At 34.2% G+C, this 143,472-nt stretch overlaps 1 protein-coding gene across 2 annotated transcripts; it reads left to right on the top strand.

The window, feature by feature from the left end:
• Positions 1-44,750: 44,750 nt before the first annotated feature.
• GABRG1 (gamma-aminobutyric acid type A receptor subunit gamma1) lies at positions 44,751-113,057 on the top strand (the record flags this gene model as incomplete). Of its 2 annotated transcripts, none has more annotated exons than XM_080796820.1 (9): positions 44,751-45,032; positions 58,909-59,057; positions 72,641-72,708; positions 93,730-93,950; positions 94,719-94,801; positions 98,277-98,414; positions 98,521-98,673; positions 103,634-103,845; positions 112,788-113,057. In XM_080796820.1, 9 exons carry the CDS (start codon positions 44,929-44,931, stop codon positions 113,055-113,057), a joined length of 1,398 nt encoding a protein of 465 aa, XP_080652946.1. The 2 variants fall into 2 exon arrangements, with proteins under 2 accessions (XP_080652946.1, XP_080652947.1); XM_080796821.1 differs by having other exon boundaries at positions 44,929-45,032; positions 103,757-103,845.
• Between the last annotated feature and the right edge of the window lie 30,415 nt (positions 113,058-143,472).

The raw sequence follows: 143,472 nt of genomic DNA, 5'->3' as shown, positions 1-143,472 counted from the left end.
GATACTTGGGTTGCTTCCATATCTTGGTATTGTAAAGAATGCTGCAATGAACATAAGAGTGCATATATCTTTTCAAATTACTCTTACTGTTTTCTTTGCGTAAATACCCAGTAGTGGAATCACTGGATCATATGAAAATTCTATTTTTAAGTCTTTGAAGACTCTCCATATTATTTTCAATCCTGATTGCACCAAATTACATTGCTACCAACAGTGAATGAGGGCACCTTTTTCTCCACAACCTCACCAGCACTTGTTATTTCTTGTCATTTTGATTCTAGTCATTTGGTGTGAGGTGCTATCTTATTGTGGTTTTGATTTGCATTCCCCTGATGATTAATGAAGTCGAGCATCTTTTCATGTGTCCCTTGGCCATCTTTGTCTTCTTTGGAAAAATGTCTATTCAGGTCCTCTGTCCATTTTTTAATCAGCTTGTGTTTGGGGTGTTGAGGTGTATAAGTTCTTTATACATTTTAGTTATTAATTCCTTATTGAGTCTTTGAGCTCCTTATTGAATTTGTACATATCTTCTCCCATTCATTAGGTTACCTTTTTGTTTCATTGATGGCTTCTTTTGCTGTACAAAGTCTTTTTACTTTGGTGTAGTCCCGATAGTTTATTTTTGCTTTTTTTTTTATTTTTTTATTTTTTTTAAAGGTTTTTTTATTTTTTATTTTTATTTTTTTTTATTTATTTGTCAGAGAGAGAGAGGAGCGAGAGTGAGCACAAGTAGACAGAGTGGCAGGCAGAGGCAGAGAGAGAAGCAGGCTCCCTGCCGAGCAAGGAGCCCGATGTGGGACTCGATCCCAGGACACTGGGATCATGACCTGAGCCGAAGGCAGCTGCTTAACCAACTGAGCCACCCAGGCGTCCCTATTTTTGCTTTTTATTTCCCTTTCCTGAGGTGGCATATTCTCATATAAACTTGTTGCTAAGTCTGATATCCAAGAGATTACTGCCTATGCCTTCTTCTAAGAGTTTAATGGTTTCAGGACTCACATTTAGGTCTTTAATGCATTTTGAGTTTATTTTTGTGTGAAGTAAAAGAAAGTGGTCCAGTTTTATTCTTTTGCATGTGGCTGTCCAGTTTTCCAATACCATTTAGTGGAGATACTACTTCTTCCCCTATATATATTCTTGCCTCCTTTGTTATAGATCAATTTACCCTATAAGCAGGGACTATTTCTAGGGTTTCTATCCTATTCCACTGAGCTGTGTCTATCACTGTGCCAGTATAATACATTTTTTATTACTATATCTTTGCAGTATATCTTGAAATATGGGATGGTAATATCTCCAGTTTTATTCTTTCTTAAGATTGCTTTGGCTATTTGAGGTCTTCTGTGGCTTCAAACAAATTTTAGGATTCTTTGTTGTAGTTCTGTGAAAAATCCTATTGGAGCTGTAGATAGCTTTGGGTAGTATGAACATTTTAATAACATTATTCCTTCTAAATCATGAGCATGGTAATCTCTATATGTTTGTCCTGTCTTCAATGTAAAATTCATATTTTATTATTATAAAATTCAAATATAAAAATGTCAATGGTTATTGATTTTACCACATTGGGCATCTATTACCATAGGTTAGCTTTAGAATATGTCCCCAATCTCAATTTAACAATACTTTTTGATAAAAAAAAACAGGAGTGTTTGACTACCAGTTTTCCACTGTGCCCTTTTGCCTTATAATTTATTTTTTCTTAGTGTTTTTAGTTATTTTATAATATTAATCTTTATTTTTTATTGACCAAATTTTTTTAATTAAGAAAGAAGATATATTTAACATCTCCATATTACTTGGGGGTTTTATTTAATATTTATTAAATGAACTGTTATTTCATTTTACTGTCTTATATTTTTCCCAGGATATCTAGAATCTAGAACATCACAGTCTTCTGATATCGTCTTTCTCTTTGTGCTATTTCTAGGATTCCCTAGCATTCTCCTTCTTCTGATCTTTTCCATAATTTGTTTCTTGGGGAATTTATTCTTTTCTCTATTCTCCTTCTCTCTTTTGAATCATATTTTGTCTGGGTATCACTCACCTGCTTTGCTTAATTACTATTCCTTTGCTGATAGCCTCATATCAACATATTCACCTGACACTCTGCCAAGCCACACACTTGTGCAACTGAGTAGGACCCTCTCCCTTGGAATAATGTATAGGTACTTAAACTTGCAATGTTTGGAATAGAGCTCGTTGAGTTCTGCATCTTATCTCCTAACACCCCATTGCTTTTTTTGCCTATTTGATGCCAAATAAATCATAAGATAATTCTGTTACCTGCTTTATAAAGCTTTTTGTTCTCTACTTTGGGAATAATGGTTTAGAATGTGCTTTGCCGGCTTCCCTCTTCATTCATTTCCCTTTTCTTGTTACTCTGTTGTCAACTCCTTTTGTTTACACAGCTTACAGAAAGACATTTCAGTGTGTGGTTAAAGGCATGGCCTCGGGCACCAGACTGTCTTCTTTCAAATCTGATTCAGTCACTCAGCTGTGTGATTTCGAGTCTCTCTGTGAGCCTAATCTCCCTCTGCCTCACAAAATAGTACATCCATTACAAGGTTGTAATAATGATTTAGTCATAAACATATAAAGTAACAGTGCCTGCCAAAAAGTAAGAACCCGGTAGATGTTTGCTCTTCTTTTAGGTCCTAGGTCATCTATTTCCTATTGACAAAATCCAAAAGGCTCTTGAAACAAAAAGAGATTTGGAATTTATTTGGCAAGAAAATCGGACCCAGCCTGCCCTATGCTTATTTGGAAGCAAGATCTGACTTGAACTAATGTGATACTATTATTTACTAATTAAAATAAATATTTAAATTTCTCTGTTGAAATAGAAATATTTTAAAATACTGAGTGCTATTCAAATCCTATCAGGAATGTAATATAAAAAACACACTATATAACCATCACATTACCTTCTAAAATGTAAAAACTCTGAAGTCGGAAACATATCTGGCTCCAGGATTTCAGAAAAGGGATCAGGAACTATATTACACCTTGAACCTGAGACTCAGTATCACCTTCTTGTCAAAGCCTTCCCTGAATTCCAAAACTGATTTAGAAATATCTCTTCCATACTGGCATTTTTTCTTGAGTTAATCCCATCATAGCACTTTTGAACGACTTTATTTGCTTGTAAATTGTGTGGTCTTTTATCCAACATAGTATCTAGTAATTATTTATTGCAGACTCTTTGAATAAATATATTGGATAGAACATCCCTACACCAAAATAGTCATGTTAACATTTATTTAGTGCCTGTTGGGGATTCAATTTGATGTTAGAATTGCAACAGCAAATGAGACACAGACTCGGCCTTGAGTCAGGTGTAACACAGTGGTTGAAACTTTGACATTGAGTCACTTTAAAGAGATTTATGCTTTCATAAAAAAAATCCACAGGTGCTTTGGGAACTTTGAGGAAGCATCATTGGAAATCATCATCATCATGGAAATATTTCCTGGGGGGAAAAACACATTTGAGCTGAGGGTGGAGGAGGAAAAGTTGTTAGCTCTACAAAGAGAGAGCATTCTGAACAGTGAGAGCTAAAGAGAAAAAATCAAAAGGCTGACTCTGCTAGGTGAGTTTGAGAAATCAGAAGCAAGATGATTTCCTGGAGACAAGGGAGGGTGGGGCAGGAGATTAATAAGAGTCAAAGTCAACTGATATACCTCCTGGAGACTAATTAATAATAATTGTTTTGCATTTGTAACTGGAAGAGCCAAAGAACAAGTGAAACTGTCCTTAAGAAGAATAAACTGTGTATCTATACTAATCAACTGACTTTTCGAGGGAGGGTCCCATAATCTGAGATTTTCTTCAAATTTAACCTTTAACTAACCATGGTTATTTCATGATCAGCATCTATAAACTTTGGTTTCCTTATCTGAAAATTTTACTGCTCAATTTGTGCTTCTTCTAAGGATGACCTGAGAAGAAGTACAAAATGATTTTTGTCCAAATAGGAGACTATAAAAATTCCAGGGAACAATAAATGTCTAAGTCACTATCAAGACTACTGAAGATTAGAACAGCATCTGCTGCAAGAATTTTGTTAACAGTATTCTGGGATAATATTTTAATATTTTTAAAAAGTTCAAATTACTGTTCTGAGGAAGGTTAAGATGGGGACTTACTAGACAAACTTTACATATGAACAGCTAGACTAGTACATTTTAGTAAGGAAAATATGATCAGATTTAGATCACAGATTTAGATCATATTTTAGATCCTCTGTGTTGTTGGCCTTTATAACTCCTGTATATAGTGTTCAAACTTATCCTGTTCAAAATACAGTTATTTTAACAATATTGGCAACTTGAGGCATTTGAGTTAAAGTAGAAAAAAGGGATGGCAAAAACAGGGGTTGAACATTACACCCCATTGTAACTTCTGGCCTCAGACATCTATTCTGGAATTGTAGGCTTCTGGTTCATTAATTCAAAACTGGGTATTGGAAATATGTTTTTTTTTCCCCCTGGAATATTTGGAAACATTTTTCTTTTTGTAAAGACAACAATGAATTGTGTTTTACTATTTGATTTGTAGGCATAGTGTCAGCTTTTAGGATTTAAAAAGAACCACAGTAAGTCAGAGGCTATGTCCAGGTGATACAGACCAAAACCAATGGAAAATTGGTTGTATTGAGGAATAAGATAACAAATCTGTGGATAAATATAGAAACTTCCCTTTTCTATATATTTTTTTACAACATCTTTATTGGATACTTTGGCACTACTCAATATTAAAATGAGGTTTTATCTGTAAAATTATGAAAGGTAAAAGCTATTAGGGTACTTATTTCTCTGAAACAATAGAGGAAGAGCGATTTATTTGGACAATACCTTCAAAGAATTAATCACCAAAAGTGTAGGGTAGAAATCATGAAATCAAAAGTTTTACAAATGATTTTTTTTCTTTTTAAGTGTATAAAGTCAATAAAATATAAGTTCCACAAGAGCAATTACTTTGCATGTGTTTTATTACACAAGGAATCCCCAGGGCATTGTATTTGGAAACTGTAATGTGCTAAAAAATAAAATAAAATGTTGAATAAATAAAATAAAATAAATAAATAAATAAAATAAATATAAATATATAAATATAAATAAAAAAATAAAATAAAATGTTGAATGAATGAATAAAGAATAACCATAAAATGGAACATTCATTTTTTTAAAAATTTTAAAAAAGATTTTATTTATTTATTTGGGAGAGCAAGCACTTGCGGAGGCAGAGTGAGAGGGAAAAGTAGGCTCCCCACTGAGCAAGGAGCCCAATGTGGGGTCAGATCCCAGGACAATGAGATTATGACCTAGGCTGAAGGCAGACTCTTAACTGAGCGAGCCACCAAGACACCCCCAAAATGAGACATTTAATAAACAGACAAGAAGAGACTACTTGCATGTTTTTGATAATTACCCTACTTAATCCTCACAGTAAATCAACAAGGTAGATGTTAGTATTCTCCTTCCATAAATGAGAAAATTAAAGCATAGGCAGAAAGCATATCACCCAAGTTCATATATATGTATTTATGTACATATAATATTTATAAACATATTATATATTATATTACATATATATGTGCTTATACACATGCACATACCTGTCATCTTCCCTCTTACCTACCTGTCCACGTGCCTCCCATAATGCCTAAAAAATAGTAGATGCTCAATAGATGTAAATCTGCTTCTCTCTTCCTCTTATTAAAGGTCCTATATTTAACATGCAGATTAAATAAAATCTTCCAATGAATTAATATTTAGCCTAGTATAATAGACTCAAAGTTCATCAGGTGATTTGAACAGTGAAACTTTCTCATTCTCCCTCTCCTTCTCTTATATATATATAATAGTAATTGATTTGTCTAACTTTCTTTCCCAATGACTTAGAAAAAGATTTTTGTGTCTCAAAAATTATAGCCACCTTACTTGTTCAGAACTTTTATTCATTTCTATGAAAAATCTGACGTTTCTCTATATTTCACACAAACTACAATGTAATATACTTTACACATTATTTGAATTCGTGTCTAGGGATGTCGAAAGGCCAAGAGCTTAAAAGGTAGGTATAGTGAATCAGAGAGCTAAGGAGATATAAAATTTAAAGTAATATATTCATTTTGATTGTGCTAACCTTTCCCCACAGACTTAGAATAAAATTACTTCTGGAAAAGAACGAGTGTTCAGAGGCTTTAAGTTGTTGAGAAAATGAGGTCAGTACATAAACGGTGGTTAAATGCATCCATAAAAATGATGACTTAAAATTCTGGTATACTTGAAGGGAGTATTTATCAGGTTATGTAGAAGATTTTCTTATAAAATTTAGGGATCTTAACATTGTTTGGGGATTATTTAGCAAGGTATATTTAAATATCTCATATCATTTTCAGAACTTATTCTTTATAAATATTCAACTACTTCACTGTGATTTGTGGTCATGTGGAAGAGATTTTAGGTCTTTTTGCCCAATATTGAGCCAAAGGTAAAATTTAATTCATCTTTATTTTTCCAATAATAAAAAAAATTACGGATTTTTTAGAAGAGAAACAAATCCATTAGATAAAGTGTGTCACTCAGATTGATTGCAAGCTGTTTACTATTACACCACTACTGAGAAAATAAACAAATTTTAGCTCTTTATGTAATACAATACTTCAAAATGTTTAATAGCATTATTTTAAGTCATGGTGAATTATTTTGAGCCACTCCCATACACAAACATTTTTAGGTCAAGTTGAAAAATTATCTCACTTATCTTTGTGCTATATATTTAGTTTTTCTTCCAAGTTTGATGTGGCCGTGTGACTTGCTTTGGCTAAAGTAATGTGTGTTTTTCTAAATGGAAGCCTTAAAATTCAATGCACAGTTAATTCTACTTTATTCCTTCTGCTACAGTGAACTTGAGAACTGTCAAGGTGGAATCCTTGTCAGACCAGTTCTCTGAGTGACTACAATGAACAGGGCTCTTTGCTGACCTAGGTCGCATATAGAACATACATAAGAAATGTACCTATTGCCCGATTCTGCTCTTGTTTATTTCTGCATTATAATTTAGCATCTTATGACTGATATACCATTTGGGAAAAATATCATTTATGTATATGAATGACATTTATGTGAATTTAAAAGCATAGAGAAAGTTACACATGAAAATGATTATTAGTAGTTTTAATCTAAAAAAAAAGAATATACACATATGGTGCACTGTGTTATAGTACCTAGGAATAAATAATTAATCATTGTGATTTATGACTATGTTTATTAAAATCTAGTCTTCAAGGTTGTTGAGAGAATTCAACCTGATAATGACCATATGGTTAGTACAGTACAGGGCATGGTGGGAACTCTTATAGAGGGCACTCTTCATTCTTTAGCTTTTAACTGGCAAGGCTCTAACTAGTTTATTTTAAGCAACAATTTAGAACTTGACTAAAATCAATATTAACTGTGCAAAACTTGAATTATTGAATTCTCAGATTACTGCATTAATAAAAAGCTCTCAATCACAAAGGATTATAATTTCTTTCTTTTTTTCTCTTTTCTTTCTTACTTATTTTATTTTCTTTCTTTCTTATTTTATTTTAGTTCCAGTATAGTTAACATACAGTGTTATATTAGTCTCAGGTGTAAAATATAGTGATTAAACAATTCCATATATCAAAAGGTTACAGCTTTTTTTTTTTTTTAAAGATTGTATTTATTTACTTGACAGATCGCAAGTAGGCAGAGAGGCAGGCAGAGAGAGAAGGGAGGAAGCAGGCTCCCCACTGAGCAGAGAGCCCGACGCGGGGCTCTATCCCAGGACGCTGGGATCATGACCTGGGGCTCTATCCCAGGACGCTGGGATCATGACCTGAGCCGAAGGCAGCGGCTTTAACCCACTGAGCCACCCAGGCGCCCCAAAAGGTTACAGCTTTTAAAATATTTTGTTTATTTATTTGAGAGAGAGAGAGCATGAGAGAGAGAGCACAAGCAACGGGGAGAGGTAGAGGGAGAGGAAGAAGCAGACTCCAGGCTGAGCGTGAAGCCTGATGTGGGACTCATCCCATGGGATCATGACCTGAGCTGAAGGCATATGCTTAACGACTGAGCCACCCAGGCACCCCAAATGGTTACAGTTTTTAATTAAATCATAAAGCCCTAAATTATCAGTGATCTATTTCCTCTAGGATAAAATAATCATATTAGGTGGGTTTGTATGTATTGATCACTCACAAATTAATACAAATACTAAGTCATATGCGTATATATGCCATAAAATGGTTGGTATGTCAGTGTTAATATATGATACATGCCATGTTTTCTTACAGCTACATGCTTATACATAAGATGGTTAACACATATTCACCAAATGCCTAATAAACTGCCACATACTACAATCAGATATAGTTGTTACTCTTCCAGAAGTGTCCACTTTTTCCCACAACAATTTTCTGGACTCATAAAAGAGGATTCATTGCCAATTTTATATATTTTAATGTTCAAAATTGTGTATGATACTTAGAAATGACAGAAAGAAGCAACTGAACCTGATTGGGCTTTAACTTATTTCTGTATTTGACTTTTCCTGTGATGAAACTGGCCATTTATATCCAGAAAATGAGCAAAGTCTGACAAATTTCTGCCACATTTCCTCCTGCCATCACTTTAATCTTGACCTTTATCCTTTCACAGAAATTACTGCAGTAGCTTTTAATTGACTTACTGCAGTCCATCCCTCTCTTCTTATTAATTCTGCATTAAATCACCAGAGTAAATCTCCTGTCTCTACTGTGTACAAATAAAACAAGCACACCAATACTAGGAGACAGCGCTCTTAAGACTACCCTCAAATCTCTCCCATATTTCTATATGCAAGTGGTATGAACCCAAATATCCCTACGTTATCAGAGTGGTCAGTGGCTGACCAGTGTCCTTGAAAAGGTTTGTCTTTCTTTACGCAGGTTAAGTTCCATATTAAGGAATTTCTTCCCTCACTAAATCCTTAAATAACTTTTATCCCATAAACTTAATTTGGTATTTATTACTTATTGGATGATACTACAAATTCCTTTGTATTGCCTCTACACATTATTTCTGTAACTAAATTTTATATTCATAGAAAGAATGTTTTGGGGCACCTGGGTGGCTCAGTTGGTTAAGCGACTGCCTTCAGCTCAGATCATGATCCCGGAGTCCTGGGATCGAGTCCCACATCAGGCTCCCAGCTCCATGGGGAGTCTGCTTCTCCCTCTGACCTCTCCTCTCATGCTCTCTCACTCTGTCTCTCTCTCAAATAAATAAATAAAAAAAAAATAGAAAGAATGTTTTGTATCCTCCCAAAATATCTATGACACTTAGTGGATATTTATCAATTTAATTCTAAAAATTGATATACTTTAATTTTTTAAAAAAGAACATTGAAAATTGTCACTTTAGCAAGAATTTATGTAAGAATTATACTCGGAAATGATAAACTTATAAATCAGTATGTTCTGAGACTAAAAAAGCCCCAAGATTTTATATTTTCTAATATTCAGAAAATTTTAGTAGTATCAGGATCTCTTTTTGGGAAAAAATAGTTAAAAAAGAGAATTGATCTGTCCTCTCCAATACCCAGATTTCACCTTTTGGCATTTATAAATAATTATACAAGCAAGGTGACTTCCATTTTAGTGTGATACTATCTCAAAATGGAGAAGAATAAAAAAGAGCCCCAAAATATCTTTTGGAAGAGACATACAGTTAAAATTAAAAATAAAAAAAAAGAAGGAGAAAAATGAAAGAAAGGAAGGAAGGAAAGGAGGAAGGAAGGAAGAAAGGAAAGGGGGAGAGAAAGGAAGGAAGGAAGGAAGGAAGGAGTACATTTGCTTTTGTCGGAGGAAACAACAAAGATAAAGTGGTAAAAGATTGCATTTGTTAGTGAGCAAATGGCGCCTCCATGTTAACAAAACAACGGGAGATGTGGTGGTAAACTTAGCTGCAAAAATAAAGATTGAAAAAGATGAGGAGAATTCATAAAATGTAAGAATTCATGAAATGTAAAATGAACATAAGCAGAATTTCAAGTCAACTTGTTGCAGGTGTGTGGGGAGCTAAAATTGCACATTGGGGAGGACCATGCCTTTCCCACTCTCTTGCACAAAGCTGGAAGCAGGAAACAGCAGAATTAACAAAGATAAAGTCCCAGGTATTTTATGAGCAGAGTCAGTCTTTTCTCTTCTCTAAGAACCTGGGAGGCCAGTGGAAAGAAGAAAGAAAATTCTCAGTCTATAAAGACCAACTGCCCAATTACTTAAATACTAGATGTTAAAAAGTAAGTCTTCCAAATGATCAAGTACCTTCTTTCTCTTTCCAGATCACCTTAAGATATAATAATTTCAGGTTAATTTTTATAAAATGTTTGGTAGTAGAAAGAAAGCTGGTTTTGAGACTTAGAGAGATGACTAAAACTGATTTTTATTTTTTCCTATAAACTATTAATTTAATATATAAGAAAATCTCAATACAATCAGGTGTGCATTATGAAGTCATCCAATTACATGTTATTTTCTTTAAAAATTGCAACTTCTAGTCTGAACCTTGAAAAAATTAAATAATGAATGAGATGCACTAGCTAATAATCATTAACAACTGGATGAAAATTTTTAAAAAATGATTAAGAAGAGATATAATAAGCTCTGAGTCAGGGACCATGTGAGTAGAAGAAAGCTCAGTAATTCTACATCTGAGAGACATCATTGCTCAGCTTTCCAAATTATCTGGAGTAGATTCTCATTAACATTGAAAAAAATGGCAGAAGATTTGAATAATTTGTTTTCTCCTTTTGTGTCTCTTTTGAAAGTCAAGATCTTATAGTGGAAGGAATGGCCTGTAGGTGCAGACACAATAGGTGCGAGTTAGCTTACTGCTTTTCTGAGCCGGCAGCTGGTGGAATGAAGGATATCAGGAGGATCATTCTGATAGTCTAGATTTCCCAGTATTTGCTTATGATGTCTTGATCTCCACTTCCAGGGTTGTAGGCATAAAAAGTGGAATTAATCTTGTCTTTGTAGGAAGGCCAGTAAGGTTAATTGTTAAAAAAGCTAACCAAATCTAACATAACAGTAAATGCTTTCAGAGAGGAATTATAAAGCAATGATATCATTTCCCTTCTCCTGGCATTAACCAAGGACAAGGACAGGATTCAACTCTGGTGAATCCTGGGGTTCATCAGCCAAAGACCCAGATTTCCTCTTGCTCAATATACAGAGAGAACAAACTTCCTCCACGTTAGAGATGGTGCTCAGTCATGAAGATGGTAAACTTTCAGAGTTCTTAGATGGAATTCCTGCTCTTCTGAGTGTTTGGAAGCCCAACTTTTGCCTGTTTTTACCTCCTCAGACCTGATCAAATTTCTGTACTGTGGGGCAATTCTTCTCTGTCCCCCTTTCCTCCACTCTAGCCAGTCCACAAAGCTCCTAAATTTAGATGGCTTTTCTCATTGTTCATCCATAAATGCTCTTTCATGCCATGCACCCAAACTAGAGATGATGGCTATGTGTCAAGCAACATGGGTCTCTAGTCAAGTATCAAATCTTGTCATAGACGATTAACAGCCAGCAAATTGATTGCTCAAATAACACTGATAACTATTTTTTGCTTTCTTTTAGATGGCAAGAACAATGCATTACAATGAAGAAGCTCCACATTTTCTATTGTCACTGCTTATCTTCAATAAAGAATATTAAAATATAGTAGTGTCAGCAGCAAGATTTATGTTTATACCAATTAATGTGCTAAAATTTCAAAGTACATGTGGCTTTAAATACTTCCACCTGCCCTAAAAACATGGAGATTAATCCAATTCATCAAGAACTGGGGTGCCTGGGTGGCTCAGTGGGTTAAGGCCTCTGCCTTCAGCTCAGGTCATGATCCTGGAGTCCTTGGGATCAAACCCCAAGTCAGGCTCTCTGCTCAGCAGGGAGCCTGCTTCCCCCTCTGCCTCTCTGCCTGCCCCTCTGCCTACTTGTGATCTCTGTCTGTCAAATAAATGGATAAAATCTTAAAAAAAAAAAAAAAAAGATACTGATCATTATAGCTGTGTGAATAGTACCTGAGAAAACTTCCTTGAAATTTCCATATTTATAAACGGTAGATCAGCACTTAATAGTACATATTAAATGCCAGATGATGTGGAGAATAATGTCAATGCCCCAATCCACCAAGTTATTGCTCTTGTGACATAAATATTTGTATTTGAATCTTATTCTCTCAAATTCTCATTCTCTATCTTCTTTCTTTCTCTTTCTCTTTCTCTCTCTCTTTTTTATAAACAAACCCTGGATAGGAAAACTTTTTTTTTAAATGAAGACAATGTTTTCAGTTGTGCGTGTGTGTGTACATACATATACATACATACATATATAGCACATGCTTGTTCTTATTTTGTTTCAATTTAATGTACTACATATGTATCTATTTTTATAATGTAACCACATTAGCACTTTCATGTGTTTTCAAAATTTTTGTTATTTCTCAACCTAAACATCCATAATTTCTGTTATCTTTCTTAGGTCAGTCCCAGGTGCTAACCACCTTAGTGGGTCTTATCCTCTAGATTGCCATTATCATGTGTCTCTTTTTGTCCTACTACTTGCTCATCCTTAGTATTGGATCCTTCTCTTTGGTTTTAGGTCAGTTTTTACTTCTGTTATGTTTATGGGTTTGCCATATTGGCCATATCTGTAAAAGGAAGGTTATTTTTCCCTGTGTTCCATATTACCACTTTTTACTTAAACTGTATTAATTATACATAATACTTCCTTGGAATGTACAAAAGATTTTATATTTAGGAAAAAAAAAGTGAATTCTGTTCACTTACATTTTTCTCTTTTTTTTTCTTTTATGTTCAGTTTTCAGTTTTTTCTGTTATATTGTTCCAGGCATACCTAGCCATTCCTCCATCCAATGCCACTTCTACACACTATCTCTTTGGTCCACAAATGCTGTCTGCCATTGTTTCTCTCTTTCTTAAAATATTTTCTAAAAAAAAATTTTCTTCTTAACCTTGTTGCATGACATCTTGAAATAATTACCTGTAGGTTCCATGTTGGAAATTACTAGAACTAGATCTGTGAAGAGCATTAACAAAGTTTCAAAAATTATTGTGCATCTAATTTGTGAAACATGATACCACTATTGTTTTAATTTACACAGCCTACCTTTATTATTATCTTTCAATTTGAGAGTATTTCTATACACTTATAAGCTAATTTTAGTAGTATTCACATCTTTATATTGTAAAGATTTCCTATTCTAGAATATAAAATATTCCAATTTATTCCAGTTATCTTAGACATCCTTAATTAAAGTGTCAACAATGTCTTTATACGGACACTACACATTTGTAAGTTTTATTCCTAGGTTTTTTGTAAGTTTGTTGCTATTTTTATGTTGCATAGAAAAGTTATCAATATTCATGCATCATTATTTTATCTGGTCACTTTAACACTTATGTATTATGTACTGCTATATGCAATGAAATTTCTAGTTTCTGAGGACAAAATAGTCCTTGTTCTTATAGAGTTTACACATCAGCTTCTATGATACACTTAATGAGTTACAAATCCTCCTTTTCAATAGATACAATGTGTGTCTTATCAAAGTACTTTCAAGTTCCCCTCAATTTTTCTGTGAATCTTAAACTGCTCTAAAAAAATATAGTCAATTTAAAAAATACTTCTAGAGTAGTACTGAATAGCAACATCATTCTTATCTAGTCCTTGACCATAATTGAAAATGTATCTAATTTTACAGCATTAAGTTTGAAGTTTCTGATAGATTTCTGATAGATACTCTTATTAACTAAATAATTTACTTTTAAATCTAAAGTTGTAACCATTTCTTTGTAATCACATATGCATGTTTAATTTTCTTGAGTACTTTTTCAATATCTATCAAGATTAAGTGGGATTTCTCAACTATATTCAGGAAAAATAATTAAATTAACCCTCTTTTCATTCCTGCAATTAACCATATTGTCATAATATATGATTACTTTAATCGTTTTGAGATTTTATGTCATAATCATCAAACATTTTAAAATAGGGACTGTGATTGATAGTTTAATGTCTTTCATTATGCTTGGAGGTAATTTAGATTTTAAACACTGGTTTAACCATTTTAAATTGTAGCTAATGTTTATTGTATTCTATATCTATCTCTTTATTTAAATTGCTTTGTAAAAAATTCTGCCTTACATTCTCATGGAATTCTTTCAAAACTCTTTAAATGACAAGGCTGATGAACTAACAATTAATATTTGAAGTGTAATTTTTGACTGAAAATATGTTTCATCTTCCAAAGTTAAATTATTACTGGGAATACAGCTTTGAGTTGAAAATAAATTTCTTCCATAAATTTAAAGACATTATTCTATTTTTAGTATCTAGTGTTGAAAAGAGAAATTTGGTACAAATTTTATTCTTATTCCTTTACAGTTAATATTTGCTTTCTCTCTTAAATCTTTTAAACACTTCTTTAATCTTCAGATTTCCATAAGTTTGTCAGTTTGTTAATACGTCAGAGTTAAAGGAAAGAATAAAATAATTGTTTCTCAGCATTTGATAGGTCCTTTCAATCTGAGGAGTAGTTCCAGGGAAATTAACCCCTTAAAAAATAAAACAAGGGCAACAACAAACAAAAGCCACTACAAAAGCAACATACATTTCTCCTCTTCCATTTCCTTAATCCTCTTCTTAAGGAAAACAGGAAAACACATTAGCTAGGTCTCTAAATATCTCCTTTGGACTGATGCTCTAGGTTCTGAAAAATTTCTGACTTTTCCTTTCGGATAATAAATTTTATTTTTAGCCAAATCCATCTTTACTTAACCCTATTTTTAAGTTATAAGTGTATTATATTGGTTAGTATTTTCTTCTTTATACCAGCAGCCTTTTTTTTCTTGGATTAATTTTTCCCAAAAACTGCTGGGAGGGGCACCTGGGTGGCTCAGTCAGTTAAGCTTTGACTCTTGATTTTGGCTCAGGTCATGATATCAGGGTGGTGAAATCACACCCTGCTTGAGATTCTCTCTACCTCTCCCTTTGCCCCACCCCCAAGCTCATGTGCACATGTGTGTTCTCTAAATAAATAAATAAATAAATAATTTTTTTTTTTTTAAACTTCTCTGAGAATATCTAGTACTCAGGATATTCTTTGACTTGTTTTGTTTCTTCTGGGTTCAGTTATTTTAGTCACTCACTTTTGTCCTTTTCTTTAGGTCTATTAATTACCTCAAAATTCTAGAAAATTTATTACATTAAGGAAGGAAAATGCAGACTTCTTTATATAGGTACTTACGTACCTATATAAATCCATTCAAGTGGTATAGGTTGATTTCCCAAACAAATTTCATCCCAGAATTGGGACAGGGAGAGGGAGGCTGTCTTTATATTCTGTGTAAGTAGGTAAAGTGTTACCTGGCAGGTTTCACTCGAGACTATATGGGAGAAGTAGAGAAAGCCTGGTTATGTGCCTTCCTAATTGCCAAAATAAAGAGAATTTTATTCTTGACATACTGACTTTTTGAGGTGTCCCAAATTTCTAGGCTCTCTTATGCTTTTTCTTTTAGTCACCCCCCCACCTCTGACCCCCGTTAACACACACACTAACAAAACTCTTTAGACAGCAATCCTGTTGTAACACATTTAATTCAAGGGAAGGTATATTATTAACTAAAGACTAACTCTGAGAATTGACTAAGGAGTCCCTCTCCATCCCTTATTTCTTTATGCTAATTTTGGAATATCATGGAATTACAATAACCTTTGCAGTGGCTTGCTTTGTATTTGACATTGTGGTAGGTTTGAATCAATCTTCTTTGTTCTTCATTATGATCTTAAAAATTATCTATCTTAAAAATTATCTATCTAAAATACATGACCTCTTTAAGGTGTACTTTTGTTTTCCAGGGCTATTAGGGGTTTTCCTTTAACAAAAATAACATTTATACCAGTTCATGATATATAAGCTTGGTGAAGATATATAGGTTTCCTTGATCCTCTGCCTTGATCCAATTTTTGAACCAAGCAATCTCAATTTGTAAAATAATGTACCATCTTAGCACACAAAAGCAGTATTTGGGGTAGACTGGTCCACTTGAAACACTATTCCAATTTCCTTTAAGTGTGCTGAAACTATCTTTCCCAGTTTCCTAGGTGTTAGGACCTCATTTCTGATTTCAGTTTTGCCAACCAGATGAATTAGTGTGAGATTTGAATTTGGAAATGAGCTAAGCTAACTGGGCTAAGGGGTGTCCAAAGGATTTTTTTCTTCTTCTTCTAGGAGATTAGTGAAATGGCTCTGAATCCAACATTATAGAGGGTAATTCCTAATTTCTGATTATAACTGCAAGCCAGTTGCCTTGCAGCTAATAATTGCAGTGATGGCTTTCTGATCTTAAAATTTCCTGGTCATGACAAGGTTTAGGGAGTCTTTCCCAAGAGGTTTAAACCTTGAGTTTATTACTAAATCCCTTTCTGTTTAACATCTTTAAAAGTATTAGAAAAGTGTCAGGCACAAGTGAAGCACACTCAAAAAAAACTGTAGGTATTATTATTATTAATTGAGGTTTTGCTTTCTGTTTACTATATAGCTTCCATAAAAGTCAGGGCTATGTTTACCTGAATCTTTTACACTAATGTCCTCTTGCTGAATATGTAAGTAGAAAAGGAATATATGAGACTTATTCAAAATAATTTTTTAATTTACAGATGTAAACTATAAAACCTGTTGGATTTAAATTTTACATCTGAAACATATGACAGAGATTTTATTCTATTTCCTTAACAGTGAATAATTTCAGAAGAAAGTTTGTCTTTCATTGTCATAAAAGTCAAGTAGTATTTTAAGTATTTTATTCATCAGGACATACTACTAAAATAAAAATTAATAATAGGAAGGAACTAAATATCTGTGACCACATTCAAGCCAGGATTACAAAGTAATTATCAAGTAGAACACAACCTACACCATTTTAAAATAATGACAAACCTGTAATAACAATTTAAAAATTATTTTTCATTTATATTTTAAGGATTTTTTAGGGAAAACATTTACTATAGAACTGTACACTCATTAAATTCATGAGTATGGCAATGATTTAATTAGATTAAGAAAATTGTCTTACAAAGTAGTTGAAGAGTAAATTGTGGAATTCAAATTAACCACACTTGAAAAAGAGTCTTTAATATTGAATTAACTTTCTTGTTTTGTATACTTCCTTAGTAGCTACAGCTTGGTTAGACATTAAATAGAAGGTATATTAAAAGGGGTCACACACAATTATAAGACTGAGAACAAATTCATTTAAAAGTAAGTAGAGAAATCTTACATTCTTAACATCATATTGATCATTTTAATGGATTATATAGGAAATCCTGACAATTGCTCAATCACAGCAAGACAGATGTGCCAAGAACAGGGTAGAGTGATGGTATGTTAATTATAAAAGCTACATTATTATGTTTTATATATTTTATTTAGCTTTTTATTTATATTTTATTTATTTACATTTTAATGTTATATGATTTATATTGATTTATTATATATTTTATTATTAAAAACACATTTTATAAATACAGTATTTTTTTAATCTACCCATTGCTTAAAGATCATGTTGTAGAAAGAAGGGTTTCAACTAGACTATTTGCAACTCTCATTTAAGAGATTAAGGATTGTTGTTGAATGGTACATGGTAAGAACAAACAACAATGGAAGAAGCAGGCAGGGCTCCATTACCTATGCCCCTGATTTATCCATTTCAACTCTGTCTTCACCTTTGTTTGTGTATTGGGATTTGTGGTAAGTATTCCTCTGAGAACAGGACTCTATCACTAAAAACAAACAAAAAATAAAAAATAAAACAAATGTTTAAAAACAGCTGATCTAGTTCAAGCTCTACAATGTCAAACACAGAAACTTAAGCCTTAAAACATGCTTACATTTATGCCAAAATCACCATCTAAGACCAATTCCTAACCCATGCTCCAGTCCTATGTATGCAATGACATATTGCTTCTCTTTGTATTAGTCTTTATTTATTCTACTTAATTGCTTATTTCAATGAGCCTATTATGCTACTCTTGTATTCCATGCATATATTAAGCTCTAGAGACTTGAAGATGGATAATATACAATTTCCTTACCTCCAAAATCTCAGTTTATTTAAAAGACAAGCAGAGAATATAAATTTTTCAGAGTATAGAGGTAAATGTTATTGTGAGGGGCATCATACTCAAGTAGAATTAACATTTGTTATGGCAGAAATATTTGAGAAAGAGACTTTATCCCTGATTTTCTTCATTCTGGGAACGAAAATCTTAATTCTGACATTCAGAAAATATCCACATGGTTCATGTATCTATATGAAATGGTACTGAGGTATTTTCATCTTTGTTTTAACTCAGAAATATTTGAAGTTGACAAAAGGATTTATTAGGCATAACTAAGTTTACACTCATTTATGAAAAGTATATGGGATTTACTATACCATTATTATCCAGTGAACTCAAAAGGAGGATGAATTTTTAAATTGATTTCCAGTTTCTCTGCATTAAATAACAAATAACATTTACCTTTTTTTTTTTTAATAAAAAAGAAGCTGTCTTCTAGTCTGTTTTTTTTTTTTTTTTCCTGGCATTCACCATGTTCTTTTCCACGTCTTCCAGTCAGTTCTGAAATGTTTATATTTCACTTCAAGACTCTTGTTACTGAAGTCTTTTCTCCCTGTCACTGTAATGACTGATCTCTATCTCTGATCTGAATAATTTTGTCTCTTGAGCCTGCATTGAATCCATGAGTTCCCAAAGGTATCAACGTTCTTTTGTCTGGTAGCTAGAGATGGGTTATACTTTAAATCCCTTTGGCTACAAGAGTTCCTCTGTTCAACATAAAACAAAGCTCCCATTTGCACAGATGACACTCCCAGTGAATCATCATCAACAATAGCTCAGGACCTGACTTTTTAATCGTGTTCTAGTCAATATCACATGTAATGCATAAGGTGAAGCTCAGTGAAAGCTTAATTTATCAGAATTTGGTGCAGACTTCATTGGAAATTGTCCTACAAGGAAATGTCATAACCTGACAGAACTCTTCTCTCTTTGAGTTATATATACTAGCTTCAAATATCTTTGAGATATTACCAAGCATCTATTTTAATACCAGACAGTGACTTAAAGATTCAGAGACTATGGCACATATTGCTTATACGAATGTTTTTTATTTTTTAGTATTTCACTGTAGTCAATTTTACTGCTTGTACTTCTATACCTGATAAATTATGTTCACCTCTGCTACATCGTGATTATTTAATCCTGTCTTTGAGTAAGCCTATGATCTCTTTAATGAGACATTATAATAAAGACACTTGAGCTGATGTTGTGAGACTGATTTTTCTTCATTAGCAGATCCCGATATCCTGAGTTTAATTTGCAATCATAAAGTACTATTAACGAACCCACGCATCTAATAAATTAGAGCGAACAAAGGAAAGATTGAGAAAATATCTTTAAATATAGGTGGGAAACATGGTTTTAGTTATTTTGGGTATTCAAGTCTCAAGTTTCTCTTATGATTAAAGAAACAAATGCTTTTTCACCATTGGTATCTAATTTGCAATTTCCTTCTTTGATGTTTTGCTGGCATCGTGTTACTTAAATGAAGCAAATATGCTCTTAGCTTTAAGCAGCTACTTAAATCCTTTTGAAGTATAGTGGAAAACAGTAGGGTTCTGGAGTTAGGAAGATCTGAGATTTAAACACCAGCTCTGCCATTAAGTAGCTGTGTAACCCTGGGCAAGTTATTTAACTTCTCTGAGTTTCCTCTATTTTGTCTATAAAATAAATATACTATTAAAATAGAAGATTTCATCTAAGGATTAAACGAAAGGAAAAATCTATACAAAGAGATTTAATACAAATACTACTAAAAAGTAATTGTTCTTTTAATGCCACATATTATTAATTTTACATACTGACATAATTTTTAATCTCAGTAGTTTACTTTGAGTATGCAAATATTTTAGAATAATATCTAATTTCAACTAATTTTTTCTTTCAAATATTCTAGAATCTTTCAATTAGTTTTTGTGATATAGTTTTTTCCCCCTAGGTCTCAATTTTCTTTTTCAATTGTGAAATCTACTCCTTATCTCCAGATAAAAGATATTTGAGTAGTAAGTCAAATCACTGAATGCTAAACCAGTGTCCCAAAACTATCAAATGTTTGTGTGGGAAATATACAGAGAAGACACTATAGTGAAGTCATTTTTTAATATAATAAAGTGTTTTGTAAAACATTCTATAGAATCTTTAAGCTGTGAGCTAATCTAAGAAAACAAACAAAACAACAAAATGAAGATGGAGATCTTATATTAATACAAAATATTAATGACCCTTCTTGGAAATTCATAGAACACATAAGCCTTTAAGAATCCCTAAAGATAGGAACCTCAAGTATCTTGAATCCAGTATTTTCATTTTCATTTATTTGAATCAAATGCAGTTGACCCTTGAACAACATGGATTTGAACTATATGAGTTCATTTATACGTGGACTTTTTTCAATAAATACAGCACACTACTGTAAATGTATTTTCTCTTCTTTATGATTCTCTTAACATTTTCTTTACTTGAGCTCATCTTATTGTAAGAATATAGCATATAATACATAACACAAAGTATGTGTTAATTGACTACTTATGTTAATAGTAACATCAGCTTCTGGTTAACAGTTGGTTATTAGTAATTAATTTTCCACGGAATCAAAAGGTCTACATGGGTTTTGACCTCACAGGAGTTGGTGGCCCTACCTCCCACATCTTTCAAGAGTCAATTATTTTAAAAAAAGTCAACTATAACTATTTTTTGGAATTAATTTTTGGAAATAAATAAAATCCTATGGAATTAGTGTTTGTGTGTAAAGCACAGTAATAAATCCTCTCACATGGCTTTGACATTACACCTTTACAAAGAACATTGAGCTCTGATCAACAGGGTTGGACAATACATATTTGTATCATTAAGACTCTATGTATTCCTTTTCTACAGTCTTCATTAAGTACACTGAGATATATCCTTGGCCGTTTTCTCATGGACTCACAGATTTCTATCTTAATTCTTAATACTTTAATGGCAAGAAGAATCACTAATGACAAACTCAAAGAAAAGGAGACAAGCAGCACAAAATAAATTTCTGATCTGAGTATTAAATACCAGATTTATAGTTTCAGAATTGGGGCAGTTAGGTGCAGAAATGGTGATGAATCTCTGAATTTGAGCAGAGGCAGAGATCAATAATCTAAGAAACTAGATGATAGAATGGTTAAAATGCAAACACTTTATAAATTTATTTTAAATGGAATAATTTATGTAAAGTACTTATAATATAATATTTACATTTACATTTACATTATAATAAAATATTTAATATTTACATAAAAAAAATTTATGTAAAGTACTGTAAAGTAAGAGTATGCCTAACATATAGTGGACATATTCTAAATGATACATTCTTTCACTGTTGGTGTCCTCAATTTTTGGTAATGATGATAACCAACAATTTCAAAGCATGTCTTAAATTGAAAAATGCTTTGGCAAACCAATGTGTAAATTTGAAATTTTTGTCTCCATTTTACAAATCTGCATATTGAACTCTGAGAGGTTAAGTAATTTGTTTACACTCACATATTTAGAAAAGTACAAGAACTGAGAATAAGTAAATAAAATGAATAAATAAATAAAACATTTATCTCAAACTACATTTCCCTTTTTACTAATTTCTAGTAAGTGAATAAGTATTCACTTTTCTACTTATAAGTACCAGCTTTATTCTCCACAGGGAGCTACACCAAGATAGCTATCATATTTTGCTACTTAATTTGATTTCTCATTTGTCTCCTAAACAACCTGTGTCATACACTAATCCTTTAGTCTCCTAGATTGTTCTCAAACGTCATAACTTTTCATTTGTTAATGTTCCTCTTTATGTAGGAAAACCAGAATTAAAATGTACAAATGTAATTTCATTACTTCAGCATTCAGTTTAAACTTTGTTTTCCTTACTCTTTAAATAGGCTTTTATCAATTTAAATTTTGATATGCATTTACATAAAAGCTGTGGTGTTTTGACTTCTTTTTACATGGACTATAATCATTCCAATCCTTACTTTTTCTGTCATTGTATAATTATTTTTGTACAGCTGAGTAGACTTTCATTTCTGCTTAGGATGTAGAAAGCTGCAATGAATGTCGCTGCTACCCTAAAAACAAGAAAAAGATTAATAATCTACAAAATCAATACTTTCTTTGAACACATCAGACTACTAAGGTTAAAGGCAAGTACATAAACCAATTCCTAAAGAGGACAGAGGGGACACAGAACAGTTCCACTTTTGGCAAAGTTTAGAAGAAGGAGATCACCATACAACTGAGTAAGAAGAGATAAAAAAAAAATAAGAAGAATAATTACAGGTAAACTCAGGCAAACACACCAGTTTGGAATAGCTAGGGTCCCCCAGATAAAACGGGAGTCCCTGTTAACTAGAAAGCTTTTCTTAATAGCACTTTATTTTTACAAGGAAGTTTGAGGACAAGATAAAAACAAAACAAAACAAAACCAAAAATGGAGAAAGTTATTTTTTGTGTGCTGGTGTACATGAAGTGATAGGAGGCCAGAGGGTGACATGGCGGTGACAGGCTCAAAGCCCTGACTGCCTTCCTGGACCCTTCTTTCCTGCAAACTAAAAGACAGCACCACTAGGAAAGAGGCAGCAAACAGTTTCACATCAGGATACAGAAAAAGACATTGCTTCTGGAGGAGGAATAGAATAGCAAAAACTTCTACCCCTGAAGAGAGGAATAGGGGACTGAGGCTTAAAATTCTATGTATTACAAAGCATACATCTAGTATCACTGGGAAAAGACAGGAAACTGTCCCAAGACCAACCATATATAGAAGGAAGAGTTTGGCTGCCAAGAGGAGGAAGAGAATAAAGCACAGAAATTTCTACTCCAAAGTCTAGTAACACAGGGTTAGTCAAGACTGAGACTGGACCAGGGAAATAGCAAACCACCATCTGTACACCGCAGGTAGTTCAAGCAGCAACAGTCTGGCACTTGAGAAAAGACAAAAATGTATAGAAAGATCCTACTTGGGGTGCAGGTGTGCAAAACTGACTAAAGATGGAAAAGGAGCAGAAACACCAAAAAATGTCTAGCACTGTACTCCTTGCCTTATATACAAGGTAACAGCAGCCCAGTGATAGAGGGATTTGAAAATTATGTATCTGTATTAGCCAGGGCTCTTCAGAGAAACAGAATTAATAGGGTATGCATATACAGATGTGTAGGAAAAGATTTACTATAAGAAATTATCTTATGCTATTACAGAGACTGAAAACTCCCATGATCTGTTATCTCCAAGCCGGAGGCACAAGCTGGTGGTGCAGTTTGAGTTCAAACCCAAAAGCCTGAGAACAAGGAGAACCAATGGTGCAAATCTTAATTTGAGTCCAAAGGCCCAAAGTATCACTTTCAGCCCCAAAGTTCAAGAATCAGAAGCATTGACGTCCAAGGGCCGGAGAAGAGTTATGTCCCAGCCCAAGCAGAGAAAGCAGATGAATTGTGCCTTGCCTTATTCTGCCTTTTTGTTTTATTCAAGTCATCAACAGATTAGATGATGCCTACCTGCATTGGTGAGGGTCGGTCATCTTCTCTACTTAGTCCACCAATTCAAATGCTGATTTCTTCTGGAATGATCTTCACAGACACACCTGGGAAAAATGTTTTATCAATTATGTGGTCATCCCTTAGTCAAGTCAAGTTGATATAGAACATTAACCATCATAGTATCCCTGAAGATACCAATACCAATAACAAAACCCAAACTGAGTTCAGCTATGAACTGAGTAAGCACATCCTCTACACTAACAGTATACCTATTTCCAATAATAAATATTATTTTTAGTCTTTGTCACTGTATATACAATGCCTGATATTTACTTAAAAATTGAGACACACAAAAATGTAAAACAAAATATTAAAATTATTTTCAAGAGATAAAGCAATCAATGAAGTCAGACTCAGAAATGGCCTAATACTTGACTATAAGGTAGGGACTTTTAAATAACTAAAATTAATATTACAGGATCTAGAAAAGGTAGACAATATACATGTATGAGGAAATTTAACAAAATATAGGCTAACTTAAGAAAGTAAAATAAAAATGCTAGAATTTTTAAAAAACACTCTTGGAGATGAAGAATTCCTTTGACGGGTTTATTATTATATTGACACAAAAGGAGAGAGAAAAGAAAAAAGAGAGAATCCCAAGCAGAGAAACAATAGGAAACAGGCAAGCATATATGTAATTAGAGAACCAGAAGGAGGAGAGAAAATATTTGAAGAGATAATGGTGCAGAGAAAATATTTGAAGAGATAATGGCCAAGAAGAGCATAGAACTCCTATCAGCATATATGTTAAGAGAACAAACCAAACCCCACCTACCTGGACCTATCTTATTCAAAATGTGGGGAGAGAAATAGAAAAAGAAAATCTTGAATGCAATCAAAGGAAAAAAAGGAAACTTTATATACCAAGAAAAATACAGAAATTGTCTTAAATGTATTGACTAGAAATAATGCAAGCCAGATGACAATTACTTGCCTCATTACACCATTCGAGGAAACAAAAACAAAAACAAAAACAAATGGAAAACACAAATGTACATAAAAGTATATCCTCCAGGGGGTGCCTGGGTGGCTGCATCACTAAGTGGCTTCCTTTGGTTCAGGTCATGATCCCAGGTTCCTGGGATCAAGCCTCACATAGGGCTCCCTGCTTGGTGGGAAACCTGCCTCTCCCTCTCTCGTTCACCCTGCTTGTGCTCTCTCTCTGTCTGTCAAATAAATAAGATCTTAAAAAAAAAAAAGTGTATGTTCCAGTATTGTTAAAATAGCAATGATCCCAAATTGATTTGTGGATCCAGTGCAATTTCAAATAAAATCCCAGCAGGGTTTCCCCCCCCCCACGGGGTGGGGGACAAATTGGTTTTGTTATAGATTGAAAAGTTTATTCTAAAATATTTATAGGTATGTAAAAAACCTAAAATAATCAAAGAATTTTTGAAAACCAAGAATAGAGTAGAACTCCCAATAGTTGGTGTCAAGATTTAAATCTACATTAATCCAGATAGTTTGATATTGGCATAGGATAGACATGAAGATCACTGGACCACACTAAACAGTCCAGAAATAGGACTACACATTTATTAGAAATTAACTTCCACCAGAAAATGACAAAAAAAATCAATGGAAAAAGGATAGTCTTTCCAACAAATGTTGGTGCACCAATTGGATATCTACACACACAAAAAAGATTTGATGCATAATTTGCAAAATAAATAAAAACTAACACAAATTGAATCATAAAATTAAGCACAAACCACAACTACTTCTAAATAAGTCATATGAGAAAATCCTTTTGACTTTGGGATCAGCAAAGTGTTTTTAGACAGGACACACAGAGCAGAAACCATAAAAGAAAACCAAATTGATAACTGTACTTCATTGAAACTAAAAATTTCTGGTCTTCAAAGAACTAAAGGATATAAAAAGACAAACTACATAATTGGAGAAAATATTTACAAATTTTATACAGGCATACCTCAGAGATACTGCAGGTTTGTTTCCAGACCACTGCAATAAAGTGAGTTAAATGAGTTATTTGGTTTCTCAGTGCATATAAGTTATGTTTATACTATACTTTAGTCTACTAAGTGTGCAATATCATTATGTTTTAAAAACACAATATACATACATTAATTAAAAAATGCTATGTTGCTAAAAAAACACTAACCATCATCTGAGCTTTCAGTGAGTTTTAAACTTTTTACTGGTGGAAGTTTGCCTCAATATTGATGGCTGCTGACATCATGGTGGTGGTTGTTGATGGTTGGGTGGCTGTGGCAATAAGACAACAAGGAAAAAAAGGCAACAATGAAGACTGCTATATCTATTTGTTCTTTTGTGGACAATTTCTCTGTAGCATGTGATGCTCTTTGATAACATTTTACCCACAGTAGAACTTCTTTCCAAATTGGAATCCTCTCAAATCTTGGCACTTTTATCAGCCATGTTTATGTAATGTTTAATTGCTTTGTTGTCATTTTAACGGTCTTGGCAGCATTTTCACCAGGAGAGAGGAAATCTCAAGCAGACTCTGTGCTGAACACGGACCTAGATGATGTTTCAGTCTCAGGACCCTGAGATCATGACCTGAGCCGAAATCAAGAGTTGGGTGTTTAACCAACTGGGCCACCTAGGTGCCCCAGAAGTAGATTCCATCTTAAGAAACCACTTTTTTTGCTCATCCCCAAGAAAGAACTCCTCACCCATTAAAGTTTTATCATAATATTATAGCAACTCAATCCTATCTTCAGGCCCCACTTCTCATCCTAGTTCTCTTGTTACATCTACCACATCTACAGCTACTTCTTCCACTGAGTCTTGAACCCCTCAAAGTTCTCCATAAGGTTTGGAATACACTTCTTCCAAACTCCCGTTCATGTTGATATTTTGACCTCTTACCATGAATCACAAATGTTCTTAATGGCATCTAGAATGGTGAATCCTTCCAGAAGATTTTCAATTTACTCACCATTAGAGGAATCACTATCTATGGCAGCTATATTCTTACAAAATATATATTTCTTAAATAATAAGACTTTTTTTTTCTTATTTATTTTTTATTATGTTAGTCACCATACAGTACATCATTAGTTTTTGATATAGTGTTCCATGGTTCATTGTTTGTATATAACATCCGGTGCTCCATGAAATCTGTGTCGTCCTTAATACCCATCACCAGGCTCACCCCCCCCCCCCAATAAAAAGACTTTAAAGTTGAAATTACTCTTTGATCCATGGAATGCAAAATGGATGCTGTGTTAGCAGTCATGAAAACATTAATCTCATACATCTCCATCAGAGCTCTGGAGTAACTAGGTTCACTGTTAACAAGAAAAAAAAAATATATATATATATATGATTTTTTTAAAGATATCATTTTTAAGTAATCTCCACACCCAATGTGGGGCTTGAACTCACAACCCTGAGCCACATGCTCTATCAACTGAGCCATCCAGGCACCCCTGAGCAGTAATATTTTGAAATAAATCTTTTTTCTCAGCAGCGGATCTCAAGAGTGGGCTTAAAATATTCAGTAAACCATGTTATAAACAGATGTGCTGTCATCCAGGCTTTGTTGTGTCATTTACAGAGCACAGGCAGAGCAGACTTAGCATAACTCTTAAGGGCCCTAGAATTTTTGGAACGGTAAATGCACCTTGGCTTCAACTTAAAGTTACCAGCTGTATTAGGCCCCTAACAGGAGAGTCAGCCTACCCTTTGAAACCTTGAAGCCACCATCAACTTGTCCTCTTTAGCTCTAAAAGTCCGAGATGGCATCTTCTTCCAATACAAGGCTGTTTCATCTCTACTGAAAATCTGTTGTTTAGTGTAGCTACCTTCATTAACTATTCTAGCTAAATCTTCTGAATAACTTGCTGCAGCTTCTCCAACAGCACTTGCGGCTCTACCTTGCACCTTTATGGTCTGGAGATGGCTTTTTTTCTTAAACCTCATGAACCACCCTCTGCTAGCTTCAGACTTTTCTTCTGCAGCTTCCTCACCTCTCTCAGCCTTCACAGAGTTGAGAAGAGCTAAGGCCATACCCTAGATTAACCTTAGGCTTAAGGGAATATCGTGACTGGTGATCTTTTATTCAAACCAGCCAAACTTTTTCCATATCAGCAGTAAGGCTGTTTCTTTCTTATCATTCATGTGTTCACTGGAATAGAACTTTGTGTTGGCTTCAAGAACTTTTCCTTTGCGTTCACAAGTTGGCTAACGGACCCAAGAGGCTTAGCTTTCCACCTATCTTGGCTTTTGACATACCTTCCTTACTAAATTTAACCGTCTGTAGCTTTTGATTTAAAGGGAGAGACACACAAGCTTTCTTTCACATAAACAATTAGAGACCATTGTAGGGTTATTAACTGGCTTAATTTTAATATTGCTGTATCTCAGGGAATAGGGAGTCCTGAGGAGAGGAGGAAGCAGGGGGGATGGCTAGTTGGCGGAGCAGTCAGACCTACACAATATTTATCAATTAAATTTGTCATCTTATATAGGCATGGTTTATGGTTCCCCAAAATAATTAAAACAGTAACATCACCATAACAAATATAATGATAATGAGAAAATTGAAATATTTTAAGCATTACCAAAACATGGCACAGAGACACAAAGTGAACAAATGTTGGAAAAATAGCACAAATGGACTGGCTTGATGCAGACTTGTCACAAAACTTCAATTTGTACAAAACATGGCATCTATGAAGCACAATATGTTTATATCCATTAAAAGGCTTGTATGAACTCTCACAATTCAATAATAATAATAACAATAATACATCTACTAAAAGTAGAAAATAATTTAACAGACTCTTCTTTATAAAAGAGACAAGGATTGCAAACACACACACTCAGGAAGTTCAGTATCATTGTTTATTGGGGAAATGCAAATGAAAACCCAAATGAGATTGATTACATACATATTAGCATGGCTAAAAAAATGGCAATGCTTAGTGTTGACAAGGATGTAGAACCGCTCTCATACATTGAATTCAGGAAAGCAAAATGGTACAGCCACTTTGGAGAGCAATTTAACACTTCATGTACAATATTTAAGATGCACTTATTATGTATATAACATAATATAGATGCAATATGAAAATGATATCAATAATATAAATAATATACTATAATAATATAATATGCAACCAGGAAGCCCCCTCTCAGCCATCTAGCTGAGGGAATGAAGACATATATACAGAAAAAGACCTATTTACAAACACTTATAGCAGCAACTATATGCATGAAGAAAAATTTGCACCAACTGGTAAGTGAATAAATAAATCTTGATATAGTCACACAATTAAATATTGTTTAACAATAAAGGAACATAATATTGATAACACCTAATAAAACAGAATCATAAATTTATTTTGGAAAATGAAAGACACAGACATACAAGACTGCATACTTTACAGTTCTGTGTATATTACATTCTGGAAAAGGCAAAGTATAGAGGTAGAAATCAAGTCAATGATTTCCAGGGCCAGGCCTGACATGTACTAACTACAAACGTACATGGGGAAACTTTGTAATAATGGGAGTATTCTACGTCTTCACAGCAACAGTGGTTACACAATGTATCCATTGGCTAAAACCTGTGTAACTGTACACCTAAATAGAAAATTTTACCATTTGCAAATTACATTTCAATTACCATGATTTAAAATAAATTAAATAAGTTTCTTTATATTAATTTCTGCATCTACGTCTTTCAAAACTTAGTTCTGCCATTCAGCATATTAGTAAGCTTTGTCTCCTAGCTCATGTATTTCACTGCCTTGCAAAAAAGAGCTTTTAATCTCTCTTCAAGGTGACATTGATCAATTCAATCTATAGTGTCCTTATTTGGTTGACCAAACAACTTTAAACCCACAAAGACTGCAGCTACTAGACAGATTGAAGTAACATGGACTAGAAGGACAGCAAAACTATGACCTTCCTCGGCCCTGTCAGCAGAAAGTTCTTGCAAGACAGGCAACTGAACTTTAGAAGAGGGTTAATGTTGATGAAGTTATCTCGAAGTACCAATTTCTATCTTGAATTCCTTTATGAAAAACAAAACAAAACAAATCAAAACTTCTGTGGCATTCCATGTGTAAATTAATGTGGATAAGTCTTACTGTCTGACTTTGTTTCTCGATCACACTTATCCTTTTTATTCTAAGGATATATGAATTCATGGTAATTGCGCTATGCTTAAAATTTAAGTAATGGTGGTGGTAGGTCTAGAGGGAAGATCAGCATACGTACAAATCAATAGCTATATGGGTACTTTAGGCCAATAGCTCTTAACTTTTGAGTGAAGGAAGCAAGGATCCCTGTAGGTAGTCCATATTTGCTGAATCAATGAGAATGAGGTGAAACTTCTTCCCAGAAAACAAAACAAAACAAAACATATATTTTATTTGTGTAAAAAGAAGTTCAAGAGACTGTGAATCCCGTCCACCCTTTCATTATGAGGTCATCAAACCCTAAGAGAAGGTTAACTATTATAATGGTTTATAAATACTTCCTAAGTTCTTGGAACTATTTTAACATTCTTGAGAAGGTGATAAATTCAGTAAAGCAGTAGTTTACTTGTATAGTCACTGAACAAATGTGTATCAATTTCATTTTGACGTTGTATTTAGTGATTTTTATGCAGGTTCTCATAGCCTTTACTTATGTATCTACTGAGAATTTTCTTTTATATATATATATGTATGTACATATATATATATATATATATTTTATGAGAAGTTTCTTAAAAATACAAATTTCAGGATTTTACCTACTGAAACTCTGAATCAGATTGTACAGAATTTCTATTTTTAAATGCTCCACTAGGTTCTTCTGTTAAATAGACAGGTTTGGAAATATGGTTCAAAATTAGTAAATCCTGTGTTACTTTTCAATATTTTTATTAAGGCACAAGATTATCTAACATATTCTTTATGTTAAACTTCTTTTCAATGCAAAAAACTGATGATGATAAATTTATTTCTAAGGACCATGGCAGTAAATTCCATGCCTTTATAGCAATTTTAAATATTTGTTCTGGGCAGAATAATTTATAGATGCCTTTAACAATAAGGAAGAAGCCATTACCAAGTGAAATATTGACTTTAAAGAACTAATAATATAATAATAAAATAAAATATAATTTTCAGAGACTAACACACAGATGTTCATAATTTTTGATGGGAAAATATCACTGATATTAATACTACAAAGACCCCTAAGAATCAGCACTATTAATCAAATATTAAATATTAGAGAAATATTTAAAATACGCATATATGTTTGGAAATTTTTTCCTTCCCATCTACTCTACTTATAAAATATTTTAATATAAATTTGTTTCTATATTTTTTGCCTTATAATTTGCTTCAGAAATTAATTTTCCATTCTCCTGGACTATGCCACTTCCCTGTATATCCAGACAAATATATTTCTCTTCTTTACCCTTGAAATCTGACACAATTTTCCTGATAAACTTTCAAGTCTTGTTTTGCTAAAAAAAAAAAAAATGCAGTATACATAATTCTGAAAGGCTCAACTTGCACCAAATCCTTGTACCGTCTCTATTTCTGATAAGAAATCTCTCCTCATATTAACCCTTACATATCCTATCCTGTATACCTGTCTTTAACAAGCCTCCAATTCTTAATTATGTTCTTATGACTTAAATATTGTTCTCATTTCTATAGTATTTACCCTTTTTGATTCAACAGTTACAGTGTGCCCACTATAGCCAGATATTAGGAATACAAAGACAAAAAGGAGAGTCTCTGCCATAGAGAGTTTACCATTTAGTGACAGACACCATAATATAAAATACAAACTACTATAAATGGAATACAAATACAGTGTAGAAGTACAGAAAAATGATGATGATTGCTATGTCATGTGAGATCTGCCCATAAAGATTTTACTTCAATACTGTGAATCAACACATTAGACCTTATTTATTTTCAAGTATTCTTGGAGACTTTGTAATTTGGACCTTTCACTTTTGCTAAAAATGAGTCAGCCCTCTGTAGAATTTTGTGGTTGGGACCAAAGTGACTAGGTCATCAGGCATAGCAATAGAGAGAGGGAAAACTGTAAACTGGGGTGTTTTTCACAAACTCCCATCCTGACAACTCAGCTAACTTGAGGAAGAAAATGGCATCCTTGGAAAGGTCCTATTTAACCAACTTATTCCCAGGCAGCTAGTTAAAGCCCTTGGGAAATGGTACCATATTGGGAACTAAGTATTAGTATCTATTATTAAAAAGCTGGGAAATTGTTTAGACACCTGGGTGGCTCAGTCGGTTCAGTGTCTGCCTTTGTCTCAGAAATGATCCTAGGGTCCTGGGACCAATGGAGCCCTAAATTGGGCTCCTGCTCAGCAGGGTGTCTGCTTCTGCCACTCCTCCTTCCCCAACTCTCTCTCTCTCTCTCTCAAATAAATAAGTAAAATGGATATTAAGGAGGACATGGATTGTATGGAGCACTGGATATTTTACGCAAACAATGAATCATGGAACACTACATCAAAAACTAATGATGGACTGTATGGTGACCAATATAACATAATAAAAAATGTTTAAAAAAAAGCTGGAAAATTGTAAGTCAGACTATATTTGTTGAATCTATGCTGTTGGTATTAGGTATAACATTCATTCCTGCTGCCATGGTCACTTTATGTGAGAGACAGTTTGTAAGGACAAGGGTGGTTGGGAAAGAGGCTGAAAGTCATACAACATATCATCTTGTTCATGTGATAATAAACATCTTATTCTGCTGAAACTACTCCTTGGTGAGCATTCACAGATGGATCAAAAAAAATCTTGATATTCTGTGCTCATTCAGAGACATCTACCTAGATAGCTCTTCTGTTTCTTCTTTGTCACTATTTTTCCAATGTGTTCCTTCCAATCTCTGATTTTAATCACAACCTATGAATCAGTGTGGATCCTGCCTCTGACCATCTCTCATTTTAGGGGAAAAAAAAAAAAAAAAGAAATCAACAGAACAGGTATACTATTCCCAAGTTCTGCCTACTGGGAGGCCTTTTTTTCTCCACTTTATTTGGAGGCATCATGAAGTGAAATGACAGAGTTGCTGTTGTCTACTTTGGGGTGCTTCTAGTCAATCCCAGAGAGCCACTCGTAAGTGAGGCCTGATTTTTTCCTTTGTCATTTACTAGTCATAGGAAACTCCTAATGGGGTTATAAGGATACTGATTGAGAGAGAGGGGCAATGGAGCTGGATTATGGGCAATAGATGTCTGAGCCATTTGCTCATGTGTCTTAACCTATGCCTTCAGGTTTCACTCAAGTCTGATCTCATGTGCGTTGCTTTCATTTGATGACAGACTTCTGCCCCATGCCCAACGATCCAATTGGTGAAGGGTAGCTCAGGTTGTATGATAGCTAGGTGGCTCATGGAAAGTGTTCATTCTCTGCTACAGACCAGTAGCAAGCCAGAATCTACTTCTTAAAACAAGATAATAATCTGAAGAGAACGGCATTGCTTTGCTCTAAAATCTTAAAAGTCTACTTTGTGATTCACCAAGAAGAGTTTTTCCATCAGTACCATACATATCCCTATCTGCTACCATCATTTCGAACATAATTGGATTTGTAATATCCTGTGGCCCAAGTGGTAGAGCAGCTTATGCAATAATCTAAACTTATTGCTGAATTTTCTCTTTTCTGAGTCCTGATAAAAAATGTTAAAAACCCTAATAAAGAATAGACTTTAAGTTTACCTGGAAAATGGGTTGGAGTGATAAATCTGAATAAGGAATATGTTGCCTCCAAAATCCAGAGACATTCTCTTCCTTCTTTAATTATAGGAAGGACTTGATACAGCAAATTTCCTTTTACCTCCAAAGGGATATTAGAACATGTCCAGGACATTGAAACCCTAGAAATTTCATTTATGTTGTAAGGCCCTGAATTTTTGTGGAATTCTTTATCACTTTCAGTTAGCATGTGTCTTATCAAGGTGTTTAGAATAGTTCCTTCTTTTTTCACCAGGTCCAGCCACTATGAAGTCATCAATGTAATGGAACTGTATGTTGTCTTATACAATTAAAAAAAACACAACAAAACTGAAGTGCCTTTAGACTAGATGATATCCTTAGGACAGTCGCTAGATTTAGCTCTGAGGTACTTCAGCAACGTGTACTGCTGACCCTCTGCTAAAAGTCAACTTCTAATGTTTTCACCAATAAAATATCTGCCAAATACCACATGTCAGGGGATTGTGGAAACCCCAGCAATGAAAACACATGATAACAGCTCTAACTGGAATAATTACCTACTTAGGTATTTTATAATCCACTGTTATTCTTTCACATCCATCTGCCTTTGGCATAAGCCAACTAGACAAACTGAATATGTATGTCGCAAGAAGCACTACTCCTTCACCTTTTAAGTCCTTGATGTGGTAGAAGTGTGGTATTACATCTTGCTTATTATGTTGGTAGATAAAGGTAGTTCTATGGCCTTTACTTGTGTTTTTCTCTACTAGTCAAGGAACTAATCTGGTTTTCTGCCAGTCACTGAGTCCGTGCTCACAACCATGTATTTTATAGCTGGGACAAAATCACATGGTGGGTTTAGGTGCACACAGGCCTACTCTGGTAACCGAACCATACATCCAGTTATCTCTATAGATGTCTACTATGGCTACTGGACTACATTGCATTTTGGATTTCCAGGAATTTCTTGTCAGTTAGAACTAGGGCCTTAGAGCTTCACTGTCTAGATAAGCAACTTCTATGATACATAGTCACTCTGATTAACATTGGCCACATTTCTTGGAGGAAGGCTAAGAGGTAGATTTACAGAATAAGTTTTTGTCTGTGTGGCCATAATCTTTTTCAAGGGAATCCAATATCCCCTTTATTAAGAGACTCTGGGTCCAGAAACTGTCTCAAGAGTAAAAATAGGTTGAGGGGCTTGGACTATCTTGTGGCAAATCAAATGATATCCTTCTTCACCAGATGTAATGTTTTTCTGACTATACAAATCAGTAAGATTCTATAGACTGACCACCTGCTTTAGTTCTAAGGATACCATGATCAGTTGACTAACAATGAGGACCTCTACAGATCAAACCATACTGATTACTGTACTGCCTATACTTTCCATTTCTGTAACCATACCCACTTCAATTCTTTTTTTTTAATTTTTTAATTTTTTTTAAAATATTTTATTTATTTGACAGAGATCACAAGTAGGCAGAGAGGCAGGCAGAGAGAGAGGAAGGGAAGCAGGCTCCCTGCTGAGCAGAGAGCCCGATGCGGGGCTCGATCCCAGGATCCTGAGATCATGACCTGAGCTGAAGGCAGAGGCTTAACCCACTGAGCCACCCAGGTGCCCCCCCACTTCAATTCTAGTGATTAAGTGCTGTCACTCAGTTCCTGTTGTCCTGGGGTTTTATCACACCCACTGAATATAGGGAATCCTGGGGTCCCATTATCCCCATTGGATTTTGGGAATCAGTTCGATGGCACCATTTACCACTGTCATCCCTGGCCTATAGGTAATAGCTACCCCAGAATTTTTCTCAGCTGCTGGAGCTTCCTTGAGGAATACATTAAGACTAAGGAAGTATCCTTGGACAAATTGAGGTGCATAGATTAGAGTTGGTGAGTGGGACAAATCCATGCTAACAACCATTTTGTCCCAAAACTTTGGATACTTATTTTTCAGTATCACAAATATTTTAACGTCATCATTCCTTACCTTTTGGTAAAAGGTTTAATCAACCATTAAAGCAAACTGCTACAAATACTCTCAGCCCCTTGTTTAGCATATTGAATCCAAAATCTTTGCTTAGTACATGGGCTCATTTAACACATTTTGACAATCCAACATTATAATCCTTCCACCATAATTCAAAAAACTTAGACTGTATACTTATAAAGACTTCCCAGATTTCTGTCAATAAAAATAATCCTTTTGGCATGCATGGCACCTCATCACACAGCTAAGAGGAGACTTGAAGGCTATACATGGTTTCCTAGTATTTACCTGTAGTTGCTGTGTTTTTTGCTGAACCAAGGGCTACAGTGAGACAATAGATGGAGGAAATAAGCACGTTGAAGGACCCCTGGACCTTAATGGCCATAAGAAACTATATTATTTTTTAGCTGCTAGTCAAAACGACACAAATAGACAAAATGTGGTCTATAAACTGGATGTTAAGGGAGTTAGGTATTGGATAAGGCCATTCAAAGATGCTCTGGGGCTACTATTTCAATGTCAGTCCTGCCAGCAAGGCATTTATTAAAAATAAAATATGTTAGACTATATGAGTAATTGATATAATAAAGCTCCATCAAGACCTTTAGGTTTTTCATTAAATGTCAGGCTTTGATGAATCTCCAAGGGCTGGATCTCTTTCCTATAAGTGTCTCATATCCTGAACAGGACTATATTCGTTTGAAACATGGCTGCTTGAGGGTCATTCTTCAAAACTCTTTTCCACCTTTGACATTTTTATGGGCTGGTCCTTTAAAATAAAATATGAAAGATTTTCACAATAATGATGCCCTAGTATGTAGTCACTGAAATAACAGTGTTGGTTAACCTGAGAGGGGAGAGGTGTCTTGGCAGACATAGGGATGATTTCCTTCAAAGCTGAGATCATGACTTATTGGTCATCTAAAAGGCGATACCACATAGCAGGTCAAACACATGGGCTCTGGAACCTGAACCTCTAGAATTAAATCTCAGCTCTACCTCTTACTTGTTACATGATGTGGGGAAGTAAATCTCTAGTATTTAGTTTCGCCACTACAAAGAAATTGTAGTAGTAAATATCTCCCAGGATTGTTATAGGCTTTCAATAAGTTAAGATATCTAAATCATTTAAGATATCCAATGTTTAGAGAAATGCAGGACTGTATCATTTTTAGTTCTTGATATCTTGTACTTCTTTGTCATGTCTTCTTTATTTACCATAATTTTGTATTGATCATCAAATAATAATATCAACAACAAATATTTCTATATTATTTAATGATTTACAAAGAGTAATACTAAAGTTATTTTTTTAACCTTCATATCCATTTTGATAGGAGTAATTGTCATCTCTATTTTCTAATTAAGAAACCTTAGGTTAGTGAGATAACTGAGAGATGTCATGGCTTGCTAAAAATCACAAAAATAATTAATGTAGACAGGATTTAAATTTATGTGGCCTAATTTTACATTCCATCTTTTTGCAAATATAACTTAATTATGTGACTTATGATGTTTACAAGGTTTATTTATGTAATTCCAACTTTCATGTACTTTCATTCCTTCATTCATTTATTCGTTCAGAAAATAGCTCTGATGAGACAGTATACCAGATATTGGGGACAGTGAGCAAAAAGAGGAAGAAATAAAATATTTTGTTATCAAGGAGTGACAGCCTAAATAACAGATAAAAAGTAAACAAATGTTTATGGAAAATATGTTTAAAAATGAAGATATATGCAATTTACATTATAGGGAGCTCAACAAAATGCTAGCTCCATGAGAGCATGAAACAGATTTGTTTATTATGGCATCTTTAGTGTATAGAAGAATGCTCAAAACCCTAGTGCTTGGTGACTATTTCTTATATCAAATAAATCAGCGAATTATAAAATATAGCAAGTGAAGGAAAGGAGGAAAAGTACTGAATGCTATTGGGTGGCATAATGGAGGACTTAATTTAAATAGGGGACCTGGGGCTTGCTTGAAAATGTGCCAGTTAAGCTGACTGAAAAGAGGACAATAACCAGTTGAAGGGTGAAGGGTGAATGGAGTGATCCAGGTATGGGTAAATCACCTGCAAACCCCAAAGGTATCAATGAGTCACAACAATGAAAAAACCAAAAAAGGGTCGTTCTGGCTGGAACAATTTGAAGAAAGGAAAGGGGTGCTAAAATGGAGTAGGGAGAGAGGGAAGGACCAGAAACCAGAGGGTCTCAAAGGCCATAATACAAATATTACAGTTTTGTCCTACAATAGGAAACCATTGAATGATTTGCACAGAACAGAATTAATTTCTACCATCTGGTAATTTTATAAAAAATACATCAGAGGTTGGTATGATTGCAAATGGAAGATGTTTTAGTAGTCCAAGTAAAAGATGACTGCTTGGATTAATTGGCAGTAGAAATAGAAAGAAGTTGGAAAACGATAATAACAATTGCAATAATTAAGATTAACTTAGCACTTACTGTGTGCCCGTCACTGTTCTAAGAGCTTTATATAAGTTGACTAATTTCATTTTTCAGCAATCTTATGGGAATTAAGGTATTAAAAATGAGTAAGATTCTTATTCTTACACAATTAATAGTAGACAATCTTAAGTTTGAACAAGGACCTTCTTATTTATGACACTGTGAGTCACTGCAATCCATTTACACTGGATAGACTGGAGGTAAGATCTGGGATAGACTGGAGATAAGATCTGGGAAGAGTTCATAATATATTAGATGATGTATATATCTAGAAAAACTGTGAGGTTTCGGTTTGACTAGTTGGACATACATGTCTGAAGCCCAGTAAAAATTCCAGACTTACAATGTGATTTGAAGGGAATCATTTCCTTTTTTATTTTTTTAAAGACTATTTATTTATTTATTTATTTATTTTATAAAGAGTGGGGAGGGGCAGACAGAGAGGGAAAGAACAAATCTCAAGCAGACCCCCTGTTGAGCACAGAGTCTGATATGGGACTTGATCTCACAACCCCGAGATCATAACCTGAGCTGAAATTGAGTCAGGTGCTTAAAAAACTGCTTAACCAAGTGCCACTTTCCTTTTTCAAAACTTATATATAAATATAGATAGATATAGATATAAATATAAATATAGATATAGATACAGAGCTCAGGAAATAGATGAGTTTGCTGCATGTGAGAGTGTGATGCAAAAAGAAGTTGAACTGATATTTGAGCAACATTGGGACCAGATAGATGGTCCCATGTAAAGATGTAAAGATGTAGTAAAGATATGTAAAGAAGCTTAAAAACAGCTAAAGATGCATGAGGAAAACCAAGAAAGCATGGTATCATGACATGTGTGAGTGCTTTAAGAAGGAGGAAATGGCTCACTGGATCAAATGCTGATGAAAGATCATACAAGCTGACTAAGCAGAACGTCTGCTGGATCTAGCAAAATAGAGGTATTGGTGTCATGGGGGCAGAAGGCAGACCATAGAGTTTGGTGAGTGATGAATGTTGAAGAAGTAGGGAAGGATGGCTATTAATGGGAGAAAGTTATAACCATGGAAGACAGAGTGGGAAATGACATGGTTAATATGTATATATGCATATTTTAATGTTATACATGAGCATATTTGCATATGGGTGGGAAAATCAGATAGAATGGAAAATATGGAAGAAACAAGAAAAGTAGAGATAACCAGCAGCAGAAAGCCGTATTAAGAAATTACAATACTGGGGTGCCTGGGTGGCTCAGTGGGTTAAAGCCTCTGCCTTTGGCTCAGGTCATAATCTCAGGGTCCTGGGATTGAGCCCCACATCAGGCTGTCTGCTCAGCAGGGAGCCTGCTCCCCCCCACCCGCATGCCTCTCTGCCTACTTGTGATCTCTGTCTGTCAAATAAATAAATAAGATCTTTATAAAAAAATTACAATACAGAACCAAACAAAAAAATGGGATGGACTTAGGGTTAGAAGCTATAGATCCATTGCCATCTGCCACCAAGGATCAGCTTCTGAACTCCCTCTCTTGGCTGCATTTCAGAAGCCACATACAGGATTCAGGAGTTTGAACAGATTGACAAGAGTCTGTGCCTTCAGTCTTGAAATCTCTTTGTGTTGGCTCTCTCTTCTGTTTGATTCAAGTAATAACTTGATTATATAAATAAAGATGACTTGATTTGTTAATTTTGATCATATTGACCTATAAATAGAAGTAATTAATTCTCATGGTCCCATGGGAAGAAATAAAATAAGCAACAAAATCTAGATTTCATCTACTTAGAGATGAGCACTTGAGACTGATGGTGTTGAAGAAAGATCCCTTAAGGGCTCCAGAAATATATAAAGGGATTAAAGCCATTAATGTGTTTATTCATTTGATTTTACATTGAATACTTATTTATTTTGGAGACACTTATTGTCTATTACTTGCTAGCCACTGATTTGGGCAAAGGGGGTGATGAAAATAAATGAAATCTCTGCCTTCATTGTGCTGCACTCTAGGGAGAGAAAGGTAAAGATACACACACTGTAATATGAGGTCTGATAAACACTATGACTCTCTTTAGTATAAAATTTAAAAGCACAAAACTGAAGGTTTGAATTGCAATCCAGATGCTTTCCAAAAATGGTAGTATATTGTATGTTACACACATAACGTTGTTGCTTTAAGTAAATAGAGGACTATAAGCACATGTAATTTAGAACTGTTAAGTATAATCCCTGCTGATACATAGTAAACATTCAGTAGGTTTTAACTATTATTATAGGACAGACTATACAACAGACTAGAGTGAATAAGCAATAAGGGCTTTGGGGAAAAAGATGAGCCCTAAATTTAATCAGGAAGAATGAAAACTAGGCAAATGAGAAGGAAAGGTCTCCTGAACCAAAGGAGGAGCATCTGACAAGACAAAACAAGTATGATACTGAGGAATAAATTTAGGAACCTGTTATTGTCTTGACTGAAGTACAGTTTGTGGCCATCTGAAGAAAAGTGCTTTGGGAGAACTAGAACAGGATGCTAGTGTCTTCTTGTTTTGGAGAAGCCAGGTATCATGATAAAGTTGAGGGTGGGGTGAGAACAAGTGTCCACCAACACTCTCCACTCCCCCTATTAGACTATAGCTACTAGAAATAACTACTTGATGACAAGCATTTTGCTTAGGGCTGGAGTAATCAGTTAGATTTGAAACCTACTTTCAGTGAGTTAACCACAGTGACATTTTTTAAATTTTTGTATTAACATATAATGTATTATTTGCCCAGGGGCACAGGTCTGTGAATCATCAGGCTTACACATTTCACAGCACTCCCCATAGCACATACCCTCCCCAATGTCCATAACTCAGCCACCCTATCCCTACCCCGCCACCCTCCAGCAGCCCTTTTTGTTTTGTGAGATTAAAAGTCTTTTATGGTTTGTCTCCCTCCCCATCCCATCTTGTTTCATTTTTTTCTTTCCCTACCCCCCACAACCCTCTGCTCTGCCTCTCAAATTCCTCATATCAGAGAGATCATATGATAATTATCTTTCTCTGGTTGACTTATTTCTCTCAGCATACTACGCTCTAGTTCTATCCATGTCATTGCAAATGGCAAGATTTTATTTCTTTTGATGGCTGCATAGTATTCCATTGTACATATATATACCACTTCTTCTTTACCCATTCACAACATTTTTTAGTAATTTCTAATATACATGTACTGTTTAAAGTGATCCCATATATTAATCCTTTTAATCCTTAAAACAAGTCTATCAGCTAAATATAATTCTTTTTTTAAAAGATTTTTATTTATTTATTTGACAGAGAGAGAGAGAGATCACAAGTAGTCAGGGAGGCAGGCAGAGAGAGGGGGGGAAGCAGGCTCCCCGCTGAGCAGAGAGCCTGATGTGGGACTCAATCCCAGGACCCTGAGATCACGACCTGAGCTGAAGGCAGAGGCTTAACCCACTGAACCACCTAGGCACCCCTATCAGCTAAATATAATTCTTATTTCCTTTTTATAAGTGAAGAAACTGAGGCACAAAGTTGTAAGTCTTGTTCACCATTTTATCCTTAAGGTCAGGCATAATGTCTGACATCAGAATTTTTCAATACATATCTTTAACAAATAAATTAATAATGGCCAGATGAATCATGTCAAAACCTGACTTTTGGGGGGCCAGGGTTGCACATACATAATCAGGTCACTGTCTCACTGGTTATATTATGAGATGATTATAGGAAAATGATTCTCAAACTTTCTGATGCCTGATTACTTCCAGAGGTTCTTCCTGAAAATCTTAATTCATTAAGTCTGGACAGAAGCCCATGAATCTGCATTTTTAAAAAGATTTTATTTATTTATTTGACAGACAGAGATCACAAGTAGGCAGAGAGGCAGGCAGAGAGAGAGGAAGGGAAGCAGGCTCCCTGCTGAGCAGAGAGCCCGATGCGGGGCTCGATCCCAGGACCCTGGGACCATGACCTGAGCCGAAGGCAGAGGCTTTAACCCACTGAGCCACCCAGGTGCCCTGAATCTGCATTTTTACTAGGGAATCTCAAACATTTTATTCTAAGATATACCTGAACAAATTCTGGGAAACAGAAATTTCCTGTGCACCATGAGTTGATAGTCATTGCAACTAAATACAAAACAAGTGATGGTGGTTGTAGCTCAGACTATCAGAGGAAGGAGGAGGGGAATTGTGACTTCAAAGACAGTGTAAAGGAATTATCAACTACGGTGGTATCTGGTTACCTATCTCCTTCATACATATTTCAGGGCTTCTCAACTTCATTTTATCTACAATTTGAACTTTATAATTCTTTGTCGTAGGACAGCTTTCTTTTGAATTTTAGACTGTGTAGCAGCAACTCTGGACTCTACCCCTGGATGCCAGTGACTTACAACACCCCCCCCCCCCAATTTATGACAATGGAAAATATCTCCAGATATTGATAAATAGCTCATGGGGTCAAATGACTGAAGTTGGAAATGACTGCCATAATGGAAGACAGAGAGCTTTCTGCAGTTCCTCACCTATAGCAATTTCTGGCCTCACAATCTGGAATTGTGCATGACACCTGATCTGTTTTCTCTTGAGTGTTTTCCTGTGAGACACTATGCTTTGTTTGATAAGTATAGTATACTTACTTGGCTTTTTCTAGGACTCACAGTGTATGTCACCCCTCCAACCTGGTTTATTAAATCAAATGAAACAGAATATCAGGGTCAAGACATGGCTGATATTCAAAATAATTATTCCTTCTTCAGGTTCGGGAGGGCTCAGATCCCTTTTACTCAGTTTATGGGGAATTATAATTAACAATGGCAGCAGAATTGGATTAGATTTCCAGAAGATATATAGTATAGAAAGAAAAAAAATCAAAGAGATAGAAATAGATAAAATTGCTTGAAAGAAAGGAGTGAGAAAAATTTGAAAATATTTCAGCATAAAATTGTCAAAAATCTAGAGTTTGGAAAATACAGGAAATTTCCCAGTCTGGAAATTACTCCAGGCCTTTATCTTCCGTGAGAGTAAATAGGCAATATGTAATCATGCAAGGGTATATCCTTCACCCTTCCTCCATTAATTTCACTTAACTGTTCTCGGCTTCTTTCGGTTATATATGAGAACAGTAACAGTGAAACCTTGTTAAGAATTTTTGATGGAAGAACTATCGAATACTATTTTATAACACTGTGCAGTATCATATCCCCATTAAAATATGCAAAAATCTTACCTAATCTTAGCATAATGCAAAGAGTAACAAAGCAAGTGTTTGCTATTCACTACATACCTCTAGTGAATTAATTTCTAGTTCCCTAGCTAATCAGATCAGTGAATTAGTGTGGGCATCCAATGAAACAGTTAAATAGCTATACAAAGCACATTCTTAATTAAAGCAGAAAAAGAAAATCCACTCAGATTTATATTGACTTCAACTTTTAACTAAATTCATTCACCTCAGAATCTATTATAATGAAACTTTATTGTTAAATAAATTATTTGGTATGAGTTACCTTGACTAACATGCTTTGTTGAAGAGAATAATGCTGCCTAATTAATGTCTGGTATGAGGAGAAAAACAAGGAGGTCAATACTATTTTCGGAGACTAAAAAGATGGAGAATAGAGAAAAGCCCCAGCACTGCACCGTTATTCTGGGCCAGGAAATATCTGTAACCTTGTTACTCCCATCCAGTTCCTTTAAGTGATTTCAGAAGATAAGGTAGCAACAGTTACTCTATGCTTATGCACAAACACTGTTTCTTCTGCCCTGAATTGGAGACAAATACTCTCTTTTTATCTGCCTGTTCACCCTGAAACTGGTCAAGTGCAGGTGGTTGTGGGGTAACTAATGAGACAACCAAAGACCCCAACTCTTTGGCTTCAGTGGGAAGTGGGAAGCAGGGATTGAGGAAGGCATAAAGGCAGAAGATGGCTGGGCAGAGACAGCCTGTTTCCTACAACCAGCACCACCACTGTCTTGCCTCTACAGTTGTTCAAGCTGCCAGAGGCTTCTGGTTGCCATGGCAACTGTTGGGCTCTGCTGCAAACTCAAAGCAGAGCCTCTGAAGTTAGGTACCAAACAGGGGAGCTCAACAAACGGGAAGGCAACTGGGGAGGGAGCAGAGAGCAGGGATTACCCATGTACTAGGTCTCAGCTCCTGTGGCTAAGAGGACCATTTCAAAATAGAATTTTTCTTTATGTTTCTGTAAAATGAGATAGTTCTTGCCAGGCATTATTCCAGAGCATGATTTAGTGCCCTGAGAGAGGAGACTGCCAATCTTTTCACTCATAAAGGCAGCGGAAGGGGGGTGGAAACGTGATTATCAGGAATGCACCGAGCCCGCTCATTCATTCATTCAATTAGATATTCAGCATCTCCTGAGAGCTCATTTGTGCCGGGCACTGTGCCAGGTGCTGGGACTGCAAAGCGAAATGAGACAACGCCCAACACTCAAAATTAACAACGATAATTAACAAAAAATTGGCAGAACCTTCGTGAGCCTGGGGAAAACAGATTAGGTACTGTGTAAGCTTGCCACGGGTCTCTCTGGGAAGGCAGACTCAGAATCCAAACGCGGGAGAGAAAGAGGCAGTGGCCCCCGAAATAGTGTCAGGCAGGAGGGAAGGCCAGGGGGAAGAAGGAAGCTTCTTTCCCCAGGGAGGGAATCTGTCAAGGCCACTCAAACGTTTCTCTGAGGCTGAGAGAGAGAAGAGGTTTGTTTTTCTTTTGGGAAAAACGGAGCCCTTTTCCCCACTGGGCTCGATTTCTAGTAGGAGAAGCCCCGCCTCTTTGGGCCGTAGATTGGTCCAACTCTTTTTCAGATAATTTATGCCAGCATCCTCTGTGTCTGATTGGCTCCCCGGCTCAATTCCGCTGGGAGTCGCATCCTACCTGGCTGGGAGGTGTACTGCCGTGCCACACTCATCCCCACCGTACGCTCCTGGCTGGTGCTGAGGTGGGAGAAAAAGTCCTAGCTTGGAGAACTGAGCGGAAAAAAGCGATCCTGATGGGTTCTTGGAAAGCTTTCCTCTTCTCTCCTTTTCTTCTGTGGAGTCAAAGTAGAGTGGTGAGGCTCATGTTCTTGTTACTGACCCTGCATCTGGGAAACTGGTGAGTAAATTCAGGGACTTAAAACTATTCTTTGGGATCAACCCCCTTCCCCCTCATTTCTTTTTCTTTTGGAAATCATTCTAAGTTAAGCAATTTGCATTTCTCTGGGCACAAGCGCAATATTTTACCACCGTTTTATTTTCTGGTTAGATACACTTATTTTCAGATAGGATGAGATGAGCCTATGTGTGAAAGCATGGCAGGCAGTTCAGTTTTGGATTTGTTTTGTTTTGTTTTGTTTTGGCTTGTTTGACTTGGCACAGTTGAAACTAGTAAAGGTTCAGTTCCTAGGAGGGGGAGTAGAAATGATTTTGGTACTAAATTTAGTCAATGAATGTCATTGATGAACTTTCTGGATAATTCTGCATTTTAAAGAGAAAGTTATTTTAATGACTTGTTACACAACATGATATATATGATGCTTTTCTATAAGTAAATATTGCTTTTTCCCTTTGTGATTATTATTATTATTTTGCGATTCTGGAAAAAACCAAAGTTACATATGGAGAGAGATTATAAAAATGTCTTAAAAACCAGGGTTAAGAGGGTGTTATATTTAAGTTAGAGATGACATGTGTATTTTATTGAGCTATCTGAATAATTTTTGAATGTGTGTGTGTGTGTGTGAGTGTGTGTGTGTGTGTGTGTGTGTGTGTGTGTGTGTGTGTTTGACAGAGAAAGAGAGACAGAGAGACAAAGAGAGAGACATTAGCAACCCAAGCCTCCAGTTTAACAGGAACAGGATCTGGGCTCCTTTGGCTGTAATATCTTCCAAAAAAACTTTGAAATCATTCTGATAGAAAAATAAAATGCCCAGGTATTGCACCTGGATATAAGAGTAGTGGTTGAAAGGAGTTAAAATATATTAAGACACAGACTCTGTCATGGTCTTGGACATACTATTCACATCATGTAACTGTGTTTTATATGAATGCACATTTAACATTGTATTATTGTATTATGTGATACTGTTTAGAACTCAAGAGTAAAACACAATCACTATGCAGATGGAAACAAGTCTTTATAACTACTTGCATCATTACTAAAACAAAATTATCATGATTAATTTTACTACATAGCTAGAGTGAATATTTTTGTCATGATCAGCAGATAGAACAACTATATCTTCTCTCCAAAAACAGAGAATGGATTAAAGTATGCTAAGCAATATTAGACTTGCCAGAAAATGTTTGACATATGATTTTTTAAAGTATTACAGTTTTAGTCTATTTACCTTTCTCCCTAGAAACTTAAATTTATTCTGCATGGACACAAACATACTCCTGGCTAATTATTTCTTGTATATAAGTCATATCGTAATCACTTATTTCTTTGTATATATTGTAAAATTATAGAAGACATTTGGGCTGATCATGTGTAAGTGTTTTCATGCATCTTCATAATATTACAAATGAATCTGTATTCTCATAAGTAAAAACAGATTTACCCAGTGGGTTTCTGAAATGACAACCTGTATGCTCCTTTGCCATTATAACTGCAAGTTTCCCTTGGAACCTAATAGACAAGCTGATCACTGAAATATCTAAAACAAAGCATCTAAAGAAGTAATAAAGGAATAACATCTTTTGTTTTTGAGGATATTTACATTACAATTTTCATAATTGGCTCCAGAACTCTCTTCAAGCTGTTCAGAGGTAGTTATGTAGTATAGCTGACACAGATGGGTTCTGGAAGTCTGGAGACATGATCTGTGTCAAGAATCCTTACCCTCTTTAAACACTTAATTCATCTAGGAAATGAAGGGCAGTAGATCATTTATGATTTCTATAAGTTTTCATTATCAATATGTTTTAGATTTGAACTAAAACATAAAACAACTCAATGGTTGCTCTATTGGTTTTTCTTTGCATTTTTAAAGAGTAAAATTCTAATTGGAATTCCATGTACTTTTTTTTTTTTTTTTTTTTACCATATGGAAGAGTCAGTGAGAGAGGTGTTATGCAGTTAAAATAGATAAATAATTGATTTTATCATAATAGTGTAAGTAATTTGGATTATTCTGGCCAATCAATAAAAGAATATTCAAAAATAAATCTATATGTTTCTGTTATAATTAGCTGTCAGGGCCTCCATGATGAGAGTTTATATCTTCACTTTAAAGTAGCTACAGTTGTGGTGAAGTTCTTACTCTATTAATATTTAGCTGGAGATAACTGGTGTCAACATGTATAAACCAGTTACATTCATATTTTCATCTCCCTTTCTCCTTATTTGGAAGGGCCTTTCTTTTAAACTAATCATAAATGGTTCTGTATATAAGACTTTTGTTGTCTTATGTTGGTTTCTAAAATGAATCTTCAAAGTCACCTATTTGGGAATTTACCAAACTGGAATTTGTTATTTCTTATATTTAATCAGAGACAATAGCTTGTTTCCTCATTAGTTTCCATCAAATGCATAAAGGAGAGACACTATTGATTTTTATATTGCTGAAGTATGAAAGCCTATCCTATTGTTGTAACTGAAAGCTACTCATGGTTCCTGTGTTTCATTCTCCGTGAGGCTCCATGGCATCTTGAGAAGTTGGTTAAAATTTCTTAGCTAGATTTGACTTATTTATAATGTTGGAAAAATCTAATTCTAATCAGATTTTTAAGAAGAGTTGAAAAAGTGCTTGGAGGCTTTAGTTGTTCTAAGAAGTAATTTATGATAAGCTTTGACTAAGCAGTTATATTTGAGAGAGCCCAGGGAAAATAACTTACTTTGTTTTTTCCAAACAATTTCATGAGTCAATAATCGTACAATTTAACAGTCAGTTGCCCAAATGAAAATATTCAAATACACTTCCTTTATAAAATGTATTATTTTCAAGTAATTTCAGTAATGTATTTTGTGGAGGTGGTAGTGAATGATTTTTCTTTAGGCATTTAGAGTTTTGACTTAATTTTCTAATAAAACACTGATGCAAACTTGAGGACAAAATTACTGAGTAATGATGTTCTATGACAATAAAATATTCAAAGAACCAAGAGACAAAATTCTTTTGGAACTAAAATGCAAATACTATAATAGAAAAATCCCCTGCGTATAGAGTCTTTTAGCTATATTCCTCTTCTATTTTGTTTCATTATATACTATCAGTCATACCTCTGCTTAAGCAACAAAAGCAAATGTTAGACTTTTCATTCAATCATGAAATAGGCTAATCTAATATTTTATAGTTATATAAAGGTGATTAGAATTTGTCTAAGAAAATATTAATGAAGACAGGGTCCCAAAGGAGAGGGGACAAGGCAAGGTGGAAAAGTGGGGGAAAAAGGCTCTTGAGATATTATCAAAATATGATAAACGACTATCAGGAGAGAAAGAGGGAAGGTGGGCATAAATTAAATGTATGGGCCTCAGGGGAATAATTCACATATACACAAGGTACCAATTGAGACTCCTGGACTTGGCCATTAGAATGTAAATTCTGGTTTTAGCTCCACCATTTCCCACTAGGGTGATTTCAGGAAAATCTTTGAGGCAGAGAGTTCTCATTTGTGAAAATGGAAATGACATTCTCCTTTCCAGCTTGTTTCAAGACCAAGAGAGAAAATTTGTGCCAAGTACATAGCACTTAAAATTTTAACTGAAAAGATAAAACAACAGATATTCTGAGAATTACAGTGATTCTAGTATTATTTATACTGGTTAAAGTTGTCTCAATTACAGTAAAGTCCTTGAATCCTTATGCATTATTAGATATGTTTTGGATTCCAGAGAGATCATTCATTCTTTTAATCAACAAATATTTCTTGAATGCCTGTTATGTGCCATACACAGTGCAACACGCTGGGTTTACAGTGGCGAATAGACTAGACATGAGTATCACCTATATGTAGTTTATACTCACTGCCAAGGCCTAGATTTATGGTATTAATCAAACCAAAACATCTTGTAGTCACAATAAGGAAAATACACTCAGAACTCCAAGGTTGAACAGAACAGTCTGCTGTTAGAACAGATCTCAATCAAGGGAAGAAAATTAGAGAGCCATGAGATTTCTCATCATAATACCATTAGACTATGGGGGAAATGTTTCCAAAATTATAAAGATAAATGTTCAATGTAGAATGTTATACTTAGCCAAGTAACCAGTCAAGTACGAAGGGATAATACTACTTAGATACTGTTCTTCTCCCCATTTTGCAGATGGGAAAGCTGGGGCACAGCAATTTTTAGGAACTCGCTGAACATCTTATTGCTGCTAAATGCTGAATCCAAGACTCAAGTCCATGTGTTTTATGCCCAGAGCCTGCATTCTTTCACACTTCTCAGATTACAAATGCAATATAAGTTACAGCAAATAACATGACTATGGATGAATGAGAAAAAAAGGAAAAGAGGGATGTTAGGAATAAGGAAAGGAAAGAACAGACAATGCCATTGGTAGAAGCATAGTAAGTATAAAAATCTACTGTGTACCTATCACATAATCTGGAATATTATGTGTAGTGCTAGATTAATTATTTTAGGAAAAACTTCAACAAAGTGGAACACTTGATCTAGAAAGAATATCATAGGTTAAAGAGTTAAACGGAATAATTTGGAATTCAGATGAGTTTTTTTTGAGGATTCAGATAGCAACTTATTTTTAAAGATGCTATATAAAATCATGGTTGAATTTATTACACATAGGTATAGCAAACAAACCATAAGCGAGTAGGGAAAGCTATGGGGAGGCAGATTTTCTTTCAACACTAAAGGCCTCTAACAAAATAATGGATGACTTATCACTAGACTTCTTCAAGCAGAAGCTTGTTAGACTTCTTGTACTCTGTGGGAGGCAGATGAAATTTATGTCTCTTTCTATTTTTAAATATCTCAGAATCTAATTCTATTTGTACTAAAATAGTTTAACCAACTGAAGCCTCATGTTTCAGGAAATAGTCTTAGCTATTAATTCACTCAGTAAACATTTATTGAGCATTAGCATTCGTTCAACAAATATTTACTCAGTGCCTACTGTGTGTTAAGCAGAGTTCTAACAACTGGAGATGCAGTGGTAAGTAAGACAGAATCCTTCCCTAATAGTGTTTGTATCCTGAATATAGGGCATATATATAAGAATATATGCTAGAAGCACAGGACAAAGAAGACAGAGTCCCTGTCCCCAGAGAACCTGAACTCTAGTAGTTTATGTTGGTGATAAAATGCTATATTTGCTATTCAGAATTCTAGAGGAGCTATAGTGGGGACATCAAGGTAGCCGGCATCAGTTGCAACTCTGGGGAAAGACTGAATGCTGTCAGCTGTCCTGGATCAGTATTAGTGAACGAGAGACAGAGAGACTGGAGAGAGAGAGAACGTTACTAGTCTGTGGCCAGCGGTAGAGTCTCACAGTTTAATAGGCCTTTTAAAATTGAAAACTGTATTCCTACATCTTCTGAGAGACCCTTTACTCTGGTCATCTAACCTGTGGCATTAAAATAGCAACATCCTGGGTGCCTGGGTGGCTCAGTTGGTTGGCTGTCTGCTTTTGGCTCCGGTCATGATCTTGGTGTCGCAGGGATCCAGTCGTACATGGGGCTCCCTGCTCAGTGGGGAGTCTGGTTCTCTCTCTGCCCTTCACTCCATGTTCTCTCTCTTGTATGTTCATTCTCTCTGAAATAAATAAATAAAATCTTAAAAAAATAAATAAAATAGCAACATCCTGTTGTAGCCTGTATTATTTAGTTTAATAGTGAACTTCCAAACTGTAGGAATCCATTTCCTCCTGGATAAAATGTATTTGAAGATTTAAAATTTCTCCTTATTTTTAGACAAATAAATTGAGTAACACAGAAGTAGAGATTGTGCTAGGCACTAAGGACAGAGAAGCACTCTAACCTGCAGCTACCTGGGCATTTCAGAAAGTCTATGATTGGAATATAGTTAATCTAATATAAATAGTTCAATATTGGTGAGATCAGGGTGTGATTTGGTTCCCCAGGTAGCTTTAAGACTGCTAGAATCAGATTCTGGACAAGTTAATATTTGAGTAGACTTCTAGGACTGTTACTTGTGGTTGCACAGTTTGTGACTTGCTTAACCACAGGGACATTATTCAACTCTCACTCATCCTAGATATGTATAATTATCAAAATAATCTTCCAACACATGAAGAAGAGTGTTTTGTGTAAAGATTGCCTTTTCCACAAAATAGCCATATTGACTAGAACAAAGTAACCATATTGGCTAGATTAAATTTAAGTGTTACTCAGACATGTATGTTCTATAAACTAATTTGTGGCTCTGTGCAGGTGGCTTATGAGTGTATGTTTGTGTCTGTCATTTCCTTAGTAAGAGTTCTTTTTGAAAAACCTTCAAGCTGTCACACCTGGAATGACTAGAAAGATAGTTTCGCTGTTTTTGTTCTATGCATTTGGATTCTCTTCTTTTTAAGTGAATGGGTCTGAAGGTATCCTTATATCAATGAAAATACTTTAATCTCTCATTTCGTGATCCCAAGACTTAGGAAAAAAAGTATATTTTTCTGCATTCAAAGGAACTAATTGCCATTTCCTTCTTCAATTTAATTTTAAGATCTTTTAATATGTGTTCTAATTTAATCAACCTCCACTTTGCAAAGTTTTTAGCCCACTTATAGAATTTATCTGATGCATAAGAGCATCAAAGGCTTAGAGAATATGAATGTCATGAAGAATTATATTGTTTCTAAGACTAATTTATGTTCTGTCAAGATCTATATATATAAATTGGAACAATAGAGAATTCAGTGTTTATTTTAATATACTTTCAACCCAGTCGTCATTTTTAATAGACTTAATGAAAATTATGGTTTATTTTCTCTTCTCTAAAAAAATCCGTGTTTTGTTTTTTTTTTTAAATTCTGGCAGGGCAAATTTTACCTAACAATTCCCTTTTTCATTAATTTCTGTAAACTCCCTATTGATTCTTGTACTTAGTTATAAAGATTTTAACCTCTAACATCTGAACTATGGGATTCAAATTAAAACTTCATTAACTCTATAAGCTAACTTGGGGAAAATATATTAACAATATTGTTTTATAGTCAAAATGTTTACTTTGCCTTTTTTTCTGTTTTTTTATTCTTCATTTTTTTGTTTTTTTCACATAAAACTTATACCTACCTTATTACGTTTCCTCTTAGTAATTGTATAAGCCATATTGTTATTATGAAAAAAAATTTTGTTTTTATTTATGAGGGGTTGGTGCTGGTATCAGAAAGGTACTTTGTTTTTTTTAATTAATTTTATATTAGATTACCTATAATAATGAATTCACCTATTAAGGCCAACAATTACAGTTTCTGGTTGTTTATTTCCTTGATTCACTGTAATTTTAGCTGCAAATAGCAAGATGAGATCTAATATTCTTTCCATTTATTCAATGAATATTTTTATTGGACACCTACTATGTGTTAGGCATTGGGCTATGTACCAATGATACTACACTGAAAATCTTAACCCTTGTCTTCAAAGAGCTTAGAGAAGGTCATAAATAAATAAGGTAGTTAATTAAGATACAATGTGATCAGTTTCATGGGAGAGGTAAGCCCTGGACATTTCGGAAACACAAAGTGGAACACATTTACTTAATATTCGGGGCTAGGCTCCCTTTTCCTTCCTCGAATTTCCTAAGTATTTGCCTCTATGTGTGTTAAGTGATGGATCCTGTATTCCACTGTGCTAAAAATAATAATCACCCAATTGAATGGACTATCATTTCACCTCTCTAAAACTCTGAAAGTTCAGATCTATAACCCTGTCATGCTTTTACTTCTTTTGCATCCCTACTAACTTTTATAAATAATAAAAATGATTCAGAGCTACAACTGTAGAAAGAAGCTCTGTACAAAAGAATTTGGCAGCTAGAAATTAAAGGAAAAAAGAAAACAAAATTCTCTTTTTTATTTTTTACTGTTTTTCTCATCTTTTAATTTCAGATCTAAAATCAATAGCTCTAACTATTCTTTAAAAGCTAGCTCCTGTAGGCTTTGGCATTAGGATATCTTCTACCCAGAAACATTCAAAGGGGTATGTTTCTCTTCTGGAACCTGTCGCTTGACTTATGTTTATAGAAATATATCTGATATTTATAAATAAATGCTAATCTGTTATGAGCAACAGCTCATAAATGAGGCCTGGCTTTGGAGTTTCATCTCCATCATTTAAACAGATTAATGGAAGAGTTTTCCCCAGGTGTCAGAACCAGGACATTTGCAGTCACCTCTATATGAACTATATAAAGGATGGCTATATAATTTATCTTCCAAATGAGGCCATTTTGTGAGTGAAAGAGGGTGCTAGTATTGTTCTAGGACAATAGGTGTAAACCAAAGCCATGCTGGGCAAACCCTGATGAATGTTAAGCTTTTTTATGAAAGATAGTTTATATTAATTGATTGACTTGCTATAGACTTACATGATTTTTCTCTAGCTATAAAGATGAATTCTCTTCATAATTATACAGTATAACATACCTTGTTTTACTTAGCCTGTGTTTGCTATTACTAATTAAAAACTTTTGCTTGTTTTATTAAGAACAGTAATACATGCATTCAAGTAATTTTTCACATACAATAACTTACATAAACAGATTGATTTGTGTCATGTCTTAAAATAGCTTAGGCAAAAAAAGACAAACCAACATTGGTGTAGGTGACTCAAAAATTTTCTTTAGTAAATAATTAGTGCTGTCAGTTAAAAAAAGAGAAGCAGAAAGAGAAGCAGAAGCAGAAACGTTGAAGAAGCAGATGCCAAGATGAGTTAGACGTGGAAGAGATTTTGGGGAGAAATGCGGTGTAAGATAAATAGGAGGAAGTGGAAGTAAGCTGAGATGGACCTCAGATAATAATGGTCTGACACCTCTCTGGTGATTGGGGGGAGGGAGGGCAGTTTGTGTCAGGGGAGTCTCAGACTCCTGGGCACTTCTAATAAAGTTTTGACCGGGCCAGTGAGAGTTGTCTAACAGGAGTTGTCCTTTAGAGAAGCCCCTAGTCCTGCAAGAATGGACAGGTACTAGGATTGCCTCTATGTTCAGTTATTGCTGAAAGCTGCTGGGGGAACCTTGGGTCTGGTGCCCATGCAGGTCTGGTCTGGAGAGTTCGCAGCTGGGATATCAGTCAACTCTGTTTCCAAGGAAGAACTGAGTAGCGAATTTTCAGGGTTGCCACTGTTGTTTTCTTAGCAGAGCATCAAACTCTGCTTCTCTCCATAAAAGGCTCTGTTTAATTATTTAATTTTATGATTAGAAATGTATTTCAGGGGCGCCTGGGTGGCTCAGTCATTAGGCATCTGCCTTTGGGCTCAGGTCATGATCCCTAGGTCCTAGGGTCCAAACCCTCATTGGGCTCTCTGCTCAGCGAGGAGTTGCTTCTCCTTCTCCCACTCCCCCTGCTTGTGTTCCCTCTTTCACTGTGTCTCTCTCTGTCCAATAAACAAATAAAATCTTAAAAAAAAAAAAGAAATGTATTTCAAAATACTATCTGATTTATAGGAAAAGGCAACTCATTTTTAGGTAGGCATTAATGACAAATTACCTCCTTTTCATGTATTTATATTATAAAATTCTACAAAAAGACCCTAGCACACTATTAACATATAGGCAAAATTCAATTTTCTGCAGCTCTGCTAGTGTAGAATTCTTAGTGTACTCATTATGTCACTTTTCCATTAAATCTTCAGCCATTTTACATGTAGGTTTTGGTAAAAACAAATTGTATGTTATTTTTCATATAACATTAAAATATGAAAATAATTTTCTATTTTTGTAGACTATTCACAAAGTCAGTTAAACAGATACATCCATAAATCATAGGGTTACATAATTATTTACTTAAACATACTCTTGGTATTTAAAATTTGTGCTATAGTAGGTAATACTGTGATAAACATCTTTGCATATGATGGGTTTTTTTTGTTTGTTTGTTTTTGTTTTAGAATTTTATTTATTTATTTGACAGAGATGGACACAGCAAGAGAGGGAACACAAGCAGGGGGAGTGGGAGAGGGAGAAGCAGGCTCCCCTTTGAGCAGGGAGCCAGATGCAGGACTCCAGGACTCGATCCCAGGACGCTGGGATCATGACCTGAGCCAAAGGCAGATGCTTAACGACTGAGCCACCCAGGCGCCCCGCGTATGATGGTTTTCTTTATCATTTGTTTAAATAGTTTTCTCCTTTATTAGAAAATAAGGTAATTTAGATCAGGAATACAACTTTGTCTTTGCATTTTCAGAAGGTAGCACATTTGTACTACATGATATTACCCCTATAAATGAATTAAAACATAGGATTGAAAGTTAAACACACATGTTATTAAGCCTTTTTCATCAGAGAATGTGTGTGTGATTCCCTGAAATTACTATTCTAACCTTCTGGAATTCAAGGATGGAGATTAGCATCCTATCCACGCACAATCCAAATGTACTAATTACCTACCGTAAGTGTTGCTGCATTCTTATGAATTAGAAAACTCACAGTCCAAGTCCAACCACCCTGGGTTTTTTATTAAAGATAAAATGAGATGATATTATGGAAACTCCCCTCCTCAAAAACAAAAACAAAAACAAAACAAAAAACGGGAGAGAGAGAAAACAGCCTTCAAATTAAGTTAATCTTCTCTGTTCTGTTATTTAATAGGGTATGTCCTGGAAACCCTATAAATCTATTTTTTCTCATCTGTAAAGTAGAAATACTAATATTTATTTCATGGGATTACTCTAGATTAAATGAAATAAAATGTGGAAAGAATGTAGCACACAATTCCTGAAACATGGTAAGAAATTAATGGTGCTGTATAAGCACTCAGCTATTGTTAGTAACAATAAAAAATATCAATCTTTAAAATAACAGTTACTAAAATTTTATATTCAGGGGTCTAAATGCATTTCCATTAATTGTAAAATTATATCTATTCAAGTTATTTAAAAGAAGTCCTTGAGCAGGAGTCAAGAAAGTCTCAGTGTTACATAAGAATCATACTTCTTTCCCCCAAATGGATGGTCACTCAATGTATATAAACATTATAAGAGTCCCCCAGCCTGTAAAAGACATTAAAACATCAGATAAACTACGTGAGGGGGTATAGATCAGTGGTAGAGCATTTGACTGCAGATAAACTATGTGAATTATTTTTTAAATTACAACAAGTACTTTTTCATCACCAAAATAATACCAATAAGATCTTAATGTAATTAATGAATATTCTGAAGGTAATTTAGAAAGCTTGGAGGGAAGATGCAGAAAAAATTAACTACAATGAAATTTCCTTTCTATTTTTGCCAAAAATGAGGACAGTTAGCTTTGTGGTAGCACTGAGATTCTCATCTTAACCTCTGAGCTAGCTGGGAAAAGGGGAGTATAAATCACAATGAGCATGTGCTTTTGGATTATCAGGATGTTGCTACTGTTAAAAAATAGAAAAAGCTTTTTATTTTTTTCCCTGGAAACTTCCATTTGACTACAATCATGTTTCAAAGAAAGATCACTGCTTATATGTGCACTGGCCTGCCTCTAACCACCAGATGTTTCATTCTATAAAACTGGGATTTAAAGCTAAATGGATGCTCTAAAATTTGGGCTGTTGCCAGTGTCTTAGCAATTCTAATTAGATAAGATAACTTTCCTGGAGGACATTCCAGCAGGGACTCTTTATACTTCAATATTTTCAGTGCTTTAGTTTATGAATGAATGCATGTATGTGTATGTATGCATTTTATTGTAGGAAATAAATTATTTTAAATAAATCTTATAACTATATTTCTATACTATATACTTTTTAAAGTTAAATATGGCAAGACAGTTAATATAAATAAGCTCTTCATTAAAAACCTGTTAACTTAATGTACCATAAGTGTTCATGCATGAATTTAAGTTGTGTACTGTGGTAGTACACTACCCTCGAATCTCAGTGGCTTATGACACTGAATGCTGATTTCTCATTCAGGCTACGTGTCCCTTGTGGGTCAACTGTGGCTCTGTCTATGTTTTCTTCACTCTGGGAGTGAAGTAATGGTGAAACCTTTATGTAGGCTGGTCTTTTAGCAGAAGCACAAGAATGATATGGTGAACTGTGCACTGCCATTAAACCTTCTGCTTAGTAGTGATGCATGTCACACATACTCCATTAGCCAAAGCAAATCACAGGGCCACACCTGAGCTCAATAGAACAGGGAAGTATAATCCTCCAGCAAGGAAGGAACATTTCAGGTCACATGACAAAGTCAGAAGTCAGTGGAGTGAAAAGTATAATTCTCTGACAAGAAGGAGAGAAGAAATATTGAGAATAATAGCCCACCCCACTATCTGTTGATAATAACTATCGATAGAATTACTATGGAGAAAAATGAGTAGCAAATACTTTAAAGGTGAAGATTTAATTTATAATATTAATTTGTACTCCTTAAGGATAAAAGGGTGGATTTGCAATACATGTATACACCAAATCATTCTGCTGTAAATCTTAAATTTATAGTATATGTCAATTATATCTCAATAAAACTGGAAATTTTTTCAAAGATTTATTTATTTATTTTAGAGAGAGAGAGAGAGAGAGATAGAGCGGACATGTGGGTGGAAGGAGGGGCAGAAGCAGAGGAAGAGAATCCTTAAGATACTCCCCTCTAAGCTGGGAGCCTGAAGCAGACTCAATTTCAGGACTCTGAGATCAGGACCTGAGCCACCCAGGCGCCCCTGGAAAAAAAATTAAAGAGAGATAAAGACAGTGAGGGCTGCATTAGCTAAGATGTTTTATGTACAAAGCAGAAGAAATCTAAAAGGATACTGTAGAAAAATCAACTCAAGATACTGAATCAAATTTGCATGTTTACTGCTAGAGGGAAGCTTATCTCTGAAACATATACAAATAACTCATATATTTTGGATTTACCTGACTTCACTAATGTAAGTGTTTAGTCTTTGGCCCCTTTTTCACTGGGGGACTGAGATGTACTAGAGTTGGTGTTCAGTCTAGGATGATCATACTCATTTGAAAATGACATTCTTTATGAGTAATAAAGAGAAAAGTAGTTTGTTACTTTTGATGAATTATAGATGAATATCTATATTGCTGCATTTTCTACCATGGTGAAGAATTAAGCTGAATCCATATGCTTGTTAAACACAACAGTATAGTGAGAAGCCTTAACTGGAGAGTTAGGACTTGATTCTCAGCTTTGCTAATAAGTGAGTTTGTGCATTGGCTAGTTCTCTACTGTCTTCAGTTTTTTTATTTATAAAATAAAGGCAATAGTATTACTTGATTTCTAAAGTCTCACTTCTAGTTATAAAACTTGATAGTCATGCCCTCTCCATAAATGTGGCAGGTCAGTCACCCATTCATGATTTGATGACAAGACAATCTCTGACAAATTCTTGGAATGTGATACCTGGGTTCTTCTGAATTGAAAGGAAGAATCATAGATGTGTTCAATGCTTTTTCCTTTATTCTTCTTTTTTACACATGCATTTTTAAATATCTCACCAGTTATTACAAATTTTCTTCTATTTATTTACCTTTTATTTTTGTATTTTTTGGTATGGTGGTTTAGAGTTACCACATACAGTTGTGCAGAGTGTGTACTGTACAAATCTATGACTGCCATTCACATTTTCAGTGACTAATCTCTACAGCCTTTAATAACAGCTGTGGTGGCCAAGATTTAAATTATTATTTCAATATTATGTGTTTCATTTCTTGTACTTAATTCTTAATTTTTGAGTATTATTATATCAGAATGGTTCATAGGAGGAAAGCATTAGCCTTACTGAATGTTAAATATTATTAACACTTTTTCCCATCTTACTATTTCCTAACAGAATTATAGGGATTATGATTATCTAATACTGTGTTTTTCAGTACAGAATTTGGTTGAACTTTCTATCACCCAATTTTTTTTAAATTACTTAGTGTTGATAAAGTGGATGACGAAGATGATGAGGATTTAACAGTGAACAAAACCTGGGTCTTGGCACCAAGGATTCATGAAGGAGATATAACACAAATTCTCAACTCATTGCTTCAAGGCTATGACAATAAACTTCGCCCAGATATAGGAGGTAAGTTTGAGTTATGTTGGGATTTTGGTGACCTTATTTTGGTGGAAACCTACTTTACTTACTTTAATCATACAGTTCATATTCCTTGAGTATCTGATGTATGTCAGAGACTGCTAGGTTGATAATTATTTAATTGTCACTGTTGAGAAATTCAGTCTGATGTGGGTAGAAAGGCATACAAATATTTCTGATGTTATTATTTTACAACTACTACAATAAATAAGCCAAGTTTTGATAAAACTGCCTGAAAAGCTGAGTGGTATTTAATAAAAAAGAATATTTAAAAGGTAAATTGAGTTCTAATTTTGTGCAAATGCAGCACTGTTTTAATTAATTATAAACCTATAATAGTGTAGGTAATCCTACTTTTTTTTCTTAGTTATTTGCATTTGTGTATAGGTTTTATAATAATTAACTTCTAAGTCCCCCTAATGATATTAAAAACAAACAAAAATTATAAACCAGCCAACATTTTCATTGGGAATGCATTAAATCTATGGTCAATATGGGGAAATTGAAATCATTACCATATTGAATTTTTACTATACTAAATTCATATTCAAATTCATCATGTATTTCTTTATTTATACATTTATTTTTATTGTTTCCTGTGAAGAAGTATTGAATATATTTTACTAGATTTAATTCTATATATTTGGAATTTGTGTTGCAAGTGTAAACAGATTTTTAAAATTTTATTTTCTAATTTTATATTAGCAATATATAGAAAGGTTATTTTGCATATTTATTTTGTCTACAGGAAACTTGTGAAATTTCTTTCTCACTTTTAATGGTTTATTGTTATATTCTGCTAGATTTTCTACGAAGATAGTAACTTACAAATAATGACTACATTGCAAATAGTGTCTCTTTGTAAATAATGAATATTTTATTTTATTTCCAAAATTATACTTTTTTCATGTCATGTTGCATTGGCTAAGACTGGAGTAAATTTGAATAGTTTTGGGTTTTCCCAATATCAGGGAGAGCAATTCATATTTTACTATTAGGTATGATTGTTATAGGCTTTTTTTTTTTAAGACAATCTTTGTAAATCCTTTCTCTTCTTATTTTGCTGGAGTTCTTTTTTCCTCCTTAATGTTTCAAATAATTTCTGTACATCTGTCGAAATAATCATATCAATTGTACATTGCCCCGTATTCTACTTACCATTTTTTAACTGTCTGATTTTTAAATCTCAAACCAAATTTTTCATTTATGTAATAAATGGCATTTGGTTGTGATACAGTAACCTTAAAAAATATCACTAGATTCAGTTTGATAATGTTTTGTTTTGGAATTTTACATCTATGTTGATGAAGGACATTAGAGATTTATTTAACTTCCTGTAATATGTCTTTCAGTGTTGGAACCAAGATCATGCTCGCTTCTACAAATGAATTCTGTTTTCCCTCACTTTTCATCTTTGAAAGAGTTTGTCTAAAATGGATGCTATTTCTTAAATATTTGGAGAATTATATGAAGTCATGCTGGCCTAGAGTTTAATTTGGGGAAGAATTTTTAACAATTCAATTACTTTAATAGTTTTGTAAACTGAACCTCTTAAGGAATATAAATTTTCAAATTTGCTAGTTTTAAATTGTTTCATAATAACTTTTGTGATATTTTTAATGTTTTTAGTATCTGAAATCTTTATCATTTCTGATATTAGTAATCTGTTCTTTCATTTATTAATCAATCTTGAAAGACTTTCTCAATTCTATTAGTGTTATCATAAATTCAAAATTTGGCTTTGTCAATTTTTTCTGTTGAAAAACTTTCTTCTTTCTTTTTTTTAAAGATTTATTTGAGAGAGAGAGAGAAAGAGAGAGTGAGCGCATGCATGGGGGCAGGGTAGAGGAAGGGAGAGAGAGAATCCACTAGCAAACTACCAAACATGGGAGCCCAGCAGGGACGCTCAATCCCAAGACCCTGGGGTCATGACCTGAGTGGAAACCAAGAGTTGGCCACTTAACTGACTGAGCTGCCTGAGGGCCCTGAAAAATCTTCTTAAATTTCATTGTTTTACAACATTTGGCTTATTACACTAATCTAATTTCTTCATATGCAATGTGCTGTTTTCTTAGATTGTTTTAATTATTTAATTTTAAAGTAACACTTAGCCTTAATAAAATGGTATCCATACATGGAATTTCCACAAACCCTTTAACCATAATGTTAACATTTTATATAATGATAGAAATCCTAAACTAAATCAAGAAAATAATATCAAGAATACCATCAACTATTCTAGAAACATTATTCAAAATATGGCAGGCACCTCACTAATGTCTTCTTATCCGTTTCAGAATTCCAACAAAGATCACACAATATAGTTTGTTCTCATGTCTTTTTATTTTCCTCCAATCTGATATAATTTCTATTTTTCTGTATGTTTCATAAACTTGATAACTTTAAAGAGTACTGGCCAGTGGAATGTCTGTCAGTTTGTTTGGTATTTTCATTATTCCCCTGAGTTGATACGTTTTTGTTAAGGATAACACAGAATTGATGGTGTGCCCTTTCGGTGTGTTGTATTAGGAGGTACGTGATGTTAGCATATCTTATTACCAGTGGTATTAATTTTAACACTTGGTTAATGTGGTTTCATGTAGGTTTATCCACTGTAAAGTTATTATTTTTCCCCTTCTAGATTAGTACGTATGTTGTGAGGAGATATAGTCAGGAGGATAATCAACTATGTAAAAATTTCTCAGCCTATGTTTGTCCATTAAGCTAGTATCCATCAATGATTATTATCTGTAACAGTATTTATTACTGTGTTGTTTGCCTAATGGTGACTCACTATTATCATCACTCCTTCTATGCATAATATTTGTAATTGTACTATAAGGAAGAGCTGTGTTTATCCTCCATTTATTTATCTATTCATTTATACTCAGTATAGACTTATAAATATGTTTTACTTTATAGCCTATAACCCATTACTATCATTATTTTGTTGCTCAAAATAAATTTGGCACTGAAACTTCCAATAGTTTGGCTTCTGTGTCCCTCCATATGTTTCCATCATTTTCTGATCACATCCTTACTTTTTAGTCCATAAGGTATTCCCGGCTCATCTTGATCCAAAAAGTAAAATTCAGCATTTCTCCAAGGTATTTAGAAATCAAGATCAGGGCAGTAGGTATATTCATTAATATTGGGTGTTAGTGCTTCTTAACCATTTCAGTGAGGAGAAGGAGAAAATATATGTACTACAAACACATTCACTGTTATCTATATTTCTATCTCTATCCCTTTTTACATGTATTGTAAATCATGAGTTCATACTGACAGCTCTGCTTCTGAACTAAACACCATGGGGTTCATTCTACTGTTTCCTATTTCCTTATTTGTAATTCCTTTTGTCAATAGTGAGACACCTGGCTCTGATTTATCCAAAGTTTATTTTCTTCTTTTTTCAATCCCAGTAAATATAAAATGTAGTTCTAAAATTTTAACATGTCACTTGACAATGAAAATAAATTAACTGGAATAAAATACTTAAGTACAATTATTTTCATCTTCAGTATTACAGAATATAATTAAAATATTATTCAACAAACTTAAGTTTTTATCTTTCCTATTTCCTTCAAAGGTTATTTTATTCATTTTTAATACAGTTTGGCTCAAGTATTACTGGTTATATTCCACTTTGAGAGGAATTCATCCATGTCTACTTTTAGTACTTGCATGGTTTTATTTGTTTATATTTAATTCCCTAATCCATTTGGAGTTACTCTATGGTATGAAGTATGAATCTAATTTTTATCTTTACCAAGTGGCTTTTCTGTTGGCTAAGCATCATTTATGAAAGAAATCAATCTTAGCTCCTGTTATTTGAGACACCCACTTTCTCATATATTACATTTTCTTATGAATTTTGATTATTCCTGATCTTTCTGTTCCATTCTCTCATCTGTTTTTCTACTTGTCACTACACTATATTAATAGCAGAGCTTAAACAGTACATTGAGGCTAAAACATTTTGTATTAATGTCTTGTAAGACTAGTTCCACCTCGTGGTTTCATTTTGTTTTGTTTTTTCCTTTCAGTTTTTCTGTTTTGTTGTTGTTGTTTGTTTGTTTTGTTTTCTTGTTCTTTGGGTTTTGGGTTTTGGGGTTTTTGTTTGTTTGTTTGTTTTGTTTTGTTTTGTTTTGTTTTGTTTTTTTGAGATGGAGAGAGGGAATGAGAGGAGCAGAGAGAGGGAGAGAAAGAATCTTAAGCGGCTTGACACCCAGGGCTGAGCCCCACATGGGGCTCCATCTCACAACCCTGAGATCATCACCTGAGCCAAAATCAAGAGTCAGATGCTTAACTGACTGAACCACCCAGGAACCCTAATTTTACATTTTTTCATAAAATATATGGGCTTTATTATCAATAAATTTAGCTTCATATAACCCCCCCACAAAACTTGTTTGTATGTTTATTGGGATTGTGTTAAATTTGTAAATTAACTCTGGGAGAGTCAAAATCTTCATAACATTGTTCACTGAATATGGGAACATGTCTTTGCAATTCTTCATATTTATTTTGTATGTTTCAGGAATATCTTAAAGATTTACTCATACAGGTTTTTCACATTTTTAAAATTGAGTCCTAAGTATTTAATTTTTTCCCTTCTGTAAAGGGTGGTTTCTCAACTATGTCCTCTACTGGTTATTAGCTTTGTGTATCAATCTTATTGATTTATGAACACTTATTTTATACCTTACTGCCCTCCTGCTTACTGACCTTTTATGATTTAAGCATTATCTGACTTTTTGAAATATGCTATCAAGATAATAGATAGATAATTTTATTTTTTTCTTTACCTATTCATATGCAAATATTTGATGTCTCTTATCTAATACATTTATTAATATCTCTAGTATAATATTGAGTAATGGTGGAGATTGTGAGTAACTTTACCTTTTTCTAGATCTTAATGGAAATGACTAATGATTTGTCCTACAAAGATTTACATTAAGAAATCTTCCCTCAACTTTCTTGATTTTGTTTTTATATTTTTAATTTTTATTTATTTATTTTTTTGAGTAAAATCTTTTAAAAAATATATTATTTATTTATTTGAGAGAGAGAGAGAGAGAGAGCACACAGGCAGAGGGAGAGGCAGGGGCAGAAGGAGAAGCAGACTCCTCACTGAGCAGGCAGTCTGATGCCTGGCTTGATCCCAGACCCTGAGATCATGATCAAGCCTAAGGCAGCCACTTAATAGACTTAGCCACACAGGTGCCCCTTGATTTTGTTTTTAAATCAGGAAATTGGTATTAAAATTTGTCAAAGGCATTTTTAGCATTTCTGAAAATAATTATGAATTTTTTCCTTCTTACATCTATTAATATGGTATATTACATTAATTGAAACAATTTGCATCCTGGAGTGAAGCCTTCCTGACCATGATGTAGTATATACTTAATGAGGTGTTGTATTTTGTTTGCTAATGTACTATTTAGTATTTTGCATTGGTAATCATGAATGATATTCATGTTTCATTTTATATTTGAGTACTCTCTTCTTCTTTCTTAGATATTCTTCTAAAAATTGTTTCATGATAGGGAGTTTTCATTTATTCTCAAAGGTCTAGCAATTTATTTAACTTTATTGACAGCTGGTCTTTGGAGATTTGAAAGAATTCCATTGTAAAATCATCCAGGTCTCTTGTTTTTTTTGGAAATAATCACCTTGTTTTCCTATGGAAATTGTTCTTTTCATACTTTACACTCTGTCAAGATGAATTTTGGTAATCTGTATTTCCTTAAGAAAAATGTCCCTTTTATCTATGTTTTCAAGTTTATTTGCAAAGCAGTCTTCAAAGAGTCTCTTAGGATTTTAAAAAAGTTTCTTCTGCTTCAAACTTTACTTCTGCTTTTGTAATTTTTTTTTTTTTAAGATTTTGTTTATTTATTTGACAGACAGAGATCACAAGTAGGCAGAGAGGCAGGCAGAGATAGGAGGAAGCAGGCTCCCCACTGAGCAGAGAGTGATTGGGATCATGACCTGAGCCTAAGGCAGAGGATTTAACCCACTGAGCCACCCAGGTCCCCCCACTTTTGTAATTTCTTTATATGTTGTATTATTAACCCTTTTTTTGGCCAAGAAAATTAAAATAGTGTTTTCCTCTACTTTGTTAATGTCTCCCAAAGCCCAGGATCCCATTTCTTAATGAGTTCTACCATTTTTTTATTAACTTCCTTGTAATTTCTATCTTGTCTTTATTATAACCTTCATTGTATTTTATTCTGTTTTACTTCTTTCTTGTTTTTCTAGTTTTTGACCTGGGAATTTAATGATTTCTTCTCATTCTAAATTTTTATCATGTTCTTATCCATTTTCCTTGCTTCTTTTGTAGATTTTGCCTCAGAAAAGTAGCTGCTTTGTTATTTAGTTTAGAAATATCTTGGTTAATATCTTCATAATTACTTGTGGCTAACCATTAAAAAGGAGACCTTAATTGTCACACTTAAAGCTTTTTGACTTAAATCATGTATCATTGGAAGTATCATTTCCTGCTGCTGCTTATTGTTTCTATTTGTCTGGTATCTTTTTGCCTTCCCCATTAATTTTTGCTTTCATGAATCGCTTCATTTTAGCTGTGCTTCCTGTATGCAGCATATCATTAGGTCTTGCTTTGTGAGGTAAAATGAAAAGATCTTTTTCTTTTCATAGATAAATTAATTCCATTTCATTTGTGGATATGACTGATAGGTTTGTTCTCAACGCTTCCATAATATTTTAGTTATATTTGCTCTGTTTCTGCATGAGATGTGGATTATTTGAATTTCATTTCATAATACTTTTAGTTTAGTATTTTGAAAGTTTTATGTTTTTGTTCTAGTTTTCCTTCATATTTTTAACTTTCCCATTGGCATTAGTCCCTGGTTTGTCTGGTTTTTTTTTTAACCTTTTGCTCTTTTGATTATCAGTTGTCATTGGTATCCCACCTACTGTGCACAGAGCAGTGAGCTTTTTCTATTTTTTCCCTCTCCTTTGCTGTATTATTTTTAGTGAACATATTTTCTGCTTTACAGGAATTATAACAGTTGTAAATTAGTTTCAGTCTCTTGTTTCAATCTTTGTTTTAGTATTTAATCTGCCTTGACATATGTCAAAATACTCACCATTGGTCTTTTTTCTGAAGTTTTTCCAGTCCTGTCTTAAACTAGTAGCTTTTTCAAGAAGTTTCTATATCTCAAAAACTTTTTTCCACTGACTTGATGCTTGTAGGACAGATTGGCTGCATATGGCTTATGCTTTCTTTCACCGTTTTCCTTTTATCAGGCTATTTCAAAGTTCTTTGCTTGCGTATCGTTTTTGAAAAATCTGATGCCAATCCAATTCTTTTGCCCTCATAATTTATTTCATCTTTTCATTCCTGGAGGCCTTTTGAATATTTTTTTCAGTTGAATATTTATACTATATTAATAATACACTAATTTTCTCAGAGTTGTTCTTTTTGAGTAACTTTTATTCTAGGTAACTGATGTGTCTTTTAAAAGTGCAATTTCTTTCTCCCTCCCTCCATCCTTCCCTCCCTCCTTCTTTGCTCCCTCCTCCCTCCTTCCTTCCTCCCTCCCTCTCTTTCTTTCTTTCTGTCCTTCCTTCCTTCCTTCCTTCCTTTCTTTCCTTCCTTCCTTTCTTTCTTTCCCTTCCCTCTCCCTCTCCTCCCTCTCTCTCCCCTTCCTTCCCTCTCCCCTTCCTTCCTTCCTTCCTTCTTTCCAATCTAGTATTGAATTTGGGTTCTCTTCCATTTGCTTTAGTTTTCTTTTGCATGGGTTTCAGTTACATGTAAGCTAATCCATCATAATCTGCCTCCCTTCTGTTTGCCACTTTTTCTCTGAGTTCTCTCTTTATCTCACTTACATTCTCTTGATTTTCCCCCTTGCCTATTATTTGGTTTTTTAGTGTAATTATTCTTTTTTTGTTATTGTTTTAGCTTGTTTTTTTTGTTTGTTTTCCTAATTCTTTTTTTAATTAACATATAACGTATTATTTGCTTCTGTGAATCATCAGTCTTACACAATTTACAGTACTCACCATAGCACATAATCTCCACAATGTCCATAACCCAGCTACTTTATCCCTCCCCCCTCCCCCCTCAGCAACTCAGTTTGTTTCCTGAGATTAAGAGTCTCTTATGGTTTGTCTCCCTCCCTGGTCCTATCTTATTTCATTTTTCCCCCCTCTCTTCTGCCCATGACCCCCACCCTGCCTCTCAAATTCCTTATATCAGAGAGATTATATGATAGTCTTTCTCTGATTGACTTATTTCACTTAGTATAATACCCTCCAGTTCCATACACATCCTTGCAAATGGCAAGATTTCATTTTTAATGGCTGCATAGTATTCTATTGCTTATATTTAGATCCCATTGTCCTTTCTAACTTTCTTTCTCACCCTCCCTCCCCCACCAGATATAGGAGCAGGAGCAGGTGACTAAGTCTGCTACCTAAAGACATGTTTGACTATAGAATGAGAGGCCCATCTTCTATTTTTCTAAGAGGACATTTTCAAAAAAGAAAAAAAATATGTGTGTGTATATATGTATATATATATGTATATGTATATATATGTATACATATATATGTATATATATATTTAATTAAATATATGTATAATTGCATTATATTATATTAAATAGATAATAAAATAATAATAATATATATATATAAATATATATATATATATTTTTCTAAGAGGACATTTTAAAAAAAGAAAAAAATATATGTGTATATATATATTTAATTAAATATATGTATAAATTGCATTATATTATATTAAAATAGATAATAAAATATATATATTAAAATTCTCTTATGTATGTGTATTGAATACTTGATATTGGTTATTGGCTACTGACTACGTGAAATATGGTTAGTATGTCTAATAGAACACATTTTTACTTTAATTTCTATTTAAATTTAAGTAGACATATGCATAGTATATACTATATATATATATATGTATACACACACACACACACACATAGTATACATATCCATATATACATACATGCTACTATGCATGGATATATATACTATAGTATATATATAGTATATATAGTATAGTATATATATACTATAGTATATATATATACTATAGTATATATATCCATGCATAGTAGCATGGTTAAGTAATAAATTACTTAACTGTTGAAGAGCTCTTTGGAGGCATTTTTTTTCCTATCCAGAATTTGTGTTAGTATGGTTTCAGGCTTTGTGTGTTAGAATCTATTGGCTAAAATATTATATTGCACTTAAGAACTTATTTATCCATATGTACCTTTTCATCCATATGTATCCAAATATCTATGTGTCCATATGTAACCTGCAGAAGGAGATGGTGAGTGTTAATTGACATTTCCTTGTTAACAAGATCTGGGAAAAAGTATCTGGACCCAAAGGTGGTATATTTAGGTTGAGAAACCTTGCTGTCTATTCTAGGGCAAGAAAAACATATTGGTTATGGTTCTTTCAAAGACTCTATGTTATAATGGTAATATAGAAATCAGTGGGGCTATTTCTTTCTTCTTCTTTTTTTTTAATGCCTATTCTGTTACAGTAGAAAAGACTGTTAAACTTACATTCTAGGATTAGAGATTTTAATTGACCTGAGTTAATTTTTAATTACACTTAATTAATTAATCTGAATTAATATACAAAAGTGACCCAGAAGCTACATAATCTGCTAAAGATATCTTAGAGTAATTTGAATATGTCATCTAAGAAAGCATGGTTAAACATAATTATGAAGAAAGTATTTTTAAAATCTGTTTTATCTTATATCTTCTTATTAAAAACTGATTACCTATTTCTATAGTTTGTCTTCAATTTTGCCCTAGCTATGTGGAAGTTGAGTGTGGAAACTTCATTGATCTTACTGCTTTCCTCTTTTTAAATTCTTTTTTGATTCTTCTTACTGTTCTCTGCATTTTCTTTAAGTTGTTCATAATGTCCATTCTCTCTTATATTCACTCCCTCCCACAGAGAGTTTATCTTATATTCTGTTGAGATACTTAAAGCAAAGTGCTTAGAATCACAATGCAGAAAGAGACCTTGCAAAAATAATCCAGTGTCCTCTCTACCTGCTTTCCATCTCTCAAAAATGTGATTTGTTATGGTAATACTTTTTTCCCATCATTGTTTATCACAAAAAAGGAGATCTTTCATCTCCGTGTGTGTTGAAGAATTAAACATAACCTCTGCCCTCATCCTAAAGATCATTTAATGAGCCTGGAATAACAATTTCTTTTCAGTGTCCTTTTTTATTTTTGAATGAAATCTGATGTTTTCTTTTAAAAATATCATTAAAATCCTCCAATTGAACAAACTTTGTATTGAGAAAATTATAGAGCTAAGAAAATGTACTCACTCTACCAAGAAGCCTGTATTTAAGTGATTTCAGCCACAAGTATTGTTCATAGGATGAATCAATAAAAGTGGTAATGAGTCATTATTAAGGAACAATGACAGTTTTCTGTTGTTTTCCTCTTTAGTATATATTTTGAAGCATACAATCACTAGCTGGTGTTTTAAAATTAATTTGACATATTTTAGTTCGCTTTCAGGCTTATTCTTCCTTGCGTTTTGGGGCTGAAGTTTAAAGAACTAGATGAAATACCAGCAGTCCCAAGTTAAAAAATGGAGTACATAATAATTAAGGAAATAGTTATAGTTTACAGATATATATTATTAAGTTATTTATTGAATATCTTCATCAACAGCAATGTTCTACATTGGACTCACTAATGTGATTCTTCTTTTATCCTATCCCAGATGAACTTGATTTCTGTTGTCCATGAAATATTTCAATGTGGCTCATGTCCTAATGCAAGAGTTTATATTTTCCTAATATTATATATTTGTCTCATGGTTGGTTAAGGAAATATTGGTATTAGGAAACCAGGATAGACGACTCATATCTAAAACTTTCTATACTATAAATGTGAAAAGTATGACCTATAAATAAAAATGCCCCCAGGTATCATTTATTTATCTGCATAGACAGTATTCAACCCTTACTATCATGCAATTAAGAGGTGTTCAATGTTTGTTGATTTATCAGATGAACTGAAAAAAATCTAATTAAATAAGTCTGGTACTTTGCACTTAATTGCTTCTAACTGGCAATAAATATACTTACAAATGGAACTAATAAACCTATTTTTTTATTAATTAGCTTTCATAAAATCCATTCTATAAATCTAGCTAAAACTAGCATAATTATCTGATACTTATAGGCTTCAATCCATAATCAAAAATAAGTGGCAATTAAAGGAAGTTATCTCAGAAGTCATCAGCCTAAGTTAAATTATAAAGCCTGCTATAAATCATATGACATACTTTTATTTAAGAAATCTAATTGTTGTCTAGAAGATTGAATTACATTGTCATGTATTGTATAGGTCTAGAGACCTATACTTTTGCATACCAAAGCTATTTTTAACAAATCTTATTTACTTTTCTAACTAAACAACATATATATACCACGTAATAAAATCTTTACTCGAAGAAAACCAAACTATGCAAATATTTTAATGTTTCTCTAAGTGTAGTTTGTTTTATAATTGCAAAAGGATATATATATTTATAATATATTATATATTGTATAATTATATACTTTTTTAAAAAAATACCTCAACTTTTCCATTGAATTCTTGCCAGCATGGGTAATCTGCCAGATTGGAAGTTTCCAAGACAGGGGACTTGGGGCTGAATAGAGACTCTGACAGGCAGGCTTAGCTATGTGTTAGAGGGGGAAGTGTGTCCTTCCAGGTCAAATATAGTGTCTGAATTTTAAGAATGATAAATATTAGTTCAGAAATAAGAAATCAGGGACGCCTGGGTGGCTCAGTTGGTTAAGCCACTGCCTTCCGCTCGGGTCATGATCCCAGAGTCCTGGGATCGAGTCCTGAATCGGGCTCCTTGCTCTGCAGGGAGCCTGCTTCTCTCACTGCCTCTGCCTGCCTCTCTGCCTGCTTGTGTGTACTCTCTCTTTCTCTCTCTCTGGCAAATAAATAAAATCTTGAAAAAAAAAAAGAAATAAGAGATCAGATACAATTTATAAAGGAGAACTGAGTAAGTGTTACTAAACATGCCTCTTTATTATAGAAACTTTCAATCTACAAGGAGGCTTATCTGCTTTTTTTTGTTTGCATCATCTCTAAATAAATCTCTGTGAGATATGATTGCTTTTTTTCATGAAATGGTTTTCTTTTTCTTGTCAACATTGTGAACCCTTTACATTCACTCTTTAATAAGTATTTGCTAAGTTAATAAATGAACCCTTTATATTCTATTTGTTGGGACAGGGAAATAAAACAAACTTATGAAAATATTTTTCATGGTAAACAAAAATATCATCATCTAATATGGTGGTATTACAGGTATTCATAAATTGTGTCATTTGATAAACATTTAAAAGGCTGATCTGCATTACACATTTTGACAGACTATAAACATACTGATATACAGTATATACCATTTAAGATGAACTGGTTAAACACAAATGGTTATATACACAACACAATAGATGAAATTCATAGAAATATCTATACAATATACTCTGTGAAATTTAAATAAAAATGCACCTAAGTTTGGAGCCAACATAAACCACCTGAAGGAATGTTGTTAACAGGGGAGAAAGAAGTACGAAAAAATACTTATGAAGCTCCTCATGAAAATCAGAATCAGACTTAAAGGTAAATGCTTTACAGACATTATCTGCTTTAATCCTCATAATCATGCTTCGAGTCCCATTGTGTGTTAGAACATGCTTATACTGGCTCACGATAGCTACTTATTAGATACTATCCCAAGTCTGCATTCAGTGACTTCACATTTGTATCCTTAAACCAGCCATTGTGGGGATATTTACCCATGGGTATTGGCAAAAGCTACAAATCAGGGCTTCCCCCTGATCCATTATGGAAGCAAGGCTGTTGAACAATTACAAGCACACAACTGATAGGCATTAAGTAGAATTGCATAATATTTAGATACTAATATTCATTCAAATTCTAAAATCCTAGCATATTGCAGAGAGCAAATTATCTAGCAAATTAATTATTAAATTAATTTCCTTAATTTTAATAAAGGATTAGATATTTATAACATTTTTAGGTTGTACACTAAAATGTTTTTAGGGATGCCTGTGTGACTCAGTTGGCTAAGCATCCAACTCTTAATTTCAGCTCAGGTCATGATCTTACGGTCCTGGTATTGAGCCCCAAGTCAGGCTCCACACTTAGCATGGAGTCTGCTTGGAATTCTTCCTCTCCCTCTGCCCCTCCCCTTGCTCATGCTTATTCTTTCTCCCTCTAAAATAAAAAAAAAAATCTTTAAAAAATGTTTTTAGTTAAAAATGTTGACTTTTACATACATAATTGACTTGTGAACTGAAATGTTCAAAAGACTTTTGTGTTTTTGTAATGGGTGATGTTTCTTCATTTCCTAATAAAGAATATTTTATTATTTGAATGGTAAATGTTATTTATGAAGATTTATTTAAAGCTAAGATTTACTTAACACAACCTCTGATCTTATCTTTGACCATTCTTTATGTTGGTATTTTGCAGTGAGGCCCACTGTAATTGAAACTGATGTTTATGTAAACAGCATTGGACCAGTTGATCCCATAAATATGGTGAGTGATGAATATTAAAAATAATTGTCTGCCATGGAGTTCTTGAATATATACCCCCAGTAATAGAATGAATATATGAGAAATTCTGATAACTTCTCCTGAAAGAATTCAGGGCAACTCTGAAATGACTATATGCCATGTTCAAGGACTAGTGCTAATTTATCCCTTATCTAGGAAAGTGTAGCCTTTTACTCCAGTGAGCTGTGTAGGTAGGAACTATGTTAAAGCATGAAAAATTATCACCTTATCCATCAAGAGGAGATCCCTGAAGAAATCTGGAAAGAGATAACTAGAAGGACTGTGGGGAAAATGGAGAAGGGAAAGGACTTACTGGAAGAGCCGGGGGCATGCACAAGGTCCTGTAGGAATGCAACAACCTGATTAGATCAGGGGAACTTCCAGGAGTTTGATAACACTGGAACATAAAGTACAAGTAAGGAAGTGAGGCTGACAGAATGCTTTCGGTCCTTATTAAGGAGGGTCTTCTTAGCCATAATAGGAAGTGCGGGTTGTATGAACTGTATCCCCTTAAATCAGAGAAATGATGGAAACTTTTTATCAGGAAGATATCATAGGTGAATTTATATTTTTAACAGATCACCCTTCTAACCGTGTAGAAGATAGACAAGACCATTAAGAGGGTTAGAGACACCAGTTAAGAGGTCCTATAGTCTGGGCAATGGATCTTCTATTCTGAGGTAATCCCAAATTCATAGTCTGAGATACTAGAGTTTAGGGCTTCAACATATGAATTTTAGGGGGATTCTGTTCAGCCCAAAACACCATCCAAAGATAATTCTTAAAACTTTGCTGATTTTCTCTCTTACCTCATTTATTCATTAGTACAACAGTGAAATCATCCCTTTTTCATAGGCCTTAAGCTCTTTTTTATCTGAATAGCCATCATGCCTAACAACTGGCTGTGTGTGCTGATTCCCACAGTATTACTGTCAGCCCGCATTTTTTACTTTTACTTAATATTATGGTCACATGATTGTCATTAATTTTCACAGCTGCCTCATCAACTACTGTCCTGATGGCATTTTGGCCACAGCACAACTGACATCTTTGTCTCCTTGTTGCAAATGAGTATGAATTGGCTGTGGACATAAGTTGAATTTGAGAATCAGAACTGAGGAGCTCTCAGGAGAAAGTTAGAGCTGCAGCAAATATTTGTTAGAAACTAGCTAAACCTCTTAGAGATGGGAACAACAGTCTTACAGTAAAGAAAGAAAAAAAGGAATAAACATCAGACCTTAAGGAACACATACATTTAAGGACCTGAAAGATGAATCTGAAGTGATAGAAGAATCAGCAAGGTTCTCAAGAAAATGGAGGTAAAACAGTGGCAAAGAAACCAAGGGAAAGGAAAGTTCCCATACATTTTTGAGTATTTGCTCTGCCCCAATTGAATTCCTAAACAAATTGCTGACTTTTTTCTTTTTTTTTAAATTGCTGACTTTTGTAAAGATAAAGCATTCTATATACCTGTGTATATTAATATAACGTTATGCAAATATGAAATTTTATAAAGGGATACATCACTAAAAATGCTAATTTTCTCCTTAGGAGAATGTTAAAATGTTTAATTTCTAATTAACCAATGCTTAAAAAAGATAAACCCGTTAGAGCTTATGGACATCTACATTTGCTGAATTGTATATGTTTAGTCTTGGGCTCTTGTCTTTAATTTAAATAAATTCATTTAAAAAATGTGGCCATTAAAATAAGGAGAAAGAGAATTCAAGGCTGTGTTATTATTCCAGAGATTCTTTAACGAGAATGGCTGCTGAGAAACTTCTGTGATGGTCTTCCTGTATCAAACTTTCATGGTATCAAAGATTTAGTTTTCCCAGTAGGCAAACGGCACACTTATAACCTTGGCCAGTGATAGGTTTTTAAAAAGCTAATTAAAAGAAATTGCTATTAAAACTAGTGTTACTAAAGCACATACAAGAAAAAAAGACATAGAATACTTGATAGTGTTTATTAAAAGACAAACATTGTCTTACTGGGGACTAATAAGGAGCAGTTTACATAGAAGACTTTCAACTAAACAATGTAGGAAAATTAGAATTCAGTTTTCATAAAATGAACAAAATTGCCTTGAATATGACTGTAATCAAGCAAGCAGATTTGAGTGTAATTAAGCAACCAAGAAGATAGGTTCCCCTCCCCTTAATAATTAATAAAACTTCAGTTACTGGTAAGGAACAAAATTAAGGTATTAGCTTAATGGTTTTATTTTCTAAATTAGCCAAAATTTGGCTTCAGGAAAGATAGTTATTTATTTTTAAGCCTGGCTACATAAAATTAATTTCTTTTTAGATTACTGATAAGACCTAAAACAAGATTATTCTATAATAAGATATGCTTTTCTTTACTTTTTTTCAAGGTTAGATTAATGACTTCAGTCTTCATGTCACTATCAAAAAAATAAGATATTCAATAATTGAACATTGAATAAATGTATAATTTAGTCAACAAATAGATTAATTCTGTAGTTTACAATTTGAGAATTTAAATTCAAAATGAATAACAGATGCATTAATGAGGACTGAACAAGAATAAAGTAATTTGGGTAAAGGCTGTTCAACTATGTGTGCTTTAATTAAAACTCTGAGTTATGTATGAGCACTAAGTAATGTATAGAATTGCTGAATCACTATGTTATACACCTGAAACTAATATAACACTGTATCTTAACTATACTGGAATTAAAATTTTTTAGAAGTTAATAGTAAAAAGCAATCTTAAATATAAACAGAAAAAATACACAATCAGAACTGAAGGCAAAAAAAAAAAAATAGAGGCTATTCACCTGGAATTAAAATGTTTTTTAACCTTTTAATTTTGGGGGCTTTGGAGAAATTATGTGATTTTACTCTTTTGGGTAAGCATTTCAAGATAATAAAACAATTGCAGCTTACCCTCTGATTAGCTAAAACAGCATTCAAGGGGCATAGCAATTCTCTGAATCAAGTCAAAATCAATAAGACATCTAGGGAATCCAAGATGAAATTATGGGTAACTAAGAAGGCTAAACACAAGGGGAATAAGGGAGCACCTGGGTGGTTCAGTTAAGAGTCTGATTTTGGCTCAGGTTATACTCTTGGGGTCCTGGGATAGAGCCCCACATTAGGCTTCCTGCTAGGCGGGGTGTCTGCTTGTCCCTCTCCCTCTACCCTTCCCCTTCCCCACCCCTCATGCTCACTCTCTCCCTTCCTCTGTCTTCTCTCCCAAATAAATAAATAAACACCTTATATATAAAAAATACATAAGGGGAATAAGTACAGAAACAGCAATAGGTGAAAATTCCTGGTATAACTTGGAGAAAAGGCCAAGCAGGCTCTGCATGAGGTGGTAGAAATGGACCAGGCAATTGGGTAGGCACTCACCCATGATCTCCCTGGAAGACACACTGACCATTGTCACTGTGGACCACTCCCATGTCTTCATCTTTGGCAGGCACACCCCCTGGCAACTCTATCTTTGGTCTGGCCCCCATGGTGAGCAATACAGACAAGAAGCCCTTCGCTGCCATCTTGTATGGCAATGGGTCTGGATACAAGGTGGTAGGCCATGAGCGAGAGAATGTCTCCATAGTGGACTATGCTCACAGCAGTAACCAGGTGCAGTCTCCTGTGCCCTGCACCATGAGACCTATGACAGGGAGGACATGGCAGTCTTCAGCAAGGGTCCCATGGCATACCTGCTGCACGCCATCCAAAGCAGAACTACATTTCCCCCACCTGATGGCTTAATTGGCCTACATCAGTGCCAACCATGACCACCGTGCCTCAGCCAGTTTGGCAGGCAGGCCATCCCCAGGACCCCTGTTCCTCCAGCTAGCCCTGTTCCCTTTGGGCATCCTTTTTTGAGCACACATGGCCTGGGCACCCACCAACCTATGACAGATGGCAAGCCTTCCTCTTTCAGCACTGCCCACAGCCTGGGAGCCCACACCTCAAGGGCCAGGTAGGTTGGGGTCTTCATAGCCTCTACAGCTGCCAGAAAGAGGACCTAGGAAACCAAAGACCGGTGCCTGCCTCACTCCCTTCTGGAATCCTCCGCTGGGGCCAGACCAGTTCCTGGCCTCCAGTCTCTGCTTCCTCCCTCATGCCACCTTTGGTCAACAGAGTAGTTTTCCCATGGGTAGGTGGACAACACAGACTGCAGAAATTTTCAAAGCATCTTATTTTTCTAACAAACGTATTTTACAGACCTGGAGGCCGTGGAGCTTCCATGGAACATTCTGGATCTCCTTTCCCCTCTGGAACCACCAGGCCCCACCAGGCTCATGTTCCTACCTTCAGAAGACACCAAGTCCTTCTCTGCAGGATTTGCAGAGGTTTGCTCCCTCACTCATTCCAAGGCCTCCCAGGGCTCCCAGAAAGTGAACTCCTTGGACTGGCGATCCAACCCCGGATAGCATGGCTGGGAAGAACAGCCTAGGGAGGCAGACACTTCCCAGCTCTCAATATGATGCCCAGTCCTCTCTGAAATGACACTCCTGGTTGGAAGGGCAAAATTATTTTTCTCTTTTTGGTGTTGGTTAGAAGGCGACACAAAACACTTAAATAAAACTTTCCAAACAAAACAAAACAAAACAAAACAAACAACAACAACAACAAAAACTTTCTGAATATTTCTGGCAACAAAAAATCAGGAAGAAAATTACAGGTATAATTTGGACATGGGCTTACTTATAGAAACTGGTACACCCTTATATAGTCCAATATTAAGAGATTACTGAGAGGAGCATTTGGAAATCATGGGCCCAGAGAGAGAAAGAAACTCAATGACATGGATGGATCTAGAAGGTATTATGCTAAGCAAAATAAGTTAGTCAGAGAAAGGTAAATACCACACGATTTCACTCATATGTGGAATTTAGGAAACAAAACCAATGAGCAAGGGGGTGGGGGGAGAGAGAGAGAAGCAAACCAAGACACAGACTCTTAGCTATAGAGAACAAACAAAACTGATGGTTATCAAAGAGGAGAGGGAGGGAGGATGGGTGAAACAGGTGATAGGCACCAGGTGCGTATGGAAATGATGAGTCACTCTGTTGTACATTTGAAACAAATATAGCGCTGTATGTTAACTAGCTGGAATTTAATTAAAAACCTGAAAAAAGAATGAGGTCCCAGTTCATGTCTGGAGAATTTACTTTGTATCATTCTAACTGTCAGAGTAATACATCACATAGTCCCAGAGTACAGAGATGAAGCTGAATAGATTCTTCCTGCTTTAAATCGCAATTGGTCTTGGGAACAGGGGCAGAGCGGAGGAATCAGGGCACCAGTGATGAGAAGCACAACTTAGCTGGGACACCAGCTGGACTGAATTGCAAGATAACTATTGGCTGGAGATGACTACAAGATGTTTAGCAGGACACAAACCGTTAAGTAAACTAGGCAAAAACCAGGATGCTTTCCTCATGGCTAGTATAGGCATATTTAAAAATAATCCCTCCTGGGGCGCCTGGGTGGTTCAGTGGGTTAAGCTGCTGCCTTCGGCTCAGGTCATGATCTCAGGGTCCTGGGATCGAGTCCCGCATCGGACTCTCTGCTCAGCAGAGAGCCTGCTCCCCTCTCCCTCTCTCTGCCTGCCTCTCTGCCTACTTGTGATCTCTCTTTGTCAAATAAATAAATAAAATCTTTAAAAAAAAAAAAATCCCTCCTTTCAAATTCCTTTTACCAGAAAAGGAAAATCCAAATATTCCCTATAAAAGAAGAAAAAAAACACTTTTTTTTTTTTTTTTAAGATTTTATTTATTTGACAGACAGAGATCACAAGTAGGCAGAGAGGCAGGCAGAGAGAGAGGAAGGGAAGCAGGCTTCCCGCCGAGCAGAGAGCCGGACGTGGGGCTCGATTCCAGGACCCTGGAATCATGACCTGAGCCGAAGGCAGAGGCTTTAACCCACTGAGCCACCCAGGCACCCCAAAACACTCTTTCTTTAAAAAATATTTTATATATTTATTTGTCAGAGATAGAGAGAGGGGGAGAGAGAGTGAGCACAAGCAGGGGGAGGGGTAGGCAGAAGGAGAACAGGCTCCTTGCTGAGCAAGGAGCCCAGGGTCCTGGGGCTTGATCCCAGGGTCTTGGGACCATGACTTGAGCTAAAGGCAGAGGCTTGACTGACCTACTGAGGTGTCCCAAAACAAAACACTCTTAAGCAAAAGTATATGTAGAACTATAAAAGTCATAAATATGATTCGTTATGGAATGGAAATAAAGGATTTCCCAGCCATCAAATTTTGTTCCATTCATTTAAGTGGGTCGACCAAGTATCAAATGTGTGTGTGTGTGGAGGGGGTGATGTTGAGGGGGTATAGTTAATAATCTGTGTAAAAATGGTGAGGGCTGAATTTTAAGTCTTTTTTTACTTTATCTTATCACTCATTTTTGATAATAAACTCTCCAGACATATAGCTAGTGTTTAAATATTCTAGATATATTGAGAAAGCTGGTGCCCACACAGAGATTTTTCTTTAAAAATTTCTTACACTGCAAGGAACACATTTTTTCAGTGTTTCATGCGATTGGCGCTAATGTTCAACTGGTTTTTCTCCCCCTCTCTCTGTCATTCTCTCTTTTTTGTCCCTGCTGCTTCTGGGTTTAAGGAGATAATGCCTTGGGCATAGTTTCTACATGTCAAAGAAACCCTGTTTATTTCTTTTACTATATTAACAGGAATTAGTCACTCCTCACCAAGTATATTAAGTTGAGGAATTATGAAACAGCAAAAGCATGGAAAATATATGTATATATACACTTTTGTATCTGGATAATTGATCTGTATATGCTAATGGAGGGAAGACAAAGAGTTTTTGCTTTCTTGGCTATGATGAATTAAAGTATTTAAAACATGCATTTATATTTAACGATTTTAAGTTTATTTGATTGGTTTGTAGAATATCTTAAGGCTTGTTTCCATGGATTTAATTTTTTTATTTCTGCATATTATGTTAATTCTTTTGGCATTAGATACTCTAAAATCTATTTCTTTTCACAAGCTTCATCTTAAAACAGCATAAAATTTAGGTATTTTTTGATTCAGCACTAGGAGAGATAAAATTAAAAATTATAAACGAATGAGTGTTATTTTCATCTCTCTGCTTCTTTGATCCAGTATGTTCATTTGCCCCATACATAGGAAGTTAAAGTTCTAAGATTAGAAAATTAAATTAACCTTTGAATCTCAAAACTTATTAAAATAATTTTATTATTTCTTGATGTAAACAACTACATTTTAATTTTTACTTTGTGGTTTTGTTTGTCTTATATTTATTTACTACCTGTATTGTGACAGTTGGTTCATTGGCTGCTAAGTTATAGAAGATATGACCTCCTTCCTTCAGAGAAGCATAAAACCTAATGGGAAAGATGGCTAAATAATGCAGATCAGATCAAAACAGAAGGGGAAATGCCAGGAAGAATGCCATGTACGAACCTATACTTATTTTAAGTTACAAATGGTGACCCTTTAGTTTCTTTTTTTCTTAAAAAAATCATATATTTTTTTCTTCTTATAAAAGAAATACATGGCCAATATGGGAAAATTAGAAATTCCATTTAGGCCAAAGGAAAAAATAATATTTAGATTATTGTTATCCAGTGGTAAACATTGTTACTATCATTTTAGTATCTTTATGTGCATAGTTTTATCAAATGCTCTGTTATACATACTATTTTATAATTTTTTATCTTTCCACTTATTGTATCATGACTGTTATTCCACTTAATTACTTTTTAAAAAAATCATTAACTATTGCATAATATTAGGGGATGTATTTGTACCGTAATATATTAATCATCCATTATTTAACAATTGGAATGTTTCCAATTTGTTGTAATTAAAAGTAATGTTATCAAAATCCTTTGGCTACCCGTAACTATTGCCTTAGGATATGCATATAAACACTTTGAGACTTCTGGTACATCTTGGTCAGATTTTGGAGGTGTCTATTTTTAATTCTTTTCTAATGATATGCCTCAAGGTAGAGATTCCCAGGTTAGCTCCAATTTGAGTCCTTTATGAATTACTAAATACAGAATGTTGTAGAATGAGCCCCTACTGCTTGGTAAATCTGGCCTCAGGCTAGGCTTAAAAGGGAAAGTTCTGGCAGAATGATAGTTGTTTCAACTTGTGACTTTCATACGTGATTAATAGCTGGTTTTAGACTTGCCTTCTTGCCAGCTGCTCCAAGTCACTATGTAATTTATGATAGTTGACTCAGACATACTCTTGATTCTTCTCCTTTCACCCCTTTTCTTGACATTGTATTATTTGGGTTATATGGTACCTACCTGAGGCTTTCAATACTGAACCGAAAGTTAATAGACAACCACTTAAATTGTTTTGTATCTCAACATAAAATTTATTTATAGGAGGAGAGTGACTAATGTTAATGCTTTGCTAATAATATAAAAACATAACAAAACAATAAATGTCTAAGAAAAAGCAGTTTTCCTCATGTAGTGGTACTTCGACATGGCCTAAGGTAACTTCAAGGGGTTAATATTACAGGCCTATAGAAGACTACATTCTAAAATTGTGTAGAGGCACATATTTTAGTTGAATGATAAAAACCAAACTTCTCTTAAATACACACACACACACACACACACACACACACACACACACACAAGTTCTCATATGCTGATTAATAGAGGGAGCTTATAATTAGATGGCAGCCTACATGGTTCAGTTTGAAGGAATGGTACATAAATTTTCCCATCTGTAGATACTGAATGCAAAAAGTGTTTAAATGCCTTGGGGTTCACAGTTAGAGATCTATTATTCTGTATAACAAGGGTGTTTCTCTCTCTCTCTCTTTTACTTTCTTCTTCTTCTTTTCCTTTTTTTTTTTTTTTTTTTTTGCTATACAGAAAACTAGTGGATATAGTATATAAATGCATTGAGGAAGGGATAGGATAGAATCTTGTCAAAAATTTCCAGGCCTTTATAACCCAAACTATATAAGAAAATAACACTTTTTTCTTTATAAGAAAAATCCAAATTTTCAGTCATCGCTGCAGGAGATCCTGATTCAGTAATTCCTGACAGGGACTTGGAATTAGAATGTTGAAATGACCTTCAAAGACTTCTAGTCAACCAAGTTTCATGGCCATTTCCTAAAACCATTTTCAACAATAAATTTAGTAGAAATTAAGTGGGATTAAATGAAAGCAACAAAAACACCTATAGCTCAGAAGTATTTTCATGAGGAAGGATCATTGAAAGACATCTTGCCCATTTTAGCCCTTATCCTTGTTTATGTTTAAATCATTAAGTGCTGGGTGTTATAGGCAAATAATGAATCGTGGAACATTGTATCAAGAACTAATGATGTACCATATGGTGACTGCATAACATAATAAAAAAAGTAATTTCTAACATTTTATAACATTCTCATGATCAACAATGTTCTCATGATCACCAGACTTTAGAGTTCAGGATGACGGTAATAACGATCTTGCCTTGTGCCCTCATTTTTCCAGTGAGACAGAATAAGTGACTTGGTCAGCATTATATTCTAGAAAATCACAGATTTGGAACTATGGTATGATTTCCTGATTCCATCCAGCCAGTGTTCTTTACACTACATCACAACTTCTCACTACAATACCTTCTTTTGATATATCCGAAACCATTTTGTTGATTATCTAACATGTATTTAAAATTGCACTTATAATTAAAAGACAATGCCTTTGCTCTCATTCAATGTGTTAATTTTAGATTTTTTTAGTGGAAGGGATTTTAATAAAATACTGAAGTTTTAGGTCTTAAATTGGCAGTGAATCTGAACTAATATCAATTGCTCTGCAATTTAATTAAAATGTGAAGGAGAAAAGACTTGTTTAAATGTCTTAACATTTGATGTTTTGTAATTATGGAAATTATGACAAATTTCTATAATAGAAATTCTGCAAAGTGTGTGCTAAACCTTGGATTTTCTCATAAGAACTCCCAGCTTTGTGATATGCACAATTATATCCAAGCTACTGAGGTAAATACTGGCAGTCTGTGCTTCTAAAGCAGTACAAACAATGCTATTCTAGCAGCAGACTGAGTGCCAGAAAATTCATTTTCTGCATTAAGAATATGGACAATGGAAAGAATCTATAAAGGGGTAATTAATATAAATAATTTAAAACATGAGACATGCAAATTCTCTAAATATATCATTTCCAGATATAATGTTCCATCTTGCTTAGATAAGAAGACTAATTTTAACAGCAAGAAATGTTTCTTTCAGCTTAACTGAGGTAAAATTGACAGATAAAAGTTGTATATATTTTAGGTGTACCACTTGAAATTTTGATATACATACACCTTGTGAAGTGATGACCATAATTGAGCTAATTAACATATCTGTCACCTCACATAGTTACCTTTTTTTTCTTTTTCTTTGTGTGTGTATGTGCATGCGTGTATGGTGAGAGTTCTTAAGATCTAACCTTTTATTTTTTAAGATTTTATTTATTTATTTGAGAGAGAGAGAGTGAGAGGGAGAGACAGAAAGAATCTGAAGCAGGTTCCACTCTGAGTAAGGAGACCAACACAGGGCTTAATCCTACAACCACAAGAACATGACCTGAGCTGAAACCAAGAGTCAGACGCCTAACTGACTGAGCCACCCAGGCGTCCTGAGATCTATCCTTTTAACAAATTTCAAGTATACTAATTTTGAGGAATATATTTTTAATACAATGTAACTACAGATGCAGGAATACTTGTCACACTAAGACAACGGAACAAAGAATCTAGCTATCTAGGACTGAACCAATCAATGGCAAATATTACCCATGTAGATGGAACACAGATGTTCATTGGTGATAGGGCTTCTCTAGGAAGCAGAGTCCTAACTTGAATATCAGTCATCTGTTGCAGAGAATTCCTTACCATGCTTTTAATAGTAACCATGAAGATTATTTCTTTCCAGATGTCATGTTGTGTATTTATAAGTTCCCCAATTAGATTGTAACTCTCTCTCGCAAATTGCAGAGGTAAAAGTATTTGTATAACTCTAGTTTAGATCATAGACCTATGTAACTATGAACTTAGCCATGAATTTATGAGATTTTTCACCTAATTCTTGAAGATTAATTCAAATGCATTATAGACAGCAGGGATTAAAATATATGTATCTCCATTTATCCCATAAATAACTATTTATGGTCTTTTATATGTCAGACACTATTTTTAAGAGTTGAGTTTACAGGTCTGATTCTGCTTTTTGTTTGTTTATTTATTTGTTTTGGTTTTAGATTCCACATATAAGTGAAATCGTATGGTATTTGTCTTTCTCTGTCTTATTTCACTTAGCATAATACCCTCTAGGTCCATCCATATTGTCACAAATGGCAAGTTTTCATCCTTTTTATGGCTGGGTAACATTACGTAGTGCGTTGTGTGTTGTGTGATACACACACATATCTCACATCTTCTTTATCCATTCATCTGTCAGTAAATACTTGACCTGCTTCTTTATCTTGGCTATTGTAAATAATGCTGCAATAAATATAGGGGTGCATTTATCTTTTCAAATTAGTGTTTTTGATGTGTATGTTTTTGTTTTGTTTTTAGTAAATACTCAGTAGTGGAATTATTGGATCATATTGTATTTCTAATTTTAATTTTTTGAGAAAGCTCTGTACTATTTCTACAGTGGCTGTACCAATTTACATTCCCACCAGTAGTGCACAAGGGTTGCCAGAGGGGAGGGATGTAGGGGTTGGGCAAAATGGCTAAGGGCGGGGAGGTGGTGAGAAATATTGTCTTCCGGTTATGGAATGAATAAGACATAGGAATAAAAGGTACAGCATAGGGAATATAGTCAATGGTATTGTAATAGCATTGCATGGTGACAGAGGGTAGCTTATACTTGCAGTGATCTGGGTATAACAAATAGAGTTGTTGAATCACTATGTTATATGCCTGAAACTAATGCGTGTCAATTAGTCTGATGTTGTGTGGCAATATAATTGACACACTATGTGTCAATTATATTCAAATAAAAAAATAAAAAAATAAAAGAAGAATGCTTAGTGAAAAAAAAAAAGGAGTTCAGATTATAGTATTGAAAAATCAAATATCCTTTGCCCTCATGGAGCTTACATTCTAGTTGGGAGGCACTATAAAATAAGTAAATATATAACTTATGAAGTGGTAATGAATGAATAAAGAGAAATGAGGCAAAGCACGTGATAGGAAAAGTCAGGATGGGGGTGAAGTTTTATTTTCTGCAGTAGCCAAGGAAGTATCACTCATTAGGTGACATCTGAATAGAAATCAGTAGTGTTAAAGGAGGAAGTCAGGCAGATACCCGGAGAGTGCTTTGCCAGAGGGAATAGTAGGAGTAAAGGCTCTGAGATAAGAATGTGCATCAGTAGTGTTTGTAGTAAAATTAACAAAGTTAAAAGAGGTAGGAGAAGTTGGTGCAATTATGGTTCAGATCACTTGGAGTCCCTTAATACATTGAAAGGATATTGGGATTTTTTTTTTTTTTTTGGCTGAATGAGTATGGGAATGTGATACAAAAGTGTTGATTAGAGCAGTGCAGTGGTATGACTTAATATTTTCAGTGAGACTATTATCTTTCTGACCGAAGAACAAACTATACAAAGTGAATTGTGGAAGCAGGGAAACTAGTTACAAATAATTGCAATAATCAAGGAAAAAGCTGATGATGGTGAAACAAATGAGAATTTGTCAGAATTTGCAAGCAACTTGAAAACAGTGATGCCAAGGTATTTTGAAGACAAGAATGGAATTGTAGACAAAAAGAGGAATCAAGAATGACTCCAAGATTTTTACACTGAAAACTTGGAAGGATAAAGTTGTCATTTAATGAAACAGAGAAGAGAGAGAAGAGTTTTTTGGTTTTTTTTTTTTTTTTTGGAAGATAGTGAAGATCAAAGGTTCTATTTCAAAATTTTAAGATCGAGGTGTCTGTTAGCTATCCAAATGAAAACATTAAGAGGTGGTCATCCATGCATATTGGGATTTCAGGGGAAGTAGCTGCATTTGGAATATAGCTCTTGCATTCTTCAGACTACATACATGATAGTCATGAGATTGGATGAGATTATCTTGAGAGTGGAGAGAAGGGCACTGTCATTAAACTGAAGCACTGCATTGCATAGGCATTTGAAAAAAGCAGGGGAACTAGCATAGGAGACTGAGAAGGAGTGGCCCCTAAGGTAGGAGAAAAACAAGACTCAGTGTCCCAAGTTTTGAGTGGGCCAAATATTTCATGAAACAAAACTGATTAACTGATTCAAATTTTGCAAATGAGCTAATAATATGAATATTTATGACTTTCCAGAAGCTAGATAATTTTTTTCGAAGCTAGATAAGTTTTATGACTTAAAATCTTGGTATTGAAACTGGCTATCTCTATACATGAAGAAATTTCCTCAAAAATAAAACTATGTCTATAAAATGTTCATGTCTTCCAGAGGAGGCATTATATGGCTGTCTTATAATCTTTGTAAATGGGAAGGTTTGCAAAAGCTCTGTTGCCCCCCTTTAAAAATGATATGAAGTCTTTCCTTCATTATTATGACCATAATATTATAGAATACTTGCTATGTGTGAAATCATTGTTTTAAGAATTTATGTCAAATATTAGCAAGAATATTATATACTATGGACAACAGGGATTCAAGAGGAGGAAGTGAGCCATAAAGAGCTGGGAAATATACTCAAAGCAACTGAAAATTATTATATTCAGAATTCAACCCCCCCCCCCAAGTCTTCCCAGTGGTAGCGTTCATCTTTAATCACTACACTAAACTGCCCCCTTCTAAATGCGTTCTCAATCCATGGACTCAGAGTACTCCAAATTTCCATACTGAAAAAATTTGGACTTCTCTTGACTCTATGTTAGGTTCTTCACTTGGGTGCTTTTTCTCCAGCCATTGAAGTTTTTGTCTTTGTGCTTGATGCAGCTATGGTGAATCTAGAAAGCCTTTCTTTTGCCTTCTAGATTGTCTTTGTTTCTCACTTCAGCTCCCTGTGTTGCAGATGCCACACACTTCATGTGTGTATTTGTGCCTCTTTTATATCTATCTCAGAGAAGCAGAATGGCGTAAACAACCTTTTGATGCCTCTGCATTGGAAAATTTCCTTGAATTTTTTCAAGAAATTGTCCTTCCATGTGATACTCAGTATCAGTGGGACATAATTTTGATGAAACTTCTCAGGGCATGTTTAACTGTGGAAGGTTAAATTCACAAATTTATAAATGCTTAAGGACCTTATTGTTTAAAATTTCAAGATCTGAAGTAATGGATTTCTCATCGTAGATTGATAGAAAGAGATATTATTGACATACCCAAGACTTTTCTCATCCTAGCATTACATGCCCTGCATGAGGACAGCCACAACTCTTATTATCCTATGAATGATACAGGGAATAGACAATATTGTATATTTGATCCCATGCAGTAATTTTAAGGCAGGTAACATTTTGGAATTACTTTGCAAAACATATGACATAAATAAACATAAATCGTATGATTTAATTTGGGAGTCCTTCAGTTGAAAAAAAAATTCCAAATTTTAATACCTTTATGCAATGCCAAAATTGAGTCTGAGAACCTCTTAATGAGTGGGTATCTATATGGGGCAAAAAATGGCAATCTTTGTGTTCTGAAGCATATTTGGCATTTGAAAGGACCAAAATATCTCCTATTTTTATCCCTCTGCATGGATTCTGAATCCATTGACGAATATGCATAGAAGACAGGCAAACAAACTTTTCTAATTAGTGATTAAAGTGGGGATGTAGAATAGGGTTAAGAATCTGGACTCCTGGCTTTGTCAGCACTCCTGTGCACCTACTGACTCCAACTTTCCATTAAGACTTTGAGAGATTACTCTGATCAAGCTTGGAGTTCAGGGAATGAAAAAGAGACAAAAATTTATTAAGAAATGACTATATATATATATATGTGTGTGTGTGTGTGTGCATATATATGTGTGTGTGTGTGTGTGTGTATAGTGTTTAGCCAATTGAAAAATATGGAACTTCTCTGAGAGGTAGAGTGAGTAAGAGAGGGGACAAAATGCAAAATGAAGAGTGTAGATTTACACAGAAACATGAGCAGGGGAAATACAATTCTTCGTACCACAAAAATTAGTCATTTTAATTTGTCTAGCAAATACACAAATGTATAATTTTTTAAGGCTTCCTGAAATGATGAATGTCTATTCCTGCTGTTATATCTCTGTGATGGTCTATTTTATGTGTTCACTTGGCTAAGCTATGGTACCCAGATATTTGTCTAGATGTTGCTGTGAAGACATTTTTTAGATGTGAAAATCAGTAGACTTTGGGTAAATCAGCTCATCCTTTTACAATGTGGATGGGCTTCATTCAATCGGATAACGCTTTATGAGAAGAGACTGAGGTCCCTCCAGGGTAAAGAAATTCTGCCACCAGACTGGTCTCTGACTCAAGACTGAAATATGGACTCTTCTGTTTTTCAGTTGGTTGGCCTGCCCTGCAAGTTTTTGCCTTTGAAGTCCTCACAATTTCCTGAGTCAAAACCTTAAGATAAATCTATTTATTCTATCTGTCTCTCTGTCTGCCTGTCCATCCATCTATCCACCCATTCATCTATCTTGTGGCTTCTATTTTCTTTTTTTAATTTTATTTATTTATTTGATAGACAGAGATCACAAGTAGGCAGAGAGGCAGGCAGAAAGAGAGGGGGAAGCAGGCTCCCTGCTGAACACAGAGCCCAATGTGGGGCTCGATCCCAGGACCCTGGGATCATGACCTGAGCAGAAGGCAGAGGCTTTAATCCACTGAGCCACCCAGGTGCCCCTTATGGCTTCTATTTCTCTGGAGAACCCTGACTGAAACAGGTTCATAAGAATTGTTCCCACCCCAGATTTTTGGTCACTCGTTATATACATCTAGAATCTAATAAGATTTTCTCTAGTATATTATAAACTTTTTAAGGACTGGAAATTTTTAAAATTTGTATCCTTTGTAAGGTTTAGCTATCTGTGATTATTTAAGCTTGATGTTTTGCTCTTTCAAATTGTATATTGAATATTATAGAATAAATATCTAATAGGAAATGTATGATTAAGTATAGTGCATAAAATTAACACATGAAGTATTAAGATTTTCAGTTCAGCAATACATGGGATGGAGCTCTGTCTAGGTTCCAGTGTCAATTATTGGTAATTGGTAATTTTAGATAATTGTTTTCAAAAACTCTTCTAGATTTAGAATTTTCTATATATTGGAGGAATGCACATTCCCTGATGGACAGAAAACTTTCCTTTCATTTCATATGACTTACATTCTTTTTTCCCATTATGCCCTACATTTTACCACCTTTACTTCCTCCCCACTTTTATTATTTGACCCCAGCATGTATCTGAATTTCATATATCCTTCAGGGTTCAGCCTAAATACAACTTCTGTCATAAAGTCTTCCTAAAGTTTTCTCTACTGTTTCCATTTCTCTTTAACTGTACCTTTCCTAGGTTTTATTAATTTCTAATTTTTTATTTTATATTTAGTGTATTCATAACAGGTAGAATCCACTTTCATCTTTGTAAACCCAGAACAACAAAGAAGTAACTTAAACACTGAAAAATATTTGTTAAAAAGTTAATTGATGAGTGCATATGATGCTATGTTCTTTTGGAAATTTCCATTTAGAGACATAAAACTTAAGATCCCCAAAGTTTGGTAACTGAACCCAGGATTCATGTCATTTTTTAAATATCTCTCAGTGTTTTTCTGGATGAATTCAATGGTTTATCCTGATATATCATCTTTGTTCCTTATCTCTTTTTCTATTTGAAAAATAGAATAATACCAAGATTTTGCTTACCATATTGTGTTAGTATCAAGAACCAGTGCTTTTATAATAACTGAGCAAAGTAGAACAGCCACCTATGAACTTTTACCACTAACGCTGTTTGTACTATGGGTTAACTGTGCCTGTACCCTTTCTTTACATGTCCATAGCCTTAGTATCTAATGTACTCTAAACCATTATTTGGCCCAGCATGCTATTTTGGGCACGGGAATAGCTAGTTTAGGGAGAAAATTAATGACATGGTGTGAAGACCAGGTCAGGATTAAACAAATTTCATTATGAGATTATGCACCTATCTTAATTACTTAGGCAGGTCTGCATTTTGTGTAAAGTTTCTTCCATTAGTAGAAAGACAATAATATTGAATTAACTAGTTCTATTAAATGTGAGACATGTGCATGATTGCAAGTCTAACCATGTAGTAAGAAGACTATGGGACACACATTCATCAACTATGTTTTGATTGGATTGAGTTAGAAATCAAGATGACTCATTTCTTCACCTTATTCACTCATGCTGTTTTCTGAGCTAACTTGCAAGAAAACAAAGTGTCATAATGTACATTGGATCTTGAATGTTAAATGCCCTGGTCCTTATTGCAAAATGCTTATACTGGACGCTATGGTACTTATTGTCCTGAGTAAATGGAGATTCCCTTTCATGTTTCCTTTGCTTATTTCTTATGCAGATAATTATAACCTCTAAAGAAGAACATGAAGAACAATAGCACAGTTTGATCATTTTCTGGAAGTTACACTAATACAAATGAGTAAATGAAATTGGATTTTTCGATTACATATAAAACAGCACAAACTTTAATGACCTTCTTATCTCAGTGAAGCACTTACTAAGGATTAGCAATTTAAAAGAGCTTGGAAGTATTAGCATCTGCAAAGGGTTTAGGAAGGTTGGATTATCAAGACACATGCTCTATATCTTTCTCTTCTTGGTCCTAGGTTGAGGGAATAATTATGGGTAGGAAAATTTTCCCGTTTCCCCCAAGACTCTCTGCTCAGAGTTTGCTCTTTAGAAATCATAATTCTTTCAATGGAGATTAACACTTTATCAACAGGTATTCTAAGAAAGATCCTATCAGCTGCTAAGCAGGATTCTACTTGCTAAACCCCACTCCTATACATGTTAGTTCCCTCTCAAGTGCAGCCTTTAATGCCCTTTTAGTTAGGAACAGGGCAGCCAAGCATACCTATCAGGTAGCATGATGTTCCTTTACCAACCAGTGTTGGGTCTTTGCCAAGACATAATCCTAGCAGTTATGTAAGCCTCATCCTTTATCTTAAGCAGTTTCTACTGTTTGATTTCATACAAAAGTACAAAGTAATTCTGCCACATAAAGTTATTAAATACTCTTTTTAGGATCCACTGTAGAATGAGTATAAGGCTTCCTTCTATTTGCATTTACTATTAAAACCAGAAAGCGTGGGGCACCTGGGTGGCTCAGTGGGTTAAAGCTGCTGCCTTCGGCTCGGGTCATGATCCCAGCGTCCTGGGATCAAGCCCCGCATCGGGCTCTCTGCTCAGCAGGGAGCCTGCTTCCTCCCTTCTCTCTCTGCCTGCCTCTCTGCCTACTTGTGATCTGTCAAATAAAAAAACAAACAAACAAACAAACAACAACAAAAAAAAAACAGAAAGCGTGTCGTTAATAGAGGTTACACTGCTAGATTCTGAATGTTTTTTTAGATAAATTATAATTTATTTCAAAGAAAAGACATCTGACCTGAGAAGCAGGGCGTAAAAATAAGGGTTAAAGATAACTGTTGTAAAGCTGTCCAAGGATTTTCCACAAGATTCATTGAGAAAGTACACCCGTGATATTTTATGAGGGCACATTGGTCCACCTAAATGCTTGTCCAATCCATTAATGTTACTAAATAGGATGATTAAGCATCTACAGAACAAATATACTTCATCATTATGTATTATGAGGAATGTTTTGCAGTATGACTCAGCTTGAATTATGAACAAGACTTTCAGCAAGTTGTTGGCAATGGAATGTATAGAGCTTACCTGGTTGCAAAGTACCTTCAGCCTCTATTCCACAGCACAGTTTGATTCTGTGCCATTCCATACTAAGTTGGAAAGAACTAACTTTTAGTCATCTCTCTTCCTAAATTACTCTGGCAACCTCATGGCAATCAAGACTATTTCAGGAGGGGATCACGACGCAAGCGTTTTTGTGTTGAAGGACTTCATGTCATGTTCAATGACACACAGTAGAGGCTAAATATGTGGAGAGATTACTGAATAATCACATATTACATTATAATACAGACATATTATTCATAGTAGTTTATCTATATTGCTTAACCCCCTTATAAGCACACCTCATACTCAACTGCATAATGTCTAGGGCTTTGTTGGATTTTAAATAATTATTAATATGTATATGCCTTTCCCAAATTGCAACACTGTTCATCCAAAACAGATAAGATGATAGTGTTTAAAGATACAAATTTGAAATAAGTATTTACTATTGTTAAGTAATGCAGAATGCAAAAAAAAAAAAAAACAAAACTTATTTGCAAAATAAGTTTTACTACTTATAAGTAGTAAGTAAGCCATAGAGATCTAATGCCCAGGATAGATGAATATAGACAGTAATGTACCATAATTATGTAATGTGATAAATATTGCTACAATGGCAATCAGTATATAAATGTATCAAAGTAGCTTTATGTATGCTGTATGCTGTACACCTTAAATTACATAATGTTACATGTCAAATTTATTCAATAAATAAAGAAAAAGAAAAAGAACAAAACACACAAAAGAAGGTTTTCCTTTCCAGTCTCTATTTCTTCTTTATTCTATTTTCTCCTATTCTAGTCATGTAAATTACAATTATAAATACCCTACTTGGAAATTAGGATTTGATGCAACTTCCCTATTAACAAGTTGACTCCAGTCTGTTCATTTATTATTTTCCTTACTTTTTTTCACTCATTTGTTAAACTCCCAATTACACTTCCATTTCTTACACTAAATATGTCCACCCATGTAAATTGGTCAGTTGCTGGCATTGTATCAGGAGTGAGCAACCAATCTCTCCCGCCAGAAGTAACTTATATAATACCTCATATTTTTCAATTTACTCTTTTATTTCTCTTAATATCAAAGTTGTACACACATACATATAATCATTATCTTCAATAGCATTGATAATTACCACATTCTTATTCATTAATTTTATTAAATCAAGTTTAATGCTTATAATATGGCAAACATTTTATCAGGGTATAAAAGTAGATAATACCTAATCACTTCCTCGAAGCTTCTCTCATTACCACACAATTTCCTCTTTACAGTTACTTTCTGATAATGGGTACAGCCTGTGCTCTAATCCTGGCACCCATCAGGCCCCACTAGGACCACCATCATATGTGGTTGTTGTGAATGTGGATTTGGGATTCAGTCTGTGGTGACTTAGTCTCCTTATCATCTGCTCATTTACATCTGTGATGTGGGGAGAATTATTTTACTTCTGTATTGCTCAATAAATGTGATTTAAAAAATAAAGATTATAGCAGTACTTATTTCACAGGGTTTCAAGTAAGGTTTTAAGGATGGGATACATGCAAAGTTCAACATAGTCCTTGGCATGTTATACCCATTTAATGAGGGTGTGTGTGTGTGTGTGTGTGTGTGTGTGTGATTTTTTCGAAACATTTGAAGACAGTGAATCCACGTAATTGTAATTAATTTTTTGGATAAAAGACAATATAAGGTCTTTTAGATAATTTGGTGAGCATTTGCATGTTGATTCTGTACTTATTTGTGATTTTTTTTAAAGCTTCAGCTCCATGTAAATATCACAAAAATTAATATAATTGTTGACATTAAGATAATTTGTTTTTATATCAAGTGACTATATCTCATGTATTGTAAAATCTTGAGTAAAATTTACAGTGTAACTGGGAAGCAGTTATTACTAGGAATTTTGGATTTTATTTATATGTCTCAGGTAAAAAATTAAAGAGGAAGGTTAAGATAATGTCATACTTTTTTTTTTTTGAAAGGACTGAGTTTAAGAGTTATTTACTTACAAAAACTTTATAATGTAAAAATTTAAATGTCTGAAGAAAACATCTAGAATAGTGACTTTACTATTATAGGTTGTTACCCTTCTTTTTATCTTTCAGGAATACACAATAGATATAATTTTTGCCCAAACCTGGTTTGACAGTCGTTTAAAATTCAACAGTACCATGAAAGTGCTTATGCTTAACAGCAATATGGTAGGGAAAATTTGGATTCCTGACACGTTCTTCAGAAACTCAAGAAAATCTGATGCACATTGGATAACAACTCCTAATCGTCTGCTTCGAATTTGGAATGATGGACGAGTTCTATATACTCTAAGGTAATACCATGGAAAAAAAATGTAGTTGCTCTAATTTATTTTCCATACTAATACTTGATCAGCTCACAAATTTTCCTTTTTCAGTTTTACAAAGAAAGAAATGTTGAGTTCCTTTCATACACTAAATCTAAAATGGTGGAATATTTTGGAAACTTTTTTTTTTTTTTAAGCTCAGATATCCTTCTCTTCTAAAACATAAGGGAGTGTGGTGTGAACATTATGTGTTTTAATCCATAATGCAAATGGTTGACTGAGATTTTCTCTAGGAGCCAATCCTGCTATAAAATTCAATAATATAGTAAAATATTCTTAAGAAAGGATTAAATGAAGATTCAAGTTTATTTAACTCATTGTCTTGAACATATCACCACATATCTTATCAAGAATCATCCTAATCTTATTAAGAATCCTCCTTAATGGAAGGAAGTTTATAAAAATTTAATGGAAAACAATCACCATCCTTAACCATGTATGTTCTGTTAATTGCATGTGTGTGTTTGTTGTGATCCTGAAGTATAAAATTTAAACTGTAAACAGAAATTGTACAGTGGCAGCTTAGTTGGCTGGAGAGGAAAATCTTAGAATTTTCTTACTTGCGAATGCTATAACATTACCACTTAAAACTTTGAAACATTATAATTATTATTATTTTCTAATATATCACAGTCTGTTATTAGAGACCAAAATAATTCTTGAAAATTAGATGAAGGATTTTAATGCTTTAAACTATTTCCTATTATTTAATATTTACTTTTTTCATTTGAATAGATTGACAATTAATGCAGAATGTTACCTTCAGCTTCATAACTTTCCCATGGATGAACATTCCTGTCCACTGGAATTTTCAAGCTGTAAGTGACAAAATATGTGATAATTTTGTAGAATTTTAGCCTTAGATTCTGTTTATTTAAAAGTGTAAAATAGGGACACCTGGGTGGCTCAGTGGATTAACGCCTCTGCCTTCAGCTCAGGTCATGATCCCAGGGTCCTGGGATCAAGCCCCACATTGGGCTCTTTGCTCAGCAGGGAGCCTGCTTCCCCCTCTTTCTTTGCCTGCCTCTTTGCCTGCTTGTGATCTCTGTCTGTCAAATAATAAATAAACGCTTTAAAAAAAAAGTGTAAAATAAAATGAGATAAAATATAACATATAATTTTAAGAAGTGTGGGTTATGTTCGTCTCTCAAATAAAATAATTACAAATTACTTATTTTTCTTGCTTTTAAATTAAAAAGTGACAATAAGTGCATAGTAAATGTATATTTTTAATTATATCATCTTACAAACTTTGGGTTTATCCAAGTATCTTTTTCCTATTTTGATTAAATAAAGTAGTCCTGAAGATAGGTTTGTGTTCAAATGTTTTAACACTGCTATGAATATAATATTGATTCAAATTTTATTCATCTCCCTGAGGCAAGATTTATCTTTATGACATTGGATTTTAAAATATGTTTCAAAGATTGGTTTGGTGAATAATATTTACTACATGAATAGCAAATCTTTGAGAAGACTTTAATGAATTGGAAAAGCCTAGGTAGAAATAAGCTTATTTTATTCAAAAGAAAGATTGAAACACAGAGAAATGATTAGAACTAAATAATTTGAAAATAAAAAGTATTTTGTTCCAAGAAAATAATTATTATCTTTCTGTATGAATATCGATTTTATTTCATATTTACTAACATGTTTACTTATATTTTTATAAAAATGTTTTTCTAGATAACATATAATTGGACAAGTCTTGAAACCATGTAAAATGAGTTTAAAAAGTGTTACTGCCTATATCCACAAATTGCTATCTTCATTCTATTGAAACTTGCCTTTTTCATATATCACATTCTACTGTTTATTCACTGTAGATTTTGTGTACTCACGAGTATTATCCTACTTAATCATTTACAAAATTCCCAATTATCTCTTGTTGTTTCTATTAATGATTATCTTGACTTTTCTTAAGGATTTTTGTCTCATTAAAATGTCCTTTTAAATTTATAATCTATCTCACTGCTTTAATTTTCTAACATTAACTTCTCAATGAATAAAACACCCGAATCATAACAAAGACTTGATTAATCCAAGCACTCAAGGAATAGTTGAAATGCAAATATTTGAAAATGTAGTAATTATTGTACTTGCCTCCTAGATACCACGACTAAATTCTTAGTGTGATAGTTCTTTGGCTTTGATTGTCATTGCTAGAAATTAATAATCTGCCCCTGTGAATGTAATTGGTTATCACTAACATAAACATAATAATCATAGCTAACTTTTCAGGTATTCAACACGATCCAGCAGAGAATTAAGGTTTCTATACCTAATACTTCACAACAAATATATTCAGAAGATTTCAATACAACCCTATTTTATTTTTTATTTTTTTATTTTTATTTTTATTTTTTTATTTTTTTAATACAACCCTATTTTAAAAGTCAACATCATGAAATTTAAAATAGTTAAATAACAAATATTTTTATTTGTGCCCACACTCCTATATACTATGACTATATTCTATTGCATTGATAAAGATAATCTAAAAAAATACAAAATATGGAAAAGCAGGATGGTTAGAGCCCTATAAAACAAGAAAGAAGATGTGAAAAAAGAAAAGAGGGAACAGATTTTTATGAGTTAGAGGAGAGATGTGCTATTTCATTGAATGGCTGATGAGGCGATCCTGGTACAAAGTGATATAATGTTTTGGAAATGTTTTAAGATGATAGTGAATTCCGTTCCTATAATATGATAGACCAATACTTTTGTTGAAAACAATTTAAAACTTTATGTTATTAAAAATCTCAAAAACATGTAAGTGAAATCCCCAGAAAGCTACTGAAGCATAAAAAATGAAGCCAGAAAGGTTATAGCCAATTTTGACCCAAGGACTTTTGCCAAACAAGGTAAATTTGAACTGTGACTTTGACAGCCTTGTGGGTTAGAGTTCTAATAGAACATAATTTCTACATACAACTGGGTTACAAAGGCTGGATGCTTAGGGTAACATGAAGAAGCATCCCCTCCTATATACACAGATGCATATACACACATACACACAAAAAACCACTAATGTCTAAAAGAAAAGTTGACTTTGCAATCAGCAAACAAGGGTGAAGTAACTCCTTGAGAGGATATAATTACAAACCCACACTCACATGAATTTGCAGCCCAAATTTCCTTCACTTGATTACTCTGAAAAATCCTTGTGGATTTTTCTGAAATGTGGCAGGAAAAAATTATTTTTTTTGAGAGAAGTCACCTCCATGCTAAGAAACTTCCAAGGTGAAAAACCATTTTCAACACAAATAACAATGATCTAGTATTCAGGATATAAAACTAATTCAGACTGAAAAAGAGAGAGAGAGAGAGAAAACCCAATAAAGGCATATGTGATTCAACAAGCAGTTCTCCAAAGAAGAAGCCTAAGAATCTAATAAACATATGAAAAAATTACTAGGTTTCATTCATATTCAGGAAAATGTGAAATAAAATATGCCTACAGACAAGTAAAAATAGACTGTCCACATCAAGTTAAATGAGAATGTGGACCCAAGTATACTTTCATACTCTGGCTGCTGAGAAAATTTATTGGTATACTCTTTATGAAAAGAAGGTTGGAACTGTCTCATAAATTATTATGAGATAATAGAAATTATATGTAACCCATGACCCCAGCTATTCCATACCTATATATATATGCCAAAGAAATTTGCATGCATGAATCTTGTGAGGCATGTATAGTAAGGTTACTAGTAGTAATGTTAGTATTGACCAACAAGAAACATTATAGGTGTCTACACCAATAAAATGGATAAATTTCAGAACATCTTTATAATGGAACAAATTTACTAAAGCTATATACTTTAGCATGGGTGACTATTACAAATATCGTATCAAAATAAGTAAAATATAAAGTAATGCATCTAGTATGGCAACAATCTAGAATTCAAATAGAATGTAAAATAAACTATGGTTCAGAAATGCATATCAGAAAATCAATAACAGAAACACAAGGGAAGGATTTCACAGAAATCAAGTTAGTGTTACCTCTATTTATGAGATGGAATACTATATTGGAGTGGACACATGTGTTTCCCTAGACACTAATGTGATTCTATTTTTTTTTTTTTTAGTTAAGTGGAGTTACATGGATTATCATTATTTAATCATTATATGATTATTTTTAAACTATTTCATGCCATGTTTTATGCCATGTTTTCTATATTTGACATACCTATAATATAAAAATGAATTTGGAATGATGTTGGTATTGAAGCAGTAACAGATTTGAATCTTGGTAATCTATATATTTTTATTTTAATTTTTACCTAGATGGGTACCCTAAAAATGAAATTGAGTATAAGTGGAAAAAACCTTCTGTAGAAGTGGCTGATCCTAAATACTGGAGATTATACCAGTTTGCATTTGTAGGGTTACGGAACTCAACTGAAATTTCTCACACAATCTCTGGTAAGAAGGAAATGCCAATCAATGAATGCCTTTTTATTTAAATCTATAGGTTTGAATCTATACTTTTATATATTTTAATAGCAAAAATAAAACTTCTTTCTTCCAGGGGATTATGTTATCATGACCATTTTTTTTGACCTGAGCAGACGAATGGGATATTTCACTATTCAAACCTACATTCCATGTATCCTGACCGTTGTTCTTTCTTGGGTGTCTTTTTGGATCAATAAAGATGCAGTGCCGGCAAGAACATCACTTGGTATGATATGAATACTATGCTATAGCATCATGGGACTGTTAAAATATTTTAGTGTGAAGGAAGTTCATCATTGAATATGTTACAATATTCCTCTACATTACAATCAAGCAAAAATTTACAAGTGTTCTAGTGCTTTATAAAATGTTAAAATGACTATATGACAAACAAGCAGGAAGTAGAATCACAAAGAATTTAAAATTTTCTTGCTAATGGAGTTCAAAGGAAACATAAATACTCAGCAGGAATTAATAAACAAAAACCATACATAATCCCTGAACCTCAATTTGGTCTATATTTTTAATCACTGTTCATCAAGATTTTATTTTATTTTTTAGCTGACTCACTGATAGCCAGCATTTATTGACCAATGTGTGTTTAGAAGGTTTTGAAATCCCCTGCTCTTACAATGGTGCTAATCAACAGTGAACTTTTCTAAAGGGCAAGTCACTGAAAGGGGCAAGAAACTTCTGGGCTTCTGTAATCTATAAAATGTGTAATTAGTCTCTGAATATTTTGAGAGTTGTCTGCACAATAACACTGATTAAGAGGGTAATTTGTAATTCATACTTGAAAAAATAAACTTTTGGTTTCTTTCTTTAGCAATCAATTGCAATAATGAAAACCATATAAGAAAATGTATCTAATTACTGTGCGTTTGTTTAAAAGAAAATAACTTCCATTTATGTATTGATATACAAAGATAACTTATTGATCAATTTCATTCCCAAGATCAGTGCAAGATGTGAATCACACTATGATAATTGTGTCTTAAAAAATATAAAGTTGGGACAGTCTGTTTTCAACAATTAATGAGGTTTTCATGATAGCTGGTGAATAACTCCGTTTAATAAATACAGTAAAAGGCAAATCATATAGAAGTGGCAGGATAAAGCCTGAGGCACCCAGCTCTATATTTGAAAATGCAGTCCCCTGGAGGGTCTAAAGAGAAGTGTACTTACAGCCAGTGAATAAAATGTACTCAATACCTGAGTTTTGTTTCCTATTTAAACTATTACTATTTCAAATTATTTTATGTTCCATTGTAAATAAATTATTTCAGATTCTTGTATGATACTATGAGTATGACTTAAATATTATATTTTTGTTTTTAAACATTATTGTCATATTTTTCCCAAAGAAAATTTGAATAGATTGTTTCTACCCTGATATTTGTATGAAGCCAGAAACCATGCCATCATATCTTCAAAGGGAAGAGCCAGTTGTGGAATGGTATTGTTATATGAATTCATATTTTTAATATTAGCATATCAACATTTAGATAAGTCATAGCCAGATCTAACTTGAAGAATATCTCTTACAATTTTGGGCCCTATGTATCTGGAGCTCAAAAATTTTTTAAGCAAGTATATGCACACAAATACAAACATGCATATATAGGTCATTGAAGTACAATTTCCTAAGCTTATTTATTCCACATTGTGTTTTAGCAAACATTTACCAAATGTTTTTTTATGAAGCAGGCAGTGTTCTAAGTGCTTCAGTGTTAACAGTGAACAGTAGCTATAAAATCCTCATGTTCATGGCATTTATGTTTTAGTGGGGTGGGCAGGTAATGTACAAATATAAAGAGCATATAACATCAGTGAGTAATAAAGGCTATGAAAAGAGAGCAAAATAAATGTCGAGAGAATGGCAGGAGATGTGTGTGAATATGACGTTTGCTATTTTATCCTGTGGAGTCAGGCTACACCTCTTTGAGGAGGTAGCAGAGACCCAGTGAAGCATGGGAGCTAGCTTGGTCGATACGTGGTAGAAAGATAGGTCAGACAGGGAAAACCACCAGGTCCTAAAATGGGATCTTCCCTGCCATCATGCTTGAAGGTCAGAAAAAAGATAGCTATGGCTAGAACTGACTGTAAAGAAGAGAAAAATGAAATTGGAGATATGGCTAACTGTTAGATCATGTAGGTTTAGTAGGTTGCTTTATGGACTTTGGATTTTATTCTCAATGTGACATGTAGGATTTTGAGCAGGAAATATAAATGAATCTGCTTAATAACACAAAGATTTTCTTATTATCATAGATTCAAAGATATTTTAAGAGGAAATCCACCAATTTTTAAGCTAACACTGTGATAATAGTTACTAAATTAAAGAAATGTCTGAAAGCTAAATTCTGCTCGTTCTCATTGTTTTATGAATAGGAATGTAATAGTATTTTAATAAAGTGAAATTTAATGCAGTCATTGGTATTGAAATCAAAACACACATTATCTTTAAGGGTTTTTTTTTAGTAAATTGGGACATAAGTATGGAAGCCAGGAATACATTTGGAAATCTACTTTTGTCTGACTGTGACAATGTTATGATTTAGTAAGTTACCAGGAAAAAAATGCATTAGGTGAGGAAGACGAAAGACTTGTTTATTCATGGAAATCATTTAGCAGTTACCATATGCCTAGCCTTTATAGTTTGGGTTTAAAAATAATTGAAGCAAAAATTGTCAGAGAGAATAGGGAAAAAAGAAGTCTGTACTCATATTTGGATATTTTAACATCCTTTTTATCACTGATAGAAAAAGTACATGGAAGAAAATCAATGAAAATGTAGAAAATCTGAATGAAATTATCAACTACTTGACCTGATTGATAGTTATAGAAGACTACACCAAACTACAGAATATACTATATTTTCAAGTTCATATGGAACATTAACCCAGATCTCAATAAAATTTAAAAGACCCAAATTTTCCAGAGTATATTTTCTGACCAAAATGGAAGTAAATTAAGAATTAACATAAATAGGAGCACCCGGGTAGCTCAAACCATTGAGTGTTCAACTCTTGATTTTGACTTACGTCACAATCTCAGGATTGTGGCACCCGTGCCCCAAATCAGGCTTCGTGGTGGGGGCATGGAGCCTGATTGGGATGTTCCCTATGCCTCCGTCTCTCTCTCTCTTTCTCTCTCTCCCCCTTTCTAAAAAATTTAAAAAAATAATATAAATAATATAGATAATAATGTCCTTATCTAGTTGGAAATTTTAAAATGACCCTTTAGGTAAACTTTGGGTCAAACTGGAAATTAGAAAATATTCCTAGATTTTAGTTAATTAGAATTTAACATATACATATTTGTGAGATGCAACTAAAACATTGTTTAGAGGGGAAATTATAGCTTTACAATGCTAATATTAGAAAAAAGATATAAAATTAATATTCCAAGTATCCACCTTAAGATCTAATAAATAAAATAAATGTCTTGTGTATAAATGTATTATAAGAACTAAGCAAAATATTGCTGTATCAATTTTTTAGATGAAAGGCACAGAGGAGTTAAGAAACTTCCTTAAGGTCACAGAGCTAATAGATAGAAGAGTCAGAATTTGAACCTAAACTTGTCACCGTGACTCCCAATACATCATAACCCTGTCTTCACTTTTTTTCCAATCCTACGTGATGATACAAGTAAAAAGACAAGTGCGTAAGAGGAATTATTAGGGCATGTTTCGAAGGAGACATGAGGGTAAAGGTAGAACTGCCTTCCCTATATTAAAGAGACCCTTTCTGGTTTTTTTTCATCATTGATGTTGCCACGGTATAAATAATTGGCCAAATTAGGAAGAGTTCCGCATTACATTAAGTACTTTTTGAAGAGTACATAATTCCATTCATGGAGCTATATTTGGTGGACATAGAATGAGAATTACAGCAGTTTAGGTAAGGAGAGATGTGTCCTGTACAGCTGTGAGTTAGGGGTATCAAGATTAGCAGTTGTAAGAACCGTAAGAAAGCCACCACTAAAGAGAAACAGGGATGTACGCAGAGATACATACACAGGGCTGAGGCCCAGGGAGATACCCAATTTATATGCTGGATTCTTTAAAATATAAAGATTTTTCCTTGTGCTTTTTTTTAGCCATTGACATAAGCTAGCCAGTATTTTTTGTTTAAACTTTGAGATGTTAAAAAAAATAGTGCTAATTCAAGTTATTGCATATGGAAACACTGTACTAGTTTAGATTAATTTTAACTAGGTGTGGTAGAAAACCTCAAATCACTATAGCTTATTAGGTAGAAGAGTATTTGTTTTTCATGTGAGAAGCCCAGAGGTATGTAGTCAAAAGGTGATTTCAGTTTGAGGGGTTCAGGTTCCCTCCAGCTTTCTGCTAGGGTTGTGGATGATTTTAATTCTCATGATTATATAATGTTCTAAGACGGCTGTTGGTGCTCTGGTCATTGCATTCCGTGGAGAAAGCTATGAAGAAGAAGGAAAGACTGGCATTTTCTGTCTCTTTAATGCCATCTTTTATTCTTATTGAAATACAATTGACATTATATTAGTTCTAGGAGTACAACCTAATGTTTCAACATTTGTATATGTTGCAAAATGACCAGCACCATAAGTCTAGGTAACATACGTAGTCACAAAATTTATTTACTTGTGATGAGAACTTTGGAGATCTACTCTCAGCAACTTGTAAATATACAACACAGCCTTATGAACTATAGTCACCATGCTTTTTGCATTACAGCCCCATGACTTGTCTAGTTTACAACTGGAAATTTGAAACTTTTAACTCCCTTTTTGCATTTTTAATGCCATCGGTTGGACACTGTTTACACCCTTGACTTAATTCTCCTTGGCTAGATATCAGCCTGTGTCCACACACAGCTGAGCAAAGATGGCAAAGGAATTCTTCCATGCATCCTCATACCGGCTAAGAATTGGATGGTCTCTTGCTATGAAGAATGGAAGAATGAGTGTGGGGTGTCTGCAACTTGTAGTCCACAAGTTTAGTTGATTAAAACTCATTGCAGACACAAAGATCACATCGAAAGAAAGGTAGCTATGGCTACCAATCATTTTTTCTGTAAATCACGGGTAATCATATCCTTTTGTTTCCATTGTTTCTTTCTAATCCCAACATTGCCAAATCAGTTGGAAGAATAAAAATGGGTTGCTATGTTTTATTTTGTATTTTCCCCCTCCCTCCACAGGTATCACTACAGTTCTGACTATGACAACTCTGAGCACAATCGCCAGGAAGTCCTTACCTAAGGTTTCTTATGTGACTGCGATGGATCTCTTTGTTTCTGTTTGTTTCATTTTTGTTTTTGCAGCCTTGATGGAATATGGCACTTTGCATTATTTTACCAGCAACAAAAAAGTAAAGACTACTAGAGACAAAAAGCTAAAGAATAAAACCTCGGTATGTTAAAAATCTCTATTTTTATAAATAGCAACTCACTATTTGAAATACTGTTTTGAGTACTCATACTTGCTTAGACTAATAGGGATTCTTGAGATACTCTAACAAAAGCCAAATCCCATTAAGATGAAACTGGAGGTTTCATTCTTTCCTTCCTTCCTTTCTTCCTTTTTTATTATGTTATGTTAGTCCATACAGTACATCATTAGATTTGATGTAGTGTTCTGAGATTCATTGTTTGCTTATAACACCCAATGCTCCATGCAATACATGCCCTCGCCAGGCCAAACCATCCCCCCAACCCCATTCCCTCTGAAACCCTCAGTTTGTTTCTCAGAGTCCACAGTCTCTCATGGTTCATCTCCCCCTCTGATTTTTCCCCTTCATTTCCCCCTTCCTCTTCCTAATGTCTTCCCTGTTATTCCTTACGTTCCACAAATAAGTGGAACCATATGATATTTGACTTTCTCTGCTTGACTTATTTCACTCAGCATAAGATTTTAATGACTGTTCTGTCATTGCCCACCGGGAAAAATATATATTAAGACTTCCCCTTAGAAAAGACTCTTGGGTTCCCTTTCAAAGAGTGGTTTCTTACGCTGTGATTTTTCATCAATGGTAGATTCTTTGTACCTAAAAAAATTATTTAAGATCTCTCTTTGATTCCATTTTGTTTCTTAGGATTGGGTACTAACCACAGGTGGCCCAAAAAATTGCTTCATTTTTAGAGTTAAAGAACCCTCTTTAATGTTAGTATTCAGCTATGTTTGAAAGTCATAGCTAAAAAATGTTTTTTTTTTTTTAGTGTATATTTCTGTGCCCTTACTCCCCCTTCCCTTTCTTATATCTACTTCAACATGTATAACATCAAATTGATATATTAGAATTGGTTCTATTAATTCTAAGATACTTAAGTGTTGGATGATTGACTATAAATTCATATCTAATGGCAATTACAACAACCTTAAAATAATATCCAACAGTTCCTGAGTATACCAGGTGTTTTACCTGCATGATTTCATTTATGCTCTTATGAGTACAAGTTCAGTAATTTGCACAAGGACAGTCTGAGGAAGTGAAAAATCCAAGACTCATACCCAGGTCTTTTCTGGTGCCTGAAGTTTGCAATCCTTCCTTTATATTCCTGTTCTCATAAGACTTAGAAAAGCAAACATCTGTTTTTCCAATATTGACCAAAATGGCACTTTATTGATGATTCCAGCAAATGTTTTCAAAGCAGATTTGTTCCTGAATACCTAAATAAATGAGAACTATATACAACAGCTATGCTTGAGTGGCAAGCTTGTAAGCCTACCATAGACTGTATATAATAAAGCATGGAATTTTCCATATTATCTCCTAACTTAGTAAGTTCTAGGGTGCGATGGTTTTCATCCCTCTTCCCATTTTTCATTAATTTCTTTATAAAACTTTGACATATTTTTAAATTATATTTTACTTTCCATGTTATATTCTAAGGACCAAACCCTATGTGCATTAGCTTTCGGTTTCCCAGAGTATTCCAAGAGAACAGGGCACATTGCTGGCAGTACACATTTGATAGCTTACATTGCAGAATTAGCCTGTGACTTTCTCAGTTTATTCTATTTTAGCTTATCTGTGGGACATATTGTAGCCCCTGAAGGGACAAACCATTGACAATGATGTCAATTTGAATATCCATTTGCTACATTTTTAAGTAAAGAAAAATGCAGGTTTTCTACTGTTTTCCTTTAATCAAAGCAAAGTACCCTCTCTGAATTTTCCATTTCATTATTTACTCATCCATAGTTATGCTCAATCGCTACTTTGAATATTTTACTTCTAGAAATTGTGAATAAAATCAGGAAATCTGTAAGCTCACATCGATTCTCTGATTTCATTCTAAGAATATATAATGTACATACTATTATAATATTATCAAAGACACTCAACCAAGTGTCTACTCTGTCTAATCAGTTTGACTGTCACATTTACTCAGAAACCTTAAACATTGGAGTGCAAAACTTAAAATTATGATGTTTTTTAATCTTTCATTCACCAAATATTTATTAAGGACACCCATGTCCTACACAATGTTCTAGAATAGTTATTTAAGAAAAAAAGTTATATTAAGTATTTAAAATTTAGCATCAAGCTCCTGGGCTTTACTGGCAAACAGTAAAGATTAAAAAAAATATATGGAATAAAAAATAAATATGAACTTTGAAAAACTAAATTTCAAACATCCAAAGTTAAATTGGTACATATAACCGACTACCTGGGTACAAAAAAATATTTTCTTTAGAGCCAAAATAAAGTTCTATAGTCTTTCCTTTCTGTTCAGTTATGTGATTTATGAGTTCTTTAAATACTAAATGACATTTTGATTGAAAAACCGAAATCAGTAATCAAATCTGACTCCCTGCTTGGTTCAGTGTTCAGCCATCTGGTCTTGTTAATCAAGTAAATCAGAATGCACTTTTATGAAGAATAAACAGCTCTGCTTGTTGCCTCAAGTGCTCTAGTTAATGGTAGGTAGAGTCTGCGTTTTCTTCTACCAACCAGGACAATCAAACACACAAGTCTTGTAGGATCTTGCTTTGGCACCCTTTCTTTCTTCTTTTTTCCTTTTATTTTTATTTTTGTTATGTTATGTTAGTCACCATACAGTGGTACATCATTAGTTTTTGATGTGGTGCTCCATGATTCATTGTTTGTGTGTAACACCCCGTGCTCCATGCAATACGTGCCCTCCTTAATACCCGTCACAGGGCCAACCCATCCCCTCACCCCCCTCCCCTCTAAAACCCTCTGCTTCTCAGAGTCCAGAGTTCCTCATGGTTCATCTCCCTTTCAAATGTTTCTTTGTTGTTGTTCTTCTTTCTGTTTTTCTTCTTCTTCCTCTTCCTCTTGTTTCTTCCCTAACCCTTCCCCATTCCCTCCTCCTCCTTCTTCCTCTTCTCCTCCTCTCTTTCTTCCTTCCATATCCACACTGTCTTTCTTAAGCTCAAAATTCTGAATATTTTAAAATCTAGCATTTCCTCCTTTTGTTCTCTAGATGGCTTATGGCAGTAAGTCAGAAAAAAAGACCTTGACTAGAGTCACTGGAAGATCAACATGTCTTATTAAACAAAACCAAAATCAACTTCTTGAGGTCTGACTGCTCAACTGAGGATCCCAGAATATTCCACTTTATTTTAAAAAGAAATAATATTTGGCTGTGTCCCAATTTAGGTTTTAAGCTTCCATGAATCCTTTTAAAAACACAAATTAATAAAAATGCTTTTTTACCTTACTGTACATGTGATATATTAGACCCTTTTCTTCCTCTTTGCCTCACTCTCTCTGTCTCCCCCCTTACCTCCCACCTACCTTCCTTTGATCCTTCCTTCCTTTGATCCTTCTTTCCATATCTTTCTCTTTATTTTTTATTGTGAATATCAGTGATGTTTTCACGTGGTCCATATTTCCACCCCATCTAATATATATTACTGTGTTTTTATTTATACTTGTTAAGAATATGATTCAATTGTGTTTATGTCAATATCTTTTTTTTTTTTAATCTAAGAAGTTAAGAAGGTTAAAAGATGAAATCAAGACTCTATGAAACAGATAAAGGTCATAGAAATGTAATTGTGGTAAGCCACTCATTATTAATTAAAGAGTAGTCATGTTGAGACTAGAATATTCCTCCTGTAGATGATTAGGAATCTCAGAAAACCATGTTATACATACCTATATCAGGGTCCTGTTTTAACCCATTTGAGGACAGACTGACTTATTGTATTCTCTCAATTTAGGTAAAATGTACAATGATGGAAATTTATTTCACCAACCATGGACAAGGCACTTGGAGAGGAAACACACACACACACACACACACAAAACAATAGTATGTGTTTGTTTGTTTGTTTGTTTGTTTTGCTTTCATTAATCTTTAAATCTAGTTATGGAAAAATATACTATACATAAAGTACAATACAAATTAAAAATCAGAAGTAAACAAAGATACTATAGGGCAATTAGTTCAATTATATGACTAGTTTCATACTTTTTCAGAAGCAAAATATTTTCAACAGTGAATATAAATTATAAAAGAAACTTTTTAGGGATCCCTGGGTGGTTCAGTCGGTTAAGGATCGGTCTTTGGCTCAGGTCATGATCCCAGGATCCTGGGATAGAGGTCTATGTCAGGCTCTCAGCTCAGTAGGAGCCTGCCTCTCCCTCTCCCTCTGCCTGCTGCTCCCGCCTGCTTGTGTGTGCATGTTCTTTGTCTCCTCTGTCAAATAAATAAATCTTTGGGGAAAAAAAAACCCTATTATATATATTTTTTTCACTTCACTGTTTGTCTTCATGTTTTTCTTTTGTATTGTTATTTACCTTGGAAGTTCTCTGTGATTTTTCACCAGTAGGCCCTGCAAGCTTGGCCTGTAACTGTTGAGTGTGCAACTGTCACATTTCATTCTCATGTGTGTGGATGGAAAGCGTGACATCTTACTGCTCCCAGACATACACACGTACATTCTAAGTGACGATGAGGATATCACTAGAACATTCCAATATCAGCTTCATAAGCCCTAATCCTCCCGGGAGAGGCATGATTTTATCTGTTTGTTTATTTATTTTTAGAAATTACGGAGTTCTAAACATAAGCAGACTCTGACCTGTCAGCATCGCTTCTTCTTTATATGCACAGATGAGCAGTGGTTCAAACAGCGGTAGCTCTTCTGGAGATGGACGTTTAACTAACGTCATGTTTTCCATCCTGTTTATCATCCCCATTCATCCTGTGTTACAGTGTTTCTGAAGTGTCTTGGGTGGGAACAATAGCTCCCACACTCAAGTTTCCATTTTCTCTGAGAAACAAACTGAGGTTTTTGGAGGGAAGGGGGTTGAGGGGTTGGGTAAGCCTGGTGGTGGGTAGTAAGGAGGGCACATATTGCATGGAGCACTGGGTGTGGTGCATAAACAATGAATTTTGGAACACTGAAAAAACTTAAATTAAAAACAAATGGAGATCTAAAAGACCAAAAAAAAAAAAAAAAAAGTTTCCATTTTCTGAGCCTCTTTTGAAATGTGGCTTCCTGAAATGTTGGCCTATTTTCACCTGTTCTTTGTCTTTCAAAAACAGTACAAATTCTGACATGCTGATTGGCTGCTCAAAATCCACTTCCTGTGGATTTTGACACGGATGTGGATTTTGTAGTTTTTGAAATCCCAACTGATACTTCAACGAAATTTTATAAAAGTGGAGTGGAGAAAACCTGTGCTCAGGCTTGCATTCTCCCATGCAAAGTTTTAAATGGGAAATTAATAACAGAAATAGTCAGTATTTCATAACATTGGTAACATGACCTAGTAATGTTTGATATTAATGTTACTAATATTTAATAACATTGATGATATTAGTATATGATACAAATATTAATTATGATATACAGACACATACACAAATATACATACATAATTATTTACTACTTAATTAACATAAATATTTTCTTGACTACTTAATATTTCTTTGGCATTAGTGTATCTTGGTGCTTGAAATATATTTTGTATATTTAAATCTAATACTAATATATAAATAATGTAGTATTTACTCTCGCTTTCAAATAATAAATAAATAAATCTTTAAAAAATAGAGGTGGGGGGCACCTGGGTGGCTTAGTAGGTTTCTGCCCAATTTCTGCTCAGATCATAGTCTTAGAGGCTGAGCCCCATGTTGGACTCTGTGCTGTGCAGGGAATCTGCTTGAGACGCTCTTTTTCTCCGTGTCCCTCTGCCCCTAGCGCCCCTTCAAATAATAAATAAATAAACGTTTAATATATGAATAATGTAGTGTATAACATATAGCCAGACAAATATATCTTTGATAACGAGAATGAGATCAGTTTCTCAAAATGTTAAATTCAGTTATATTCCTAGTGACTTTTTCAAAGAACAACAAAATGATATAGTCTCAAAACTGTATTATTTAAGGTAAAAGAAAATCCTACTCAGTTATGTAGTTTCTTTTTATATTACTAAATTGATTTATTTCTTATTTTTTCAATGCTTGCTATTTTGGGGGGCCACAGGAGTTTTACTTGAGAAATGAAACAGTTGCACTTCAGATAAACAAGGTTTGGAATATGTATATTCTTCTGATTACTCCGTCGTTAGTGGTCACCAGGTCATAATCTGTGTGTCAAAATATTTTATTTTATTGCTACTGTGTCAGCTCAGGATATTTTTCTCAGTACCTATGAAGTCATATTTCTATTCACATCCACCATTCATTAAAGTGTAGCTTCTTTCACTTTATGAACTTGTGGTGTTTTGAAGGGAAAGCAGGAAACTGGAAAATTGTCGATTGGAAGGGTCACTGCAGTAGAAGCTCTCCCTGATTCTGACCACCAGAGATTAGTCCAGTTTTAAAACGAACCACTTGCAGTTTTTCTCCACTTCTGGACACTCTAATGTTTAATCATCTTCCTCATGCACAATTGATATCTTCCAACAAACACACCATCTTCCTATTTATGGCAGGGCTAAGTGATATGTAGAATGCATTTTGTGCCGTATAACCTTGAAATTGTCAACTAACAAGCTTGTATTTTAATCAATTTTCACTCGGATTAGCATTTGAACATATGCTATTTAAGTATTAAGTGACAAGGAAATGAATACCAATTTGCCTCATTTTGTACATGATTTTAGTGTTCCACTAAAATTTCGGAGTCTAGTCAAGTATCCCCAAGTGTCAAGCTCAAAACATATGTCATTAACATTTAATAATATATTGCTTCTGCTTTCTATGATACATCCAGGCACATAGAGTAATGAATTTATTTGTGTTTAGGATGTATTCCTTATCTTCAGGCTGCACATTTTGTTTCTATTATTATGACTTATGTGATGCATTTATCTTTTAAAAATATCACTAAATATGATTATTGGCTACTTTGACATCGACTGAATTTTAATATTTAGTGGTTTGGATTTGAAACAAAACGGATTTGAATGTAGATCCAAATTTTTTAAAATTATTTTTTGTGTTTAATTTTAAAAACTTTTCCATACAATGTTTAATTTTCATGGCTTTGAAATTTCTTTATTTCAAAATGCAGGATAAAAAAATGTTGCAAATATTTTCATTAGGAAGAATTTAAGCTCAGGTTAAAATAATTTTAATAATCTCAACATTATATTTAGTGATTAGATAATAAAGCCACCAATTATAACAAGTTGTAATGTTCACATTTTTGCACTTTTTTTTTTTTTAGTGTTCCAAAATTCATTGTTTATGCAACACACCCAGTGTAATACTTGCACACCCGTGCAATACTTGCCCTCCATAATACCCACCACCAGGCTCATACAACCCCTACCCTCAGTTTGTTTCTCAGAGTCCACGGTCTTTCATGGGTTGTCTCCCCCTCCGATCCCCCATCTCACTCCTCCTTTCCATCTCCCAATGTCCTGGGTGTTATTCCTTATGCTCCACAAATAAACGAAACCACATGGTAATTGACTCTCTCTGCTTGACTTATTTCACTCAGCATAATCTCTTCCAGTCCTGTCCATGTTGATAACAAAAGTTGGATATTCATCCTTTCTGATGGAGGCATAATACTCCATTGTATATATGGACCATATCTTAAAATTCACATTTTAAAATAACCCCTAAAATATGCAGGAATTCTGAAGGAAGTGTTACTAAAGCTGCAGTCTTAATAATGTTTTAATTGCCATTTTTTCAAGAATTCATTAATGGATTTTTTTTTTCCTCCAGTAGCATTTTTTATGAGGTTCAGATTGTTGTTATTGTTCCTTGTTTAAGCATGTATTTTATACCAAATGGTAGTATTTCTTCTTCAGGCACCAACACTGTCAATGACAATGAAAATAACAAAAAGATTACCTATGATGAATACTTGCTATGTTTAAAATGTTTTGCTTTCTGCTTTATGTACATCATCTCTTTTAATTATCTAATGGATCTATGTATTATTGTGACTTTTGTAAAGGAGAAGACACAGGGATAAAAAGAAGGGCACTAAAATTTTCTGTTCAGAGCAACATTGCTTTCCTGGCCAGAGCTGGGATTTCTGTCCAAGCCTGTCTGACTCCAAAGTGATTACTTTAGCATTTCATAGTATCCTAGACTTGCTTGATTTCTAAATATTTTTTTAAAAGTATTTTTATTACATAAGTATTATTCAGAGCCTGGTATCATAAAAAGTTAATTTGATATGTGTCTCAAATAATCCTGATAATAATAACTATTATAACTGGGCAAGATGGAACAGTTATCATTTAAATAAGCCCTGAAATTTACTCATCACAGCCATCACAAAGATTAGGTGTTAATATAATTCCGGCTGTGAGCACAGCTATATTGGTAGAAAAAGTCAAATTTTGGACACAGTTGTTCTCAAACCTGAGTTTTTAACTCCTGCATATTCTGTCTCCAAAATATGATGCCTTATCCACTGTTACAAACCCAATCCATGTGTTTTTTTAATTCATTCACAGCTCCTCAGAGCTTTTCTGCATTATGAAAATGTCATCTTTGCTGTTTGTTCTCATTATCACTAAAATAAATAAATCACATCATATAATAATGGCAAACAGATACTAATAGCATTGTGAATGTTTCAGTGTCAAATAGAGAAATATAGACTTTATTTTTGTTTTAGAATTAGGTTCATGATTAACAATATTTTGGTAGGTCGATTTTCTAAAGCTATAAAATATATTGCATATATAAGGGTTTTTTTCTGCATGGTCTTTGTAAGTTATGTCTTACAAAGTAAATTATAATCTAAAAACACATTAGGATTGAATACCTCTTTGATTTCTGTAAACTAAGATTATTTTTATTGCATATCAGTCTTTTAGGGTTTGCCTTGAGGAGACAAATTGATCTTTCTTTATTATATTTTTTTTCTCAAAAACTCGTTTATTATTTTACTCAGATGTCCCCTGGACTCCATCCTGGATCCACTCTGATTCCAATGAATAACATTTCTCTGCCCCATGGAGAAGAGGATTATGGGTATCAGTGTTTGGAGGGCAAAGATTGTGCCAGCTTCTTCTGTTGCTTTGAAGACTGCAGAACAGGGTCATGGAGGGAAGGAAGGATACACATACGCATTGCTAAAATTGACTCCTATTCTCGAATATTTTTCCCAACAGCTTTTGCCCTGTTCAATCTGGTTTATTGGGTTGGCTATCTTTACTTATAAGTTCTATTTACCAGGCAAAAATAGTAAGAAGTTTAACTAAATCCAATATAATCTATTGCATTTCAGTAATACAAAGTTTCAATTTAAAATGCAGAGAAACCAATGGTTAAAATGTTAAAGCATTGTAACTATTCTACGGATTCATAGATAAATAAAGTAGCAGCTTTCATTTAAACTTACTTAAATATATGTAAAAGAGATTAGTTGCAGAATTAAGTATAGTAAAATACTATTATATATTTTTATTTTAATTTTATTTATTTTACTTGTATCCCATTAGGATTTTGAATTCATAAGTTCCGTGATTCATATTTTAAAGATGGAATACTTTAATAACTTTACTAATATTTTATTTAAATATAATCTATCATTGTTTGTAATGGGAACTTAACCTTGTGCCTAATGTTATGTAGTAATTTTTTGCTTAGAAAATGTTGTTATTTTGATTTTTTTCTTAGTTTTTGTTTGTATGCCCTGTTTGGAATAGAGCTAATTAAAACCATAAAGTCAAGATTTCCTGGCACTTATATCCAGATGTTTTACTCCCAAGAACAAATTAAATTAGAATAAAAGACCAATTATTACCTTATTAAAAGGCCAATTTTTATCTGTATTTTAATCAAATCCATTTCCTGACACAATATTAAATAGTATCGTAGTTACTTCAGTTTTGGTGATTTACAAACTAGAATGAAAACCACCAAAGTAATTTATACTTTAAATATAGGTGAAAAAGAAGTTACATTTAACCATTTTATTCTCTGACTCACAGTATTTATGAACTATGAAGAAGTTAACACTGAAATATTTAGACCTACCAACACTGAAATTAAATACAGAAAGAATTGATTTTTTCTTTTTGCTCTACAAAAGTGTTATGTTCCCTAAATGAAAAAAAAAAAAAAAAAAAGAAATGAAGAACAGTGCTTGTATTCACTCATTGTGGGAAAACAATTATTATCTAGCAAATTGAGTAACAGTTCATATTGAGGATATGGTCTTAAATATGCACTATTAATAATTGCCAGACTAAAAGCGTCCTAGAAATATAGTTTTAGGTGTGTGTCAAATGTTGTCTTTGCCAGCTCCTACGCTGTCAGTTTTATATCTGTGTTGTAAATTGTTATGATGTTCTCTTAAAAAAAAAATGAAAGCAGGCTCAAAGATCACATTAAAAGTGGAATTCTGTTAGAGGTCCCTCTAAGGAACATGAGTGCTGCAGCTTTCTACACTCTTAGAGACAGGAGCAGAGAAAGGCACACTATTGTGTAAAGCCTGTTTTTGGTAGTTTCCCAAATGCTTCTCTCGTTAAGAGGAGAGTTAAATTTAGACTTTAGTCACTACATTCCTGTAAATAGTTAAGCATATCCGTTGTTTATAAGAACCCCACATTCATTCACCGCCACCTAATTTTTTGGGAAATCACCAAAGTGATCTCAGAGATAACCTTTAAAAATTGTTTCCATTGCCAAGAGCAAGTATGAGGATAAGGAGTTTTGTGTTCAAACTTATCTTATGATATGTGAGCTAGTTTATGAGCTAGCACCTGTGCATTTGATACTAGTTTTTAATGCAGTAATCCCCCACATAATTAGTGAATCCATGAATGAGGCTCTGGCATGGTTATGCTTATCTTTATAGAATATATAGGGTTTTTTAAAAATCTAAATACATTTCATTGTGCATTCCTCAGCTATGTCAGATTTTTTTTACTTTGATTATAAACTTCTGAAAAAAACGTAAGCATGAATTGAGTGATAGTGCCCCAATATCCACCGACACTACTTTTTTTGAATGGAGAGCCAAATCAAACTTTGGCCATGTATATATTCACTTAGAAATTATTCATGCATTCATTTTTATAACTGAATATTGATGGATATTCATCATGTGAAGATTCCTTTATGGATAAATGGAAAATGAAGTATCCATGAAGAATAAAACACTTCACTGAAATGTATTATGGCTATTTCCATGTTCTAAGCTATAACCTGTTCATTTTCATGCAGGAAATTTTAATTCTGGGATTCTTCAACTGAGCATGACCATATTTTAAAATACTTTAAAATGCTTAATATAAATAGCTTTGATTTTCTCATTGGTGTTCCATTAACTTGGCTTTAAATGTTGGCAATATTAACAAGTGGAAATAAAATTAATAAAAATATGAAAGATGCTTTACTACATACATTCATTGTATAGATCATCAAAACAAGCACTTTGTTTACAAAGAAAGTGAAATTTTAAGCAACTTTATTTAAATATGTAGGTCAGAAAGAGAGGGATACAAATCTTAGTATTTCTAAAAATGAGAATAAAAAGGTGATGATACAGATAGACTCTGTTTATAAGAAATCAAATTGAACTTATTTTCAAAGGGAATGCAGTCTAATTCCTGTCCCTCTCTTCTTTCAAGAAGTTTTACCATGTTAAGAAACAACTTTCTAAAAAATCCTCCTCTCAGAGTTTTATCTGAATTTATTGGACTCACTGGAATTTGTGCTTCTTAGCTGCCTTAGGTGGTTTCAACACTAACAGACCAAAGAAGTGGTTATAAAGGATAGGAAGGATAAATGGAGCAGAAGGATTTAGAATGATCTGGGAAAACGTTAATTCATATAGATCAATCCTTTAAATATGTGACCAGGATCTACAAGTTCTGAGAAGGGAAATTGTGACTGGAACAATTTTATTCTCTTGAGTTTACAATTGCACGATAATATTTTATTTATTCTTGAATTGCACAGAAAAACTTAGGCACACTTGAAATTAATTCCTAAAATGCCAAGTAGTTTCTGAGGGAAAAAAAGAAAAAATACAGGCAGACAGACAAAAAAGAAAGAAAGCAAGTAAAAGAAAAAAAAAAAAGAACTTAGCCTCCCTGAGAATTTGGTAGAGAAAGGACAAATTCCTCAGTAAATCTAACTAAGTATAAAGTTTTAATGTAAATAGAAATCAATTTATTGAAAGTTTTTTAAGTTAAAGACATAGATTTCTTTAAGGACTTACTAAAACTGATCATCTACAGGCTGAAGCACAGTAAATGCGTGTAACTATACACTCACCGGGTTGTTTTTTCCTTTAGTGTTCCCATACCTGACATTAATTTATAGTCTTAGAATATGCTACAATTTTGCTTGATTGAGGGTTGCATGTTTGCCAGTGGTCTAACATCAAAAAGAATGATTGATAGTACTCTCACTTCAAAAGGCCCATACTTATAAAACGTGAAATTGTATTCCAAGTCAATATGTTTTGTTTTGTTTTAAAAAATTTTATGTATTCATTTGAGAGAGAGACAGAGAACAAGTGAGAGAGAGAGCACAAACGGAGGGAGGGGCTGAGGGAGAGGGAGAAGCAGACTAGCCACTGAGCAGGGACCCTGAGGAGGGGTAGATCCTGGGACACCAGATCATGACCTGAGCTGAAAGCTAACACCTAAGGTGGCCCCCCAAGTCAATATGTTACAACAAAATGCATCTTGTACTTTGGTTACACAAAAGGAGATTTGGATAGGATCATTTGCTCAAGTAAAATTTAGATTAATAACCAATAATTGAATAAGCACCTAATAAATGAATAAACACATATATAAAATTATCAAACTACTATACCAGGGCCCATTTGCACCTGGAAAATTTCCTGTAGCAAGAAACCACATTCTCAATTATTTCCTTGATCTTACCTACCACTGTCATTGAAGTGATTCAGTGGATATCTAATGACTTAACATTTGTCCCACCAAAAACATTTTTGAAGATAATTTCTGACCAAGGTATTTTTCTTTACATCATCAAATTTACTTCTCAATGTCTTGCCACATGAAGACCAGACACACTTGGTCCTATGTTTCTATTGCTCATTGTTTTTCATTGTTATGAAGCCCTTGACAAGCCACTGTAAAGTCACAGAAACCATTTCCAAGGCACTGTCAAAAACACTCCAAATGGGGGTGCCTGGGTGGCACAGTGGTTAAGCATCCTACTCTTAGTTTCAGCTCAGATTATGATCTCGGGGTGGAAAAATCCACGTTCTGAGTGGGACTCAGTGCTCGGTGTGGAGTCGTCTTCTCTCTCTCTCTCTCTCTTCTTTCTCTCTCTCTCTCTCAAAATGGATATATAAATCTTTAAAAGAAAAAAAAAAAAAGATTCCAAATGGAGTTTCCAAACACTATTGATCATATTGCTCTAGTAAATATAATGTTAGTTCTGCCTTTTTTGTCTTTGCATTCTGAAAAAAAATATAACCTAATACAAAATATTTATGCAGCACTTTCTATGGATAGAGTAAGCAGGGGATATATAAAGATGAACTCTCATGAAACATATAGTGAGAGGATTAGTTATACAATCTGAGGGAGGGAGGCTAACTCTGGGAAAGTTTCTACAGATGGAAGCCTGAGAATTCAATATGTCACCAGGTGAGGTTAACTAGAGATCACACTTGCAGTTGAATAAACAGCTTGAATAAAGAAACAGAAGCATGGGCACAAATAAAATTTCCATTTTAATTGAAAGTTAAGATGCATATAGAGGCAATTAAAGATGAGACAAATAAAGATAGGTCAGGCCCTATGGTAAAGAGGCAAGAATACAAACCACAGGGGGCTGGGTGATATTCTAAATTCATGGAGAGTTCGGAAACTACTTAAGCAGAAAAGAGCCATTATGAATACTGCAGAACTTTCCTCTTATTTGTGTGTGACGTTTGGAGTAAGAAAAAGCAAAGCCAGTTGGGAAGTAACTATAAAATAGGAGGTGAGGGGGGAAGAAGGTTAGAACTGTGGTGATAGAAGAAAAAAGAATAATCTCCTGAAATACAAATCATCAATCAGGTCTTTCCAGATTATTATTATTAATTATATTATTATTAAAATCTGTTTCTCATTAAAAGGACTTTCTCATCAAATAATTTTCTTTCTTTCTGAGAAAGAAAAAAAAATAATGTATTTGGACAAAAGAGGGAGAAAAACTGGCAAAAGAATTAAGCTGCTGTAGGACCAGAAAAATCCAAGAAGTTGACTTAGAGTCTCAATTTCTGAAATATTTGTCTCAAAATACATAAATAAATTTTTATTTGTGGACCATAAAATGTACCTGGATCATGAATAGTTTGAATCTGTGAATGGATAAGATTAAGCCTATGAAAACTGTAAGGCAGTTAAACACAAAGGTCTAATTTAACAGAATTTAAAGACAAGGCTGACCTAAATGGAAATAGTTTGGATCTGGATAAGTCACTGTAATAACAGCTATTTGCATCTATTAAGTGTATCCAGTCACTTCATATAATAAAGTCTTATAGCTTGTGATTGTAATGGCTTCTGTTGTCTGCTTCTGCCTTATCATTTTGGGGAACATTTTGTGAGTATGTGGCAAAGGTATCTCGACTTTTCAAAGTATTCTGTATTTTCATGATTCTAAGTACAAAATAAAGTCAATAACTTGTAATGGAAAAAAAAGTGTTACATTCTCTTAAATGTGTTTTTCTTAAAATAGTTTTCCTACAGATATGTATTGTTTCATAGTATATAGTCATGACTTTAGCATTGAAGTTAGTTTCTGATCAATGTTGTTTCACATTTTTTCAATGAAGAAAATAAATGTAAGGTTTCTCTTTGATAGATCTGAAAATGAACTGAACTGTGAAAAGGTACGTAAGGATAGTTCATATTTATGCATGATTTTCACTACAAAGACTATGAATTTCTGGATTATTCTAACAACCTGTGACTTCATCCTACTATGAACTGCCAGATACTCTTCCCCAAGTGAGTCAATGAGAGCAATATTTATTCACTGGATTAGTACGCAAGCCATTCCAAATACTCCGTGCCACGAAAGGGTCTTATTTTGTTTGAGGAAATAGTGACAGAAAATTAAAAGCCAGAAAATCAACAGAGTCTCTTCTGCTTCACCCTTGCAGTTCTGTTTTCTGTCACCGTCGCAGAGGACTTGGAGAAAAAGTTTGTGAGTTTTCCTTCAGATCCAATGATGTTTCTATAAAATACTGAAGATGATGAATATTTAATGTTTATTGAGCACCTGCCATTGTCTGGAACTTGAAGCATTTTATACTAATAATGCAGTATGCAGAGCAAAGAGCTCTATTTAACAGATGGGGAAACCAAGGCTCATATATTAGAATCATTCTCTAAGCTCATATGACTGTAACCTGAAGTTAAATTTAGAGACACTTATCTTTCAATTACTACTCTAATGACAAAATGATTGTTCATATTCTAACACTAGAACAGATTTCCTTCACAAAAGAGAAATTTAGACCTAAAACACAACCTACTCAGTTCTGTTTAAAACACAAAAATACTCTTTTAGTAAGAACATGATCTCTACCAGCTTATTTCAAATGTGGACTTCATTTTAGTTGAAATGTTTTAAATATGTACTAAAAGTGTTCTGGAAAATTCTCCTGCCATCCAATTAAATATAATACAGACTGTTGACTTTCTAGAAAAGGAGTTGGCACACTATGGCTACAACATTAGTGATTTGAACACAGCCAGTCACATTCACGTGTGTATTGTCTGTGGTTTCTTTTGCACTACAATAGAACGGTTGAGTAGGTGCAACAAAAATCAAATGGCCCATAAAGGTTAAATATTTTTCTCTGGCACTTTGGAGAGAAAGTTTGCCAACTTATATTTGGGATAACTTTACTTGTGACATTTAGAAAGGTGCCACATCTTTAAAAATTCATTTTATTAATTTTTTATTTTAATTTTTAAAAAGATTTCATTTATTTATTTATTTGAGAAAGCAAAAGCTGGGGGTGGGGCAGAGGGAGAGGCAGGCTCCCCACAGAGCAGGGAGCCAGACTTGGGGCTGGATTCCAGGACCCTGGGATCATGACCTGAGCCAAAGGCAGATGCTTAACTGATTGTGCCACCCAAGCGCCCCTTTTTAAATTTTAATTTAAAAGAAAAAGATCTTAGTTAAAAAGAGTTTTATGTGAAATAATGCACTAAATTACTCTTCACTGTACTTTATAGTTTCAGCCCCTCTCAAAGAGACATTAATTGAGGCTAGTTCTCTTATGTAGAATTTGTAAAAAAAAAGAAATATATATATATGTATATGTAGTTAATATGTTTTATTAACAAAAATACACACTTCCTCAAAATTATTTCAATGTTATTTGAAGTAGATAAAGTAGATTAATCTAGAGAGAAGATTGCTGTTGCCACTAAAATTGACACAAGATGCTTTAAGTAAAAGAAAATGATAAATGCAAATATTAAAGCAATTTTAATTTTTTCCCCCTTGAGAAAACATGAAGTATGTTTCCTCATTAAAATTGTTTGTGTCAAAATAAAGTCTTGCTTTTAACATTTTTCACAGTATTAAAATCTAAGCAGCCCTTTCTGAATAATTTCACTGGAATAAATATTTAATTTACTGTGCACATTACTCATGTATTTTCCCTCTGCATTTCAGAATGTGCACTTCAATTATTAAAATTTACATTTCAAATAGTCACCAAAAGTAGTTTGGTAAAAATTGTACACTCTGAATAAAATAGGAACACTTCTTTATGATAATACTATATAAGAAGTAACTTAGTCATGATATACTCATCATTTAGTATAAGTCAAATTTCTGAAAATTGATTCAAGTATACTACTAATGTTTCTTATATTCAAACCAAGATTTAGACTTAACTATTTTTAGCTTCTAACCTTCAAATTATTGTGCTAACATTTCAATTCTTCATTCTTACTTGTCTTTTTAAAAGATTACACTCATAATAAAAATTTTGAAAACCTTCTTTTGCATTGATATAAATAATTAGTATTAATATACTGTTTTACTACACAACTATTTTTATATTAATGATCTTAGCTGACCATTAGCAAAATCTATGGGAAATGACAGACCAATAGTAAGCACTCCATATGACAAATAAAGACAACAGTGAATGAGACAGTGGAGGAGACCTAGTAAACACCTTACATTAAGGTCAAAACTTTTTCTTATAAATTCTTTTTTCAAGTATAAACTCTGGATGTTAAGGCATGTTATAAAAGAATTTGAACCATTTGTACAGCATGCATAATCCCCCTCATCTTCCTTAACTCTGGCCCCCTTTTTGTAAGAAAATGTATTTTCACCTCAGTTTCTGATGTGTTTTTCAGTCATGATCCCAGAAAGAGAATAATGGGATATTTGAATTGTGTGATTTGAGAAGAGTTTAATAAAAGGACACTTTATGAAAGTATAGATAAGAGTTAGAAAAAACCCCAAGCATCTTCTAGAATCCTGAAACTAATTACAGAAACAGTAGCAGGTGCTAAAGGACCAAGGGGAAGGGAATAGGCAAAAAGCTAGTAAAAAAGAGCTGTTGGCCAAAGGACATTTGACAGGCACTGTGACCTTTAGTGGAAGGGCGCTGGCATCTCATGGCAACTCTGCTGGAGGGAATCTGTAGAATAAATATCCCACCGACATCTCTTCCTTTCTTTCCCTTTGCTTCCCTTTGCTCATCATTGGCAAACCCTACTGAAAGCCAGAGGTCAAGGGGGACTTTGATCTAATTCTTACAGTCAGTTTTCTGGGACACAGAGCAGAGAGCAGACAGCCAGAGAGATTTGGAGAAGAAATGGAACATACTCAGAATAATATTTGGGAGCACTACTGGGAGATTAAGAAATGCTTACAATTAATGCACCTTAAGGTCACATATTTATTTTCTCTCTACCTGGAAAATAGAAGCACCCCAGGCAGTTCTGAGTTCTATAGTTCCCACTGCAGGGTCAATAGCCATGACTGGAAGAAGATGCCTTGGCAAGCTTGACTCATGCATCAAAGAAGGTTCTCCATTTCTCCAGCTCCATTTTCTCTGTTATTGGGAGGTAAAATTCTTGGCACAGTGGTGCAGTAAATTTCTAAGTATATATTTGTTCTAAGAGTCAAGGACTACTTTGCTAGATTTTTTTTTAATTGTACATTTGTTGCCAAAGTTCCAGTTAATATTAGTATTGTTCTTTTTCTTTGTCTCCACTGTACAATTTTTTTTCCACTGTACAATTTTTTTATCTTGACAGTTTGAATGAATGAAAAGAAGCTGGACCAAGATAGGCAAGATCTGATCCTAGCTTTTTCTTTCTTGCTAAGATTACAATGAATATGACATACTTTCTGAGTTTGATAATTGTTATAAAGCAGAATAAAATAGTATATACACTGAGCTTTTACTATGTGCCCAGAATTATTTACAAAATTCAATCATGAATGAAGGTTGAGCTTTAAAATGTATCAGTAGTATTGGTTGGCTCCACAACTGAACATTTATGATTCAACATGAACACACCATAATTCAATTCTAATTTAACCACCTTTGACAAATAATTAATATAGGAAATTGCAAGTGGCACGTTGAGTAACTACGGTAGGACTAACAACCATGTTCTTCTATGAGGACTTGTAAAATAGAATGGCTTCTGAGAAAGAAAAATGAGTGGGCAATAACAAATACTATAACAATAAAAAAGTAATACAGCCAGCACAAAGTATTCACTTGATATTGTCTTAGGAGCTTTATTCATAGTAACTAGCCTAATCCTTACATTATCCCAAGAATTAGCTTGTATTACTATCCCAATTCACATAAATGGAAACTGAGGCACAGGGTAGTTGAGATACTTGTTCAAAGACACAGAGAAAATGAGTGGTACGGCTGGGATTAGACCCAGGCATCCCAACCTAGATCCTGTCCTCTCTATCACACTACAAAACTGCCTCTCTAGACATCTAAGTTCCACATACCCAGCCTAAAGCCTAAAGTATTACTATAAATGCATTTCATCTGGAGTCATTGACATTGAAGGATAGAATCAGCAAGACGTGCATGTCCAGAATGGGATTAAAAGCGGAAGATTTCATTAAGGGTCTAAAAATCTGGAGAAACAAGATTATTAGTATGGATCTATGTAACTGGAGAGTCAAAGGCCACAGGTTAATTGTTCTCACATAAAACTACAAGGATGCAGGGGTAGATAAAAAGGGCAATCTCCATTATTTTATTAATTAAAATTACTTCTATAATGACCCAATAATACTATCCATATCCAAAAGAATTGAAAGCAGGATCTCAAATGGATTATTTGCACACTTATGTTTATTGCAGCAGCATTCACAATAGCTAAAAGGTGGAAGCAACTCAATGACTGTGGACAGATGAATGGATAAAGAAAACGTAGTATATACATACAATGGAATCTGATTCAGCTTTTAAAAAGAAATAAATTATGTGGCATGCTACAACATGGAGGAAACTCGACAATATGTTAAGTGAAATAAGCCAGCCACCAGAAGATAAGTACTGCAGATTCCATTAATATGAGGTGTCTAAGGTGGTCAAATTTGCAGAAACAGAAAACTGAATGGTGGTTGTCATGGGTTGGTGGAAATGGGAAGTTGTTTAATGGGCATAGAATTTCAATTTTGCAAGCTGTAAAAGTTCTAGAGATCTGTTGCAAAATAATATAAATATAATTAACACCTGAACTGGACATTTAAAAAATGGTTAAACTGATAAGTTTTATACTCTGTGTTTTTCCACCATATTAAATATGTATCTATTAGTAGATAGGTAGATGATAGACAGAATGATTGATAGGTGATGAATAGATAAATAGATGATAAGTTGCTTCTAAAATCTTCCTTTCAGAGTGGATGTAAAAGCGTGGCATCTGGAACAGTCATTATATTTAGGAAAATTGTAACCCTTGTTGTGTAGTAAAAACAAACAAAATGAAAACAAACAAACAAACAAAAAAAGGGCTTTGAAATTATGTGGAATTGGAACCAAATCCTAGCCTGCCCTTATCTTTGTGTGACCGCAGACAAATTTCCTATACTTATAAGCCTTTCTGTTTTGGACGGGACTGAAAAAGATCATGCTGAGTGAGATAAGTCAAGCAGAGAGAGTCAATTATCATATGGTTTCACTTACTTGTGGAGCATAAGGAATAACACGGAGGACATTGGGAGATGGAGAGAAGTGAATTGGGGGAAATCGGAGGAGGGGGAGACAAACCATGAGAGACTGTGGACTCTGAGAAACAAACTGAGGGTTTTGGAGGGGAAAGGGGTGGGAGGTTGGGTGAGCCTGGTGCTGGGTATTAAGGAGGGCACGTATTGCACGGAGCATTGGATGTGGCACATAAACAATGAATTTTGGAACACTGAAAAAAAATCAAATAAAATAAAATTTTTAAAAAAATTAAAAATTGACTGTTTTATTTAATTGATTAAATAAAGATTTTTTAATTGATTTAATAAAGATAACTTCTATAGAAACTTTTGGCATCTTTCAGATGATCCAAAATTATTAATATCTGCTCTGATGATTATGTGAGGGGAAAGAGTTATGAAAAGATTTTCTGGGGTGCCTGGGTGGCTCAGTCATTAAGCGCCTGCCTTTGGCTCCGGTCATGATCCCTGAGTCCTGGGATCGAGCCCAGCATTGGGCTCCCTGCTCAGCAGGAAGCCTGTTCTCCCTCACCCACCCTCCCTGCTTGTGTTCCTTTTCTGGCTGTCTCTTTGTCAAATAAATAAATAAAATCTTTAAAAAGAAAAAAAAAAAAGAAAGAAAGAAAAGGAGATTTCCTGAAATAATGACTTTCTGATCCAGGGTGGTAACAGGAAGCTGCATTGTATAGCAGTTGAAAATGTGACTCCTAATTTAGATGCCCAGTTTGTAGTCCAGCTCCATTAGTTACTGACCATATGACACCGGGGAAACTACTTCACCCTGCCAACCACCCTCATCTCAGCTGTAAATCATGGATGACAATAAATGCAGTGACCCCATAGGATGTGCCGTAGAAAGTGTGAAGTGAATGCCGAAAAGAATATTCACAGCTCCTTTCTTTCCCCAGCCTTGCTTTTCTATTAGATCCAGAAGAAGAAAATAAATACTTGTCTCCGCATGATTTTCAAAAATAATTTAAAGGTGACCACTTGATCCAATCTCCGTTCATTAAATGCAAGAAATTACTTCAGTGTTCCTTCCAGCCAACTTTTCACTTTCTTGTTAAGAATTATATGAGGCTGATGTATACATTCAGTCTCTAGATCTGTCAGCTTTGGGTCTTTCCCTTCTTCCCCCCTCAAATTTAGACACATGACCTGGAGGTATAAAAGTTGATGTATAGAAAGAACAGGAATTACAGCATTGTTGAGTTGCCTAATAAGCCTTAGACTGCTTATCCCAGGATTTCTTGTCTTTTTGAGTTAAAAAATAGGTCTCTATTTTTGAAGACACTGTACAGTCATATTGCAAGCATTAAATGAAGCAAAGGAAGGAAAGCACTTAACACAGTGACTTGCCTGCAGCAAGTTATTATTGACAGACATGTGTGCTAAGTTGAATATGCCTCTCATGACACTTCTATTTCATATTCTATGATGCAGGATATATGCTAGAAGAAGAATGCATTAGTATCAATCTCCATGTGAGCCACAATTCAATATTTTTATCCTTTCCTTAACTTTTACCAATAAATACGTAATTGTAAGAGGCCAATTATATTACAGGTTTCCCCAGTTTTGTTTTGTTTTTTTTTACAGGAAATATATCGTTTTCCAATATATTCTGACTGATTCGTTGAACAGTAAGGAAAGTAGACATTCAAGAATGCATATGGATATACTGTGAGGACTTTCAAAGGGTTTGCAAAAATATCATTTTTGATAAGGATTTCACTGTTGCCTTTAAAAAAATTGTACGTGCATCTGGTTTGGACCATTTTAATGAGCCTAAAATATCTTGGGGGGAGTACAGTGTGTATACCATATGCTGAAGCCTTAGTTCATTGATTAGTTTATTGAGCCGTGCTGACTTCCTAGTATAAAGCTGATTCATTTTGTGATTCATCATAGGAAAGCTAATAAATTGAAATGCTTCTTTGACTATTCTGAAAAATGTGTTTCCTAATGGTCTTTAAATGGTGTGGTTTTCAACCATGACCTTAAGCTATCAAGATGAAAATTAAAATAACATTTAAACTAAGATGAAACATGCAATGGAGTAATGGTGTGACTGGCTCTTTGTAAGTCATGTATAAAGCAAATTATGCTTCCAGAGTCCCATTATTTACTGTATCAGTAGCAAGGTAGATTGTGTTTTTCAGAAATGGTTGCAACAACACTGGCAAATGCACATGCCCTTTTTACAATGTGACTTTGAGTTTCCTCCAATTAAGAGGTAGAACTTATGTTATTTCTTTATAATCTGGAAAGGCTTGTAATTCTAGTGGAAGTAATGATACAAGCATTCCAATGTTAGATCCTAAAAAGTAATACAACTTTTTCCTAGTTCTCTTGGGGTATTCGGTCCTACAACCTAGCTAGTATACTGTGAGGAAGCCCAAAATAGCCTACACGGAGAAATCACATAGAGAGATAATATGTAGGTCTTCTTAGCCATTAGGCCAACCAAGGTCCCAGCTGACAGAATCAAACTACTCAACAAGTGAGTGAAGATGTCCCCAGATTAATTCCAGTCCTCAGGCATTGAATTGCCTCTAACCATTTAATCTTCCACGAGGCCCCCAACATAGTGGAATCAGGACAAATCATCCCCATTATGCCATATCTGAATTCTTAATCTATAAAAACTGAGAGCATACCAACAGGAGTGTTTCGTGCACTAAGTTTTAATGTATTTTAGGCAGTAATAGTAACTATTACAACTTTCTTTCTTTAGAAATGAAGGAACGCTGAGTGACGGAACCTAAAAATTTTTAATGTGATAGTAATGTTACTACCTATATATTTATTCTATATCATCTCTCCAATTCTGAATAAATGTGAGCTTCATGAATGCAGAGAGATATATATTTAAATTAAGATATAGATCTTAATTTAAATGCCTTCTAGGCCAGGTGGGTTATTTAAATATACAATTTCTGAAGCAGCCTGCCCAAGACTGGTATTAGTAGATAGAGTAGCAAACTGAAAAGCATATATCCTAAATAAGGTACTTAAATTAATAAGTGTTTCAATAGTCTGGGAAAACACATACACCTGTTGTTTCTACCTTCATGATTTATTTGTCTTTAGTTCCACTGTGCGTTCATAGACACAATCTCTTCATTGTCTCTGGAACTCCTAAATTGGCTCGATACTCTGATGTTTCCCCTTTCACTCTTATTCATTGCAATCTGATCTCCACACAATTTGAGGTTTGTTTGTTTGTTAATATAAATTCATTCAGTTACTCATTTTCTAGAAAGTCATATAACATATGGCCTTGCCAACATCATAAGGTTGTCTAGTGTCATTCCAAAGACCCTGGGATGTTAATAACTAAGAACTTTGTCAAAATTTATTATTTTTGCTTAGACTATTCTTTCCCTTATAGTTTGCTTTGTTGTCCCTTTCTTATATTTTATATCTAAGCTTAATTGTAATCTAAAGGAGACATCCTCTGATTACTCTATAAATGTGTGACCCCCCACAATTATTCTCTGTTCTCAATATCTGACTGACCTGAGTCCCATTTATTCACTTTGAAGCATTTATCATAAACAGTAAATCTTATAAATTTGTACACAAATATTGATCTATTGCTTAATTGATTGTCTATTTTCTATGTTGTAAACTTCAGAAAGACAAGGTCCAAGATGTTTGCCACATAAGAGGAAATTAATAACTATTGTTTGAAAAAAAATGGAAATAATGGTTCAAAGACAGAAAAGCTAAATTATACCCTGATCATAAGACAACAAATGTGTAAAAAACTTCCTTTAAAACGTATGGAATGCAAGATATAATCAATCAAGCAAATGGACAGTATTTAATGTATCGTTACCAACTAGACAAAAAGAAAATGATTGAATAAAAAATCAATCAAATAATATAACAAATGCAAGAAAAACCAAGATGGAGGAAAAAGACAAAGACAGAAAATTATAAATTGATAAACATGTCATGAATTGAGTAGATTAACACAGGCAAGCAATTAAAAAGTAAAGAAGAAAAAGCTCTGATAAAACAAGTGAGAATAAAAAGATAATTTGTAATCAATTTTGGAAATGTAAGCAAGATAAAACATAAGATGAAGAAAGACTTGAGACATCTAAAATACTTTGTACAATTACACAATAGTAACAAGGCAACAAGAATGCCCAAGATTGACATGGAAGTACTAACTATCATAATAACAATGTGAATCAAGATGAAAAGGCACTGGAGCCAGAGAAATGCAACAAGGAATTGTTTTACATTTCAATGAATAGACTAGAAATAAATTTTTTAAATTTCTCAATTTGACTTTTCCACGAAATTTATTTAAAATCTGGGAAAAAGGAGGAACTAAGAAAACTACAGGCCTGTTACATAGGTGTCGGTAATACATTTTACATGAAATTCTAGCAGACATAATTCCATGACTGACAGAATATTACTGGCTATGTATCACCAAGATCTGAGATGAAAATCTGAAAGGATTGTGATTACCAATACCTCACAGAAATCATGAAGACACGGATTAAATACATTATGAAACATTCTTTATATATTCTTATTATAGATATGTGTGTATGTATATACATATACATATATTACACATTATTTCATTTAATTTCTAGAGTTTCCCTATGTTGTTATTATTATTATTATTATTATTATTATTATTTTTAGAATTTTATTTGTCAGAGAGAGAGAGAACACAAGCAGGGGCAATAGCAGGCAGAGGGAGATACAGGCTCCTTGTTGAGTAAGGAGCCTGACATGGGATTCAATCCCAGGACTCTAGAATCATAACTTGAGCTGAAGGCAGGCACTTAACCAACTGAGCCACCCAGACATCATTTCTTATGTTATTTTAAAATGAGGTAGTGAAGGAGCACCTGAGTGGCACAGTCTGTTAAGCATTCAACTCTTGATTTCAGCTCAGGTCATGATCTCTGTCAGGGTCCTGAGATGGAGTCCCAGGTTGGACCCCTCCCTCAAGAGGATTCTCTCTCTCCCTCTCCTCCTTTCTCTGTCTCTCAATATTTTTAAAAATTTAAAAAAGTAAAATGATATCAGGGAGCCTGCTTCTCCCTCTCCCTCTCTCACAGCTTGTGTTCCCTATCTTGCTGTCTCTTTCTGTCAAATAAATAAAATCTTTAAAAAAATTAAAAAAATAAAAAAGTAAAATGATATAGTGAAGGTTTTGGTAGTAGAGTTATCTGTTCAGGTCACGTTGTTGGTAAACGGCAGAGTAAGACTTGAAGTTAGATTAGCCTGGCTAATGATAATGTGTGTTTGTGTGTGTGCTTCCTTCTTTCACAGTTTGATATAGAGAAAAATGAAAGAAATGTGGTTACCTTTATAAAAAGTAAAATAAGTTAACAATTAAGTCACAGAAACACTAGGAACAGTGGCTCTTAATGTAAAATATTATAAACATAATGGATTATTTTTTCAAATGGTATTGTTTTAGAACAGTATTTTATTTCCAGATTGCTGAAATACCACAGATACAAACGTATTCACATTCCCAATGTGCCTTAATAGGTAAAAGAAGTGAAGTGAAACTAATAAAGTGAAGACAAATTGTCCTCAGGATTGATGAGAGCACCTACAAATGAAATAAGACTTTTAAAAACCATAAAAAATAAATAAAAAACTTAAGCTCTTCTAGTAAACTGAAAAAATGGAATCATCAGCCTGTTTGTGATAATTGTGAAGTGCTCAAAAAATCTTGCTATTGTTTTTTTGTTTTGTTTTGTTTTTTAAGATTTTATTTATTATTTGACAGTGAGAGCGAGAGACAGGCTCCCCACTGAAAAGGGAGCCTGATGCAGGGCTCAATCCCAGGACCCTGAGATCATGACCTGAGCTGAAGGCAGAGGCTTAACCCACTGAGCCACCCAGAGGCCCCAAGAATCTTGCTATTGTTTTAATGCCTATTCAGATTAATTGGAATCTAAATATGATTTCTTTCACAATGGCTTTCAGTGGTTATAGGATTCCCCAAACAAACAATCAAAAACCTGGACGCAACTTTCCTCTTCTGCCTCCACCAACTTTTCCATGAATCACTTCTAATCTTCAATTCTACTAAATATAGAAATTCTTCATTAAATATTCAACATTGAATTTTGATGGATATTTACCCAAAAGTATGTAGAAAATTTTCAATTTGAAAATATTTTCTGTTATGTTTGTTTGTTTTGTGAAATGCTGACTGTATTTCTAAGGTTAATCATTTAACATATAGTACAACTAGTGTTTCCATATACACTGGGAAAATATGTGCAATTAGAGTCAAACAGACCACTATCCATCTCCTATTATCCAATCACGTTAAATAAAACACTTGAGTTTCCATTTACTAGTTCCAGAACAATTAGATACCATCCAAGTGTTTTGAATATCATCTTGAACATCTAAATCAAAGTCCTTCCAATATATGAAAAACAATCTGTTATTCATTTCTGTTTCAGAAACTTTTTCTAGACACAGCATGGTATCTCTTAGTTTTGAGAATTAGTATAGAAACACATGGAGTCATAAGAGCTAACCTTAGAAATTAAGAACCATCAAGCAATTTCAAATTCAGTTGATGTTATTAAGAGTAATACTATAGCCTTATCTCACCAGAAAGTCAATAAGTTATTCCTATTACTGGTTCCAAACTACAGGAATATTTATCTAACTTTTTATTTTTATTTTTATTTTTATTTATTTATTTATTTATTTTTTCATTGGAAGCAGGCTCCCCGCTGAGCAGAGAGCCTGGTGCGGGGCCTCGATCCCAGGACCCTGAGATCATGACCTGAGCCGAATATCTAACTTTTTAAATGTGACCTTTTTGAAGTAATGTGTGTGACGTGGTGGGGTGGCCCATGTAAATGTATGGAGGAATGGTTGGGTTCTCTAGGGAGGAGAAAGCTATCATGGGATAACGTCTGCAAGAGATTTATTGGGTGTGATGCCAAAGGAATTACCATTACCATCTCTACCTTGCATGATTTAAAAAAAAAATAAACTTGTATATATTGTAATTAAATGGTTTATTTGTACACCTAGGTTATCAGGTTTTTTTTTTTTTTAAGGCTATCCGTTTTTTAATATGTAAATGATACACATAACACCTTCTTCACTGAATGTATCTCATTCCTAGGCAGTGTTCTGTGCCATTCCTTTCAATTCAACAAGAGAGAACAGATCTTACCTCTGGAAGGCCTCTGTTAAACACTCACATTCAAACACCTCTTCACAATGATGGAAGTTTTTCAGAAATTCGTCACTGGCTTCTTTCCACTGGCATGGATACGTTTAATCTGAACTGCAATATCTACTTGCTTTTGTGTTTTTTACTGTTTACAAGGCACCTTGCAGGGAGCTTTATTTCATTTGATCTTCATATGTGAAAAGTAGCTACAGACTATCACTAACCCTACTGTGCAGTTAACAAAACAAGAACTAATTATTTTCTGGAATTTAGAAAAGTAGTCATTGAAGACCAAAGATTTGAGACATTTCGGGGCTAATTCCAGAGTTATTTCTACCACAACACCATTCCCTTCTGATTAGTGACTTTGCACTTTGGCCAGCCCAGATAATTTAGCCTTGTGGGATGTGAGGAAAGAGACAAAAGGGTTCTGTCTGAGAGAAGAGACTGGGCCCACAAGAGCAAATATCCTTCTGATAAAGGACTATCTGAGATCATTCTTAGTGGATAGCAAGGAAGCAAAGTGGAGGAGAGCTGAAGGTATTGAGAAGTGGAAAAGGAAGACTACAAACTTGCCTAGGTCCTACCGTGGACCTATTACCGCATAAGCGATCCAATACATTTCACCAAGAAACTCTACAAATCTAATATTGTAATACAGATAATGAAGGATTGAGTAGTCACAATACATGTCATTTTAAACTACACCAACTTATTTGATTCCTGAAATAAAATAGTGTTTTGACATTTAGTTTTAGAGCTAAGAAAATTGGAATTCAGAGAAGTTCGGTGACTTCGATAGAATGCCTCAGCTACCAAGTTCCAGAGCTGAAAACAGAACCAGCTTTTTATACCTATCCCCATTTAATCTTCTCTACATAAATCTCAGTGAACTATACTTGTCCTGTGTAAGGCATTTTGGTCTTTTGAGTCTTAACAACCACATTAAAAATAGAATTAAGAATAATGTTTAAATAATATTATAATTCTTTTGAAACAAGAAGTACTGAGTAAAAGCTAAGTAATCCTAATAGACACATTTCACTTTTCATAATGATGCATAAGTAATTTTTTTCTACATATCTAGAATAAAAATGAACTGGTTTTTTGTCTTTCTAAGAGAATCTTAGAACATGTTATATGTTCAATAATGACAAATTTTCATGTAGATTAAATTTTATCAATTATAGTACTAAACAAGCAATAAAAATAAGTTTGAGGAAATTGATTAAATATAGTCATACTCAAGTAATTTGTATAAAACCAAGTTTTAATGGCTTACCATTAATTCATTGGGTATATAATTATTAATAATGCTGTTAGAAAGAATTAGCAGGAGAAAGATCTTAGTGAGTAAATTATGATTTTTTAATAATTTTTTTTTCTTTTTTTGCCAAGACATCAGTGGGAACATATAAACATTAACAGAAGGCCAGAGCAGTATTTTCCTACAAAAAATAGTGCTTATGGAATTTTTGGAATAATTACCTGAACTTCAAGAAATGTTGAAATCATTATATATTTCAAATATAGAAAAATACCTTGGTAAAATTTAATCTACACAATGTTAGTAAATTATATTGACTTTGTTCTGATAAGACAATATGAACAAATAGATGATTGACACTGTCAAGAGCTCAGCCGAACTGAGAAAGAGAACAGAGCCCCTGTTCAATAGTCCATTCAAACAACAAGCCAAAAATAAAAGTTTCAAGGCTTTAATTACTTACTGCTATAATTTAAATAAGAGTATAAACGTGGAAAAATTGTCAATCCCCCACTCTGCTTCCCCATCCCAACAGCACACCACTCCAGTGCCAGGTGACCGGACAAAGACAAAGACATAAGTGTTGGGTTGGCTCACTGTTGAGGAAGCCTTGAACAAAAGGCACTGGCAATTTTATGTACTTTGGGGTTCAGAGGAGACCAGAGAGAAAGGTTAGGGGCAGAAAAGTACTGGGTCAACCTGAGTAAGAGTGCCACGAGGTTTTCTTCTTCCTTCCCTTATAAGGTGGTCTCAACAGAGGCACAGGAAGACCTCTGCCCTAGATCTCAAGATATAGACATAAGGAAAGAAGGTCCTAGAGTTAGTAATGCCAATATGAGAAGAGCATGACCAGACTGCAGGGCCCTGAACTCTTGACTTCAACTCCCTCCAGAAACTGCAGTGCAGTGGCTGCACCCCAAATCTGTATGGGGACAGCAGCTTTCCCCATAAGGTCTGCCATGTAGAGACTTTGTAATTGCCCATGGTTGGGCCTGAAAAAAATCACCCTTAAGTTTATAGACAGAAACCCAACTCCTCACACATAATTCTCTCTTTCTCTCTGTGGAGGCAAGATATATTCCTTCTTTTAAATTCTAAAATAAAATAAAATAAAATAAATGACAAGTCATAATGAGTGTAACCAACAAATGATTCCTTTATTTTCAAGGCATATCCTTATTTTTCAATTGTTGCAAGTGTAAGACTTGATAGGTCTTGATGAAAGAACTTTAATCTTGTGTTCTGCTTTGAGGGTATAGGAATTTGTACTTAGATTTTAACTGTTAGACTATTTTCTTTAATAAGTCACTCACTTGCTAAGAGATTTCATCCAGGAAACAGTCTAAATGTTAATGGCTGACCAATTCATATGTCTTTCTTGAACTCTATAGTCAGCTGCCAAATTATCATCTTTCCTTGGTTCTTCAATAGACATCATAAGCCTGACCCAATTTCTTGAATTCCATTTCCTTAAACATGCTCCCTCTTTTGTCTTCTCCATGTTCGCAAAAGATAACTGCATCCTTCTGGTTAGTTGCACAGCCTAAATGCCTTGGGTTTGTGCCTGACCAAACATTTAACTTAAGCACAAATCTTGCTGGTTCTTCCTGAATATTTGTCAAGCTTATGGCTACTTCCCAGCACTTCGAAAACTCTCTCCATGGTGACAAGTCACCATCATGTCTTGCCTGGCTTGAACAGACGCTTCATTTGCATCCTCCATTTTCCACACCACAGTCAGAATGATCCTTTTGAAATGTAAGTAATCAGATCATTGTAGTCCTCTGCTTGAAATGTTTTAATGGCTTCCCATCTCTTTCAAGTAAAAATCCAAAATCTGTAAAATGAGCTACGAAGTTACATGGACTGACCTGGTACTATGTTCCAGACTATGTACTTCCAGTCCCTTCCTCATTTTCTCCATTTCAGCTGCACCAGTTTCCTTGCAGTGTGCTCAAATACAAGATGAATACTCCAGGCCACACTTTGTACTTGCTGTTTCTTCTGCCTAAAAAGTCCTCCTTCTGATATCTTCATAATTAGCATCCTCACTTTCTTCAGGTCACTGTTCAAATGTCACCCCATGAAAGAGGCCTCCCCTGACCTACATAAAATAACTACTTATTTTTCCCCTCTCCACTGCAGTTGGTAATGCCTCACTCTGCTTAATTTTTCTCCTTGATTTTTCTTGACAATTGTGGATTAAATCAAATGAGTATTCCCTGATAGTTTTTTTCCTAAATATTTTATTGAAATATTACCAAGGTTAAGTATTTCTTACATAGGATTTTTAACATATAAAACTATAGTGTTACAAACCAGAACTGGTGTTCAACAAATCCTTTTGAATTTATGTTCTTTTAGTATTCATTTTAAGTAAGTGAAGCCTGTTCTAATTTCCTTGACAGTCAATATATGGGGCTAGAGTTTACCATTATGTTAAAAAAAAAAAAGTAATTTTTTCAATTTTGTTCAATTGAAACAAACTCCTCAAACATTGTTATTCATTTTGCCTTTCACTTGACCATTTATACAGGCAGAAACTTTTACTTTGTTTCTTCTATATACATCAGGCTCTAGGTTAATTCTCCTATATGTAGTAAATTAAAAAAATAACTAACTAAATAAAGCTTAGCTCTTGCTTTTATCTTTTTCAGAATGTGAAATGTCCAATCCAATTATAATTGTGATCTAATCAACAATGCAGGTCCTGATAAACTATCCTTATGTGTCAATACCACTTAAAATGACTTCATATTTTATGATCTTCATAGAAGCTGATTGTCTTTAATTTTCCAAAGATTCTGATTTATCAGCAATTCAGATAGCATTTCCCAATTCCACATCAGTGAGATTTGATATTAACATTTATATTTCTCCCTTGAAAGAAACTGCTTTGGGGCCATTTAAAAGAAGACTAATTTGTTCTTGCAATATCTTGCTAAGCTAATTGACATAATTTTCTTCTACCTATATCTTTTACAAGATAAATACTTTCATATTTCAAGAAACTAAACTTACACAGTATCTGCTGTAATTCTTAAATCATGAAGAACAGAACTACTTATGCTGTTTTTTTCCCCCACCCGCAAGGAAGACTAAATGTATATCCAGTTGACTCTGGATATACATACACTAATAGAAAATGTTTGTATTTTCTTCACAAATCAGATTTTCCATTATTTAAAGCAGTGTTGAGTCCTAACAACTATTATTACATGATATTAGTTATTACGATCCACAGGAATATAAAGTTAGATGTTAGAACATGTAGGTTAGGTGTTTTTTTATAACACATGTTCTAGTTATAGTTATAGAGATCTATTTTTAAATACCTTGATGTCTGACTTCCCAACTCGAGGAAAGACAAGGAAATCTGGTAAATCGAAGAATGATCTTGCAATTCTAATAAACTATCTATACTGAAATAAGATGTTTTTTCCCTATTTGTCAGTTTATGACCGTAGCATCAAAAAAATCTTAAATTAGATTTTTTAAAGATTTTATTTATTTATTTGACAGAGAAATAGAGAGCGCAAGTAGGCAGAGTGGCAGGCAGAGAGAGAGAGAGAAGGCGGTTCTCTGCTGAATAAGGAGCCTGATGCGGTTATTGATGCAGGATCCTGGGATCATGACCTGAGCCTGAGGCAGCTTCTTAACTGAATGAGCCACACAGGTGCCCCTCAAATTAGGCTTTCAAGTAGTGATGAAACAAATGTCCATTATGACAGGATACCTGCCTACAAAAAAGTTTAAATCATATCAAAAAATTGCCACATGAATTTCTGTTTCTATAACTAACGTCTAGTTTTTAATCTCAAGTCAAAACTATCTCCTAGGCTCATGATCCATACTTGCATTTTCCCAGAAACTAAGAAGGAAACAGATATAAAAAAAAAAGAAAAGAAAAGAAAAGAAAAGAAAATGCCCTTAATTATAAAAACTTAAAATTTTGTTAGTTATTATGACAAAATCAGCTGGCATATCATTAATTACTTTACAATGTGAAAATTATATGACTTTTTAGTCAGTATGATAAAAATGTTCAACCTGGGGAAATTAATTGATAAATTCAGAAAGTTGCTATGAATTTTTCTTATAAGATTAGTATTATTTCTGATAGGTTTCCTTATTGCTTCCTGTAAGGGCCTGATTGGCCAGAGGGAGTCATTTTGTGTTTATGTAGTGAACTTAGATTGACCTCGCCTCTCCCAGAGGAACTTACTTGCAAAGCCTAGATACAAGGGCGGGTCAGGCCAGGTGAAGACATCCAATCAGTGGGGCGTGCATATATCTACTAGGGTAAATTGAAATTCAATTGGCCACCCGTGTGTTACCTAGCAGTTTTTTTCAGTGTGTGGCAGACCTAGCATGACTGTGCAGTTTTCTCTGTGTATTGCAATCTCATTGGCCACCTGTGTATAGCTGAGCTAAACTACCCATATAAAAGTTAGTCTGTGAGGCTGGGAGGGATCACCTCTTTGCAAGAGACGGCCCTGACGGGTCAGTTTGATTCTCGATGCTTGGTGTGAAATAAAGCTTTGCTTGACCTTTGCTTTGTATCAGTCTCACTCCTTTGATTATGGAACCTAACACTTCCTTGTCATTTCCTTAATTTTCATCAACTTAGCAAATATAACCAATTAAAAAAAAAATAAAGCAGAGGAAAAGTACTTTACATCTAGTAGTTAGGAAGGAAATATCTTAACAAAACAACTATTAAAAAAAGAAGAGAAATAGAATCTATAGGTAAAATACCAATCTTATATTTTAAGGTTACCAGCAGTTTGCTGAAATACAAAAATAAAAATTGAGAAAGAACATATGGTACATCAGAACTCTTCAAGAAAAGAGTTAAAGATTCTGAAGATTAGAGACAGAATTAGAGAATACTACTCGATTTATAATTGGCCAAAATATTGCTAAGAATTCTAACTCACATGAAATTCAGCATAGTTTTGGGAAAAAAAAAAAAAGCCAGCAACACTGCATCCAGACTTAATATATCTTTTCTATAAAACCTCCATTTATATTTGTGTGAACTACACTTGGCCATTATTGCTCATGGTTTCACTTACAAAGAATTAAGCCAAAGGTAATGTAGAAAAGCATAGTATGAAAAATGATCCTGAGCTGAATTTCTTCTTCTCCTCCTCCTCCTCCTCCTTCTTCTTCTTCTTCTTCTTCTTCTTCTTCTTCTTCTTCTTCTTCTTCTTCTTCTTCTTCTTCTTTCTTCTTTTTTCTTTGAAAGACAGAGAGAGAGAAAACATGAGCTGGGAGAGGTGAAGTGGAGAGAGAATTTTAACCAGACTCCATGTCTAAAAGGGAGCCTGATGCTGGGCTTGATCTCATGACCCTGAGATCATGACCTGAGTCGAAATCAAGAGTCATTTGCTTAACTTACTGACTGAGCCACCCATGCAACACCTGAATTTATTCTTACTATATTGGTTGCAAAATAGTGATATTTTTGACCACATCAGTCTTTGGCAATTATTAGTTGGCATTCTACTATAAAGAAGAGCTTTCCCTTCTCCCTGAATTTATTTGTTTGCTTGGTTTTTAGCGTTAATATGTGATTTATGAATTCTTTCATGCTTGTTGTGGTCTTTTTTTAATTCATTGACCAAATCTCTCCTCATTTATTTTCATACATCCTTGGGTAGTAGCAAACTACTCATTTAAAAAACTATGAAGAAGTAAATCCCTTAAAATATTTATGCCTCCATCAGAAAGGATGAATTCCCAACTTTTGTAGCAACATGGACAGGACTGGAAGAGATTATGCTGAGTGAAATAAGTCAAGCAGAGAGAGTCAATTATCATATGGTTTCACTTATTTGTGAAGCATAACAAATAACATGGAGGATAAGAGGAGATGGAGAGGAGAAGGGAGTTGAGGGAAATTGGAAGGGGAGATGAACCATGAGAGACTATGGACTCTGAAAAACAACCTGAGGGTTTTGAAGGGGCGGGGGGTGGGAGGTTGGGGAACCAGGTAGAGGGTATTAGGGAGGGCACGTATTGCATGGAGCACTGGGTGTGGTGCAAAAACAATGAATACTGTTACACTGAAAATAAATAAAATATTAAAAAAATATTTAGCATACAGTATATAACAGGAAATATCATTCTTCTCAGTTATTTTTAATTTTATAAGAAAATATTCCCCATGTAACTTTAGTTCTATCTGGCCCCTTGACAGCACAGGATTTAGGGGTGCCAATGCCCTGTCAACTCAAAAATATGAATAAAATTTTTGACTCACCAAAAATTTACCTACTAATAGCCTACTGTTGACCTGAAGTTTTGCTGATAACAGAGTTAACCAAAACTTTTATGCATTGATACATCAAAGTAAGCTAGGTAAAATAAAATGTTATTAAGATAATCAAAAAGAGAAAATATATTCAAATGACAAAAATTATCCCTTGATGCTGATAATGTTAAGTAAATACAGTAAAGTTTTTCTTTCCCCGGTCTGTATTTATGTGTCTTTTCTTCCATAAAACAAAACAAAACAAAACAAAAAAACCGCTGGCTCCCAACAATATCAATGTATTTGCTCATTTGCTCAATCCTACAAGACATATGGCATAATTCCTGTTTCTATTTTTTTTTTTTTTTTAAGTAGGCTCCATGCCCAACATGGGACTTGAACTCATGACTCTAAGATCAAGAATCAGAGGCTCTACAGACTGAGCCAGCCAGGCACCCCTCCTGTTTCTATATTCTGAAATAATATAGAAGCAATCGAATTATAGTCACAGTGAGTGCACCTCACAGCTTGTTTTCTAAACAAGTATTGTACTTATTTATGTTTTTTAAAAAAATCTGTATAGTAAGTGTACTACCCAGGTCAAACCCTTGTTGTTCAAGGATCAACTGTATGTATGTGTGAGTGTGTAAAAATAGTGTGTGTGTGTGTGTGTGTATATATATATATATATAAAATCTTCCTGTACATCTCTGTTCCCTGTAGTACTTGTTAAAAATACTCATTATGTTTTAATCTATAACTGTCATTATTCATTTTGAAGATTTCCTTTTCCAGCTTTGGTCAGTGGGAAATTCAAGTTGGTTCTTGTGTTGGGGCCGATTTCACGTTAAAACCTGTTAAACCCCTAGGGCTGCCTGGGCCTACTTAGCCATAGTAACTCCATGTTGCCTAGGTAGCCATTTTGTTGTTTAATAAATGCCTCAGCAGTTACTGATACTGGTTCCAGGTAACCGCTGCTAAAACACATACCTAAAAGAAGGCCATTTTGTTGTTTAATAAATGCCTCAGCAGTTACTAGTATCAGTTCTGGGTAACAGTTACTAAAACACATAGGTAGGAGACATTCAATCAGCCAAAGCCACATACGTAGAGGTCTGCGGTTGCGCCCTACAAAACTAACCTGTAAGACCTTGGGAGGCAGCCCTGGCCAGTCAGTCTGACTTCTAATGCTTGGCACAGAATAAAGCTTTACATAACTTTCACTTTGTTTCAGTCTCATTCCCCTGGCCGGTCAGTCTAACTTCTAATGCTTGGCATAGAATAAGGCTTTGCATAACTTTCACTTTGTCTCAATCTCATTCCTTTGATAACGGACCCAACACTTGTGTCATTTGCACATGACCCCTCATTTTTGAGTGATTGCATAGTTTCTGGCTCAGTAAGATATTCTATAATTATCTTATAATCAGCCATTACCCTAAGTACTCCTGCTTGGTGTTTATTGAGGAGCAGTGTTTATAAGACAAGCTGTGAGGTATGCTCACTGGGAGTACTTCCGTTGCTACTATGTTCTTTTGGAATATAGAAACAGAAATTAAACCATGTTGTATTACAGGAATGAGCAAATGAGCAAACACAGGTATTGTTGGGAACCAGGATTCTTACTATGGAAGAAAAGACAAATACAGAACACAGAAAGAAAAGAATTTTACTGTATTTGGTTGTCATTATTGCATAAAATGATAATTTTTTGTCATTTGAATGTATTCTATTTCTCTGAAGAAGACTTTAACTTTTGAACTCATTTCAGTTTTCTCAACTAATGGACTATTCTTTCCACTTCCATTCCCATTGGCATGAATGCAATTTTTGCAAGTGTTTTTTAACAGAACACCATTTCCACAATATGTTTTAGAGTTGAGTAAAGTTTGTAGTCATTAAGGTTGGAAAACACTATGTTCCTTATCTCTTTTCTCAGGATAGATAATGCATAACAGAATTTTAAACTCCTAAGAAATCCATCAGCAAAGGAACCTGTATAGTCAGTTTTCTTAAACTATTTGATCACAGAATTATTTTCCCCTTTAGAAAAGGGAAAAGCTAATCAAATTAGTATTACACAGAATACATTTTAAGAATCTTCTTCTAGATCATTTCTACAGAAAGACATTTCCCAGTTTGTCAATGGGGCCCTTAAGCAGCAGGGGCAAAGCTAGAGAAAACATATTTTCACATGTGCAAACTGTACAGAAGGATTCTTTATTGCCTTGAGAAAGGAGACATCCAAGGATAAATTCTTCTGACAAGATCCAAAGGCAAATTTAGGCAGTCTGCTGGTGAGGATCTTCACTGCCTTCAGATTATAGCTTGTAGGTGATGGTTCAATATGTATTAGGCAATCCTAGTCAGTGACTTAATGATCATTTATACAAGTCTCTTTTTAACACCAAATACAGGGAACAAATAAATTGTTGCCTCCTCAGTCTTCAAAAAATTGTCTTCCTTATGTAACAGCAATGATTTAAGCATAAGAAGACTGGGAATTACAGTATGCAAAATGTTACTATATGTGTGAGAGCTCCATTTACTACACATCTACCTCCATTGTCGAAAAATTTATGTCAGCCTTGAATGAATAAAGAGTAGTTGGAAATGTCGAAATTGAAGTTAGTTTATGTAATATAATTTTTGCTGAAGACTATGCTCATGATTATATTATACAAATTAAAACTCGGAGAAACTCTTTGCAGACCCTACATAGATATATAATTTCTTTTGGTAGAAATGATGAGCCAGTTCAAGCCACTAATTCTTTTTTTTTTAGATTATTTATTTATTTATTTATTTTTCAGAGAGAGAGAGAGAGCACAAGCAGGAAGAGTGGCAGGCAGAGGTGGAGAGAGAAACAGGCTCCCTGCGGAGCAAGGAGCCCGATGTGGGACTCGATCCCAGGATACTGGGATCATGACCTGAGGTGAAGGCAGCAGCTTAACTGACTGAGCCACCCAGGTGTCCCTTCAAGCCACTAACTCTTAAAACTGCATACTATTTTTAACAAATGAGAGAATACACAATTTATATGATTTTCTTCTTTTACTCTTTTTCTCCTGGTTTTATATAAAGAAATTGGAAGCATGTAAAAGTAGCATAAATTGACTTTTCAAATTTCTCTCATGCCTTAATTAACACCAAAGCTCTAAAGCTATCTTAAAGGAAATTCATTGACATGTGTATTTTTGCTTGATTTTTATACTACCTCTATTTAATATAGGTGACACTGTCTCTTCAGTTCAAAACCAAATTTTTTTCTCACTCTACAAATATTCACTCAGTCCTATTTGCTGGATACAATTTTAGAGGTTTAAAATATAAAAATGAAGAATGCATGGGTTCTGCTATCAAGTTGCTTACAGTTTAAAAAGAAGACAGGCATGTAATGAGATATATGAGTGAACAGCACAAGAGGAGCCCTAAAAAAAAATGAGTGAAAAAATATAATGAATAAAACTTTATGGGATGTAGGGAATAAATAGATCAATTATCTCTAATGTTTATATGCATTAATGCTGTTCTGAACTAATTTTCATCAAGAGCTTCACCTTTAACCCCCAGGGTAAAATTCCACAAAGATAGGGGCAGAATGAGTTCTAACATTCAGGAAAAACACTAATATGTGAATTAGAAAGTTTTGGAGACAGAAATACCATTTTATTTCTCTATGTTAAATTCAGCATGATGGCAAAGAGGATGCCTTCTTGGTAAAAGAAGAAAGGAGTCTTAATCAGTATTGTGACTCAGCATGTATCATCATTTTCCTATTTATTCAGTCCTGGTTCAGAACAGGGTTGATAAGACAAAGATACCATAGACTCCCAACTCAGTTGTTATGGCAATAAGAAGAAGTAGTTGGATTATCAGATTCTTAAAGGTCTTTGAAGTTAATGATTTTATATATCTGGTCATAACAGAATAAGTAGGTACAGGGCAGATTGTAAAAGAGGTACCTAGAGCTGGAGGTGGGCCCAGTAGATTACCAAACCAAAGAAATACTGACAACTAGGTGAAAAGAAAAGTGTATGGACCTCTTGTGGGGAAAGGCCATAAATGATGGGGAGGGTAGCAAAAGAGTTGGGGAATGTTGTATAAGAATGGGAAGGCTAATTGAGAACTTTTATCCAGTTCTTTCTCCATTCCCACCATGAATGGCAGGAACCTGGTTCTCCTTTCAGGTATTATTAAAAAAATGCTTGCTCTGATTTTCCATGCAGTAACATGGAAAAGCCAAACACCTACATCAAATCTCCACTTCTTGTTAGCCTGCAAGCACACAGAGCAGGGTGTTGGACAATCAACCTGGTGAAAACACTCTCTCTGGACAGGGTAACAGGTCTCTCTTTTTTGCTTAGATGAAAGGTTCCTGGGCTAAGGGGAAAATATTCCCCAAATCTGAATGAATTCACTTTGGTATGACATTTGTGCATAAAGTAGAAGGAAAGAGTTTTCATGTGGTTTGGGGTTTTCTGATAAAAATTTCACACTGTTCTAGTGTGTTGGTTTCCCCTAGGAATCTTCACAACTGAGCCTGTGTGAAGCAGTTCCCACCAGACAACCACTTTATTAGCCTTCCTATTTCTCTTGTGGCTGCTTTTTTATTTTTTTCTTGCAAACTCTTATAGCTTAGACCCTCATAGCTATGTGGTAAGTCAGATTCTCATTGCACCACTCTCTGAATGCCCCTG

Source organism: Martes martes (genome assembly GCF_963455335.1).
Source record: "Martes martes genome assembly, chromosome: 2".
In the NCBI taxonomy this organism is placed as follows: domain Eukaryota; kingdom Metazoa; phylum Chordata; class Mammalia; order Carnivora; family Mustelidae; genus Martes; species Martes martes.
Note: the sequence above shows the minus strand (reverse complement) of the source record. Positions and strands in the feature narration are given on the sequence as shown.